At 44.8% G+C, this 144,179-nt stretch overlaps 1 protein-coding gene across 1 annotated transcript; it reads right to left on the reverse strand.

Moving 5' to 3' along the window:
- Positions 1 to 39,200: 39,200 nt before the first annotated feature.
- Positions 39,201 to 103,251, reverse strand: ST18 (ST18 C2H2C-type zinc finger transcription factor). Its single transcript, XM_065895730.1, has 19 exons — positions 102,993 to 103,251; positions 96,236 to 96,617; positions 95,820 to 96,151; positions 89,939 to 90,073; positions 89,182 to 89,272; positions 88,072 to 88,176; positions 85,907 to 86,100; positions 83,633 to 83,844; positions 71,528 to 71,773; positions 64,327 to 64,442; positions 59,186 to 59,248; positions 58,375 to 58,443; positions 54,655 to 54,717; positions 54,473 to 54,553; positions 53,342 to 53,563; positions 47,507 to 47,595; positions 44,288 to 44,391; positions 41,739 to 41,882; positions 39,201 to 39,341 (listed from the first exon to the last, which is right to left on the reverse strand). The coding sequence occupies exons 1-19, from the start codon at positions 103,249 to 103,251 to the stop codon at positions 39,201 to 39,203; spliced, it is 3,048 nt and encodes a 1,015-aa protein (XP_065751802.1).
- Between the last annotated feature and the right edge of the window lie 40,928 nt (positions 103,252 to 144,179).

Here is a 144,179-nt window from a genome sequence, read left to right on the forward strand (position 1 = left end):
CTTTGATAACTGAATTTCTGCCCATGTCTCGGTTCCACACTAGAGCTGGCGGCCCCTGGGGATCTTCCTGCAGGGCCTGCGGTGTCTTCCTGCTTGGGGACCCTGACCCTGTCACTGGGAGGCCTCCCATGACACTCCTACTCTGTCCCTTTAGAGAACCTAACATGAGATTTTTTTGCCTCATGTAGTGTAGTGGATTATTGTTTACTTGCCTGAATTTCCTGTTAGAGTCTAGACACGGAGCCCTGTGGGAATGGACCATCTCTCTTTATATTGGATTTGTTTTTTGCCTGTTTAACACATAGTAAATTCTCAAAACTTTTAGTGGATTAGTAATACATTTGTGAAAATCTGAGGTTAAAATATATTCCCAATGTCCTTTCCTCGAGTAATATAATCATCAGTCATCATTTGAGTCACTGCATCATTTACCTGTCACATCTTTCAAGAAAACGGAGTTATCTATCAAGAGATCTACATCGTAGCATCACAGTGAAGCTCAAACAGCAGGAATTACACAGCACAGGATGGGCTGGAGGCTATGATTCTACCTTGACTGTTGGGGAAAAGCACAGATGAAAAGGCAAAAAATAAAAACACACAAAAAATGACCTACCATTGAGTGCTATAGCTTAGCTTAAAAACCTTTATATATAGAAGAGTTCTTTTGTAGCTACTGTGCTTTTTCTACTGACTGTATCTCCTCTTCTCCTATCAAACAAGGATGGTATGAATACCCTGGTGAGGGGTGTCTTGGCCTCGGGAGTCCGTCAGGGCCATATTTAGAGCTTGGCTCCTGCAAAGACCTGGAGCCCGCACACCCTCCCAGGCCAGCATTCTGTCTGGGCAGAGGCCGCCAGGTGCCCGATTGCACAGAGAGATGGGATGGGATCACTCAGTGTGACAGTCAGGGAAGGTTTCACAGATCGCGAGTGTTTGCAGGGGCTAGTCACGATCGCGCCATGGAAACATGGCCTGCCGTCTTTCCGCTAAACGGGGAGGATCTGCCGAGCAGGAGGCCAAGGTCACACGACAGCACCGCTCCTTTGGATGATAAGCCCAGAGAAAGAAACGCCTGTGGTGTGACGTGGGTGGATACCGTTGTTTGAAAAAAAATTCCAAACTCTGTTCTTTACCTGATCAGCCAGCAAGCACAGGGAAGTTGGAGTTTAACGTCACTCAGTGGATAATAAGCCTTTAAGTAATGACATTTTTGCAGTCCGTCCTCAAAGGAGTCCAATGCCAACTTTGTTGTAAGGCAGATGGTGGGGAAAAGGTGGATGTGAATCCGATCATTTAGCAGGCAAATTAATTTATGTGACAATAGCCAGCCTCCAAATTGGGTTTATTGACTCATTACATTTTCTCCCTATGAAATTCAGTAAAATGCCAAACTCTATGTTTTAAAGGAGCTGAAGGTTATTTTCTCATTTTAAAAGGGGCACATTCAGCATTTGTTAGGATCTATATGAACAATATTCCCACAGCTTCAAGGTAGTTGGTGATTTTTCTGTAGCTTCCAGATAATTTGTTGGTAATAAAATTTTGGTCCCCTCAGCAATCCTTAATCTTAAAAATAATCAATTATTTAATTGCCGGGTCCCATTTTTTCAGGAACCCAAGTAATTAAGAAAATAGATTCAGTAAAACTTCAAATTATTTTGATAAGTAAAAAAAAAAAAATAAAGAAAGAAGGAATGAAAGGAAAGAAGGATGAGGTGAAAATGTTAATGTCATTTTAGCTGCTCCTTGAGTTTGCAAGGTCTGCTTGTAATAGAAAGGTTGTCTTATTTGACCTGCTAAAGCCAAAGTAATGAAAAGGAAGGGCTTTGACTCTAGAAAATCAAGAAGAGAAACAGAAACACAGACATTATTGATTAAACCGTAGACTGTGCACTAAATTCTTCTAACCCAGACCTCAGAATCCCTGGCTGGCCCTGAAGGACCGTGTCGGTGTCCATCCAAAGCGTCTTTGAAGGTGGCCTTATGCTGGCAACAGCCAGAGGCTCCTTGGGCAGGTGCTCCAGGCCCCGCCCACCCCGCTGCAGACTCCTGGACCTGCTCATCTCGACTTTTAAAAAGCCACATCTGGGCTTCCCTGGTGGCGCAGTGGTTGGGAGTCCGCCTGCCGATGCAGCGGACACGGGTTCGTGCCCCGGTCCGGGAAGATCCCACTTGCCGCGGAGCGGCTGCGCCCGTGAGCCATGGCCGCTGAGCCTGCGCGTCCGGAGCCTGTGCTCCGCAACGGGAGAGGCCACAACAGTGAGAGGCCCGCGTACCGCAAAAAAAAAAAAAAAAAAACAAAAAAAAACCCCACATCTTCCCCCAAATTTTCTCGCTTTAGCTTTTGCTTACCTCCACAAGCCAAGAAAATTTGGTAGAGGTTTCCTTTTTGTCCACAAGACAAAAATAATCAGTTTGGGAACCATGCTTTTAAATTTATCTTTTAACAAAATTATCACATATATACATTCTTTTTTTTCTTTTGGCTGCGTTGGGTTTTAGGTGTGGCACCTTGTGGCACGGGGGCTTCTATCTGATTAATTCCCCGACCAGGGGTCCAACTGCGTCCCCTGCACTGGGAGGCGGATTATTTACCACTGGACCACCAGAGAAGTCCCTACACATTCTTGTCGGCACAAATGTGAGTGGTGTGGATGGATACAGGCTAACAAGGGCGTGTTCCCGGCCCCTCCAGAGCTGCTTCCGCGTGGCGTCTTTGTACTAGGCCCACGGAGGTCTGAGTGGGCTGAGGCTGCCCTATTTGTTCTCTAACTGAGTAGGCGGGTCCTGTGATGCGTCTGCTGCCACGCATGATTCACAGAACGACGTGTGAGTTCTCGGAACCGTGCGGCATCACACAGCCTTTTCACCACTGCATAATATTCTGGGGTGTAACTGCATCGGGTTTGTGTATCCAGGCCTTTTCTTTCCTCCTCTGAGAGAACGACATAGGACACATCTTCCTCGTTGCGGGAAAAAACTCTAACTTCACCATTCTCTTACGTCTTGCCCAGAGGGAAGATCTGGCAGGACATGTGGGAAAATAAGTATAGCAAAGCATAACTAGGATTAACGGTCTTTAATGTATTTAGGAAGCCATGTACCCAACAGATTATTTCTGTAAAATGCTCTCAAGCTGGTCCACCCCGTATGTCCCCTAAAACACACACTCCATTGCCTCCCCCCAGCCCAGGGGCTTCCCTGCCCCCTGCTTTTCTGCTCCTGCCTGGCCTTGAGCCTGACCGCAGACCATTCCTCCCATGACCCGGATCACGGCACCTTGTGCGCAAAGATCGCTAACGGCTCTGCCAGCAGTCGGGTTTGGATTAGCCGAGTCCATGCACCGATACTCAGGGCCCCTCGCAGCCCAGCCTCAGGACGGATGTTCTGACCCGTCTCAACCACTGACCAGCCGTGGGCTCGTCCCTCACGTCGCTGACCCTCCCCACGTGGCCGTTTCCGCACGTCCACAAGGGGGGATCTTGACTACGTAACCTGCGTCGTTCTTCTCCATTGTGAGACCCTCAGCGCATCTCAGTGACGATCAAAGAGCTGGGAAACTGCTGGCGGCGCCAGCTCTCATATCAGTGTATTTCATCCCCACTTCAGCACGGTTTCAGTTCTTTTGAAGGATTTTGCTTCCGCTTTAAACATGAGTACGGATGTTTATAGAACTCCGAAAGCGCCTGGGGCCCGGCTCACTCCCAGCCTGGCACCACTTGCGGTGACTGACGGGTGAGGTGGGCGGCTTTGGCCAGCAAGGCCTGTTTTAATCAAACGCTTTTGTCTGAAAGGCAGTTCACAACTTCTGGGGGGCAAAGAATAGCTCCCTGCAGGGTGGACGTACAAAGCTGTGGTGCTGAGCTCTTTAAACACTTTCAGCGGGAGGGAAAGCTCCTTTCACCGGACAAACTCGCAGCAAGTGCTCTTTGGGGTCACTGTCCTGAGGACACGTGGTGACCATGGCAATGTTCCTGCCCTCGTGTGGCTTTGAGTCCAGCAGCGGCTAAGCCAGCAGCACTACCCTGTGTTAGAACATGGCAAACGTCACTCTCGAAGTTCCAAAGACTCCAGGAGCTCACGGAGGGGAGACGACACTGGGGACCAGGGCGAGGAGGGAAACCGTCCCGAAGAAAGTGGACTTTGCGTGTTCTTTGTTGGGGTTTGTGGCGGTTAAAAGGGTTAGGAGTAGGTAGTCGGGACTCGAGGTTAGCATTACACACGGGTGTAGACTTCGCTTTTCCTCGCCTCCCCAGACAGGCATGACTGTTAGCTGAGATCCAGTGATACACCCTGTGAAAAGCGCGGCTCCCCTGGAGCATATGTCCTGGCATCTTAGTGGCGAGAGGGCCAGGGTGACAGAGTTTCAAACAGGGACCAGAAAGCTGTAGCCACCACGCTCTAAGCCCCAGCCTGTCCAGGCACTCCAGCAGAGCTTTCTGTTACCTCAGTTGAGGTGTGAGTGGTGGTAATCCCGCACACTTGGACCCTTCCCCAAGTGTGCAACCAGTGAAGGGGGTGCAGAAATCACGGGGGTCCGAATTCTATCCTCTGTCCTAGCGCGCTGCTGACGTGGAGAATGAGGATGGGATCTGGCCAGCAACGCCCTGCCCCGCACCTCTTCTCCACCCACCTGAACGGACTCCCCCTGCCCCGCCGAGCTACAGGCCCCCCATCTGCAGGCTGCAGTGTTGACTGAACGAGGGAGGGCAGGCTGAGGCCAGGTCAGCCGCTCTTGTGGAAGAGGAAGGGGGGGCCACCCAGACAGCTCATGCCCTGGGGATTCACCGGTGAGGCAAGCCATGCCTCCTCTGGGGAGAGTGACGAAGGGCAGAGGCCAGGGGTGTCCTTCTAGGAAAAGTGCCCAGGGAAGTATCCAGGGACTGGAGAGTGTTCCTGGGGGCTGCATCTTCTACCACAGGCTCGTGGTGGGGCCCTGGGTGGAGGAGATCAGAAGTCTGATGTTTTCTCCCCCAGCCTTGCTCCGGCTTCATGAGCTGGGTGCCGCTGGCCCGTATCCCTCGAGATATACGTCGGCTGTACCAGCACAGGTATTCATGCACCCTGTTTTCTCCAGGACCGTGTTGTTCTGAGCCGACAAGTCCCTTCCTGCTCTACCTGCAGCCCTCGTCCTGCCCAGTTGGGAAGTCGAGTGTAGATCTCCAGACATCATAATGCAAGGGACAGGCCAGCTAATAATACTCCCAGCAAAGTAAAAATGCTCCAAATTTGACCACTGTAAATTCCTGTACGCAAACAGATCTCCAGGGAGAAAGGCGAAAGCCAAAATAGTCCTGACCAGTTTTCATTCCTCTCAGCCTCAGCCAGGACGTCTCCCCTGTGACCCCGGGTAGCAGCTGAGGCTCAGGCTGCCTCTGCATCCCACGCTTTCTTCCGGACCTTAGAAGTCCAACCACTTCAAGACGATGCACGTCTCTCTTTGCTTCTCTTTCTAAAGAATCATTAAGAAATCCCAGGAAATCCTTAGGCCACGGAGGTTCTGTGGCAGTAACTCCGCAGGCTGAGGATTAAGTGCCCAGGATATAACATGATTTTACTTCTTTCTTTCTTTCTCTCTTTCTTTCTTTCTTTCTTTCTTTCTTTCTTTCTTTCTTTCTTTCTTTCTTCTTTCTTTCCTTTCTTTCTTTCTTTCTTTCTTTCTTTCTTTCTTTCTTCCTTCCTTCCTTCCTTTCTTTCTTTCTTTTTAAAAAATATTTATTTATTTAGGCTGTGCTGGGTCTCAGTTATGGCACACGGGAACTAGTTCCCCAACCCGGGATTGAACCCGGGCCCCCTGCACTGGGAGTGTGGAGTCTTATGCACTGGATCACCAGGGAAGTCCCTAACATGATTTTCTTAAATACATTATGTATAAAATTCCACTGTCTCCATTCATGAAAAAAAAAATGACAGAATATATATTTTATATGTATAAGAAGGGTTGGAATCATTCCACTCAGATTTGAGGGCTTCTGGAGAAAACAACGTCAAGGTGAAGGCAGGCACTGCCCCTGGTCACCTCCCCGAAGGGACACAGCCTGTGCCCGGAGGTGGCCGAAGGGTACCAGCCCCGGACGCAGGGATGGCTCTTACCCACGGCTCCGAGCGCACGGCTGGGCTACTACATCCCCTGCCTTCCCTCGGGGCCACAGGAACGCTCCCAGTGCGCAGAGGCAGGTCCATTCCTGGCAGAGGCCACGGCCGCTTCAGAGACGCCAGAGACACACCTAGCCCAGGCTTGGAGCCTTAGGGAATGAAGGTGAATATTGTCTTCTCGGCTGAATGTCTGATAATTTATTCCTTTTGCTGTCAATTGTAGCAGATCCTTGGATTCAGCTGTGGTAGTTAACATTTAATCAGAATGGAAAGTGAGGCTAAAAATCATCCCCTCGAATTCAAACACAAGGGCTTCTTCCAGAAAGTGGACCCTGGAGACCCGTCCTCCACCCACCGGTGACCAAGCAGCTTTGCAGGTGTGCTGTGTAGCCGCCAGGGGCTGAATCATGTCCCCACATTACATGTGCTGAAGCCCTAACCCTATCCCTGAGAAAGGGACTGTATTTGGAGGCAGGGTCTTTCAAGAGGTGATTAAGGTGAAACGAGGTCATTAGGGTGGGTCCTAATCTAACCTGACTGATGTCCTTATAGGAAGAGGAGATCAGGACACAGAGACGTCAGACAGGTACACACAGAGGGGAGACCACGTGAGGACATGGGGAGAAGACAGCCATCCACACGCCCAGGAGAGGCTTCTAGAGAAACCAGCCCTGCTGACACCTTGACCTCAGACCTCCAGCCTCCAGAACTGTGAGAAATCAATTTGTGTTTTTAAGTCACCCAGGCTATGATGTTTTGTTTCACCACCCCCTCGCCCTGCCAGGAAACTAATGGAGTAACACACACATTTGATTTTTCACTTTTGTTCTGCGTGAACAAATAATGAATCTGATCCAAACTCACAATCTCTTTTTCTAGAAAACTAAGGAGAAAATGTGTGAGGTCTGTCTCTGAATCCTTTTCTCCTACCAAGTGTCATATTTTCTGAGAAAAGTAATGGATCAGTCATAATTCTGGATCAATTCCAAGGTTTAAAAGAAAACAAACGACTCATCCACAGTTCCTTAACAAATAGACACGATGTATACATCCACTAAATTAGACAACGAAACAGAAAGCGTTTTCAGAATCAGTAAAATATTTTCCAAGATAAAGCCAACCAGTATTCATAAATTGGCGCGTCAATTCGCTTTGCTCAAACTTCTGCAATTGTTCCTGACAGGGATGATTTTCAAGAGGTTTTAACAGGCACTCGAATGATTATTTCAGCTTCAGACTAGATTACAGTCAGAACTGGGTCGCTACAAACTCAAGCTTCCAGTCGGAATGTTGGGGAGTGCCCTGATCCTGCAATAACGCTGTTTCTCCACTAACTGACAGTGGCTGGATCCAGGGTACCTCTTGATACAGAAAGCCTAAAAATGGCCAAAATGAAGTGACTATTTTCCGTATTCGTCTTATAATGTTATGTGAATTCATAAAAAGAACCAGATGTTGTAGTCATTCATTGTCTAAATAGCTAATGAAGGACAAAAGAAGCCTAAAACAATTTTAAAGGTAATTAGTAACAATACCCTAAAAGCTTTTCTTAATGCACATCACCTCTGAATGTCAAGATCAAGGTTTTGTACAGGTCGATTTTAAAGGGATTTGGGAGGGGGCAAGTTTTTGTTGCTTGCTTTTGAACAAGTAAAAATCAAAACACGGAGTAGCTGATAGCAATTAGGACACGAAGGCTTCCGCTGGTCTGAGGCGCAGGAGAAATCGGAAGGACATTTCAGCTGAGGATGTGGCCTGAGCTTTGGATTCTAATTTTTGTCCAGGCTTTTTTTTTTTTTAACAGACTTCTTGTCATGTAATTAAAATAAAGGCCAGGGAGCAAATGAAATGAATGTTCAAACACCTAAGAACAAAATGTGTCTATACAGTCCAATTCCTTAAGCCGGATTCAAGGTACATGAGTGTTTATAAAATTACCTTCAAAACATTTTGCTATGTCTGAAATATCGCATAATAAGAAAAATAAAATGAAAAGAAATGTATTCTCAGCATTTTAAAATTTCCTTCTTTTGTGGATATGACCCCGGCCCCATCCCTCTGTGTGCAGTGGATCCCTGTGGCTGGATGAGCAGAAGGAAACCTGACGGCCTGTCCTCAGGGCCCTTAGAAGGTCTGAGAGGGCCTTCCATGCCTTAGGACCAGCCTGGCCCTGTGGCACCCATGACTTCTGTTTGTGTCGCCATATAAAAATGCAATTGGGCACCTTCAAGGTAGGGAATCAAAATGGTTTTTTGATGACTGGGAATCTCATAATGCTTCAGGAAGCTCTTGTGAGATCTTAGAGATTCAAAAAAGGGAATCCTTTGATACCGGCAAGGGAAAAGCAGAAGAGCCACTGTCAGCAGGTGCCCATCATTAGTCACTGGTTAAGGCAGATTCTTTTGTTTAGAATGTTGGAAACAAAAGAGTGTTAAGATGGGAAACAAAGTAGCTGCTTAATAAATACAGAGAGTGAGAAACATTTGGGTAGAGGAGCCCTAAATATACCGCCCTGCTCAATTTATGCAAAAATATTTAAAGTGTGTTATTCCACACTTACTAAGAATCTGTTGTATACCAGACACTTCAACCTCTACGGCAGAACTTCAACTTAAATGAAAACCTGGTGTCTCCATTTGAGTTGCCCATTCTTTCTGTCTTCAGCTCCTCTCCTCTCTCTAAAGACCAGAAAACTCCCAAGTTAGCCAGCACTTGGGGAGCTCGTGGGGATTGGAAGTGGAGGCTCTGATTCCAGCCCACCTGGGGCCTGAGAAGTGGATGAGCAGGGTGGTGAAGATTCCTAGTGAATTCTACCGAATGTTCAAAAAATTAATACGAATTCTTCATAGACTACCTACCCCCGAAAGAAGACGAGGGAACGCTTCCCATGAGTATGGACGTCTTCCTGTTTATTTAGTTATTCTTTAATTTCTTTTAACGATGAGTTGATGTTACTGTAAATAAAATTGTTTCCTGAATTTTATTTTTCATTGCGGCTGTAAAGAAACGCTACTGACTTTTGTATATCGGTCTTGTATTCTACAGTCTTGCTGAGCCTATTCTAATAGCTTTAAAGTATATTACCTTGGAGAGCTCTCTCTCTCGTATATCTCTCTCTATATCTCTATATATCTCTCTATCTATCTATATCTATCTATATCTATCTATCTATCTATCTATCTATCTATATCTCATCCAAGGAGAGAGGCCTCAGGAGAACCAAACCTGCCCGCATTTGATCTTGGACTTCCAGCCTCCAGAACTGTGAGGAAATACATTTTTGTTGTTAAGTTCCCCAGTCTATGGTATTTTGTTACGGCAGCTGACTAATACCATAACTGTGATAATTACCTTTTTCATCAATATTTTTCTCCAGAAATCTGAGCCAATGCTATCCCATCCCCTCCTCTTACCACTAAAAAAAATCCAAAACAAGACAAATCCTGGCATTTTTTTCCCAGGTGGAAGTGGTGAGAGACGTTTCCACTTTCCGATGGTTTTCTCTGTCTTTTCGGGCAAACCTCCAAAAGAACCAATCCCCGTTAGCTCACTTTTCTGAAGATTGGACGGTATTGCAGGATTTGGGAGGGTTTATAAATCACCCTTTCTCCCCAACACACACACAATCCCTGTGGGTTGAGAAGCAGGAGTGTGAGCTACTCAAAAGGCTCAGTCCTCTTTGTCTTTCTTTCTTTTTGCGGCACGCGGGCCTCTACTGCTGTGGCCTCTCCCGTTGTGGAGCACAGGCTCCGGACGCGCAGGCTCAGCGGCCACGGCTCACGGGCCCAGCCGCTCCGCGGCATGTGGGATCTTCCCGGACCGGGGCACGAACCCGTGTCCCCTGCATCGGCAGGCGGACTCTCAACCACTGCGCCACCAGGGAAGCCCTTGTCTTTCTTTTTCAATCACCCTCTTTTCAAAGACCCTAAGCAGCGTGAAGTGTGTCCCTTCCCTGGTGGGATGGCTCCTGCAGAGTTTAAACTGCTTCTAAACTTCGTTACGGTTTATTCTGTTCAGTTTTAGAAAACAAGGGGTTGCTTTCTGGCTTCATTCTGCCACGATTTCGTTATTTCATTCTTCCCTCTGGATTCAGAGGGGCTTCTCAAGTGGAAGAAAGATGGTGCGAAGGTGGGCTTCCCAAGTCCATCCTAGGAGGCTTGGATTCTGTCTGAGGCCAGAGGGTCCTCAAACTAGGTTTTGCATTTCTGGCAGTGGTCTTGTGTGAGTGTCATCAGATGCCTCTCTCCTACCGTGTGACAGAACATGGAGAAATGTGTGACCTAGGAAAGCGTGCTTCTGAGCGGCGCCAGCAACAAAATCTGCTCCTCCGTGACTTAAATCATAATTGGAATTATCAGTCCAAGGGTGGCCTCAATGCTAAATAGTACGATTGTGCCATCTGTTCCAACACCGTAGTTTGGGGAATTTCTATGTGATGTACTGAAAGGTTATTTTAAGAGGTGCAGTTTCTGGTGAAGCCTTCCGTTAGTGCCTCTTTACTAAACCAGTTCAGTATTTATATATGCCTAGGGGTGAAAGAGCCCCTGAAACTTTATCACCACCTTCAGAAACATTTTGAAAGGGCTTGTTGAATATTAATGTAGGGTACAATTACTTTTGAGCTCTTGCCAAGAGTGCCAGGATAAGATAGGATATGCATGTCCCAGTGTGCCTGAAACCCAAGCTGCCGTTGGTAGATTTGCACTTGAGAGCAGATTCTGCAAAAGGGGAGGAACATTTGCAAAAGTTGGCAAGTAGGCAACAGAATGTAGCCCGGGGCTGAGAGCACGTTAATGCACGTGAGATCACAAGTCCAGGGGGAGATATTATATAATATTCAAAAGGACGAGATGCGTCAGGGCCTGCGATTCACAGGTGTCTGTGAAGTAAAGGGAGGTGTGGAGGCCAGATTGCCCTGCTCACGAGTCCTCACACCCTTGTCTGTTCTGGTCTCTGTGGTACTCGACTTCTCTCTTCTAGTTTCTCCATCATTTTATTAAGCTGAAAAACCAGCTTTCTCTGTTCTCCATGCCCTTCCAGATTTTACCCTGGGGACCTTACCTTTTCCCTCAAAAATATTTTCCCTAAACTAAGAGCCACCTACTGTGAGATGGATTATGTACCTTCCCTCATGTTTTAAATAGCACTTTTCCTTATCTCTGTCATGTCACCTTCCTTTCATATAAAATGGGATGTATTTGTATTGATTATACAAAAAATGCAAATTATTATTAGCCTGAAAGAAGATGGCATGACGTTTAAAATATAAATAAGCCAAGCTTGAATTTAAAACTCTGAACTGGAGCTAAGGCCTCTTTGCTAATTATCTTTTGGGTTATGCAGATAGTATGTGCACAGGGACAGCAGAACGTCAGTTTTCTCTGAAGTCCTGCCATCTGATGGCTAATTCATGCAATAAGAATTTATTCTAGCATTAATTAAAAAGCAACCATCACAAAAAGTCTTTCCATTCAGGGAATGGAAAATAGGTGCATTCTTTGTAGACTTACGTAAATTTTCAAAAACTGTCCCTGCAACGAATAGATGAACATAAATTTTAGCGCCAGTAATTGAGTGCAATTATTTTCGTTAGAAATATTTTATCTTCATGGAGGTTATAGACAGAACTAAAGAAAAATCGAATAGGATCTTGATAAATATCACAATATTATATCTAATCAACAAAAAATGTAATATCAATAGTGATACAGGGATTTTTTATTACTGCTTTCCAGAAAAAGGAAGTAGATCGCAGGGAAGTTAAGCAAGGTCCAAAATCACAGCGAGTGATCAGGAAAGCCGGGAATTCACTCCATGGTTGTCTAATTGCAAAGTTCACGCTCAGGCCAAACGGGAAAGTGGTCCTTAAAAGCCCTGTACTCTCAGTGGTGTTCAAAATAGTCACTTTAACATACATCTAAGTCTAAGAGGCGTCCTTTGGGGCCGAGGCCTCTCATTCCACGGCCGGGATAGCGACACCGTACAGTCACTGACAGACGCCCCCTGGACACGCCACGCTGTCACCGTGTCTGCTGTCCTGCCGAGGGCACAGGGGGCGAGGGAGCCCCTCCATCTAAAAATTCATAGTCTCCGTCATGGGCAGAAGAACTGAAGCATCAGCTTTGTTGTTTCAAAGATACCTCACTGTTATCGTTTTCTGGCATTCCTCATCCCCAGGCAGTGAGGCGGAACTTGTCCCACTCCTACGTGGACACAGGGAGCTTGAAGCTGGCCTGGGGGCACCTGGACTCTTACTCGGGTCCTTAGACTGAAAGCCTGAGCTCCACCAATCCAATGAATGAGTAACATTGGACCTTGATTCTGGACCAGGAGGAACCAGTCTGCAGAACCAAAGTGCGTGGAGGCCTTGGAGAGCGTTTGGTAAAGAGTGTCTTATTGCTGCAAAACAAACGACCTCGAAACTTTACCTCCAAAACCACGACCCTCTGAAGTTCCCTGACTCTGGTTAGGGATTCAGACGTTCATCCTACTCCATGCGGCGTCTTCTGGGGCTGCACCACCCAGGGTGTCCTCTTCACTTGTTTCTGGTTCCTCGGCTCAGGTGGGTTCCAACAGGGGGCGATGGTGGGCACCCTGGACACTGTGGGGATGTCTAGGTCTTGGGGTGTCTTCGTGGGCTGTGGCCCTCTGCTCCCCTCTGTGGAGTCACAGGGTCTCTCCTCTCTCTCTCTCTCTCTCTCTCTCTCTCTCTCTCTCTCACTCATTCTTGTACCCTGAGGCCTGTCTACCTGGTCTCTCCAGCAGGCTTCTACATGGAAACTCAGGGTTCCCAAAAGTACACAACTGAAAGCTTCCAGAACGGAATCAGTACGATCCTATTTCCTATTTACATAAGGGAGCTGGATTTCATCAGTGAGGCCAGGGTTACCCCACATGCGGTAGCGTCATGGTACGATTCCATTTCACTGCAGAACAAATCAGTAAGAATTACAGAGCTATTCACTCTGTCCTCCCAACAGATTCTTTCCTTGTCCAGATATTAGGAAGGACGGGCATGATTACAGCTGGCCACGATGTGGTTAGTTCTGGGCCCCAGGTTAGTTGGGGGCACAGCTCACAATCCCGTCTTAGCTGAGAGGCTTCTATTGAGGCTGGTTTCCATGATGCGCCCCCCTGCCTTCTACAGAATATTTCCCATCCCTGCCAACTGTACTATAGAATATGTCTGATTCTGACTTACTCTTGGAGTGAAGGCAGTCACAGTGCACAGAGGTTAATTACAAGTGGCCTCTGAGAATTCCCATGGCTTTGGAGGTCCGCAGATTTCCCACAGGAGAGCCTCTTGGACCTCATCAGCTCGAACGAGGCCGCTGTCCCCCTGGTGCTGCAGCCTCCATTGTATTAAAATAGTCAGGAGGCCCTGGGGGTCAGGGCGCAGCCTCCACAATGCTGGGCCCGGGCTCGTCGCAGCCATGGTGCGTGCTGAGTCTGCCTGACCTACTCACTAAAGCCTCATTCTCTTTCCAGGTGGCTCTTCTGTCGTGCCTCTTTCCGGAAGAGAATTCCCTCTAATCTTTTTCTTCTCGTTAATAAATCTCCCCGTGAATTCTGCTCCTCCTTAAAGGCAGCTTCACCTTGACCTGGGACCCCTAAGCCAGCAACCATCTCCCCTCAAGCCGTTCTCTGTCTTGCGTGCCAGCGTTGTTTAATCCGCCAAGAACGTCATTGCCCTTGTGAACTGATGGCCTGGGTGCAGTTAGAGACTTGATCTGTACCCCGAAATCCCAGGTCCCCCACCTGCAGGTCAGATGTGATTTCATCTGAATATGCCACCCACAGCCTTCCTTGTCTCAGGTGCGGCCACTTCCCAGGGAATTTTGGACCACGTGATGACCACTGCTTAGTTCCCATCATCCTTTTCTATTGTTTCATAGCTTTTCATCCGCACAAAAGGGCTGGTGTATATTTGTGTGCACACACGGCTGCGTGTCGGCATGCAGCTGCTGTGTTTTTGTTTTTTTTTTGCGGTACGCGGACCTCTCCCTGCTGTGGCCTCTCCAGTTGCGGAGCACAGGCTCCGGACGCGCAGGCTCAGCGGCCATGGCTCACGGGCCCAGCCACACCACGGCATGTGGGATCTTCCCGGACCGGGGCACGAACCCGCGTCCCCTGCATCAGCAGGCGGACTCTCAACCACTGCGCCACCGGGGAAGCCCTACACATTCATTTTTAAATATTCTTCTCCGTGATGGTTCACCACAGGGTACTGACTAGAGTTCCCTGTGCTCTGCAGTAGGACCTTGTTGTGTATCCATCCTGTATGTAAGCGTTTGCATCTGCTCACCCCGGACTCCCGGCCCATTCCTCCCCCCACCCCTTGGCAACCACACGTCTGTCCTCTAAGAAATTCCTTGTTTTGATCCTCCCTGGAGGCAGGAAACATAATATTGTTTCCCTTGTTCCGTAGCTCACGCATGCGTGCCTTTACCCTCAGCTCCTATTTCTCTTTTTCTCCATTTGTCACTGATTTTACCCAGAGTTTTCTAGCTTGGAAGAAATACTCGGTCGCACCACTGTGCTGGACCCCTTTGCCGGTAGCAGTGTTTGTCTAGCAAGTGCGTCGCTGTGGGCCACTCCCATGGATACAGGGCAGGTCTACACGCGGATGTGACCCGAGGGCTGTCTCCGCCACCAGGTGACACAGCCGCCTTCACTGCCAACGCTCATTTTGCCGGACGGGGTGGAGGTGTGACCCACCTCTCGAGGCCCATGGCAATTCTAGCCTCAGGGTTTAAAGGTGAAGGTCCTGCTGAGGGGTCAGCCCCGCAGCTGGAGCTCTGGTCCTGGAACAGTTGCGGTCACGAGGGAGGACTGTGCAGGTGTGCATGGCCCTCCCTCCCGCACCCTCTGCCCCAAACGCGTTTCTCCACGCACACGCAGAGCCAAGCCCACCGTCCCCGAGTTAGTCGCGCTCACAACCCACTTTGGTAAGATCCTAATGGCAGGTAATGTCAGTAGTCTCTTGGTTTTGCCTCCTCACCACCTAGACTACCTTCTTGCTGGTCACAGGTCCTAGGGGTGCTGTCTGTTGTTCCAGCATAAATTTTCCTTTTGTCCGTGGTGCTGAGACTAGAGGCGCAAATGCAGAGACATGGGGGCAGGAGGTAAGTTGATGAGAAGGGAGGTCCCCGAGGCTGCAGTGTGGTGGAGAGTCCTCTGGGGAGCAGTAGGGCAGGAACCAGGGGGCACAGGGTCTCGTAGCCTTGCTGGGACCCTCCTCTGTCCCTGTGCAGGGCGCTGTCCCGCAGGGAAGGCTGCCGGCTCCCTTCCACCCCAAGGGGACCCGTGAGTTCCCTGAATGGTGGGACTGGGAGACACAGCCCTTCTGGGCTCTGTCTTTGTCGGGGAATCAACTTGCCCGCAGAAGGCGTGTGTCACGTCTGTGCTTGGCCGTGTGATGAGGTCTGCCTGCCCTGTCCTGGAGCCCAGGATCGTCCAGCGGAGCCACTGCACAATCCAGGGCAGCAGAGTCAGCAGCCCCGCCGGCTCCCACCCAGAGCTGCATTCCCCAGCAGTGCTATCAGAAGCAGAGATGCTGCTTTGCCTGCTGTATGTCCGTGTCCTGTGTCCATCCAGCAGGACACAAAGGTATTATGTAGGTAACCCATGAAAAACAAGCATTAATAACTTAATTTTTTTTTCCAGCTGCAATGGGAAGATTTTGAAGCGTTTCAGGTTGCGGTTGGGAGTGAAATGATCTGATTTATGTTCTGTAAAGATCATTTTGACTCCCGAGAGCAGAATGAAATGAGGAGGTCAAAAATAGGAGCTCGTTAGTAATCCAGCCACAGGAGGAAGGTAGGTTAACTTGGGATGTGTCTGGACTGGACGTGGGGAAGGGAATGAATGGTAGGGAGGAGTGCATGGTATCCCTTGGTTTTTAGGTTTAATCGTGTGGAAGGTGCTCACAGGTACTGAGGTGGGAAATTCTGTTTAAGGGCTTACCTGTGAGAACTGTGTTTGCGATTTTTAGTTTGAAGTTCCAGTGGCTAGTCAAGTATAGATATCAGGTATGCAACTGAATTTGATGCTGAAGGTTTGGGTTACATCAGGACTCTGGAAGCACAAATGTGGAAGTTGTCAGCAAAAGGTGGTATTTAATGTCTTCAGATTCTGAATAAAACATAACAGGTGTTTGACGACTGTAATTATGTAGTGGGTGAGTGTGATGCCATAACAATTCGGGCTTGGGGGGATGAGCTGGAGGGCAGGGATCACAATTACCAACGACAGAAACACTCTCCCCACAGCTGAGGTGATGGGACGGTAAAAAGGCATGAAGCCAGAAAAACACCGTCAGGAAGGTTGTGTTTCACCAAGAGCATGAACCACAGTCTCTGATTTTAAAATGACTTATTTCACTCTTTTATGATTTATTGCTAGTGTATAATTTTTTGAATGTTATTCATAAAACCAAATTTCAGAAAACAGGAAAAATGCATAAATCAGCACTCAAACCAGGAAAAAAATTCATTTTGATGCTGCTTACCTAAAAAGACAGGTTCAAAATGTATTGAGGAAAAAAAGTCCTAAAATCCAAGGGAAACAAAGGATATGTAAAATGTTATGGAAAATTATGTAATTTTTTAATCATTAAACAAAAATTTGGATTCACTTATGAGAATGAATAAAAGAGACCCTCCCAAAGTCTTTGCCATATGAAATTGAATGTTTTTCACTGTAAAAAATTAGCAGCTTGGGGCTTCCCAGGTGGCACAGTGGTTGAGAGTCCGCCTGCCGATGCAGGGGACGCGGGTTCGTGCCCCGGTCCGGGAAGATCCCACATGGCACGGAGCCGCTGGGCCCGTGAGCCATGGCCGCTGAGCCTGCGCGTCCGGAGCCTGTGCTCTGCAACGGGAGAGGCCACAACAGTGAGAGGCCCACGTACCGCAAAAAAAAAAAAAAAAGCAGCTTGATAATAACATAAAAGGATGAAACCTTTTTTTTTTTTAATGATGCAAAATGGATAAAAACCATCACAACCACTGCCAGGAAAAATCCGACAAACAGACTCTGCTCTCCTGTTATTAGGTTGGTGTCAATAATTATCCAGGTACCAAATGGCAGTTTGGAGAATTAGTGAAAGAAGACTTTCAGACCAATTCTTCCAGTTGAGACATTCAGGGACGGAGAAATGTGTGGAATTGAATTAAAACACTGGTAAAGCAATTTGTTTTCTCTTCTCGGTTACAAATAAGCTCATGGAGCCTGCTGGTGGACTCTCGTAGCTGGAAGAGGGGAGGGGAGAACGAGGTGACATCCACCGAGACCAAGGGTGCTGGGCCCCCGGCAGTCGGTGACGATGGCCACCACGTCTCCCAGCAGCTCCTGGATAGACAACAGAACAGACAGAATCGCTCTTTCTGGATGAGGACACACAGGCCGAGTGAGAGGATGGAGAGGATGAAGGGAGGATGCCCACCGGCTCCCCTAATGTGTGCTGGCGGGGCTCCCGCCCAGCCTGGTTCAGAGCAGAGAGACTGGAGGTTGGAGATGTGCTTTGCTGGGTGGGCGAGCGTCCGTAGGGCATTTGGGATCCACTGGTCCATTCATTAAACACGTAGAGTGTGCTTCCAGGGGTCTTATGGGGTGTGGAACTGTGATGTGTCCTTTCTCACAAGAGTTGACGGCCCAACAGGAGGTGATCATTATGGAGGTGACAGGCAGTGTGGAAAATACTGTGACTAGAAGCACCAGGGTGTCTACACTTCTCTCCTTAACAACCCATGCCAGTAACTGAGCCCCAGCAGAACTCCTGGACCCTCTCAATCCCTTTTGATTAATATGAATGTTGGTTATCAAGAGCTTATAGCCAACTTGACCGAACCAATAGGTCAATTAATGCATAACTGGTGGGTTATTTTGGGGGGTACATATGATTCCTCTGATTCTAGGTTGCTCACCATAACTCCCCAGTTTCGTCTGGGAACTCGAGGAATTGCTGAAACTCAACTTTGTAACCAATTTTCTCATTTGCGTGTGGGCTTAGAAAGAGAAGGTAAGAAAGTAAGTTTTAAACTATCTCGAGATTTCAGTGATTCATGTCTTGGTGGGCCTCTCTTTTTGTTTCTGAAGAGGTTTATCTGCCGTTCCCGTAATTTGACTCATTATGGAGTAGGTACGTTAACCGTCCTGATGTCTTTTAAAAAATGGAATCAACTTGAGAGTTTTAAAAATTAAACTTGCCATTTGCAGCAACGTGGATGGACTTGGAGGGTATTATGCTAAGTGACATAAGCCATCAGAGAAAGACAAATACTGCATGATCTCACTTACACGTGAAACCTAAAAAATACAACAAGCTAGTGAACATAGCATGCAAGAAGCTGACTCACAGACATAGAGAACAAACTAGTCGTTACCAGAGGGGAGAGGGAAGCGGTGAGGGGCAATACGGGGTGGGGCAGTGGGAGGTACGAAATATTGGGTGTAAGACAGGCTCAAGGATGTATTGTACAACACATAGAATAGAGCCAATATTTTGTAATACCTGTAAATGGAAAGTAACATTTAAAATTGTATAAAAAATTAATCTTGAAAGATATAAAAATATAAGTTGATGGTAGTAAAATTTTAAAGTCCATATTGAAGAAAAGAAATATAAATATATTTCAACAGAAATTTCATTAACCAAAGATAACCATTGGTAATATTTTGTTATATTTTTACATTGTTTTAAAGCTTACAATTTTCTTCTTAGGCATATATCAGGAAAAGTTTTTTCTAGATTAATGTGTGTAATTCAAATTATCTTTTAATGGTTATTGAATTCTACTATATGAATATGCCATAAGTGACTAAACCGTGCTCTTATTTGACAATGAAGATATTTCTATATTTCCATCACAAACAATGCTACAATTAACATCTTTGCACACATCTTTATTAGGCCTAATTTTTAGAAATAAAATTGCTGGGTCCACGATAGTAACACTCGTAAAGTTTGTGATACATCTTGCCAAATTTTCTTCCAGAAACGTAGCAATTTATGTTCCTGACAGCAGCGTAACAAAGGCTTATTTTCAAAAACCCTTGTCAAGACTAGTTTTATCTCTTTTTTTATCTTTACCAATTTGAAATAAGTGTAGCTCATTGTTTTTAATTTAAAATATTTTAAATACTAGGGTGTTTTATGTTAAGGTATAGTGTCTTATTTTTTTTTTTTTTTTTTTTTTTTTTTAAGCGTTACGCGGGCCTCTCACTGCTGTGGCCTCTCCCGTTGCGGGGCACAGGCTCCGGACGCATAGGCTCAGCGGCCATGGCTCACGGGCCCAGCTGCTCCGCGGCATGTGGGATCCTCCCGGACTGGGGCACGAACCCGTGTCCCCTGAATCGGCAGGCGGACTGTCAACCACTGCGCCACCAGGGAAGCCCTTATTTTTTTTTTTAAGTTTTAGGCAGACAGCACAAAGCAGGGGAAGTTAAACACACGCTGTAAGTACTGAGGCTGCATGGGTTTAATTCACGGCAGGAAGGAAAGCTTTCTTTGACTTCAGACCAGATAGGAGGTGAGGCTCGCTAAGGGTCAGAGTCCTGAAGGCGGCGTGAGGCAGGCAAAAGATCTCCAGCCCTGGTCATTGGCTCTGGGCCTGTGAGCAAGGAATTCTGGAGGGTGAACGAGTCTTTGGCAGATCCTAAGATGAGCTGTCCGGAGATGCCTGGGGAAGGAGAATGAAAGCTGGGGAGAAGGGGCGCGCGGCAGAAACACTGGGACAGAGCCCAACGGGGGATTATTACAGGAGACGAATGAGGATGTTACGATACCGCTCAGAAGTGAAGAGCAGAGTGACATGGAGCCTGTAGCTTTGGTCGTTTCATAGCTCTCACCACTGCCCTCCCTCTTTTAACCACAGAGATCTGGGAAGGAAGGACTCACTCACAACTTGCTCTTTTTTCTTATTTCAAAAACGCTATTATTTAAGCATCTTTCAGTAGTCATTAATGCAGACTTCAGTCTACATACAAGGCACCTAAGATAAAGTGCCTGTCCCTTCTGACACAGAAAAGCAAGAAAGCTGACCAGTGAAGGTGGAGAAGGGTGCGTTTTCACCCAAGGATACGCGTTGGAGTTAAATGAACACCTGCTATATCCATACCGGGCATTGAGGGAGTCCAGGGGGAGGAGTTTGGTCCATGTGGCTTCTCCCACTGGTCTCAAGTCAGCGTCCATCCTAGAGGGAAAAACAGCTTTCTTCTGGGGAGACTTCTTACCACCAACCCAACTAACAAAGCAACATCCACAGAGAGGCCATTACGGTTGTTCACAGATTCGCAGGTTGGAAAACTCTAGAAAAGCACGGCCAAGAGTAAAGACGTCCCTCCACAAGCCCCTTCATCCTTTATGAAGCTGTGTAGGATATAACATAGAAACTGTTGAGTGTTCATCTTTGTCTCCTACACTATCTTTTTTTTTTTTTTGCGGTACGCGGGCCTCTCACTGTTGTGGCCTCTCCCGTTGCGGAGCACAGGCTCCGGACGCGCAGGCTCAACGGCCATGGCTCACGGGCCCAGCCGCTCCGCGACATGGGGGATCTTCCCGGACCGGGGCACGAACCCGCGTCCCCCGCATCGGCAGGTGGACTCTCAACCACTGTGCCACCAGGGAAACCCCCCTTCATCCTTTAATCCAGCGATAAGATCAGCTGGTTGACTGTACATCACGAAGTATCACAGAGACGCTTTACAGGCACGACTCTTCTCCTTTCTCAGGGAAACAGTCCGCGGGGTGGGGGGACTGAGACTGTTACCTATTGTCCTTAATCACATCAAGGTCTGTTAACAACGTTCTCTGAAGTGTTCATGTGCCTATTGCAAAAGTGAGATTTGTTTTCTTGGTGTTTCCTTTCAAATGTTATCAGATCAGAGGGAGGGATTTGCCCTTGGACCATCACTCAGATACGGATGATTAGTGACAATGGCTCATCATCTCTGTCCCAGGGGAGGGAATTATGGGGGTGTCATATGGTTACATGTTACATCCTCTGTACTTGCCCTCCAAAAGAGGGTGAGGCTCAGAACCAGTTTGGACTTTTGAAAGAAAAAAATAAGAAGAAATCTTCCTGGCAGATGGCGTAAATGAATCCAGCAGAAGGTTGTAACTAATGTAAACAATATCTAAATGTTGAATCGTATTTTGGGTACAAGATAAATGAATAATACAAAAGCCTGGACTTCCCTCAGTCTCTTGTTGTCACAAAATGTCCATCTTCTTGTTTGTTTTCACAGAATCAATATTTAGCTTAAAGAGTTGAGACAATTAATTTGGACCAACACCAAAGGCATCTAGCCATAGCACTTTTAAAAACCAAACTTATGATAGTTGAGTTAAAATATTACTTTTCTCTCCACAAATAATGTCACAAAACCAAATTTCTTACTCATGGTATAAATCAGAAGAAATTTACCGTTTGTTAAAGTTTATCCATTCTAACATTAGAAAATACCCACCTTTTAGGAATTTCAACACATGTTGCCAATTTTTTTCTACTGTGAATTCAATATTCTAATATAATCCGTCATCACTAGAATGACTTCCCTCAGGTCATCTTAGACAAGTTTCTGAAAATCTAGAATGAACGTGTTTTGATCTGTTCTTGCATAAATAAGTTTTCTTGTGGCTCAGCCCCAGAAAGAAAATGATATTAATGTGGAATTATTAGATTAAGTGAGTTTACTGGTTCCAGAGCAATTTTCTTGACGGACATAGAATTTCTTTTGTTTGTTCCAATATGTTATTTAAGGCAAACTCTAACCTTAACTTCATTTTGATCTGACTTATTCGTTATGAACTGCCCCTGGACCAGATGACTTCTGTTAAGAGATTATCTTCTATTACTAGTACTGGTGTTAAAAAGAAATGGTCTAGAGAGAGATACAAGAAACAGTAAAGTAGCACTGGGACTATCACAGATAAAACAATTATGAACATTCACGTACAAAAATTTTCATGGACATAACACTTTCACTTCTCTTGGGTCAATACCTAGGAGTGAGGAGGCTGCTACTAACAGATTTCAATGTTTAGCTCTGTTCTAATCCTCTCCTATTAGAATGTCTGGAAATTGAACCCTTCTCTGTATGGCCAGTCGGATGATGTTAGGCAGAAAGTTTCTATAGAGATTTTCCTAGGCTCACAGGATGACCTTAGCAATACTTTTGACAAGAACAATGAATTAAAAAAAGTCTGTGTGGCTTCTGTGGATTTTGTTTAAAAAGAGAGAATTAATGTTGCCTGTAACATCTATAATTTTCAAATAATATTTTCAATAGCATAAAATTATCATAACGAGATGCTATTAACCAGAATTTATACTAGTGGTTGTAATAAACACAAATTAATAGATCAGAAGTTTAATTGATACAGGAAAGTAATATTATGAAGGTGATGGAAGGGGATGTAAAATACAGATAGTTGAAAGAAGATGAAAGAGGTTAAAAAGAATGCCTGAACTGCCATTTAAGCACATTTCTTTATAGATAATACCTGTGCCTCTAACCAGTTCCTTCCCATCAGCCTATAATCACGTTCAAGTCTTTTCCCTGAGAAAGGAAACAAAAGGACACCTCGCACCTGCCCTTCCCGTGGTGGCCTGTCCCCTTTCCTTCTGTCTTGCACCCGACACTGCAGAGCCAGTTCTCTGGGAAGGTCCCATGTGCCTGCGGGTGGCCTCTTGGGGAGGATGGGTTTCCATCATCGCCTCATAAGACCTGTTTACACATCTTGTGCTCCCTGCTTAGATGCCTGCTTCCCTGAATTCTGGGCCACTGCTCCCGGCCCAGCCCTTCTCCTGCATCCTCACTTTTTGGGTGGACCCCTCCCCTCCATCCCATCAACGACACTGTCCTCGCCGCTCTTTGCTCTCTGTACACACTTGCTTTGAGGCCACGGCGAGGACTTCAGCTTCCCTTGAGTGAATTACAGACACAGGAGCCCCTTGAAGGGGATGAATTAGGAGAAGACAGCCTTCCCATCCAGAGGCACCGTCGAGCCTAGGGTGCACGGCTCCCCAGAATCCACACCCTCAGGTGCTGCCCTGTGGGCACCCGTTTCCAGCTCAGGGTGATTCTTTGCTTCTTGAGGGTTCCCACTGTTTCGGGAAATGCAGCTTAACACGTATCTCTGCACGTCTCCTCCTTTAACTCACCACCCCTTCATTCTGCTCTGGTAGATGAGACCAGCGTCTGTAATTACAAACAAGATTCACCTCCAACTGGCATGTTTTCTGAGAGCAGCAGGAAGCACAAAATTACTTACAGTAATGTTTTCTGGATAAAATTACACGGTTTTTTTTCTTCAGAGTCGTTTATCAGAAAGGCTTTAACTGATGTGATCTTCCCACTCATCTCTCCAGCTATAAAATTTTGAAACAAATATATGTGTTCATTTATGTTAGGAAACTTCTTGGAGAAATATTTGGGAGAAGGTGAGAAGGGATTTGCTACCATGCTGATGAATGTGTCCATTTAAAGATCAACATTTCATAAAATCTCTTTGTAACATTTCTTTGTATTTCCTAATTTCCAGCGCACTTTTGTCTGTGTTTACTTGCTAATGTATTTGTGTGCCAGCGAAGAATAATTTGCAAGAAGAAATACAACCCAATATTAAATAATAACCAACATCATCGCTGCTATTTCCACCAGAGGTCAGACCAAATAAACGTGGCAGAGACTTTGCTCCTGTGTCCTTCATGAAATATAATAAAGCCGAGCTATTTCCAATGCATATTAAAAACATGCTTTGTATTCCTCCTAGCTTTTCCACGGAGCCAAAAGAGAATATGTCTATTACTGTAAATTATATAGTTGAAATCGTATCTGTTTATTACTCTGACTTTTTAAACGAAAAGTTTATGAATTAGTAATGAAATTGTAAGCATTTATAATGCTATATTCCTTACCCAATTGTTGCTAAAGGAACTCATAAAGATAGATGAAGTTTCATATATATTTTAAAAAGACATACAGTGTGAATCAGTGAAAGGGATTTGCTTGAGATTCTTTTATAATAACTAGCCTGCCTTACACCTTAGTAATGAGAATATTTTATACATTATAGTATCTTCTTTACAAGATATGTTAGAAGACTCACAGACATAGAGAACAGACTTGTGGTCACCAAGGGGGAGGAGGGTGGGGGAGGGAGGGAGTGGGAGTTTGGGGTATGCAGATGCAAATAACAGCAAGGTCCTACCGTGTAGCACAGGGGACTCTATTCAGTATCTTGTGATAAACCGTAATGGAAAAGAATGTTAAAAAGAATACGTGAGTGTGTGTGTGTGTGTGTGTGTGTGTGTGTGTGTGTGTGTGTAGCTGATTATTTTGCTGTCGAGCAGAAACTAACACAACATTGTGAATCAACCGTACTTCAATATAATTTTTTTTTTTTTTTTTTTTGCGGTACCCGGGCCTCTCACTGCTGTGGCCTCTCCCGTTGCGGAGCACAGGCTCCGGACGCGCAGGCTCAGCGGCCATGGCTCACGGGCCCAGCCGCTCCGCGGCACGTGGGATCTTCCCGGACTGGGGCACGAACCCGTGTCCCCTGAATCGGCAGGCGGACTCTCAACCACTGCGCCACCAGGGAAGCCCAATATAATTTTTTTAAAAAGAGCTTTGTTCAACATTAAAGCTCAGTAAGATCCTCACATGTACCAGGAGGATCTCCCCCCAGCCCAGTCCACTTCCCCAGCCACCTCCTACCCTTGAATCTTTGCTATGAAGCAGGAGGGGACAGGCCTGGGGGCAAGAGGACCCGGCTTTGATTCGGGAACTGTGTGATCTCAGGTGAGCTCAGTAATGTCTCTGGAGTCATGGCTGAGGTTCCCAGTGGGACGCAGCCACGTGGACCAGGGCCACAGCTGCGAGGGCTCTGTGGGGTCACCCGGATCCGTGCAAGCAGGAGTTCATAGAGAGAGAGGCCAGCAGAACACGGTCCCTCTGGGGATCCTCATACATATTGGAGAAGGTGCTGGAATGCCTGTAGCTTATGGGGTAGAGACTTGGTTTGCAATTTTGTCTAATACCCAAATGACTCAGAAGCTAGAACTTGAAGACATTATAATACTTATAAGTACTGCTGCCCAGAGCTAATATTTTGTCTCGTGAAAGACGGTTAAGTTAAACAGACCTTACAGGTTGAACACCATTAGCTCCTGGGATTCCATCTCCCGAGTGTCACGGATGTGCTGTGACCACTTCCTGCAGACCCCAGCCTCTCCCCGTTCTGAGTCTTCCTCCGTCCCGCTCTCATTGCCTCACTCTTGTTACCGTACCTTTCCTCCAGGTGCTGCCCCTGTATTACTAGTCAAATCTGAGCATTCACTGTCCGGCCCCCGGCCTCATCCTGCGCTTCGTGTGCTTCCTTCCTCTTTTCCTGCCGTTTCCTTTGCGCAGGTGTCCATCTCCCGTCTCTTTCCCATGATTCTGTCCATCCTTCAAGTCCCAGCTCAGATATTACTGCCTGGAAGGGAGGGCCTGGTGGGTGCACCCGGGCCGAAGCACCAACACCGCTTCCCCAGTTTCTGGGAGCGGGGTCCCCTTCCTGGAGGGAGCCCCCTGGGCCAGGCCACCCCCGGCAGGCTGCTAGGTCTCAGGACTCATCTGTGGGTTCGAGGCGGGTCTTGAAGGCCCAGACCCCTTGCTTCAAAGTGGACCACCTCTGCAGGGGCATCCCAGCCTCAGAGCCCCGCTTAGGCTTGGCTGAGGTCTCTGCAGTGACTGCATCACTGCTCAGCCCCTCCCTCTGCCCTGTCCTGTTTCCACAGGGCCTGATCCTAAGGGCACCTCCCACTAAATTTCTCCCATGCAATTTCCACCTCAAGGCCTCCTTCCTGGGATCTCGCCTCTTCCTCCTTGGATGCCCCTGGACTGTGTCCGCAGTGAAGGTGCTGAGATCGCGCTGGCTGATGGACAGAATAGAGGCTCTCGGCCCCGCCCTCTGTCAAAGCCCAGCAGCCAAAGGGGTCCAGTGTGGGCCTCAGGCTCATGACAGTGACTCTGAGCTCTTGAGAGGATTTATGCAGGAGACTGGCCCTGTTATTCCTAGGTGGGAAGGCAACACATACTGAATCAGATGAAAGCCCGGCCTGAGAGAGTGGACGAAACAGAGGCCAAGGAAGGTTACAAAGTTCCCCGAGATCACACAGCTCGGGGGTAACAGAGCTGGAGCTGCAGGCCGTCCCGCTCTCGTTAGGGACAACTGCCCCCGAAGCACGAGCCTGTGACTCCAAGTCTCTGAAATCTTGATTCCGGCAGAATTATTATAGAAAACAATTTCCTAAAAATGAGAGCAAATCAAGTCTAGCTCCACCTTGGACTTCACGTTTGAAGCCCTACTTTGCCCCTGAGCTGAAGTCCCACCTTCTTTGTTGAAGCGGCCGGTGGTCTTCTCGTGGTCCCCACTTTCCCTTTCACAGTTTCATCGACTTCTCTCCGGAACCCGGGCCCTTTTGGGGTGGTCTCAACCTGCAGCTCTGGGAATTTTCTTTGAAGCTGGGGTGTGACTGTCCCAGGCGTCACTGGGAGTGTCGGGCATCCCTGGGCTGCAGGGCGGAGCTGGGATGAGGGCTGTGACGCGGGAGAAATGGAGAGTCGGTGTAATAGAGTCCAGGTTTCTGTCCCCAGCGTTACGACACCAAACCCCGATTAGAGCTCTGCACGGACCTGCCGAAGCCGGCGGGGTCGTGTGGCTGGAGCACATCCCGGGTGGACTCCGCTCCGGACAGCCACTGAGTCAGCTTCCTGGAGCTCACCACCTCCTCCTCTCTCTATCCCGCAGCCTCTCAGAGACGAGGTTACGTCGACTCGACAGCTTCGTGGATCAACCGTCCTTGGTGGATTCTCCCACAGTTCCAGGGGGCACAGTGTAGAGGGCAGAGGGCCCTTCCTTCCTGCTTGAGAGGATGCCCTGCAGGGGATCACCCCCTGAGGAAGATGCACGGGAGGTGATGTCTGTCGGGTGATCTTTGGGAGAGACAGGACGTGCCCCACTAGGACTGCCCGTTATGCTTTTTTTCTGGTCACTTCTTTGGATTCCCTAAAGTTAAAAAAATGTAGACTTTATTACCAGTTTTTTTGTTTGTTTTAATTTTTTGACCACACAGCACGGCAAGTGGGATTTAGTTCCCCTGCCAGGGAATGAACCCGTGCCCCCTTGCCGTGGAAGTGCGGAGTCTTAACCGCTGGACTGCCAGGGAAGTCCCTATTACCAGTACTTTTAGAAAAAGCCTTCACATATTTTAGGGGCTATTCAAGGACATTATTAAGAGAAAATTTTCTGGGTCTATAAAAGAGGCTGGAGATGAATTGAGTATAAATAGACGGACCAGAGCTTTTGACCAAATTCAATCAGAGAATAAGTTGGACTAATCTTCAAATAGAATATTGTGTAGGTTTGACTGGAAAGGAGTCATGACTGCGGAAGAGATGGAGGAAAAACAAATTAAAATGAGTTGTTGAAAGCTGTCATGGTCTGTGAAATCCATGTAAACTGGCCCCCCTGTTAGTGAGTTCCTCCCTACAGATCCTGTAAACCAGACCTTCTCCTAAAGAGTAAGGTGTCTCTCTGTGACAGACGCATGTTGAGCGCTAACCAGATCAGGTGTTGGAGGAATCGAGTGCAGAAACAGCCTCACAATCCTGACGGAACATTCAGGAGAAAGATGCACTTGACGATAGGAAATGAATTTGGAATCAAGAGCATCATGGGAAATGTGCATAATTCAGTCATAGGAACAGGCTAAAAAAGGCTATTGAAAACTTGATTCACTCATTGTGTAGGGCCAGATCCAAGTGTAATTGCAGTGGAGAAATTAGCATTCCATTATGGCGTAGCGGTTTTGAAAAACTGTGTCTTGGCCAATTTGTTTCTCTAAATCTGTATAACATTATAGAACTTGAGTCAGGCGATAACATTTTTCTGGCTCTGCCTACGTAGTGCCCAAACCCCTAGATGCAAAGTAGAAAAACTGCATTCATACAGATGCAGATGTTATTAGCTCCATACCAAATACCTCACCTACAGTTTTCGTTATTATGAATCATAGTTTTACATGCTTTGGGTGAAAAAAAAAACCCAGTGATTTGCCTGTCAAGTAGGATTTTTCAAGGTGGAGTGTAGAGGGTGACAGTCCTGGCTCTGGGTTACCTGTGGGAATTTGAGGATTGGGATCTTTTAGGAACCACTTTTTAAGCCCCTCAAATTCAGTCATATACATAAATGCATATAAACTTTGGGCATATGCAATCCTTTTAAGGAAGAGTCCAAGAATTGCAAACTTCTATTTTTCAGGAAGAAGAAAGACTTACCAGAGTTATAAAAATAATAAATAGAAAGTATTTTTAAAATAATGATTTTTAAAACTGCATTGAGAGGAAGGCTATTATTTGAAGAACTCTCACCCAATTCTACCCTGGATAAATGAGTCACGGGTGATGCTCTACATCAAGTGGACTCAGAGGTAGAGAGTGAGAGATGAGTACCTCAACGTCCATTCTGTTCCCACTGAGCAACAGAACTCTGAACTCCAATTTTTCGCTACGTACATTGTTATCCAAAATAAAAGATTTTGTCTAGAGTTAGCTAAGTCCACGTGACTAATTCTGGCCAATGAAAGTAAGTACCCCCAAAGTTTGTTGCAGCACTATTTACGATAGCCAGGACATGGAAACAACCTAAATGTCCAACGATAGATGAATGGATAAAGAAGATGTGGTACATATATACAATGGAATATTACTCAGCTGTAAAAAGGAACGAAATTGGGTCGTTTGTAGAGATGTGGATGGACCTAGAGTCTGTCATACAGAGCGAAGTAAACCAGAAAGAGAAAAACAAATATCGTATATTAACGCGTATATGTGGAATCTAGAAAAATGGTACCAATGAACCTATTTGTAGGACAGGAATAGAGACGTAGACATAGAGAATGGACAGTGGACACAGAGGGGAAGGGGGAGGGTGGGACGAATTGGGAGATTAGGCTTGACATAAATACGCTACCATGTGTAAAATAGATAGCTAGTGGGAACCTGATGTACAGCACAGGGAGCTCTGCGCAGTGCTCTGTGATGACCTAGATCGGGGCGGGGGGGAGCGGGTTCACAAGAGGGAGGGGATATAGGTATACATATAGCTGATTCACTTCATTGTACAGCAGAAACTAACACAACATTGTAAAGCAATTTTACTCCAATAAAAAAGTAAATAAAAATATTTGTTAACAGGAAAAAAAAAGAAAGTACAAGTGTTATATGTGGTGCATGGGATGGATGGTTAAAGGGATCTGCTAAGCTTTGTGGGTCCCTTTTTTGCTCTCTTGTCATTCTTTCCAACCTTGTTTTAGTCTAGGATGCAGGTGAGATGGCTGGAGCTCTAGCAGCCATCCTGTCTCATGTGATGACCCTGAGGATGCAACCTAGTGATAGGATGAGAGCTCAGAAAGACAGATGAAACTAGAGCCACGTTGGCCTGCCGGCCATTCACCTTCCTGAATAAAGAGAGAAAGCAAGAGAGAGAGAGAGAGAGAGAAACCTTTCTGTCACTTGTATTAGGGTTTTACTGTTATGCTCAGATGAACCAAATCTATCTAATATAACTACTCTTTATTTCTATTAAATTAGAAAGCCCTAACATAATTATAGGTCATTACGATGATGGCAACTGCTTGGTGGCTCTGGCAGGAAGTTCTGTATATTTGGATTGAACATGGATGCAAAAACAATCCTGAGATTTCTCATTTCTTACTAGTTTCAATGCTTCAAAGTTATCCCTGCGACAAATACCTCACACTCGAACGCTGAGCGATTGAATGTTAACTTGGACGATAGCTGGGAATGGCTTCCTAACCCATTCCTTGCTTGTATGTGTCTCTGAAAGCATTCTGGAATGTACTTGATCTTAGCATAGTTGATTCTACTCTTTGAAACGTTTCCTTGAACTTGGTCTCCTCCCAATTTCCTTCTCGGTCACCTTTGCTCAGGCCCTCACCGTCTGCTCAGCTTTGCAAGAGCCTTGGCATCTTCCCACATCTGCCCCACCATCTACTTCCCACCCCGACCACTCCCCTGTCCCCAGATCTGAGATTTTTCTCAATCAAGGATCCGGTTCAGGGTAGCGAGGTGGGAGAACCGTGGTGTTTGGAATCAGACAGACCTGGGTGTAAATTCTAGCGGTTCCACTTGCCAGTTGGGTCATCGGGGACAGGTTATTTAACTTTTTGCAGCCTTCAATAAAATAAAAATACAGCGGCCTCTGCCTCGTGGTGGAAGATGTCCTAAGGTCACACGGCTCAGCAGCTGGCAGCTCTGGTTTTCCTTAGACGTCCCTCCCGTGTGTTCTGCCCCAGGCCACTGCTCATCACTTTCACCGCACTCAAGGCTTACCTGTGGATCTGCTAAGGGTGGGGGCGGGGGCGGGGGTGGCGGGTGCGTTCTCATTAGCCCTTTTCACGGTGTCCAGGCTGATGTCGTTGCCACTGGTAGGTAACCGGCTTGTGCCTGCCAGGTTCGCCACACCAAGGAGCGTGTGCTGACACTGGCCACCTGGTCTCCACACGTTTCCTGAGGCCGTCCCTGTCATCTCTAGGGCCCTGGGATTCCTTAAGTCCGCAGCAGACTCGCCGCAGCTTTACCTTGGTGAGCAGAAACTACCCCCATAATTTACCATATAAATCAACACGGCCTTCCTGTTGCAGGGTCTTCAGGCACATGGCTTTACCAGTCCGGGAAGTGCTGCCCAGGACGGTAAAGCTGCAGATCACCACCTTGTTCGTTTCAGGAAACCTCCCCCCCCATATCCACTCACATGGATATTGGCCAATCAACCTCAGTATCCGTTTGCCCTCCCCTCCTAACCAGGGTCCACGGTAAGCGATGACACCCCAAACCTTACCCAGTTAGGCTGGTCCACGGAAAGATCTGCCCTCAATGAGTGACAGCCACCTCCCCCTTCCCTTTCAGGAGCAGACGATCTCCTGCCGTGGGAACAATAAACTCAGATTCCTTTCCCACAGATGATCACCCTTGCTTAAAAGAAAAGAGATACACACGATACTTTCTGGTCCTCTAACTCCGGATCGGTTCCCTAAGCTTCTAATTCCGCATCATACACAGGTATGCACTAAAAAAATCATTCCAAAGATTACTGTGATCTTTTAAAACAGAATTTGCTTCTGTAGATTGGTAATTGGTTTTAAAAAAGCGAAAATGTGTAGATTTCCAGGTTATGTGACCGTATTTGACATAGTTACAGATTTAATGGTGCGATTAGCCACTTCGGTTTTTTACCTGAACACGTAAAACTTATGTTCTCAGATGGTTTCATAAGTTGGCAATTTCTCCCTCAAAAAAGCAAAAAAGGGAGAAAAAAGGCATTGTGATCTCTAAGCTGCAGAAATTCACTCTTGGTTTTTCTTCTTGAAAACTCTCAGGCCTCTTATAGAAGGAATGGTCAGATAACACCATCCAAGAGGAATGAATAGAGCCACACACGGACTTTACATTTTCTAGCAGTTACATTGAAAATAAGTACAACGAAAGGAAAATTAATTTTAAAACTGTATTTTATTCAAGCTACCATATCTAGCCTGCTTTTAGGTCCCCCTGTGGCACCAGCCAGCACTCATGCGGGCCGCTCCTGTTCAGGACACGGGAGGAGGGGCAGGTGGGCGAGGGCGGCAGGAATGACGGGTGTGGACAAGCGCGTTCTCTGGGGACTAGAAAGGGGCGCCGCGGCCGACCGGCCTCAGCGGAGCTCACGCGACTCAGCCACTGGGTGGCTCCTTTTCAAGGTGCGTGACGAGTATAATAATCCATAGCTCTCGGAACTGTGGTGAGAATTAAATCGGGTGTTCATGGCACTTGGGAAACTCCTGGTGAACACTGAGCACTGAATACACGTTAAAACAGACACATGTGCGTGCGTGCGCGCACACACACGCACACACACCTCTTTTTAAATCCTCACGGGCGCTTGGCGGGACCCGTGGGAACCAGTCAAGCTCTGGGCTCGTCCAGGCCCAGGAATTAGCTTCCGTCGTTGCCCATGAGGAATTTGCGTGCACTTTTCATTTACATTTTTTTTTTTTTCGGTGCTCGGGCCTCTCACTGTCGTGGCCTCTCCCGTTGCGGAGCACAGGCTCCGGACACACAGGCTCAGCGGCCACGGCTCACGGGCCCAGCCGCTCCGCGGCATGTGGGATCTTCCCGGACCGGGGCACGAACCCGCGTCCCCTGCATCGGCAGGCGGACTCTCAACCACTGAGCCACCAGGGAAGCCCTTTTCATTTACTTTTAAAAAACCATATGATACGAGGGATGGATCATTTTCTATCCTTTTTCTTCTCCCTTCCTCTCCCTCCATCCTTTCCTTCTCCCTCCCCTGCTTCTGCTCATTATTTACGTTTTTGCCACGGATGCAGGTGATTCTCTGGAGACAAAGGGCATGTGGGGAGAGCAGAAGCATTTGGTTTTCCTCTGTGTTCACAGAAGTGCCCAGGAGGGTTGTCGGCAAGGTTCGGAGTTAAGCTCTTACATTTCTGATGAGTCTAATTGAGCCACCGATTTATCCACTCACCGAAAGACGGGAGCTGTGGGTGTAACTCGTGGCTACGCAGGAACTCCTTGGGTCTGTCGAATGGTGCACCCACAGACAGCACGACGCTTGGTTAATGTAACCCTGACAGTCCCCTGAGGAAGGTGCTGCGTGGTTTGAGGAGGGCTCTGCCTGTGAGGGTGGGATTGGCCCCTGGGGGGGTTCCCCACGTGCAGGTTTGGAAGAGATGCTCCCGGCAGAGCGCATCTCCAAGAGTTAACGGTCATTTCGGGGTGTCTGTTGTCCTGGAAGGGTGTCTCCAGCGAGAGCACGCTGAGTCCTTCCCGATCGGATACGTGTATGGTTGAGAAGCTGCTGAAGAAGCACTGAAGATGTTTAGACTTTTCCGTCCTGGGCAAGGTTTTCCCGGAGTGGCAAAGGCATGTCAGGGAGACACCGGTGGTCCAGGTGTGTCAGAGCCCAGCACAGCCAGTGGTGGGCGTGGAAGCCGCTGGTCCTCTGGGCCTTGGGCCTTATTTTTGGAATTCAAGGACTCTAGTCTTGGGGAGGAATGTTCATAATGATTTCCAGTGGCTAGAAGTTTGATCCTTTAAAAGCATTGTTGGTGTCCTGTCCCCAAAGTGCCATTCTTACTTCAAAACATCTACGATATCTAGCCCTTTCCCCCAATCCCGGATTTCATTCCAAACTGCATTAGGTAATCAGTCTGCATTTATAGGCGATAATATGTCTTTGAGGGGAAAACTCTGAAACAGCAGCTGTTCCTTAAGAGCAGGAAATTTACATTCTCTTTATGTTTTTGCGTATTTAATAACTGGTAAAGGTCGGTACAAAGTGTCCTTTTGCTTGTCGGAGGCCAATGCAAAGCTGTCAAGCATACGCAAAGCAGCTTATGACCGAACACGATAATTATGTTGTTTTGCCTTGAAAACAACAACAAAAAATGAGTTCTTTATATTTTCCTTATTTGGGGGGCAGTAATGACCCGTATCAAGATTTTCAATCCGTTTGTCAAGTCGATGATTAGGGTGTCACATTTGCACGATGTGCCGGTACAAGAAAAACACACCATAACAGAGTGGCTGAAATGTGACAGTGATGCTTCTTCGAACAACTTTGTCCAGACTGGTGATTGAACTGGCCCCTCCCGCCCGCGGGCTGTAACCGGAGGCAGGTTGGGATGTTGGGAGTTGGGGGTTGGCTAGCCGGTGCTGGTGGCCTGCAGAAGGGACAGGAGCTTCTCGGGGGGTCAGAACTGGGTTGAATCCTGACCTTGGACTTATCTCTGGGGCGTCAGGCAAATTCTTCACTCTCCAAGTCTCACGACGCTGGTGGAAACACTCCGTCGTGTTGTGTCTGGGAAGCTAAGAGATTCAGGAGCTCAGGACACCAGGATGTACTGTTGTCACATCAAGATTTAGGGATATTCCACATGTCTGGGCCCAACAAATATCTTCTTTTTTTTTTTTTTTACATTCAACTTTGGAAAACTGCATAGCAGTATTTACTATAGCTGGCCCTAAAATTCCATTCTTCGTTTTAGACCTAATAGAAATGAGTGAAGATCAACAGATACCTTTTTTGGTTTTTAATTTTTATTGGAGTCCACTTGCTTTACAATGTTGTGTTAGTTTCTACTGAACAGCAAGTGAATTAGCTATATGTATACATATATCCCCTCTTTTTTGGATTTCCTTCCCATAACAGATATCTTAATCTTGACTAATTCTTGTTTTCTTTCTTCCAGGTGAGACAGCATCTAACAGGTGAGTAGACAGATCCCCGTGGGTTAGATCTTAAAACCAGTGGCAAGTGTTCAATCTGGCTGTGCCTTTTCCCAGTTTTCTGGTGTTGGGCCGCTTACTAACTTTTCTGAGCAGCAGTTTCTCCATCAGTATCACTGATATGATATTTACTACATAAACGTGTTTGAGGATTTCAGGAGCTGAAGCATCCAGGCATCGTTGATGGGGTCTGACAGTGCAGACAGTGATTAGCCAATTAAATCTGCTTGCTTTGTAATTAGCTGCTAAATAAAGAGAGGAAATAGCAGGGTACTATTCCCAGACCACAATACGATGGATGTAATGTGTGGAAAGAGATGTAGAAAACATGAGTTTTAAGAAGATTAGTAAAATATTTATACACCACGGCAAGTTAATTTTTAAAACTTTTTCTAGGGAGGCAAATCAAGGAATCATTTACCCTCTTCTTTTCACTCAAAACGTGGTTCCAGTAGAAGTGTCTAAGGCTCTACTTCTGTGTCTAAGGCTCTAGGGCCTTTCATGGGCTGGTGACAGGGGTTTCCATACAGCAGCCTGAAACTGATCACAGCAAAACCCATTATCAATTTTTATTTCCTACCAAGTATCAGAGGTACAGCACTGAGCACAATTTTGTTGCCTTCAGGTAGGAAATGGTAATTGTTTGAATTGATGGAATAAATTGTCTCATGGAAACCCGATCTTGGCATTCTTTGGTTGTAGATCTTTCTTTGGTATTCTGGGGTCTGCGTGTGGAAATTACAGTTCTTTACCTTGGATGTTTATAATATGACTCCCTTTCCTACCTACCTGGGCTTTTCGCCTCACTTCTCACTAACTTTTGGATGTTTGAATTACCTGCTCCGTGGATGACTGTCTCACCGTCATCTTCTGTACGTGCTGTTCGCGCTGTTCAATGCCTTTCTCCCGACTTGCCAGCTCATCTGTAACCAGCCCTTTCCCCAGGAAGTCAGAGGCAGGTGGTACCCCGCACAGTGTTTCCGCGGGAGCCTGTGTACCCACCACTCATTTCTCCTCCCCCACCAGGCTGAACGCACGTGGGGGCGGGCCTGGCACACACGCCTTCTGATAAAACATCTGTCGTATGAACATAGGACTCTTACTGTTCTCTTCTTAATTCCGTAGGACCAGTTCTCCTCTTCTGCCACGCCGAGTGACCCCTGCAGACACTGCTCAGTGATGTAAAATCCCAGGCAGGGCGAGACGCGCATTCTCTGCAAGGAGGGGCGCTAAGAACCACTGAGCAGACTTGCGACCTGTGACCCATTTACGGGATGGATCATAGGCACATCTTACACACATAAACTTGGTGATTAAAAGCAAGCTATAGGGCTTCCCTGGTGGCGCAGTGGTTGAGAGTCCGCCTGCCGATGCAGGGGACGCGGGTTCGTGCCCCGGTCTGGGAGGATCCCACATGCCGCGGAGTGGCTGGGCCCGTGAGCCATGGCCGCTGAGCCTGCGCGTCCGGAGCCTGTCCTCCGCAACGGGAGAGGCCACAACGGTGAGAGGCCCGCGTAACGCATAAAAAAAAAAAAAAAAAAAAAAAAAGCAAGCTATATAAACTGTGCATTAACCCCTGTGACTCAGAGGTCTACCCAAGTACCCTGGCTTTCCTCTGGGGACCCAGACTCCCCTTCACTCGAGTTTGCTTTATCACAATGATGACATGGATTTTTTTTTTTCCTCTTTTTTAACCACATTGAGTATAAACGGCAACCAGGCCTAGAGATGTGCAAAACTGAGCAGAAACGGGAAAATTAATCTGTTTAACATGAGAAGGGAAAAACATGCAAGCCAAACAGGTGCTGTCAAGAATTGATTATTTTCTGGGGCTTCCCTGGTGGCGCAGGGGCTAAGACTCCACACGCCTGATACAGGGGGCCCAGGTTCCATCCCTGGTCAGGGAACTAGATCCCACATGCAAGCCGCAACTAAGAGTTCACATGCTGCAACTAAGGAGCTGGTGAGCCACAACTAAGGAGCCCGCCTTCCGCAACTAAGACCCAGCACAACCAAATAAATAAATAAATATTAAAAACCCCACAACTGATTATTTTCCTTGAATCTGTGTTCAACTGGCTTACAGGAATGCACAGATATACTCAGCACTCAAAGTGATGTCAGCATCAGGAGGGTGGGGCCTCTATTTTACTGCTCACTAGATGCAGGTGAATTTCCTGCTGGCACAAGCAAAGGTTTCCTGATCTCAGAGGCATCTGCTGGTTTGCACGTGTATTTACTGAACCCCAGGCTGGGGCAGCTACCAACTGGCAAAAGTCCCGTCCACTTGGGGTGAAAAAATAAGCCAAGCAGACTGGCAGACCCCAGAGCATCAGAGCGACTCACAGGCTCAGCTGTGCACTCCCCACGCTGAGCTCCTTGAGGGGAGGGCACAGTGCTTACCATGGGATGGCCACAAGTGCCTCTAGTAGCTCAAGAAAGACCACAGCAAAACTCTTATCAATTTTTATTTCCTACCATACACCAAATGTACAGCACTGAACACAGTTGGTTGCTCTGATGTAAGAAATATTAATTGTTTGAAGAAACAGTGTACAAACTACTTCAAATTAAAAAAATGCGTACATCATTGCCTTTTTGTTGTTTACAAAAGACCCAATTTACAGTATCGATCATTAACATAGTGGAAAGGAAAAAAAAATTCAGTGCACATTACAAAACAGATCAAGTACAAAGGAGGCAAATAAATACAAACATCCTTCACAGAAACGTCCTGTTCAAACTACGCAAACACAAATCAATGAACTTGAAGTCACAGTAAATTATAATAATAAATACATAGGTCGGTAAGGGGTTTCTTTTAAATTAAATAAAATATATAACAAACTTGTTAAAATATTTAGCAAATTAAACTTCTGTCTTTGTAATAAGTGAACTCATCTGTGTGCATCTATCAGGGACTGTGTAGCAAAATGTTTGCAATACATAACTTTAATAGAAAATTTTGTTTGGTGTCCCGTTTATAATAGACAGCACACACGGTAGCTCTTTTTTTTTTTAAAGTTGATTTTTAAATACCCACCGTTCCTACCTAAGAACAGACATCTCATTTTCACTAGACTAAGAGTCAGGGTTCAAATGAACCCCAAACCAAAGATAAGCCCCACTTAATACAGAACAATGACCAGGATCATGGGGTGAAATCACCGTGGACGGTGCTGTAGTTTGTGCGGTAACGGCAATAACAGTGGAAAACATCAAGCCTGCGAGCGCCATCGCATTCAGTCTACACACCCAGGAGGCTAAGAAAAATAAACACTGTGTTACAGCACAGAAATCAAGCCCATTTACACAGAGGCACGTTGCACACCCGCGGTGTGTGCACAGCAAAAAGGCAGTTTAGCTGGTTGTCTATACCTTTTTCTTAAAAAAAATAAATATAAAAAAACTTTTGAAACAATGCTTAACTACTTTACAATCCCTGAAATAGACATTGCCTTTCCTATAGCAACTACTAAACTCTGATCCACCCAGAAATGCGAGACTGTGGGCTCAATTTCGTGTCTGTGAGTGTGTCTGTCTGTGGGTTGTGAGTGTGTGTGCTTTGTAGCACTTGTTGTTCTGCAGAAGGACTTCTGTCAGACTGAACGCTGTCTGGCTGCCTAAGGAGGCTGAGACAACGTCGCCAGTGTTTCAAGCAACGACTCAGATCTGGGTACCATTTTTGCATGTGTGATTATATTTTCCATTTCTTCCCAGTCAACCCAGTAAGATAAATGCTATTTCAGGGGATATGGTATCCACACAGTTTTCCATTTGGATGCGTTTACATTGGCTAAGTACAAATCTACATCAATATCGTCCCTTGTATATTGTGACAACGTGTGGCAGGAAAGCCTGGCTGGTCACGTCAAGCCTTACTTCTCATCTCAGGGTCAGAGCTGCCCACTGTCTGGTGTGACTTGAAAAACAAATGGACAAACCTGCATCACTGAAAAAGCTTGTTTCTTTAAACCATTTCAAATAAATAATTAAGATGAATTGAAACCGTACAGCCAAGTCGAATACTTTGCTGATTGCTATGTTTAATTATTGCTAACAGATTTGGAACGGGCTGTCTTCCAGTCTACTGTGCTTCTGTGAGGGCGCACATCCCACGAGTGGGCGCCTTTTATCTTGCTGTCCCTCCTGCACACCTCACCTAAGCCTGTTTATAAACACAAAGCCAGTGAAGGTGGGACAGGGGTTGGGGTAGAAGTGTACAGTAAAAGTCGAACCGGACCACAGTGCAATCCGGAGACAAGGATTTCCTTCATCCTTGTCTGCCTTCTCCTTTAAACCCAGCAAGGTATGTGATTTGAGAAGAGCATTTCTATTTAAATTCTATTGGAAAATAAATTAATAAACACACTTGTAAAAATATGGCAGACTTCAAAATGCAATTAAAAGATAAAAAAACTCTTTGATTAGAAATAAATAAAATATAAAAATGTCACGTTTATTTTACATATACTGTACAAAAAGAACCCAAAAGAGTGCAATGAAGAAATAAAAGGAAAGCATATGAAAATAAATAAGATCTAATATTTGACTGCATTGCTTTTCATCCAAAGAGTCTATCATAGGTTTTCTTTCCTTTTCACGTTAGCTGGGGTGGGGGGAAATTAGTGCAATGTTGCAATTGTAGATGCAGTACGGCGCCTGCCTGCCTTAGCGGCCGGGGGCCCTCCAGATCCATACACGCGGCTGCCGGTGGAGAGTCTGCAGCCCGTGGCGCTGTGCTCCTACACGTGGATGCCCTTCACCGCCTGCTTGATGCTCTCCAGCAGAGCCTTGCATTCTGGGGAATAGTCCCGCTCCAGATTGCTGTACATGTCTGTGAGCGTGTTGACATACGCTTCAAAGTTCTGCTCACTGATGGGCCCCTGAAGGAGGACAAAACACATGGCATCAGTCACGTGACCCAGGCTGCTGGGAAAAGGGGAGCAAGTCCACGGGGGTTACCGTGACTCTGGCATCAGGGAGGGATGCAGGCGGCTGTGCGCTCTTCACTCAGTTAATGGCGTATTTTGGGGTCAGTTTGGAGCCACACCAGGTGGAGGTCTCGCCGCTGGGCTGGGCCCTTCCCAGCTGCACCTTCCTCCCGAGAGGGGCTCTCGGCCTCCCTCACATGCACGTGCTCAGCATGGAGACCTCGTCTGCAGAAGGCGGGTGTGGGCCAGGCAGGAGGAGGGCTCTGCTCGTCCAGAAGCTTCCTCTGACAGCCCTGGGCCGGGGTTTCAGGGCTGTGAGGCTAGACAAGGTGTCACCAGCTGTCTGGTGGGAACTGTCCTCTTTCATCGTCAGACTCCTTTGTCCATCTCCGCCTTGAGGGTCCTAGCTAGGCTTTCCCCCTCTCTCTGTCTTTCCAGGTGGAATACGGGATTCACAGAGTCCGGTCTGTTCACGCCCTGCTCTTTGCTTGTGTGTGGGCACCTCCTGTCCCTAACGTGGTGGCTCAAATAGAGCGGCCCCTCGCAGCGTGGAAACTGCACGAGTGGAAGGAACAAGCGGCCGGGGGAACTGCCGCTCCGCCACTTCTTGGGCCTGCATTTCCCAGCTTTTTGGAAACGTGCCTTACTTACTGCACAAGAAGCGTGGAAGAAGGGACTTGTAAAAGGCCTCAGTGCAAAGGAACGAAGGGTATTACTGTGATTGCTGCTGCCGAAGAGCTCGGCTTTCTCAACGTGGAGCTGATTTCATTGTGCCCAGCCAAGCACTGACTCCACCAGCTGCCTGACGCTGCTCTCCGTTCCCTTGTCATTTCTGCCTTCGCCGTGTCACGAGTTTCTAGCTGGACGAGGACCCGGATGGCAGAGTGATAAAGGCCACCTCGCTTGTGCAGGCTTTGGAACCTCCATCAAATGACGTAAGGCTCAGAGCCTCCAATCCCTCCCCCATAAGATGGGAGACCAGTGCTCTAAATAAATTGTGAACATTTAGTGGGACCTGCCCCCAAATCACCGCGAGAGTGCCTTGTATGAAACTATACAAAGTACAACTTATCTTGCATGGTAACAGTGATTTTTATGGCGCCACTGAAGAAAAAAATATTACAGAATACGAATTTGAAGTATGAGAGAAATGTTAAGAAATAATATAACAAAACAAGAAATAATATAACAATAATATTCAATAATTACCTTAATACTGGCCATAAAGTAATCATTTATTTTCCTTTGGGTTCTTTTTTATTACATTATTGATTTTTTAAAAAAAATATTGTTTTCTTTTTCTTATTGTCAGGAGACGTATTTGGAATTGGTGAAGATGAGGGCTCCATGCTGGGAAGTTGGACAAATTGCGAGATTTCTTGCTTTCAGGAAAACCAATCCTATTTCTTTATTAAATGGCTGCTTTTTCAAACCCTTCTGTATATAAAACTTGCAGCTTTAGAAAACTTGTCCTAAACATGCCTGTACTGAGGAAATGGAAAGCATTCAACAATGCAGCCCTCTTCCAAATGTTTATTATATTTATGAAAATGTAAAGGAAACCAATTTTCTATGAATTTTAAATAGTTGCAATGCCTCAAGCATATGTTTAGGTTTTGGAAATAGGATTCCTTGCTCACTCTTGTGCTTTTTATTCTATATGAGGAGTACCTATATATATGAAGAACATACTTAGGTAAAGACGCAGACGTAGAGAACGGGCTTGAGGACACGGGAAGGGGGAAGGGTAAGCTAGGACGAAGTGAGAGAGTGGCGTGGACATACATACACTACCAAATGTAAAATAGATAGCTAGTGGGAAGCAGCCGCATAGCACAGGGAGATCAGCTTGGGGTTTTGTGACCACCTAGAGGGGTGGGATAGTGAGGGTGGGAGGGAGAGGCAAGAGGGAGGAGATATGGGGCTATAGGTATACGTATAGCTGATTCACTTTGTTATAAAGCAGAAACTAACACACCATTGTAAAGCAATTATACTCCAATAAAGATGTTAAAAAAAAAAAAAAAAGAAAGCATGGGTCTCAGATTGTGTAAGCCACGTTAGCAAGCTTTCCATTTGGAAACAAATTTTGAGAGCAGGAACTTTGGCCTCCAGTTTTCATTTTCCATTATAAACTTAGTTTCAGATAAACCCTCATCATCTGTGAATGGCTCCTGCGGTATCAGAAGCCCTTGGTCGTGACATAGGGTTAACGTAAATATCCATAACGTTCCCAGGGATGAAGTGTGGGTGGCCTGTCCCCTCGGAGCCGACTTTCCGCCCCAGCCCTGGGTGACGGCTCGCCAGCAAGGGGAGCCCTGGGTCGGAGCCGCGTGGCCTCAGACTCACCATCTGTGGGAGCTGGATGTCAGCGAGGCTGGAGATGAGGGCTTGGCTCAGGCCCGCCAGGTCCTTCAGCAGACTCTCGTTGCTCTGTTCTATCAGTTTGTTTTCCTCCTCTATCGTCTTTAAGTTGCTCTCCATAGACGTGATCTGAAAGGGAAAGAACTTGGGAATGTGGGAAGCAGGGTTTGGAAGGGCGGGGCTTCAGCGGGGTCCAGCGCTGATCAGGCCTATGGCCGCCTGTCCTCAGAAAGCGGCAGCCCTGCCCGCCCCCCGCCCCCCTCCCCTTCGCTCTGAGGGCCGGAACCACAGCCCCAAGTGCGGCTCTTCAGCCCAGATTCTCCCACTTCTGCAGATCCACACCTCCACGTGGCTGTAAGGCGGACTTCAAGGGCAAACCTTCGCTATTACCCAAACCCTCCCTACACAGCCCCCTCCTTCCCAGCTGATGGCAACTTGCTCGCTGCCCAGGCCTGGGAGGCGTCCCTAACAGCGCTTTCTCTCGCCCTTCATGTCCACTGGGCTCCCCCGTCAGAGGGCCCAGGATGGAGACGGTGCCCACCTGCACTGCTGCTCCCCCGGAGTAGCCGCCGTGGTGACTGTGACCCCTTCTCAGGGGCGGCCCTGCACCCGGCTGGGCACCACCCAATCTCTTGCTGACCTGTCTTCACCCCACCTACCCACGCGGGTCTCTTCAAATGTCAGGCAGATCGTAGGTCAAATATGATCGTGTTAACCCTTGGCTCTAAACCCCGTAATGGTTCTGCGTTCATTCAGAATAAAAACCAACGTCTTAAAAAGGGCCTGGGAAGCCCTGTGTGTCCCCGGGGACCCACCTCCTATAACCCCCAGGTCACTGACCTGCAGCCACACTCACTCTGCTATTTCTCAAAACGCTGGGCCTTCTCAAGGGTTAGGGGCTTGGCACTGGCTGTTTCTACTGTTGCAAACACTCCTCCCCCTTCCTGTTTGGCTAATGGCCTCAGCTCCTCGAGTCTGGCCACATGTTTCCTTCTCTCCTCTCTGTATCGAACCCTGGCTGCTTCTCCCCATGCCCTGCCCTCGTGCGATGTAGTTTATCGCTTCTGATTTTTTGTTATCGTTTACCTCCCCTTCTAGACTGTAAGCTCCATGAGGGCAAGGCCTTTGCTTTCTTCACGAACGTTCTCAAGACAAGTTCTCATGATTGCGAGAACCACGCATGACGCTCTCTTTGTAGCTTGGATTGCTATTAATGGAAGATTATGACAGTGGTCACGCAGAAACTTGCTTTTCAGATGGACTGAAAGCTTCTGTTTTAGGCCCCTGTGAGTGAAGACTTCTGAGAGTCAGTAACCTCAGTGGCCCAAACCCCACGTTTCAGGAAAGGAGAAAAGGGAGAAAGACACTTCAACTTAACATTGTCTCATTCTTTTCCTTCTGATTTATTGCAATAGAGTTATTGTGAGTGTTTTTAAAAATCCTGGACTGGAGAGTTCCCTGGTGGTCCAGTGGTTAGGACTCGGTGCTCTCATTGCTGGGGCCCGAGCTCGATCTCTGGTCGGGGAGCTAAGATCCCACAAGCCTTGGGGCACGGCCAAAAACCAGACAAACAAAAAAAGACAAAAAACAAATCCTGGACTGAACTTTTAATTTCCTCGTGGGTAAATTTAATCAGGGGCTGGGGCAGACCCAGGAGAATGCAGAATTGAGAAATTGCTTGAATTTTCAATAAAGAATGTCAGGAAAATCTGGGAAAAGATCCATTTCTATCAAAGACTGACTCATTCAGAGGTGTTCTAGAAAAATTAAATTTAAAAAGTTGCATTGTTTTACTTGAATTTCCAATAAAATTAAGGCCTCCCATATCTTCTCATGACGGTTCTTCTAAAGCACCACATACTCCAGAGGCTCTGCAATTATAGGAAGATCGTCTTACTTGCTGATAAAGCCTTTGGTGAACCCAGGACAAAAACGTGAGCAGTTTGGCCTACAGCTGCCAAACCAGTGATCGTCCAGCGTGATCCATGTATTCAAGCCTTCACAAGGATCGTGTACAGGAGACACACTCTGTGTGTTCATTGCAAAAGATCCGTATGTTTTTCTTAAAATTTATTTTATTTATTTATTTTTGGCTGTGCTGGGTCTTTGTTGCTGCGTGCGGGCTTTCTCTAGTTGCAGCGAGCGGGGGCTACTCTTTGTTGCGGTGCGCGGGCTTCTCTTGTTGCGGAGCTCGGGCTCTAGGCACACGGGCTCAGTAGTTGTGGCACGTGGGCTCAGTAGTTGTGGCGCACAGGCTTAGTTGCTCCACGGCATGTGGGATCTTCCCGGACCAGGGCTCGAACCCATGTCCCCTGCATTGGCAGGCGGACTCTTAACCACTGCGCCACCAGGGATGTCTGATAAGTTTGTTTTTTATCATAGGGTTTAATAGTTCAATGTGTTCCCTCCATTTAGGACTATGATTACCTAAAGATAACTCATTGCTCTCCTGCCTTCTCCTTTCCTCCATCCCTTCCCTCACTGCTTCCTCCCTTCCTTCTTCCTTTTTTTTTTTTTTTTTTTTTTTTTTTTACCTGCGTCTGGAGTTTCATCATATCTGCTTCAATTTTAAGGTTGGACTCATTGAGTTCCTTTATTTCTTCATCCAAATGCCTAATTTCTTCATCACTCTCTACACCTGTAAAAAGTCAGACTCTTTTAGTTCAAACAGAAAATAAGAGACTGAGACAAATCTGAGCCCTTTTACACTGAGTTTGTGGTTTGCTAAGTGAAAATGAGATTTTAATCTATAACGTTGAATTTTTACCCATATTCAAGATTCTTAAAAAGTGGGTTCAAAGAGTTGCAGGATTTTCTTCCTTAGTAAGAAATGCCCCAGCGTTTAATGTAGGTCTGCTGTGTTCCAGGTCTGCTGCTGGACCCTGTGGGGCAGGTGTCATCACCCTTCCTTCCCCCCACAAAGGCCAGAGCTTCACAGAGGTTAAAGGAGGCCACAGTGACCCCCGACGGGGCCGCATCACATGCCCCGGGGCCAAAGGAAGGGGCAGAGCCTGCCTGAGCTCCAAAGCCCGGGCATTCTCTCTTGTGCGATGCTGCCAGGACAGGAAGACCTGGATGGTGCTGAGTAACGACCAAACGCATGGGGTCTTATGAGCCATTATTAGAGGCAGAGGGGGGTCCTGGCAGGTGGGCTCGAGCCCAGGGACACACAGCTCGGCTTCTCCCCGGACCAGGATCAGAAGCAAATGGCGTCCGGGGAGAGTGTGGCTTTGGAGTTTGAACGCTGCCTGGCTCCTGTTCCTGAACTTGCGTCACTTACTTCACGTCCTTGTGCTTCAGTAAAACGTTGTGAGAATCAACGCAATAAAACATAACATACAACGGGTTCTCAATGCACGGGAGTTATTTTCCCATCATCCTTTTAGAGAAGGAATATGAATACATTTTAAAGATTTTAAAAAGCTGGGAAGAGGAGCTCATGATCAGGATGCCAGAAGCAGGATTTAAGGTCATTTCAACAGTCCAGAATGATGACTCTAAACCAAGAGATGACAATTCAGCGGGATAAATGCGAATGCCAGCATTTAGATTTAGTGAGACCAATGCGTGAGCAGAGCCGACAATCTGTGCGAAACAGCTCTAGGCTCTGGTACTCTCCTGGGTCGCTGGAGCACAGTTCACCTACTGAAGGTGGACCTCACACGCTCCACGGCCCAGCAACGCCGTTCCTAGGCACACACCTGAGACAAACCTACAGCAGCAGGATGTGTAAGGTGCACGTGGTATATTCTTCACGGAAGCACAACCTGGAAACAAGCCACTCTTTTTAAGAGTCACACACGGATTTAAAAGATGGAGTGATGCTTTCGGAGAAATAAAGTAACAACAGGTCACAGTCCCCGGCTTGGTTCTACCCGTGTGCTAAAGACGCCATCAGATAAAATCCCCAAAGCAAAGTAATTGTTTTGCCTTTGTTTCCCAGATGTGTCAGGATGGTCTTCGAAGGAAACAACACACGCCTGAGATAGTGCTGGTGAGAACTCAAGAAAAGTACTCAAGAATCAGAGGGACACAGGAAGATCCAATATAGACCTCAGCTCAGCCACTGTGTGTATTAACTGTGGTCGGGGGTTGACACTAGGAAGGTATGTAGAGAAACAGAGATAGAGATGCTAAATTAAACCATGTGGATCCTCCACAAAAATACCATTCCGAGGGTACAGCAGAATTTAAGGATTCAAACATAGGTGCCCAGAGCTTGAAATTTGATAGAGGGCTTATACCAGGAGCACACACACACACACACACACACACACACACACACACGTGCAGGCTCATACAAAAAACTATCATTTTCAGGACTGAAGCGCAAAAGTTCAGCCAGTGCACCCTAATTCATCAAAAGTCTCATCGCTTGGCTTTCTCTGCTGGAGATCCTTATTAAAAAGTAAGGTAAACCTAAGACATGGACACCACTAAATTAACTGAATCAGCCTGATTTTTAAAACAATTAGCACCTGCAACACCACATTTACACTTTTATTTTCTCACAGCAATCAAAACTCCAACTGAAAAATCAGTAGCGTTGGGGTGGGTTCGGCACAACTCCAAAATCTTACATATTTTTCTGAGAACTAGAAGACAGAATTTTCTCTGAACTCTGTTCTCTGCAGACCTGAGCATAAACGAGAGCAGAAAGGCATTTTGTCCAGTAGCAAAAGAACATTACATACCTGTTTGTCATGCTGTGTTTATATTCCTTTTTATGTATGAAAAAAAAATCGTCCTGCTCTAGACTGACCTTTCAACCTACAAGTTTCTGGAAAAATAACACACCAGTCAACACGCACATCTGAAGGCGGCTAATTCCGAATTTGACTCTCTTTTCTCGTGACCTAAGTCATCTTCTCAAGATACCACTTGTGTTCACAAGCCTGAGTATTCCCAGGAAACTTTATTCTTCAAGCACCCTTTGTCACATGTCGCCATGCTCTGCTAACTGCCCTAATCACATCACCTGTGAATCTGACCCCCAAGGGTGACAGAGGCAGCATGTTCCACTCTCTCATCATCCCTATGAAAAATCCAAGATGGAAATTTTACCCTCATAACATAATACTGCCAAACATTTAAAATTGATCCCTGAAAAAGAAGTTCTGTACCTTCTTTTTTCTCAAAGATGGCTAAAGTATTCCTTATTTGTATCTTTTATTTAAGTTTTGGATCTCATTTAAATCTCAACACATTTTGAAATAGCTCCCCGAGCTCCACTCTCTGTGCTGTATGTCACTAGAGGCCACTAGAGGTCACAACAAGGTCACTGGGCTATTCTCTGAAAACATCACACAGTATACAAATATACATATTTCAGCATTTTAACATTGTCATCAGGAACTCTAGCCCCCATGACCTAATACATTACAGCAAACAAGCCCCCTTCCCCACCTACAGGTGACTGACGAGTTCGCACCAGGACTCTGGCCTGTCCTTCGAAATAGCTCTTGGTCCCTATGATGAAAGTGATGGAACTCTGATATATCAGAGCCATTTCCAAACCAACTAGTCAGTCACCCCTATGTCACTTGCGATCAAGGAAAAAAAAAAAAAAAAAGTAAGGAAAAAACCCAAGAGATTGTTCTTTAGAGAAAGTTATAGTTTAGTTCAAATTTGAGGAAAGCTTCCTTCTTGCCTAGTCAAATAGCACTTCCCGCACGGAGGATGGTTTAGACATGGGACCCGCCGGAGACCAGGGTCCAGACCTCGGGGGTGGCCGCCCCGCCCCGCCCTCTTACCTCCAGATGCTTTGACCTTGATGGTCATTAGTTCTTCAGAGACCTTGCCCTTCTTGATGGCTTGTGCATTGAGAGGACATCCAGATAAGCTGTGAGAAGAGAAATTATACCGATGTGTGAAACACATATTACTTCTCACAAAAATTAAAATTCTGTACTCACTACTTACTCTTTAAGTCTTTGCCTGCCTACTCATTACATTACAACCTGCAGTCTCTGTGCAGAACGTAACAATATCTATTAAAACAAAAGCAAAATCCCTCAAATAAAGTGTTTTGTGTTTTTTTCTCAAATCAAAATACAAATAGCTACTGTTGATAATTATCACTGAATTAATTTTGTTAAAATGTTACTACTTTGCATTCATGTAAGGGCCTTTTTTTAGTAGTGGTTACTTTATTCACCGTAAATGTAAAACGGTATGTATACATTTTGCATAAGACTTGTTCCAGATGAGTCAAAAATGCCATGAATAATAAATCTAGTTCTTCCTGTCTGTATACACACTGTCATTTGATCTTTACAGAATGACTCAAATTGATACAAGCCCAAAATAATATCCCTCCCCCCCGCTTCATGGCAAATCCAGTTTGGGTAGGGGAAAGTTTCGAATTTACTCTTTAACTTGTAAACATCATTTTTCATTAAAGAATCTCTACCTGAAAGGAACAGAAAAGACAGGGCTGTAGGTGTATTTAAGCAGCCTCACTGCCCAGGCAGTGCGCTGCCCGGCAGGCTCTTTATACGCTTTTCCTGAAGAGCCACCCCCTTCACACCTGCGTCCTTCCTGTAATGTCATGTTTTGTTTAAATTACACCAAAATGATAATGACAACATTGAACGATACTCGTTTCCTGTAGCACGTGATGAGATGGTTTTGTTGCTCTATGCAGCCATTCATTCTTTTGTCATTTGGTTATATTTTTGGAGATACCATTTTTAAATAAAATTAAAAATGATAATTAGCCATTGAAAATATTTTTTCCCAGAGAAATTTGATTACAATTCATGCATGAAACAATCATTTTCCATCCAAAGATTGGAACACTTGGCAGAGTGAAAGGAGAATATTTCTGAAACAAAGCCCTTCATAAATGTTTGCAGAATGAATATTTTTCTTAAGAATTTAAAATTGGTCTATATTAAGATTATATGAAATAAAACAATAATAGATATGTAATACTACATATAAAAGGAAGGCTCTGTGGGTTGCCAAGATTTGATAAATTATGAAATATTTTACACAGGAAAAGAAAATAATGGAAAAGCACAAACTGAACTTTGAACCTGACTTTCCTATTTTGGAAGCTGCTCGCTGAAAAGAGTGGCCTTTATAGGCTACATTATCTTCTTTTTCTTTTCCTGGAAAGTTTGAACAAGTCTGTCTTGTCTTCTGTCACATATTGTGTTCTGACAAATGGTTACAAACAGGAGTAATGGTTGGCTGGTAAACTGGATTTTAAAAGTCACCTGTGGGAGGTTTGTAACAAGATGGATGTTAATACCTCCCAAGAACTTCTGTCTCTCCCGTCAAGGGTCTGCACTGTTTAGACAACACAGGGTGAGCGTCCAGGGAGGACAGCCGTGTGGAATGCTAGTGAAACTCCACAACCACGTGCGTTAGAACCGAGTACAGTTAAGTGACGGGAGGGAGGCTTTGGTCTAAAAAATGCCACTGGATGGGCTTCCCTGATGGCGCAGTGGTTGAGAGTCCGCCTGCTGATGCAGGGGGCGTGGGTTCGTGCCCCGATCCGGGAGGATCCCCCGTGCTGCGGAGCAGCTGGGCCCGTGAGCCGTGGCCGCTAAGCCTGCGCGTCTGGGGCCTGTGCTCCGCGGCGGGAGAGGCCACAGCAGTGAGAGGCCCGCGTGCCACAAAAAAAAAAAAAAAAAAAAAAGTAAAAAATGCCACTGGATGTTCTGTACCTCCCAATGTGGTTGTATCTTCCAGGATATAAAACAAATCCTAAATTTAAGAAAACTGGGGCAAGAAAATATTTTTAATGTCCTCTTTCCTTTTGAGGATGCCACATCCTCCACAAGGCTCAGCCTTGCCTCTCAGGAAAACAGGGAGGTTGGCTGGGCGTCCCCTTTGGGGTTCGGGCTCCGTTCTGTAAGGCAGGAGAAACATGCTTTATATGGCTTGGACCAAATTCACAATTCTATGAAGGCAGGGAAAGACAATTTTTTTTTTTAAAGATTAAAAAAAATTTTTTTTAATTTATTTATTTTTAAAATTTATTCATTTATATATATATTTTTGGCTGCATTGGGTCTTTGTTGCTGTGTGCAGGCTTTCTCTAGTTGCGGCGAGCAGGGGCTACTCTTCGTTGCGGTGCGCGGGCTTCTCATTGCGGTGGCTTCTCTTGTTGTGGAGCACGGGCTCTAGGCACGCGGGCTTCAGTAGTTGTGGCTCACGGGCTCAGTAGTTGTGGCTCGTGGGCTCTAGAGCGCAGGCTCAGTAGTTGTGGCGCACGGGCTTTGTTGCTCCGCGGCATGTGGGATCTTCCCGGACCAGGGCTCCAACCCGTGTCCCCTGCATTGGCAGGTGGAGTCTTAACCACTGCGCCGCCAGGGAAGCCCCAGGGGAAGGCAATTTAAAACTATATCTTCATCTGCCCTGTTACAGTAAAACAGCAGGTGACAGATCTGTGTGGTGGACATCATTGTTTATAATACGTTAGTAAACCTCAATAAAATTACAGTTATGGCGTGGCACTAAATGAGTTCTATTAGTCACAGGACTTCTGGTTTTAAAGCTGCAGACATCCATAATGATGTGTATTTAATATAATATCATTTGTCTTCTCAGTTGCTATTCTTTCAAAGTGGAAGTCTGTAACATGAAGTCTTAAAGAAAGGTTTTAAAGTAATTAGTATGTAAACAAAATGCTGATGTAATGCACAGGTAATTGTTCTCAGCCATCCTCTAAGGTAACTTTTGTAATTATTCCCATTTTGCTGAATCTTAAATGGGAAAAGTTACAGAACTTGCTTTAGAGGACGGCTGAGGAAAGTCTGCACGAGTGTCTCGTGGTCGGGAGGATCCAGGAAACACCAGGGATGGGCTGGTACCCAGCTCGGGAGAGGGGCTCTGGGGCCCCGATGCTGTGAGCTGTGCAGGAGGGGGGCAATCCCTGAACTTCCCTGTGCTCTGATTCTTCTGTCAACTGAGGGTCACCGCAGTCCCTGTAGCTTACAGGGTTTGTACGGGTTTAAAGGGATAAGCCATGTGAGGAACTCAGAACAGGCTGTCTGCTGGGACAGAGCAGCCTGGAACAGCAGTTGGCCTTTGGCAGTGACGGGAAAGAGAACAGAACAAGTCAGGACGTCAGGGTTGAGAACAGGACAGATAAAGGTGTATCGTAGGTCAGTACGTGTGATTCCAGCACGTCAGTCCTACTTTAATGAATTATTGCATAGCTACATATATATTAATATAATTGTACAAAAGGGAAAGGAAATCGTCTGTGTTGAACACCTACTAGGTACCAGGCAATAAGCCAGGTATTTTATTATCTTATTTGTTTAAATCCTACACATAGTAAAGAAAAGCATTCCACCCCAAAGAGAATACCCCAGGTTAAATTTGGGCTCTTAAATCCTTAGAGTAGCAAGAGTGAAAAACAGTGAAATCTGAATTATTCATTTGTCTGAATTCTTAACTGTTTTTCTTCTCCTAGAAAATAGTATCTCTGCATTAATACTGCAGCCCATATTTCTGAACTCATAATTTCCTTTTCTTATTATGAAATAAGTAGTAATGTACACAGATACATACAACGTGTATTTGCAGTTGAAAGAATGCCCTTGAGGGGCATACCTTGAATTTACCTTCAAACACAGAACGCGCTTTGAAGCTTCACCTGCCCCATAGCAACAGCTGTGTCCTGTCCCGCAGAGACAGCCATTAACTCCAACTGCAGGTGAAAAATTTCCTAGTTTTTTAAAACGTGATTTTGCTACACGTTTTTTTCACTTTGTGGGACAGAATCCCACCACACGTATCCCTCAGCACTCTGTCTCACTCAACACCTGCTCCAAGTCCGCCCGCGGTGCCTTTGCATCCACACGGATCCGAGGCCCTGCAGGTGGAGCCACTCCTGTGCCCTGCGCTGCAGGGGCCAAGGTGGCGGGCAGGCGGTCCCCAGCCTGGAGCCGGGAAGACGACACGTCCGTCTCCATCTCCGGGTGCAGGAGAGCCTCTGGGACTGAGCCTGGACGCCTGGCGGCTGGACAGCAGGGCACCCTCACCAGCTCCCTTACATCTGAGGCATCAGCTTCCTGACATGGTTCTACCAATTCCTCTTCCACTTACAGCTCTGAGGGTCCCTGCAGCTCTACACCCTCACCAGGCCTGGCGTCATCATGTAAAACCACTCCAGGATTTTTCAAGAGAAATCTGTGTTCTAACTGAGGGATGCACTCGCCACCATCCGGCATTAATATTTCATTATCGATGTCAACATGGATATGACAGGGTCCGGGGTGAGAAAGCACAGCTGCTGTGCAGCTATGAGGCTCACTTGATGTGTGACTGTCCTTCCTGGATGGGAAACGACGGTACAGACCCGGAAGAAAACAACGTGCGCTATTGTGAACGTGACCGGGCATCTGAGAACCATCAAAAAATAAACCACCTAAAGAGATCAGGTTTCCTCCATAAGCAGGTGTAGCTCTTGGAAGACTTCATCTCCTCACACCGTTGGTGTGCACCTCGAAAACGGAACCAGCTCTGCTCTCCTGGCATCCTGCCCATAAGCAGAGCTTCAGGACTCGCGAAGCTTTGTTAGATCCTAAATCTGCATCGTGTGCCACAGCCCCACGACCAGAGATGTGTGCAGTGAACCTTCTAGCCCCGCTCCTTATTTTGTTTTTTGGCCGTGCCGCTTGGCTTGTGGGATCTTAGTTCCCTGACCAGGGATCGAAACTGCACCCTTGGCAGTGAAAGCGTGGAGTCCTAAGCACTGGACCGCCAGGGAATTCCGCTAGCTCCTCTCCTTGATGGAGAATGTGGACAAAAGTCTGGTTTAAGATCAGTGCTCCTGACAAAGAGCCTGGTTGACATACATGCCACTCAATGATGAAGGAACTGAGTCCTTGTGAAGCTAGAAAGAGCTTTCTAAGTCTCTCTTGTCCTCCGTGTACTTAGTAATCGCTGTGTCCTTTTCTTTCTGGCCGCTGGGGATGACTCACAGCTTCCCAGCTGCAAAATAACTACCATTTGGTCTGAAATGGAGCCAGCTGACGAGCAGAAGGGCATGACATAAACACGTAAAGTGAAAGTTTACGATCACATAACAGAAGTGAGGAGCTATCACCACTTAGAACTGAAGTGAACCACTGACAGAACCAGTAAAAAAAGCAGCACAAGCAGTATTTTAGAATAAAAAACCACAAGCACAGTTTCGCAAGTGGTTGAAAATCGTGCAGTGAATTTCAGAAATAGAGAAAATAACATTTTCCATCCTTCAAACTTGTCAAATATCTATCTGGCAAGACTCGTTACTTGGACATCTAAGGTGCTATGATTAGTGACCTTGAGGGGGTCTCTCCCCTCCCCCGGACAATCCAGGTGACAAACAATCACAGCAACCACACATTAAGAAGCAAAGCGGGGCTTCCCTGGTGGCGCAGGGGCTGGGAGTCCGCCTGCCGATGCAGGGGACGCGGGTTCGTGCCCCAGTCCGGGAAGATCCCACATGCCGCGGAGCGGCTGGGCCCGTGAGCCATGGCCGCTGAGCCTGTGCGTCCGGAGCCTGTGCTCCACAACGGGAGAGGCCACAGCAGTGAGAGGCCCGCGTACCGCAAAAAAAAAAAAAAAGCAGCAAAGCTTACCTCCTGTGGGTGACAAACACGTTGTTCACGTGGCCCAGCCCATTGCAGCCGGGCAGCGGGCAGTGGGGAAGTTCCTGTTTGTTCAGCTTCCAGGAGAGGGGGGCCCCATTGAGAGGGTTCTCCTTCTGTCTCTTGGCGGCCAGGGGACAGCCAGAAGCCGTGCGGTGGGATGTGTATTTACCTGATATGTGACCTTGGCCGTCACACCCGATCACAGGGCATCTGGAGAGACACAGCACAGTCGTTAGCAGCTGGGAGAGACGAGATAAGCCAGGTGAAGCACTGAGGCGAGTGAACGAGGAAGTGGTGGGGAGAGCAGACCACACAGGGGGCAAGTGCGGAAACGACGGCGTCTACCAGATGCCTTCCAACCGGGGAGACAGCAGTGCTGGCAGCAGTGATGGCCCTCAGGCTCCCAGCTAAGCAACCGTCATGCATTATCTCATGTGAGCCTCACTGCTCGCCTGGTGGGCAGAGGCGCTGTTACCCCACTTTAGAGGGGCGGAGAATGACTTCTAGAGCTCAGGGGACTTGCCACCAGTTTAGAAGGAGTGGAGTCAAGTGTGTGGCCACACTTCTCAGCTCCAGAAACAGCCAGGGAAGCCCTTGGTTACGGGTTACGTTGCCTCCAAACAAAGACCAAGGGTCTAACGTGTCAACTGGCTCTCCCTCATTACAGAGTCCCTGGCTCAGAGAACGGGAGTTCTGATTTCCAAATGTCTAAATATTGCACGTTGTCCAGCAAGCCTCTGTACATTTCTGCACCTGTGTCTGCATCTGTCACCCAAGACCTGAAGCATGTTTCTCAGAGGAGGGAGTTCGCTTTAGATAAAATTGCGCCTTGAGTTTCAGGGGAGCCCACAGCCATGTGTGTCACACTAGGGCATGTCCACGAGGCTGCTTTCCTTTAAAACCGCTGGGCAAGGACCAAGTCCTGCTTTCCTTTGCACCATCAGAGACCCGTGTGAGCACCACTGGGGAGGGCGAGGTGTTCTGCAGCCTCCGAGCTGCCATGCTGCTCCCAGGGCCTCGTGAGGAACAAAACACGCAGTTGCCTCCCAACCGAAGTCCCCCCGTTTGTCCCACAAGTGGCCTCTGCCCTGATGCCGCCGCCTCAGCCGTCACACTTACTTGAGTTCAGGGTCTTCTTTTTCTTCCTTCGTAGGGGTCACCTTGACACCACCTTTCCTGGCACGAGGGCAGCCGGACAGGCTGAAATACGGACCCAACAAAGAACAAAACAGAAGCATGTGATCTCACGGGCGCGGCTGCCACCGCTCTGATTTCCATCTCGGGCATGGGGTCAGTCTTACCTTCGGTGGGAGGCATAGTTTCCGGTCACGTGCCCCGAACCGTCACAGCCTGGAGTGGGACACCTGGAAGACACGAGAGCGGAGCTGGGGCCGCGTAGGAGTGGTAGGGGGGTCACGACAAATCACACAGAGACAAGCAGTCAAACAGAATGAGCGGATTTGTGGGACTCTTTGCTTGTACAGAACTGGTTTTTGGCTAAGAATCCTTTTTAAAAAAAATAAATTTATTTTTATTTATTTTTGGCTGTGTTGGGTCTTTGTTGCTGTGTGTGGGCTTTCTCTAGTTGTGGCGAGTGGGGTCTACTCTTCGTTGCGGTGCGCGGGCTTCCCATTGCGGTGGCTTCTCTTGTTGCGGAGCACGGGCTCTAGGCGCGTGGGCTTCAGTAGCTGCGGCACGTGGGCTCAGCAGTTGTGGCTCACGGGCTCTAGAGCACAGGCTCAGTAGTTGTGGCGCACGGGCTTAGTTGCTCCGCGGCATGTGGGATCTTCCTGGACCAGGGCTCGAACCCGTGTCCCCTGCATTGGCAGGCGATTCTTAACCACTGCGCCACCAGAGAAGCCCTAAGAATCCATTTTTAAAGGAAATATTAAGATGTGTTAACTACTGTCCAATGCTTGGAAGACACCGTATTCATCGTTATCCTGCATTCTTTTTTGCCTTCTTTTTAAGCCTTATATTTTTAATTGAAGTGTAGTTGGTTTCCAATGTTGTGTTAGTTTCAGGTGTATAGCAGAGTGATTCAGTTTTATATATATATGTATATACATATATATATATATATATATATACGTAAAATTTTTCAGATTCTTTTCCCTTATGGGTTATTACAAGTCTCGAGTATAGTTCCCTGTGCTACACAATAGGTCCCTGTTGTTAAACCTTATTTTGGAAGGAATCTGAAATTCGACCCACAACTTACTGCTGGGCTTCTGTCTACATCATGCAAAGTTCTTATCTTTTGCTTAAGAAAAAAGAGTTCCCGAATCGTCTCTGTGTGTAATTTATTTCCTTTGATTTGCTCCAACACCATGATAACCCCTTACACTCAGATGGACAACAGTGGTGGATGGGACAACCAGAGACCTGGTGGATTAATGCACCTGCCAAAGAACCTAGGACATTTGCACCTGATCTGTTCTGCCTCAGGGTCCACCTTAAGAGGTCTTGTGGAAACTCTACCAATAACTCTGACTGACAGTCAACCGTTAAATTTGGAGTCAGGGGAGTGAAGGCGGAAGAAGATTCCAATTTTACTTTGAGTGCTAATTAGGAACAGGGTTTAAAATACACTTGAATGCAAAAATATACAGAGATTCTCACTCTTTTGTTGCCTTAAAAAATGCCAGATACTAATACAAACGCAGAGGTGGGCTTCCCTGGTGGCACAGTGGTTAAGAGTCTGCCTGCCAATGCAGGGGACACGGGTTTGATCCCTGGTCTGGGAAAATCCCACATGCCGTGGGGCGACTAAGCCCGTGAGCCACAACTACTGAGCCCACGAGCCACAACTACTGAGGCGGCGAGCCACAACTACTGAGTCTGCACTCTAGAGCCCATAAGCCACAACTACTGAGCCCGCACGCCACAACTACTGAAGGCTGCGCGCCTAGAGCCCGTGCTCTGCAACGAGAGGCCACCGCAATGAGAAGCCCACGCACCGCAACGAAGAGTAGCCCCCGCTCGCCACAACTAGAGAAAGCCTGCGTGCAGCAGTGAAGACCCAACGCAGCCAAAAGTAAAAACGTATAAATAAAATAAATAAAAAAATAAATTTATAAAAAAATAAAACGCAGAGGCTGTCATAAAATATTTGCTTTCCTGAAAGTTCTTGTAGACAAGGTCATTGTGATTACTTCACTTGTATGCCCACCCGGGTTCAGATTTCTACTCGAACAAGAGTTTGAGAAAGATAATAATCCAAAGAAGAATGTGAACATTATTCCTTTCCTTAAACTCCAACCCACTGAACTTTCACAGAAATTCTTCTATATTCAATCTTCAGGCGGAACATAGGGAGTGAATGCTTTTCTCGAAGGAAATATGAAATCTGCCTACATCTCTTCGAGCTAACCAGAGAACCCTGCAATGATTCTCTAACCAAACATTTAGAGATTTAATACATATTCTATACTGTAAGAAAGGCTCAGATGCTATTAATATTTTTATTAAAATAGTGGTTTACTAGCACATTGCAATTCTGGAAAAGTCTATGCCAAAAAAACCTTGCTTTGAAATTCTCCCTGAATATCCAAACAAGAGGTCAACGAAATGTCCCCTTTTCTTTCTGTACAGAAAAAACCCACAAAGATGTTACTTATTAGGTGGCTGTATAAAGCAGGTAAGTACTGAACATTGCTATAGAACCACTCAATCTACATGTTTTCAATGTATTATCAACATTTTCTTCTAGAAATAATGTTTAGAGAAAATACTTAGGAGAACTGATAGCTATTTTTAAGATACGGCAATAGAGAAGTTCAGAGCAACTAAGATTGAGTGAGTATGCCTAGCCCTTCTCTCCTTTCAATCTGCTAATAAGTCTCCACTTCACATCCTTACATTTCAATCTAGAAAGATGGTAGCCAATAAAACGATTTCTCGAATCTACACTGACACAATCAATTGTGCACTCACTTTGTATATTTTAGAGTTGTCTTTACTGTTCATGGTACTAAAATTCTGAATTTTTATACCTGTTTAATATCACATCTTGTTTCATAAACTTTTTTTGGATAAATTTTAAACAAGTTAAAAAATGGAAATACTAGCAGAATATTAAGAAGATATATTCTCTGAAATGTTACCTGTAATTTAGACACCAAGTGTTAATTCTACTATTTACACAAATATTATTTTATCACTAGACATAGTAACACTGATTTTTCCTAAAATGTTATATGCAAATGCGTTTTGCTAATCAATGTTATTCTTCATCTTTTCTGAATGTATGCCTTATATTTTTAAAGGGTAAATAGTGGATTGTAACTTTTTATTAGTCTGCAAGTATTATAACCACACATGAAAATAACAGGTGAGAAGTTTGGGATAAAAGAAGGTAATAGTAGGAAAAATCAAATCAATCAACGTAAGTTAATATACGTGTGACTTTGAGATCCTGTAGACAAGGTGAAAAGGAGCCAGAATTGTATGTCGCCCCCAAAAGTGAAAGGCTGTCATATGATTCAAAATGCCCACAAGGTAAAGTACTGAGCAGTTTTCCTAAAGTCAGATGATGAAAATGCTGGCCGTACCCTCCAAGTCTGATTAGTGTACACGTTCTGAAGGTAACAGAGAAAAGGTGTCGTAGGTGTTCAACATCATTGCTTTTAACATTTTTTTTTTTTTTTTTTCTGTACGCGGGCCTCTCACTGTTGTGGCCTCTCCCGTTGCGGAGCACAGGGTCCGGACGCGCAGGCTCAGCGGCCCTGGCTCACGGGCCCAGCCGCTCCGCGGCATGTGGGATCTTCCCGGACCGGGGCATGAACCCACGTCCCCTGCATCGGCAGGCGGACTCTCAACCACTGCGCCACCAGGGAAGCCCAACGTCATTGCTTTTAAAAACATTGTGAAATACAAACCCTCCAAGTCCAGCTAATTAACTAAACTAAATTACAGTGATTTGGTTTTAGCTGTTTGAGTTTTTGGTGAGAGAGCGCGTGGTCATAATTTACTTAGGTGCCATCTGCCCCTGGTTAGGGCCACCCTGGCCGGACACTTACTTGAGTTCCTGAGAGTTGGCCGCCATGAGGGATTTCAGAGTCTTATCTGCCAAAGGACATCCAGAAACACTGAAGAGGGAGGAGAAAGCAAAAACAGAGACACACGCGCTGACACACGCAGGCCTCACTTGGGGGCAGCCTGAGCTGGTGAACACATGTTCAATCCACCGACGGGCTTTGGGAAAAAGTCTGAACCCGTCTTTGCTGCTCTAGCCAGACCGGGCTTTGGGTACCTTGACTACTTGTCACAGACTCTGGTTTGCTATTTACCAAACCAGGGGCTTTAGCCCAGCGAGACCCCCGGCTCCAGTGATGACTGACCCAGAGAACCCTCCCTCTGCATCCCGAGGTATGGTGCTCAGAAGTTAAGGCCCTGCCCAGAGGGACAGCGAATCACACGGGTGACACAGGTGGGAGGAAGGGCCGAGCACAGCCTCTGCACTACTGTCCCTCCAACCCTTTACTGAAGCCTCCCACAGCGTAAAAGGTCAGTTCAGGTCACTGCCGTCCTACCTGGGTTTCACTTGAGTCCTAAAGCTAGACAGGACCCGAGCCTGACATGAACTCTAACTTCTGGGTTGTAGCCTGGATCATAGGATCAGAAAACCATTATTGACCAGAGAAGTACACCTTCTTTACAATCTCAGTAAAAAGACTGAAGACTTAGCTTTATTTCTGAAAAATGAAACGAACCAAAACCCCAACTAACTCAGTCTCCAACTCCCGATCGAGATATCTTTCTAGAGAGGGTGAGGGTGAGTCCTTACGGAGGACAGATGCAGAACGCCTAAGTGAGAGGGTGGGGAGCTACCTGCGATGAGATGCATAGTTGCCTGTGACGTGCCCGCTCCCGTCGCATCCTGGCGTTGGACAGCTGGGTCAATAAAAACATAGAATCAGGGTCAGGTGCATTCACGGATGCACTTGCTCTGACTGGGTATGAGGTAGCTTCTCTTTTCAAGACCAGTTAACACATGTGGGACGTGAAGAAGCTAATGAACTAAAGATGTAGATTATGTAAGGACCAGCAGACGAGACAAGAGGGAACTGTCATGATCCTGAGTTATCAGTTTCCAGGATCACATCAGCTCTCTGATTCAGACGATGGAGGACAGTGATGCTAAAATACGTGTCCTGGTAATGGATGTGAGTGAATCAACCGTCAGTGGGGTTCTATTTCTTTGAAAATATGAGTTATAAAACATAAATATTAAACACCCATGCTTCACCATGATAGCAGCTCTTAGGTACCAATCATATCACAGATTTCAGAAAGAAATTTTTGTGACTTTTTTTAAAGAAAAAGATAACATAGTAACTTCATAACACCTGAAAAAGAAGATCTTTGAAAATACTACATATGGCTAAAATGTAAACTGACATTTTAGATGGGACAGTTGCTGATAGTACAGAAATAGTTACGAAGTTTAGTTAATAAAGCTTGTGATCAGTTTCATTCAAAGTTTTGAACCCAGCAAAGACAACGAGGAATTAACCACCTAAGCAGTAGGCTCTCCAGGCTGTCTGCCCAAGACCGGAGTCTGTCCCGGGCACTTCATTTATCTCAGAAGCTGGTCACGTTCTGCGCATCTTATGTGTGTTTTAAAAATAATGCAAGTGGATAGGTATCCTGAGCAGTTTTGCTGCCAGAGTTAACAGATTCCTTGGTTTCTGAGCCCTTTATTTCCCTCTGACGCTGCTTGAAAGTTGCTGGTGTGAGGTAAGCAGATTGACCCCAGCCCACTCGGTGGTCTTTGCGTCAATAATCAGGGACATCAGCTACGTCACTAGTGCTTTCTGATGTTTTCGGCACCCTGCCTAACGTGAAGGCTCACCCACGTGTGGAACGCAGACTCTGCCTCTTTAAAGGGGCATTTGGGGATAGATTGATGACATCCAAGATTTCTGAAACGTCACCTTCTCAGTATTTTTTTCCCCTGTGAGCTACTTTCCAATCATTCTCAGGTACTCTAAGGAAACTGTAAGAGTTAGAACGTCTTCATCTCTCAGAGAGATGTTTGATTTCTGGAGCTTGATCCGAGCTGAACCAGCCAGCTCTTTGCCCACCACTTTCCTAGATGGAACATCAGAAAGGAAAATGCGGAAGCTACAAATATATGTAAACAAATAAAGAAAAAAAAGAACAACGACTAACGTCTGAGCTGAGTTATCTTGCAAGTGCCATTCACCCACTAAGCAGAGAAAAAATCTTTTCTGATAATTACACAGCTGGAATATTCAGAGCGTGAGAGATGGGTTACAGTGCCCTGGGAATTCCTACTTTGGAAATACATCGCCACCTGGTGTGCCAAAATAGCTTTGCATTTGTTTTATTTTACTTTAAATTTTATTTCTATTTTTAAATTATGCCTATTAATACTGCCAGGAGAGGCAAAGTGCCAGTGATTTTTTAAACCAGACAGTTATAATAAATTACTTAGGAAGTATAATGATAAAGTGTGCATTTAAATAGTGGCTGTTTTGTTTCAGCTCTGTGGTACAAAGAGGTCAAGGAATAAAGCCAAGATTGCAGGGGGCGAGGTAGTGGGAAAAGGTCCTGTTTTGGATCCGATCTTCAATGAGAAATCTTGTACGATAACATGTGCAGATCCCAGGTGGGTGCTGTATTCTGGGAAGATTTGCAAATGAGAGTATCACAGCTCAGAGAAAGGAAACTAGCTAGTTCCCTCAGTAAGTGGGGCTCAAACTCTAAGCAAATTCATGTTGATCAATGACATCAAAAAGTCCTATTTTAGCGGAACAGTTTCTGGTAAGCAGTTAAGGTGCATTTATCTCTTAGAAACATAAAACAAAGCATAATAAGGACAGGGTGAAACTGTAAAGCAGTGAGACGTTTACAGAACCAGTGTGTGACACAGGTGTGTAGAAGTACGTGGTACCCACGCAAGCGCTCCCCTGTTCCGAAATGAGCGGAAGACCACGAGGCCTCTAGAGAGTCAATTTCCTAGGAATTCATGATTCCATTCCAAAAATTGTTCACCATCTTTTTGGAGCCCTTTCTCTTTGCACCAATGAGAAGTGCCCCTTACAAAATAATCACACTTAATTTTTCTGTCTAAAATGGTGATGCAGGTTAATTATCAGTTCTTTCCATTTCATTTAGCTTGGAACGACTCTGGAAATTTCCAAAATCTACCTTCAAAGGATAAACATTGGCCCTTTTGGAAGATATCTGAGACAATATGCAGACACAAAATGCATACAAAGATTTTAGAAACTTGACTCGCAGGCCCATGGCAGCCTCGACATGGCCGCGCCGGGGCACCTCCCGGAGGGTGCTGTGCTTGGTGACGTGCTGCTCTGGTATGTGGGCCCTACATCATCAGGAAATGTTAACCTCCTAAGAGAACAACATGCTCGAGGCAGCAATGTCTGCCCACGAAATCCTTAAGGAATGCAGCATAATCGATTATTTAAAAATCACTCAACCATAAAAAGAAACGAAATTGAGTCATCTGTAGTGAGGTGGATGGACCTAGCAGCTGTCAGACAGAGTGAAGTAAGTCAGAAAGAGAAAAACAAATACCATATGCTAATACACATATATGGAATCTAAAAAGAAAATGGTCATAGGAACCTAGGGGCAGGACAGGAATAAAGACGCAGCCGTAGAGAATGGACTTGAGGACACGGGGAGGGGGAAGGGGAAGCTGGGACGAAGTGAGAGAGTGGCATGGACATATATACACTACCAAATGTAAGGTAGATAGCTAGTGGGAAACAGCCGCATAGCACAGGGAGATCTGCTCGGTGCTTTGTGACCACCTAGAGGGGTGGGAGGGAGACGCAAGAGGGAGGGGATATGGGGATATATGTATACATATAGCTGATTCACTTTGTTACACAGCAGAAACTAACGCACCATTGTAAAGCAATTACACTCCAATAAAGATATTAAAAAAAAATCACTTGAGTGTGGACAGGACAGACTGATGCTGGCTCGGGTCTTCTGATCGACAGCTTGCGTGTGCAGGGCCTGTGCAGCGTCTGAGGTGTGTCCCTGTCACTGGGGAAATGAGCGGCAGTGCAGTGGTACCAGGGGCCCACGCGGGGACGTGGAAGAAGCAACCTCAGTGGCTGGAAGAGCCTGCCCTCCTGGGAAAGGGGGCGGGAGCAGCGGGGCTGGGAAGGGGGGACCACAACAGCCGGGAAGGCCTCTCGGGTGGGTGACACGTGGGGGAAGAGCCGAGGGAGGGGAGGACGGGCCCGCAGAGATCGGTGGGCAGAGCATTCTACTCAGGACAGGGTGCTTAATCTATTGTATTAGAAAAACGTAAACGTACTTTTCTGCTGGGGGACTCAGAAGAGGGTACAGATGCCAGCGCCTAAGTGCAAGGGTCCCTCTCTGCTAGAAACTCTCATTAGCTGGCAGCTTTAACTGTACTGGGTGAGAATATACATGAACGTTTAATCACGTTCCTGTGGAAAAGGTTTTCTTGCATGTCACTCACTCACTCCCGGCAACCAACCCGCCGGGACTACACTCTCTGCTGAGGATATAAACGCCCCAAAGCCACGGTTCCCGCCTTGCCTCTGCCTGAAAGCCCCTCCCCTCCCTGTGCCCTCTCTCCCTCCCTCAACGTCCACCCTGATGTCTCCATGTCCCCCGCACAGCGGTGACCGGAAGGCGAGGAGAAGGCGGTCAGGACGGCCTGTGTCCTGGCGATGGCCCGGGCGAACTCACACCCGTAAGCGAGCTGTGTGCACCACACTGTGACCTCCAACAGCCCCCGGTCAGCGGTCTTCGGGGCGAAAGAGGAGTAAGGGTGTGCGAGCTGGGCTCAGGCCACAGTCCTAGTTAACGTCCCTGCGTCATTTCGTGGTACGTCCCTCGCACCCCAGCTCTGCCCCCGCCCCCCGTCCCCCCGCTGGCTGGCCTCGCTTATTCCCAAGGCCCGCTCTCCTGGGGTTTGCCCTGCCTTCTCTGCTTTAACCTCTTTGAACTTGCTGTGGCATCTGAGACCATCCAAGGCCCAGGTGGGAGTTTTCTGAGCTCTCAGCTCCCATGACCGTCACTTGCCTCCCCCTTGGCCCCAGGTCTTTGTTCTTTGTGGGCTTCATTTTCCCTGTCAGGTCCCAGCAGGATGAGCGCCCTCGAATTCTGGGCCGGGCACTCTGTTCGCTTCCTCTTATACATCTTCCCTGGAGGCCCCATCTCCCAGGCCGCAGCTCACGATCTCACGTCTGCATCTCTAGCCAACAATTCAGGTGATCTTCCTGCCACCAGACGGTCCCCACGTGCACCCGGCCCCTGAAGAACTCTGCACACTGCTCTTCCTAAGATACCCCAGCCCTAGTGCACTTTTCTGCCCAAACACCCTGTGGCTTGTTCACGGGAAACCTGGCCATCTTCTCAGGGCCCTCGCCCTGCTCTCTCGCTCTCTCCAGGTCACCTGGTCCTGGGGCTCAGCTCGGGCCCTTCTGCTCCGGACGGCCGGGCCTGTCTCAGAACCCGCTGCAGCTCGACTAGTACTTCCTGCCCTGTCCTTTCAACTTCTGAGGCACGGAAGCCCTTGAGAATGTGACGAAAACCATGAACCCCCTTCCCAAGTAACGCTCTGCCATTAAGTTTTGTGAGTCTGTAGACTCCCTGAAGCCCTGACTTGGATCCTCTGAGGCCAGTGGGTGTTAGATTAAGATCTGCTGATCAGAACATAAACATTTCTAATTGTTTTACATGTTCTGTTTTTCGGTCGATTAGACTTTTAATTCTCGTAGCATGAGATCATGTCAGGTACATTTTTTTCATAATCCTCTTAGTTCTGAGCATAGGTCTAGGTATGTACAGAACATTTAACTACCAACTGGTTGAAATTGCCCTAAAACATCTGCAAAGTCAGCTCCATAAGCCAAGGCGTTATTTATCACTCAAGGTTTTGAATTGGAGTCTCCGTTCTAGAACCACAGAGCAAGCCACTCCAGATGACTTACGTGATTAGTTCCTTCTTGAGATCTCTCGCGTGGAGCTTGGGTTTAGGGCTTGGTATGGAGGCCTCTCCAGGGAACTTCTTTTCCTCTAAATTTTCTAGAGAGCTCACTGGGTCTTTCTGAAAACAAAAATAATACAGAAGCACACAAGGCATTAGGAAACCCTGGAAAGACAACTGTATTTGAAGTCATTGGGGTCAAATTTGAGTTTTGGCTTAAAGACTTAGATGACATCCCTCATCGGATTTGTACACAAAATAAATAAGATAATGAGTATAAGGGTAGATCTGGACTGCTATGGACATTTATGCTCGGTGAAGAATGAGAAATTATAACTCACGGGCACACCTTTAGAAAGTTTGCATTTTGGCAAATATAACTACAGAGGTATTTCTTGAGCTATGTAAATAAGTTAATATTTTAATATATTTTAAGTTTTACAGCATAGCAAACATTTCGTAGAGAACATAGGAAGAGTTCTTTATGCACACAGCAGTCATTGGTAAAAGAAACACTGCAAAAAATGAATCACACATATTTTCAAGCAGAGAAGGAAGAAGTAAATTTAGGCTAGGAGAATGTCCTTTCTTTCTTTTTTTTTTTTTTGTGGCGATACGCGGGCCTCTCACTGTCGTGGCCTCTCCCGTTGCGGAGCACAGGCTCCGGACGCGCAGGCTCAGCGGCCATGGCTCACGGGCCCAGCCGCTCCGCGGCATGTGGGATCTTCCCGGACCGGGACACGAACCCGCGTCCCCTGCATCGGCAGGTGGACTCTCAACCACTGCGCCACCAGGGAAGCCCAGAATGTCCTTTCTGATAAGCAGATAATTAAGATTTAAATTGTTTGTTTAAATATGTAATCACCGAGTCCACAATATCTAGGCAACATTTAGTTTGATTTTTCTGGATAATTGCTTTTAGTCTCACATCACTTCCTGTTTTCCTTAAACTACCTCTTTTGCTAAGTTGGCATTTTGTAATGGTTTTACTCATTGGATGGAATCTCTTGTTGGGTTATCACTAATTTTCATGGCCTTAGTTTAAGCTTGGTACTGATCCTGATTTCATAAGGAAATCTCATTGATCCTTTCAAATCATTTATTTACCATCTGATATATTATCTTACAGAAAACTAATGACGGTTTTATTCAGTCACATAAATAGCTTACTTTTATCATTAAGTTTATATCCAGTAAATATAATACGTTCTGGATTTAATATTAAGATCAGATTAACTAATATAAAAAAACTGTCTCCTAAATCTCAAAAGTACTGACCCATTTAAGGTGAGAAAGCAATTTTGAGTTATTCAAGGTAAACCTCATTTAAATCAAGTGAATATGAAATTGCAAAAGGGCAAATACAATGTTTGTAATCCTGAGTCTACACCCCAAATCAGTGGAAAAACAAAATCCCTGGATTTTCCCAAACAAAGAAAAACGCTTAAGCCTTCATCTCGGTCATAAAGGCAAATGCAATCTCTTTCATTAATTACTTGGATAACACTTCAATCAATGATTTTCCATAGGACCACACAGTGGTAAATACGTTTGCACGACCTCAAGTAACATTATCTTCAGACCAAATTAACAAAACACGGTTTGGTCCAATTTCTTCTTTCATAGTATTTTTAATACTGAGTATTCCATTTTATATTATTGATTAGTGTTTGAAAATAGTAGCAGATAATAATACACCCCTGAAAACTAAAGAGAAATAGGTGTTCGATGAGAGTTATCTACTAAGGTAGAAGAGAAGGGCTTCCGTGGAATCTACAGAAAAGAACTGAATTATGCTTATCCTTTTCACGTTTCACAGCGTAAATGCCTAAAGTGAAGCGTTAGCACCACCTTCCGTTTCATTTGGAGCTACCTGGATTCAGCCCGGGTGGTGCTTTCCACTATAATTTACAAACGACTTGGCCTTCTGAAAGTCGATACAAATGATAAATCCAATTTTGTCTCAGTGTGGAACAGCTTTTGTTTTTCTGTTCAGACGCTGAATTTTTCACAAAAATGGCATAAAGTGAAAAGGAGCTATTTTATTATTTTCTTTGCGATGAACGAGAGCAAAGTGTCTCTAAGGAGGCACGTACAGATGAACACATAAAGGTCATTAGCTGTTGTTTGTTGAATCTGCATATTATGGAAGACAAGGGATTTTGAAAGAAACGATCGACTATGAAAGTTTAACTTATTTGACTCAAATGCATTCAAAATTAATGCCTGCAGAATATATGGTATTTAACTTATCACAGTGGTATGTGCTGAGGTTTCGGTAGGATAATTTTATTGGATATGACCTTTTAAATATTTTGTAACTTCTTTTAAAAACTATGGACTCTTGGGTATGTGATTGCATTATGAAGTAGTTGTCTTTTTCCCTTTCTTTTTTTGCTCAGAATTCTACCTCTAGAAGCTTGCAGAGAGCATAGGTATTAAAATACAGGTGACCGTCACTATAAGAATGCTTAATTTTGTTACAGAAGCATTGTATATTGGATAAACTCCTAAATAGCACACCATAAAAATATGCCAACATCATTTGTCGGAATTTTTTCAACATTTAAAGTATCATTTTGAAAATAATAAATTTATATTGGGGAGACATAAAGAGAAAATGTGGCACACATATATATGTGTGTGTTTAGAGAGTATATGGGTGCAATGAAATTCCTTTAATGTACAGACAGAAGTTTATATAGATTTCAGTAAAGACCAGAACATAATGGGAACATGAATAACAGATAATAGCATCTGGCACTTTTAACATTTGAAGCCCTGAAATCTTTGGAGAACTGACAGTTGAATGAAACCGACAGGCCTAGTTATTTCTCAGCGCTTTCCTTTTGAGATAATTTGAGGTTTTTCCAGATTCAGGATTTTGTTTTTAGAGGGCATCTGGACAGGCTATTTCACTGAGAGAGACAGACAATATTTTCTGAAAATTACCACCAAAATGAGGCAACTGTTGTGCATATGAACTAGATACAATGAATTGGAAATAATCGCCCAGTTTCTGGTCGGGGCAACGGGTGTGAGTCTCACGTGGGATGCGCGGGGCTGGGGAGGTGGGAACAGTCCACGTTCGCAGAGCACCGCTGGGGCCCCGAGCTGCGTCTCTGCAGAGCTCACGGGAAGGACAGCCAGGACCATCCGTCCCTGGTTTGTGTGGTCACGTGGAGTCACGTCCTGTAACCGGGCTCAGGGGCTCTGGTCCGGTCCTGCCATCCTAAGAAGCACCAAAACCACTGTGGTCTCCAGCACACACCTGGCCAAGTACCACTGCTGCATTATTCTCTTTCTCCTTTCCTTCCCGCTTTTTCTCAATATTTCCTAGCTGTCTCCATTTCCCTGTGTACTTTTTTCTTTTCCTTTTCTCCATTTTCTCCCTCTCCCTTTTCTTCATTTTAGGGAAGCCCAGGCCCATTACTTATTTTCTATATGACCAAAGAACAACAACTTTACCCCGGCAAGCCTCAATTTTCTCCTCTAGAAACTTTGATAATAATCCTGCCTTTCAGAACTGTTAGGATAATGAGATGCTGTTTAAAAAGATCTTTAATCTTTATTCTTACCCAACATGGCCTCCCTCTGCTACCTTCCCAACGACGACATTGAATACAATCTACTTTTTCAAAATAATAACTATCGAGTATCACATTTTTCATTTAGGGATTCAGAACAAAATGTGAAAAATACTCTCTATTGGTAAATTACCTTGGCACGGATGAAAGCACAAAGAACAAGGGTGAGAAGCTGCCCCAGGAGTTACAGGGGTTCAGAAGCAAATTTGTGTGTGTCCGCGCGGGGACAGCGCCCCAGCAATGAACCACCCACGTTCAGACCGTGACAATAGGCGTTAGGCTGAAACCATATTTGTCAACTCGAACCTAGTGCAGGGCTTCCCTGGTGGCGCAGTGGTTGAGGGTCTGCCTGCCGATGTAGGGGACGCGGGTTCGTGCCCCGGTCCGGGAGGATCCCACGTGCCGTGGAGCGGCTGCGCTCGTGAGCCATGGCCGCTGAGCCTGCGCGTCCGGAGCCTGTGCTCCGCAACGGGAGAGGCCACAACAGTGAGAGGCCCGCGTACCGCAAAAAAAACAAAAACCCTAGTGCAAGCACTTGGACTCCAAGAACTCAGTTGATGTCTCCAAAGTCCTCTTTGCTGCTCTCAGTAACACCGAATTTCCACTTAGCTTGTCAATTCCAGACGTCAGAATACTTAGGTTGCCATTTGCAGCAGTGAGTCTACACTATCAGACCCGAAGGAGGCAAGCCATTCTGGAAGGAGCAGAAATCTAATCTAAACAAGTCATTTCCCCCACGATTTTGCTGGCACGTTGAACACTGTCACAGGTCCGTCAGCCTTAGATAGGAACGTACTCCAGCTGAATCCATAAAGCCGCCTGGGTGAATCCACATGTTTTGATAAAGAGAGAATATTTGTCATGAGACTGAATTTTCTGGTGATCTGAGGGATAAGAAGTACATACAAGGAGGTCCCTGAGGTGCTCACTAGACCCCCAAGCAGCAGGAGTGTCCCAGAATACGAGGGTTACCCTGTAGACATCGCTGCACAAACTTAAAACCGATGTCAAATGACACAAACACCCTGAAGGGAACAAGAACCCACTATGCTTCATTACTGGTTGGGACTGGACTGGACCCCTGACTGGTGAACAGAAAGGAGACTGCTTGTCAACGGTGACCTTGGCCTGTGTACAGCGGGCTCGCAGGGGTGAGGACAGAAAGTCTAAGCCCCTGCACGCAGCACCGAGACTCCCCAACACGGGAGGGTTCCCTTCCAGCTGGATCGCCCAGGAACAGGGACGCCGTGATGCTTACCCGGAAGGGACCGTCCTCCGTGCCACGTGCCTTTGACTGGACCTCTACCTCCAGGCCTCGTAACTGCCATTAGGTCCCCCTGTGGGGAGTGGAATAGGCCCGGTTGGCAATCGGGAGTCTCGTGGACTGGGGGCGTCCCCCGTCTCGGGAGCTGATGTGCACGGACTGGACCGAATCGACAAACTTGCTCTCAGCCCACTCCCCGTCTCCTGACTTCCATCTCAGACCCGCGTGCCGAGAGATCGCTAATGCGAATACCGGCAGATTTCTGGATTGTATGATGACGTAAGTTAGGTGTAACTTCTGTGACTTTGCACAGCTGAAGCAGCCGGGGACATGGAAGAGGGCAGAGATGCACACTCACCGGTTCACAGTCACCACCTGAGGCGAAGCAGTTTCTTACACGTTGCAGGGTCAGTTTTATATTTATTAGAGTCAAATGTATATGATTTAAGAAACAGTTCTTCTAAAACAGTGTTATGATAGATTAACTAAGACCATCCCTAAATACTTGGGTAAATATTTTTTAATAAATTTATTTATTTATTTTATTTTTGGCTGCATTGGGTCTTCGTTGCTGTGTGTGGGCTCTCTCTAGTTGCGGTGAGCGGGGGCTACTCTTTGTTGAAGTGCGCGGGCTTCTCATTGCAGTGGCTTATCTTGTTGCGGAGCACGGGCTCTAGGCGCACAGGCTTCAGTAGTTGTGGCACACGGGCTCAGTAGTTGTGGATTGCGGGCTCTAGAGCACAGGCTCAGTAGTTGTGGCGCACAGGCTTAGTTGCTCTGCGGCATGTGGGATCTTCCTGGACCAGGGCTCCAACCCACGTCCCCTGCACTGGCAGGCGGATTCTTAACCACTGCATCACCAGGGAAGTCCTTGGGTGAATTTTTAAAAGCCAAGCAGAGTGACAATGACTAGACCCTGTATGGCAGACTCCAACCTGAAGCTGCTGCTGTGTCAGTCCCCCCAGCCTCCCCGTGATGGTGTGGCCAGTGGTGACGCAGAGCCTGCCTTGGGTCCTGGGGGCTCCTCCGGCCCTCCCGTCTACTCTGCGTGCCTTCTTAGCTACTCGCTGGTCCGTGAGCTTGGTTACAGGTTGGTCCTCCTACCAGACTGAGCACGTGTGTGGAGGAAGCGTGGGCAGGAAGCGTGTGCCAGGTGGTACTGCATCCTCAGGACCAACCTTACTGCCTGGACGTGGGGATCACAGTGAAAGTGTGCGGAGGGAGGATGGGAGGGAGGGAAGGAAAGAAGGGGAACAGGAAACAGCCCAGTCTTGTCATCACTGCCATTGACATTGACTCATGCCCTGAGATGTTAAAGCAGATGCTAAAAATCACACAAGGAACTATACTCGATATTACGTAATAACCTATAAGGGAAAAGAATCTGAAAAAGAATACACACACACACACGTATAACTGAATCGCTGTGCTCTACCTGAAACTTACATGATACTGTAAATCAACTATCTTCAATAAAAAAGCATATATGCTAAATCCACTTAGTCTTCCACCAAGGTCTCTGAGCTACACACAACTGTAAAAGGCGAGGACACACACTTTCAAATGTCTATTTCAGTTCTTTAAACACGTCAACTGGCAAGAAGGAACCACTTCCCTGACAAACAGAATCACCTACAGTAAAGCTGGGGTCGCATGTGCAATGTCACTGCATCTAACCAGTGGAGGTGTGGCCATGAACTCTCTCGAATGACACTGAGTCAAGGCTAATCAGACCCAGCCAGGGCGCTCCAACTGTGAGATGTGGGCTGATGACTTCCTGCACGGCCACAATGTCTGGCTTCCAGGGGTGAAGCCACCTCCAAGGATAGCCCAGCCCACAACTCTGGAGTTGCCATGGCTGAGACATCCCGCGTCCACGATCAGTCCCCAGACCGGGGCTCGGCACACAGGGATGCCAACACCATCCCTCCACGAAACCACGGAAGGGAACTTGACGAGATGCGTCCTTGCCCCCGATTCGTTCTCGTGTTCCGGCATCCGGTGCGGAGCACACGGAGGCTGGCGGCTTGGTGTTGGGTGACACCCTGCCCCTCACAGGCTGCCGTGTCCGAGGGAGAGATGACGCCACCTCTCACGCAGCGCGTGCTATTCAGCCGTAATGGGGGTACAGCGCACTCTAATGACATATTGTTTTAGGCAAGGGATGGGAAACGTTGGATTCATTTATAAATTCCTCCTGAAATTGAAAACCAACGTTTTACCAAAATCAAAAACAAGGTACAGAATTACGTATTATCTACACAGGACCGTGAGAATTAATCCAGGAGGAAAAAGCTGACCACACCCTTCGATCACGCTCCGTCTCAAGCTTATCGGCCCCATTGAAACAATACCTCTTTCTCCTCCTCTGTCTTCCCGTGAGCTTTGCTATAGTTGATAGGCGTGTTCCAGCCCTCGTGATCACAGAGGGCCTGGTAGAAGGCGGCATTGACCAACAGGCTGCTGGTTTTGAATGGGGAAGAGGAAGCAGTTGGAACAGAAGGGTTAGTGGAAGTTAGGGGTGCAGCTTTGTCCAGGATTCGGTTTTTTTTCATGCTTAAGTCCAATGTGCCATTTTCATCCACTTCTATCTCGGCTCCCTGGTATACAATAGGAAACAGAAAAACATTTAAGCAGTTTGCAGTGGTAGCCTAGCCATGTGGGCTTTTAAGGGATCATTTTAAATGCAAGCTTTTATGTAAGTATATCTGATTTTAAATCTAGCTTTCCGATTTGCTTTGGTTAATGTTCAATTCTTAGGCAGACTTTTCAGAGCAGCCCCATTAGTGAGCTTCGTGTTTCTGGGTTTAAACAAAGTAAGCCTAATATAAATAAGATGGTCCAAATACTAAATGTACTGGCTAAACCTGTTTTATCCTTTTTTTTCCCCCAAGTTTAGCTTTAAACCTTCCTTTCTAGTTTGCAGAATTATCACTCCCAATTCATCCTCCGAAGCATTAACACTTGAGCTTATAAAGAGGCACAATATTCTTCCCCCATCACAATATTAATCTAACGTGAAAAACACGCACAAATAACCAGCTGGAAGAGACGTTCTACTGGGAAATATGAGAACTATATTAGATTAGTATGAAAGTGACATTTCACCCTGGGTGCCTCGCGCCAGAAAAGCTTGGTTAACTCATGGCGGGCGTGTTGGGGGAGGCGGGCAGTGTAAACCAAAGTTCCCCTGGGGGCCTGGAGTGGAGGTACCAGGTGTCACATGACAGGACGGGGCGGGCAGCAGCGGGTAAGTTCTACAGTGAAAACTCCAGAATAAAGGTGATTCTCTTCCAGATACTCAGTATGAGACTTTAATTCTACCTCACGGCGTTTCTCTTCGGGAGACCTTTGGCTAAGCTTCATTTTCTTTTTAAGGTTCAAGTGCCAACAAAGTCCCCACGTGCCCTGGACCTTCCACAACTCGTGCGCCCGAGGATGGCGTGCGTGGCCCCGAACCGTGAACACCACCGGGCAGTAACTCCCAGGAGGCGGGGTGAACGAGCTCGCCACCCTCGCAAGTGGGTCAAATGAATACCTGAGCGGCACTGTCACTGTCATCCATCAATTCACAATTAGCTTCTGGACAATGTCTCTTCTCTTTTCCCTTTGGCCGGCAAAGCAGAAGTCTTCTCTGAATATGCTCGTAAGATCCCTAACGGTTACTTCCCAGGGGTTTATTTTAACTCCCCGTTTACTCTGCACCCATACCCCCTCCCCAGCAGGTCCCCCTGAGACGTGACCCACCGTAGCGGCCGCCTGAGTTAAAAAATAAAAGCATCTCTTCTGTTTGCTTGTTTGACCTGCAAAGTTCCTATTCTCAGTCTCTCAGCCTATGAGGTAGAAATGCCCTATTATATCTGTGGGAGGTAAATACGCTTCTAATATATTTGTACTAAGATGTCTGGTCATATCTTTCTGTCCTTTTCAGTAAATAGTTTAATCTCCTGTGATAGTTTTAAGCCCTGAAATTCACAGTACAGCTTATCCGGGATAATAACTTAGTAACCACCACATCTTATGCCATCTGTATAATATCAAATACGTTTTTATACCAGCATTAATAAACCTTAGTTACAAAAATCCAAGATATTAACCATATCAGTGCTACGTGCTCCCTCCATGATACAATGCATTCTGCCAGGAGTACATCAGAGCAATTTTTGGCTTCAAAACTGATACGTGACTACAGAAAAGAAACAGAGCTACAGCTATCAAGTTTAATGGCCAATGTAAAGTAAAATGCTAAATATTGTAGCTGCTGACATTTTTCGTAAAAAAATAAAAAAAAAACTTGGGTTAAGACTGTACAACCAACATTCACATAAAATTCCAGACCTCTGTGACAGATGGCTCAGGAAAAAGGAGTCACGTGACTGGGCTGCAGTGTTTCATAGTGCAAAACCCATAAATAGTGCAGACTCGAGCTTGCTGAAAAAATACCAACTATTCCAAGACAACACGAATATATATTTTAGCTTTTACAGGAAAAAGAAACTTCCCATGAGTAAATTAAAAAATCGGAGATTCTCAGAGTTGTGATGGTCCTACATCTTGAGTAATCATGGGCTGATTGAAAAAAAAAATCATTCCTAATGTTTAAAAGAGGTGCTTTTCTGCACCCCGTGCCCCAGCCGGCTGCTCTGAGCACCTGACTGGGCTGGAGGCGGCCGTGTGGGTACAGATGGGCTTTAAGTGAGCTCACAGATGCATTCAAAATTACACACAGCACCAGGGAAGGGCCCCTTTCTGCCCATGGATGGGCGGCTCACACGTTTACTGCATGGATTTTATTCAGATTATCAACAGACATCACATCTCTCTGTGCTTGAAACTCCAAATGGCAGGACAACGAGGACAGGGTGCGGGGGGGGGGGCGGCAGGAGGGGGAGGGAACGGCTGCACTCTGACATGGACCCCCAGCCCAACGCCAAATATGCTCATTTCTTAAAGGGCTGTTTTAGACCCTTGTTTTCAGTATTTGAATTTTAAGCTTTTTGAGGCTGGTCTAACACTACTCATACACTTTCCAACTTAGGAGCGACATCAGTGACCATCTACTTCAGCTACTTTTGAGTTACAGACGCTACCTGTAATAAGACAGATGTATTTATTCATGAAATGACTGAGAAAGCACATAATATTTTCAAGCCACTATATTTACGGGTAAAAGAAAACTGAAACGTACAGTGTCCCTGACTTCAAGGAGCTTATTTTGTGCATATAGGACATCTTTAGTGAAACAGACTATAAATTATTGTCATATAATTTATATATAAATTATACAATTATAAATTATTATTCAACTGAAAGTTGAGATAATTTTTCATTATAAGTCTTATCTGTGCTATAAAATAAGAAGTGACTCAGATGTCTGCCAACAGAGAAACGATACTGCGCCGCATCTATTAAATGGCACGTTACAAAAATAAAACAAAATAAAAATAAAAAAATTTTAAAAAAGGGCTTCCCTGGCAGCGCAGGGGTTAGGAATCCGCCTGCCAATGCAGGGGACACAGGTTCGAGCCCTGGTCCGGGAAGATCCCACACGCCGCGGAGCAACTAAGCCCGTGCGCCACAACTACTGAGCCTGCGCTCTAGAGCCTGTGAGCCACAACGACTGAGCCCACGTGCCACAACTACTGAGCCTGTGAGCCACAACTACTGAGCCCATGTGCCACAACTACTGAAGCCCACGCGCCTAGAGCCCACGCTCCGCAACAAGGGAAGCCACCGCAATGAGAAGCCCACGCACTGCAATGAAGAGTAGCCCCCGCTCGACGCAACTAGAGAAAGTCCACGCGCAGCAACAAAGGCCCAACGCAGCCAAAAATAAATAAAAGTAAAAATAAATAAATTTAAAACAATGGCACGTTATGTGCTCAGTCAAATGATAATTATGAGAAGTTTGTTGCAACAGGGAAAAGACTTATGTCACTGAAAGCAGGAGACAGCCTGGCATGTTGGCTATGTGTACAGCTAGGGAAAACGGGGAGAAATTCATTTTCTGAAGAAGAGCAAACGGGAAAACACAGAAATTCTTGCATTTGTAGTTAGAGGATAGGCCGATGGCTGTTTTCCTCCGATATTTTCTGGGCAAATGATGATATTATGTTGTTTCGACAATTAAAAACGATCTTACATTCAAAGATGGTGATGAAGTAAAAAAAAGCAAAATTGTAATTTTACCTTAAATGTTCTGATTATGAAAAGCATTAACTTTCAAGACATTGATAGGATAAGATAGCCTTGTTTTCCTTATTTGGCAGGTTTTCTGTTAATACGAGAGAGGTCACCACCACCTTGCATTTGTGACTGGGCTAAGAGGACATGCAAAGACAGGTGGCCCGCAGCCTGGTTTCTGCGTCCAACTTGCCACTTCTGCTCTCCTGCTCGTGCCTCAAGGAGTTTGTTTGGGGGAGTATCTTTCTGGTACCGAAAGTCCTCTGAAATGTTTTCAAAGCAGGCAGGGTACTGAGTAGAGTTCTCTGTGCTATACAGAAGGTCCTTGTTGATTATCTTTTATATATAGTAGTGTGTAGACGTTAATCCCAAACTCCTAATTTATCCCGTGCTATTTATAGCACAGGGCACTCTACTCAATAATCTGTAATAACCTATATGGGAAAAGAATCTGAAAAAGAATGGATATATGTGTATGTACAACTGAATCACTTTGCTGTACACTGTAAACTAACACAACATTGTAAATCAACTATACTCTAATATAAAATAAAAATTAAATTAAAAATTAAATTAATATGAAAAAAATCCTCTTGACTGTCCTCAAAAAAAAAAAAAAAATAAGTAGGCAGGGTATTAACAGTAAACAAGTGAGAGACTTCCCTGGCGGTCCAGTGGTTAAGACTCTGCGCTTCCACTTCAGGGGTGCGGGTTCGATCCCTGGTCCAGGAACTAAGATCCCGCATGCCACAAAAATATAAAATAAATAAATAAAATAAAGTAAAATAAATCAGTTCACTGAAAACATCTTATTCTTACCAAACAGCAATCGAATATTAAAACTATTAAGAGTATAGACTTGTGAAATGTACTCAATATAAATCCACTGATGGGATTCAGAGAAGAATCAAGTGGCTGATATAAGGTATAAAATTAAAGTTAAATTTGTAACCGTTCCCCCCAAGTCTTTGTCTGGCCCTTGGAATCACAGTGAAAACCCTTGGTGGGCCAGCAGTCTGTACACCAGGGAATGAGAAACTCTTCAGGCGAGTCAGAAGTTAGATGCGTGTGGATTCAAATTTTTGCTCCAATGGCTGTAGCTGTGCCACTCGAAGCAGTCATTTAGTATCTCCACACTACTTTTCTTCACCTGCAAAATGGGATAATCGTGTCTGCTTTACAGAGTTTCTAGAAGGATTAAAAAGGATTATTATGGGCAGAGTGCTTATTTACAGTGGCTGGCACATAGTAGGTGTTCAATAAACAACAACTGATAATAAGAATAATTTCATTAGGATTTTGGACCCGAAGAGACCTCCCTATGCTGTTCTACACTGAGGAAAAGAGGCAGTTTCCCCATACATGTCAGCTAGTTCCTTGAGATCCCAACTCAGGTCCCTCAGGACATTTCACTCACATTCTATAGCATCCTCCGACTTCATGTTCAAGTTACTGCAAAAGGCTGCTTTTGGATTCTAACCGCACCCAGAGCCGCCAGGCTATTTCTGAGAGCAGGCAGCAGGAATGGCGATGTGATATCCTGCTGTGTCTAGGCCTTGTTCAAGCACCAAACAGACTCTGAACTTTAAACATTTCAAGCAAGTGTCAATTTTTTGTTTTCTTTCAAGGCACACCGTGCATATGCCACTTTGTCTAAACAGGTGGGGAAAACACCAAAACAAACAACAGAGCGCTTGGCAAGCGGCAGCGATCAGGATAAAGACAGACTGTGTGCCTATTCCTACCTCTGCTGAGGGGAGGAAGAGGAGGAGAAAGATGGGGAAGGAGGAGGACGGAGCTCGGGTCTTAGGGAACGTGGCAAACCCCCGCCGCTCGCTTCTCCTGCCGTCTGCTTCTACTCAGCCCTGCCCTCATCTCGGGAGCACCCGTCTCCAGACTAAAGCGGCACTGATTGAAGCTGTGGTCCATGTGAGTTCTGCAAACTCACATTCATTCCAAATGGAAGTAAAGGACACGATACAAATCTCAGCACCAAGGACCGTGCTAGCATTGAGATGGGGTTCATCCTTCAGACAAAAGTACCCGTAACCATGACAATCTCCATTAGGGATTTGCTATTACTAACTTTTCCTCCTGACTCGATTCCTCAAAGAGATACTTAAAACACGCACAAGTGATTTAGGTGGCGTAGACCTGCTGGGTACGTGCTGGCCTGGATTTTAACAAATAAACAATTCCTTCTAAGATCTACTTTCAGGATGTGGTGGACTCAAGCTTGGGCAGCGATGGGCAGTGTTAGCCCTGGCATCTCGGCTCAGTGCCAGGGAGGAGGTGTTTCAGTGTTGGGTGGGCAGGTGCTCAGGCTGAGAAATTCTGGAAGGAGGAGAACACTTTGGAACGTGCCTTTCGTCCTTCACTGTCTTTAGAAGATGTTCTCTTGCATCTCTGAAGTCTTCCTTCACCCCCTTATCTTCCAGAAGAGTAGGGATTTTGAAAATCACGGATGCAGGTCTCCCAGTAAACCTGGAGTCAGCTGTGAGTCTGCACACAGCATGAAAACCAATCTGTATTAGCTCCGACCAGTGGATGAACGCAATCTCACGGTTAGTGACCTTTGGCTTGATTTTGACAAGGCCACGCTCCTACTCGGGACCTGTAATTTGTTCTCCTCTTGGGCTCTTTAAGCAACTTCAGAGAAGCTCATCGGGTAAAGGGAAGGACATGGAGGCAGAAGGAAAATAAATCCGTTGTCCAGATTCTGATCAAATTCCCTACAAGCCACCCATGCCTCCCCCGAGCCTCAGGAACATCACCTCTGAAGACCCAGTTCTCCACCTGGAACGACCACTTCTTTTGTCCTTCTCTTCCTGTAAGCTCCTTGAAGGTGGGGTCTCTGAGGGACTCTAACCTGTGACTTGGGCAGTCCAGCACCTACAGACCTTTCAGGTGGGACAGCTGAGTCCATCTGCCAGAATATCTCTGGTACATCAAAAATGCTTCTATGCTCTGCTATAGAAGTCAAGAGTAGGGAAAAGCTGTGTATCCTTCTTTCTAAGCTAGGAGCTCAAGACATCTATGGATTTTGGCTAGAAAAAACAAACGTACTAACAGCCTGCCATGGAGGCAACACCAAATCCTGGTGGAGAGAGAATCAGGCTAGTATTCAATGTGGAGGGGAAGACTGTTTACACTTAATCCTACATTAAGCAAAGGGCACAGAGCAGAGGGCCACACAGACAACAGAAATGGCTGTCACATGGCTTCACAGGCGAATTCTATCAAACATTTAGAGAAGAGCTAACACCGATCCTTCCCAAACTCTTGCAAAAGATTGCAGAGGGAGAAACACTCCCAAGCTCATTCTCCGGAGCCACCATCACCCTGATACCAAAACCAGAAAAAGATACCACAAAAAAGAAAATTATAGACCAATAGCACTGAGGAACAGAGATGCAAAAATCCTGAACAAAATACTTGCAAACAGAAACCTACAGAACATTAAAAGGATCGTACACCATGATCAAGTGGGATTTATCCCAGGGATGCAAAGATTCTTCAATATATGCAAATCATTCAATGTGATACACCACATTAACAAATTAAGGAATAAAAACCATATGATCATCTCAACAGATGCAGAAAAGACAAAATTCATATGATTTTGATTTTGATTCATATGATAAAAACTCTCCAGAAAATGGGCATAGAGGGAACCTACCTCAACATAATAAAGGCCATACATATATGACACACCCACAGCAAGCATCATACTCAATGGTGGAAAACTGAAAGCATTTCCACTAAGACCAGGAACAAGACGAGGATGTCCACTCTCACCACTCTTATTCAACATAGTTTTGGAAGTCTTAGCCACGGCAATCAGAGAAGAAAAGGAAATAAAAGGAATACAAATTGGAAAAGAAGTAAAACTGTCACTGTTTGCTGATGACATGATACTATACACAGAAAATCCTAAAGATGTCACCTGAAAACTACTAGAACTAATCAATGAATTTGGTAAGATTGCAGGATACAAAATTAATGCACAGAAATCTCTGGCATTCCTATATACCAACAATGAAAAATCAGAAAGAGAAATTAAGGAAACACTCCCATTTACCACTGCAACAAAGAGAATAATATACCTAGGAATAAACCTGCCTAAGGAGGCGAAGGACTTGTACTCAGAAAACCATAAAACACTGATGAAAGAGATCAAAGATGACATAAACAAATGGAGAAATATACCATGTTCTTGGATTGGAAGAATCAATATTGTGAAAATGACTATTCTACCCAAAGCAATCTACAGATTCAATGCAATCCCTATCAAACTACCAATGGCATTCTTCACAGAATTAGAACAAAAGATCTTACAATTCGTACGGAAACACAAAAGACCCGGAATAGCCAAAGCAATCTTGAGAAAGAAAAATGGAATTGGAGGAATCAGGCTCCCCAACTCCAAACTATACCACAAAGCTACCGTAATCAAGACAGTATGGTACTGGCACAAAAACAGAAATATAGATCAACAGAACAAGATAGAAAGCCCAGAGATAAACCCACGCACATATGGTCAACTTATTTTTGATAAAGGAGGCAAGAATATACAATGGAGAAAAGACAGCCTCTTTAATAAGTGGTTCTGGGGAAACTGGACAGCTACATGTAAAAGAATGAAATTAGAACACTCCCTAACACCATACACAAAAATAAACTCAAAATGGATTAAAGACTCAAATGTAAGACCAGACACTGATAAAACTTTTAGAGGAAAACATAGGAAAAACACTCTTTGACATAAACCACAGCAAGATCTTTTCGGACCCACCTCCTAGAGTAACAGAAATAAAAACAAAAATAAACAAATGGGACTTAATTAAACTTAAAAGCTTTTGCACAGCAAAGGAAACCATAAACAAGACAAAAAGACAATCCTCAGAATGGGAGAAAATATTTGCAAATGAAACAACAGACAAAGGATTAATCTCCAAAATATACAAACTGCTCATGTAGCTCAATATCAAAAAAACAAACAATCCAGTTAAAAAATGGGGGGAAGATCTAAATAGACATTTCACCAAGGAAGACATATAGATGGCCAAGAGGCACATGAAAAGATGCTCAACATCACTAATTATTAGAGAAATGCAAATCAAAACTACAATGAGGTATCACCTCACGCCGGTCTGAATGGCCATTATGAAAAAAGCTAGAAACAATATATGCTGGAAAGGGTGTGGTGAAAAGGGAACCTTCCTGCACCACTGGTGGGAATGTAAATTGATACAGCCACTCTGGAAAACAGTAGGGAGGTTCCTTAAAAAACTAAAAATAGAACTACCATAGGATCCAGCAATCCCACTACTGGGCATATACCCTGAGAAAACCATAATTCAAAAAGAGACATGCACCACAATGTTTATTGCAGCACTATTTACAATAGCCAGGACATGGAACCAACCTAAATGTCCATCGACAGATGAATGGATAAAGAAGATGTGGCACATATATAAAATGGAATATTACTCAGCCATAAAAAGAAATGAAATTGAGTTATTTGTAGTGAGGTGGATGGACCTAGAGTCTGTCATACAGAGTGAAGTAAGTCAGAAAGAGAAAAGCAAATACCATATGCTAACACCTATATAGGGAATCTAAAAAAAAAAAAAAGGTTCTGATGAACTTAGTTGCAGGGCAGGAATAAAGAGGTAGACATAGAGAATGGACTTGAGGACATGTGATGGGAGGGCGAAGCTGGGGCGAAGTGAGAGTAGCACTGACATATACACACTACCGAATGTAAAACAGTTGGCTGGTGGGAAGCAGCAGCAAAGCACAGGGAGATCGGCTCGGAGCTCTGCAATGACCTAGAGGGGTGGGATAGGGAGGGTGGGAGGGACGCTCGAGAGGGAAGGGATACGGGGATATATGTATGCATATGGCTGATTCCCTTTGTTGTGCAACAGAAACTAACACGGTATTGTGAAGCAATTATACTCCAGTAAAGATCTATTAAAAAAAAAAAAGAAATGGCTGTCACTGGGCACTGTTTGATCAGAGCCTATTTTTCAGGGTTAATTACTTTGGCTTTTTCTCTCTCTCTCTTTTTTTTTTTTTTGTTACAATAATTACCTTTTGTGGTTTCAGGAATTTATGAGGTTCTCTTTTATATTCAGAAAATAGGATCCAACCAGGATAGAATTCTGCAAACTGTTACAGTGTGCAAACGCAGGCCTGGAAGAAGGATTCTGTACCAGGTGACAGTGTAGGGTGCCACAGTGATCCTATTTTAACAAGCACGATGTCAAACAAGACAATTTTCGTGGGAAAAAGGTCCCTAAAACCGCCAGCATCACAAACTCTTCCTAAAAGCCGACTGGTGCACTGTCTGTCTCTTCCACCCTTATCATCAGTGGTTTGGCTTTGCAGTTAGGGCTTGGTTGGCAGTTTGGAAGCTGAGACGTGCAGGGGGTTCCTGTCGCCCGGGACAGGCGTATCAGCTCCACAGAGCAACCCCGGCTCACAGAATGCTCCCAGCAGGAGCATCAAATACACACGGCGAGTCCGCTGTTTGAATTTCCGAAATGTGACGATTTAACAGTCACTTTTCTGACCAGAAATGTGTTTTAAGAAGAGAAGAACATATATCGATAAGGGAAAATACCTTCAAATTTTAGTCATCCTTGTTTGATTCATTGTTTGGCTCCAGCAATTAATAGAACGCGGAGAATATAAAGGTTAAAGGCAGAATTCTGAGGAACAAAAAGTATCTACCTTGCAGATGGAAAGCCTTCACTCTACAACCATTTACTCAAGTAATTTAAGCAGCTTTAACCATTATAATATCGGCACTTTTATTCTTGTAGGACAGCCTAGACAAAGAATAAAGCACCAAGAAGGAAGATAGTTTAGTATTTCTCCAACAAGCTGTATATTAGAATATCCCTTTAGAAAGAAGAAATGTATTCAGGTTTTTAAAAATGAATTTAAAAATAACCAAAGTTACCTTTTAAAGGACCCTACATCATTCATTTATGTACATAATTTCTGCCTGTGATTTTGGAGAGCTTGGCATTTTCTTCATATTTTTGAGGCAACGTGTTTTTCTTTGTTTAAGAACCTCATTTGTTTAAAAATTGTTTTTGAGTGGTTTTTGGCCACCAACTCTTCCTGGGGTTTACTTGGCTGAGATTTGTCCAGAAGCTAATTCTGATTCTTCTGTCAAAGGCTCGATGCACTGTGCGCCCTGCTCTCCTGAAGGCCTGGCACACAGCACAGGTGGCAGCTGACCACGCCGGGGACGGGCTGAGCTTAAAGGGAAAAGAGAGCTAGAGCCTGTGCTCGCCGAGTTTCGGGTTAGAGTTTAACCTGGGCGATCTTCCACTGAAAGCAAGGGTAACGTCGCTTCTCCAAATAAGCCTGGGCACTCTCCTCCAGCTGGCTTCAGCTGTCTAGGTAGGAAAATAACTTCTTTTAACAGCCCTTAGCGTGGACAGGAGTTACAGGTCCCTGCTGACTGCAGGAAGCTCACGCTCCCTCGGAGGGTCCCTGTTACTTTGGAGCATCACACCCCCCTCCTCAAAAGGCAAGACATGAAGGATCTTTTTGCTTTTTGTTTTCCTCAAGGCATCATAAACACAGATGTCTACTTCTCTGCGTTAGTCGGCGAGGAGAGGTTATTAGAGAAATGTGATTAATTTCGTGAGCGCCAGAAAGCTGGGGTCTCCATAAACTTCACAGAATTTGATTTTGGATTTGAATTTGGGCCCTGAGTTCTCAAGACGCCCCCGGGGCCCTGTCTTGTCGATTTAACGGATCCAGGTTTTAGGATGTGTCCTTCGTGAAAACTACAGCAACTCAGACCACCTTACGCTATACGACAGTCACGTGTACAACAGTGAAATTTCATGAATTCTGCCAGTGTTTTACAGGGGGCTGTGTAATGGAACACGTCCTACCATCTTTGATTCGAAGGCAGTGAAAAGCTTCCGTCGTTCAGCGTGATGCTAGGGGCAATCTCTTTCCTCGTGTGCCAGAGTCCCCAACACAAAAAGAGGTTTGGAATCTATCGAGCTGCCCCCAACCGGCTTCATACCGCACCCCTGCCCCAGCTCTGGTGCACAATCTGCAAAAGCGCCACTGTCTCCCTCCAAGGTCCTTCCTCCCACCACACTCGTCCCTGCCCAGGTTCTCTCCCCGAGACAAGGCGGGCCGTGCTGCAGGGGCGGGGGCGAGTGTGGCCGGGTTCACGCAGGCAGTGGATTCTCGCTGCGAGTCGCTGCCCCCCTCCGGGCTCTTGGCCGGCCTACCTTGGCAGGCAGACTCTGCGGTTTGCTGGAGAGGATGTCTGCAGCTTCCCTGCAGCGGGTGGAGAGGTTCAGGATGGCAGCAGCTGCCGCTACGTGGGTGTCTTCGCCGCGCTGACCGTGGCTGTGAGAGCTGGCACGGCCGGGGCTCGGTGTGTGAGCGCCCGCACTCAGCAGCCGGTTAGGAAATTTCCCTGGATTGGAAAAATGCTTCGCTGTTGAAGAGAGATTTGATTAGCAATTGCTCGGACGTGGATTTAGTCATTAGATAGATTTGTTTTAAAGACAGAACTTCCTTGCATGAAAATACGTGAAGAATAAATTAAAACATGCTCCATTCTCCCTGCGTACGTTAAATGAAGGTTATTCAGAACGGTTTTCACAGAAGTTCACAGATCAAATGATGTGATTGCGGGGGAAGAATGCCTATTCCCTTAATATTTTTTTGCATTTCCACGTCTTATGACAAAAACTCCAGAACTCATGTTAGCGGGCAGGTGCCATGGCAGCGTGGGTAGCTGCAAAACCCATCAGGGACTAGACAGGCATAAGGCCGGTACAACCACAAACGGCGTACGTGTGCGGCCCAGTAATCCCAGGGGAGAAAAACGGACTTTTCGCATTTGTTTTCATAATAACAGTTTTTACTTAGCCATGGAATTGCATTGTTTTGCTATTGGATGTGGAGGTTTGGTTCGTGCTTAAAACAGCATGAGTTTTTCTTCCTCCAACTCAGGGGGACGGAGTTGGTGGCGGAGGCTTTCCTGAGCTGGCATCTTCATGCTCGGTTCGGGGCAGTGAGTGAGAGATGCACAGAGCTTCCAGGGGAACGGAAAGGCACTGCGGCGGAAAGGTAGCATTCTCAGTGCTACCGAGAATGAGCGCTGCTTTATGTTCTGTTGTGGATACCAAGGTGTTACTGAGAGAATTAACGGGTTTCTCTCCACTCTGGGTATTTGTAAACATTACTCAGGGACCAGGAAACACAGCCAGCATTTAATGTGGGCTAATATAAAGGCAGTTATGGCTGTTTCACCGTAAGTCGTGTTTACTTTAAATATTTGATCATTATTTTTCACGAAATAATTTAAAACATTACCAAATGTTATTCCTGTAGTTATAAAAATATGAAAATGTCACTGAATGTGCTACATTTTTAAACCAAAATCCATATGACATGAGCATATAGAACACTCATTAATTAGTTTCACCTGAATTCAACATATATGTATGTGTGTATATTTTGTGTATATATCCTAGAACTATATCTATATCTAAGTTTATACGGATAGATACAAAACATTGTGTGTGTATATTTGTGTGTATAACTTTCTTTCCTGAATCTAACAGGCTGTCGGTGGTTACTTATGTTGGCTGTACCCTATTTTTAGTAAGAACGGGTAAACTATCTTCTGGCGTTTAATGTACTTCTTGTTGGTGGACAAACTCCTTTCAAGTCTGTTTACACACTGTTAGGTTTTATACGACATTCACGTTCTTTACGGGAGGTGACCACGGCACAGAAGGGAGAAGCATCCCGTGCTCCTAAGAGTACTACGTCTGGGTTAACTACGCGTGAGATCAAAGGGATTCCAGGGATTTGCACAACGTTGTAAAAAATTCACGGTCTATGGAGGACTCCAACCGGGGGATTATTTTGCTTGGCAGAAATCATTCCTGGGTTTATTCCCAATATTTACTTTCTAAACTTTTCATTAAACTATTCAGGGACTCTAAACAACTTGAAGAAACTGTTAGTAAAAACACCAAGTTTTACGTGTTACAGTGTCTTTGTGTTAGCATTAGAGAACTGACACATTTTAAATGTTTCTGCACTAATTCTTAAATCTGTGGATGAACATCTCCAAAGCCACACGTGTTTTTTTTTTTTCCTAGTAAAACCTTGATTTCTGAATTGAGTCCCTTCTTAGACTTTTCACTTTTTCTCTCACCTTCAGTTTGAACACTTTTGCTGATGTAAGTAGTATTTCCATATTTTTACCTATATTTCTTCAGAATTACTGTATTTAGATTTAAAAATGGCACCATATTTGTAGAATAATTAATCCACTATTTACCATACTCAGTGTCACTTCATGCAAGACCAGTAGTACTGATTAAATTATTGTTATCCTTATTTTATTTCACCGTACAATATATCTTCTCTCCTCCCAGCAGTAAATAGTATATTACATATTTAAATACATGCCCCTCACCCAACATGCACATACACAAGATGTATTTTTTTTGGAATAAGTATTAGAATTTGAAGCTTACATTCAGGAAATGGTGGTGTTTTTCGGCCTTGACCTGTTTGTACGAGGGGATGTTTACCAAAAACCTGGGCATCGAAACTGGCATAATCGAAAGGTACTTTTCCAAATTTCTCTTGCTCTTTTGACACCGTAGCTCTGGGAGAGATGATGGCTTGTGATCGGAAATTGAATTCGATTTGCTTCACCAAGCTTGTCCTGAAGAGAGAGGGGCAGAGCTCAAAAGAAATAGGACGACACCATTGGTGAGCATCCCAGCATCAGAAGTTAAAGCAGCTCAGGTGTGTCACACCTGGAGTTTCCCACTGAGCCCCGCACTAGGGAATAGAGCTGTGGTCACACAGGATGGGGTGGAGTGAGGGAGAAGGGGGCACTTCGGGTGCTGGGTGGCCTCAGGGGGGCTGCACGTTGTGTGTCCGAGTCTCCCATCAGTAAGAGAGAAAGTGCCATGGAACTGTCATCAGGGCACTGATAGGGTGTGTACTTCCTGCTGCTCAGGACTGTTCATCAGAGTAGCAGTGAAAAGTCACAACCGGAACTAGTGAGGAAATGTCATTATATTCTGATGACAATATAACGTCATTATATTCCGTTCAGCACAGCTGGCAGGGCCCTGACGCCTAACAGGGGCAGTGTCGGCGCCGGAAACTGGATTCCTGAACTGTGAATTTCTTCTTAGGCGTCTCATCTTTTTCCCCACCTTCGGACTGAATGCTTTTGCTGCTTTAAGTAATATTTTAAATAGTATTTCAAAATTTTATCTATTAAATTGCCACTGTTTCAATATGAAGAAAAATTACTGTATTATAACAGCTATCACATTTTTCAATAGAATTATCTTAATCCAAGCTAAATGTGACTTAAACATTCCTTTAGAATTACTGTGTGGATTAAACAAGGGTATCATATTTGTATAGCACCAATGCCGGCCAAGGAAAACACAAATGCTGTCGCGCTGTGGTCTGTTGCTAAAAGGACACCAATAAATATACTTTCAGAATTTAGCCATATCAAAAATACATATTTTTCTTTTGTGTTTCACCAGAACATACCTTACTCATCAGAATGTCAACGTTTTGATGATGTTTCTTGGATTAGGTAAAAAACTTTTTAGCTGCTACATCAAAATAGTTGAGTGATTAGGTGAATTTGTTATTGTATATATGACTTGGTTTCTACCCCTAATATTGCAACAGTGTTCTAGTCTAAAATAATCCTTCTAAGAAATGAGCAAAGTGGAACTTCATGCTATTTCTATGTTTGATAACTAACCTGCTTAGGGAGGAACTAGAGAATACAGTACCGTAACCCTAACCAAGAATCTTGTTGTCAGATTTTTAACCCGTTATTCAGTAATTCATGATATTTGCTTGATTTATATTCCTCCCTCATGTGATTTTGACTCGCGGCAAAGTCATGACAATTTGAGTCTTTTAATTAAACCCACGGAAGCAAATGTTAAGGGGCACCACATCTTGAAAATGTTCCTAATAACTGTTTTCCATTCCAGTGTCTCGGTAACAACAATGAGGACCTGGTCATCTGTTGTAATCCCCAAATCACTTTTCTTACGTATATGACTTTTGTATTAATAAGTGTATCAACTCATACTGTGTCCTCATCCATAGTTTATTATTTAGGTGTAAGTAAGGTCCTCCAAACTACTAGAGACTGTGAAGGACCTAGGACCGACAGGAGGTATTTTATCCATAGTTATCAATTTGTAATGAATTTTTGTTTCGGAGAGACTGTGCGCATATCTGGAAGAGTGGGACGACCATATAGCATCACATATTTTGAGTGATGAGGGATTATGAGGTGGAAAAGTGACGTCAACCATAAGGGGGCCCCTACCTGAGTAGTGGGCGGGCTTGCGCTTAGCGACACAGAATTTGATTAATCTGTGTTATCGCAGACTTCACATTTTTTAGATTCATCCATACTATGTGACCTCTGCATGCAGATTAATTTCAAGTTAAACTTCTGGAGGGTCCAGCAGTTCATTTCAGTGACAGCACGATTAGCTGGCCCAGCCTCTCAAGTGGACCCTGGTGGCTGTGTGTTGGAACGAAGGTGGCCCACGGTGAGCTGGCACCTGGGAGGAGAGGGACCCTCTGTGTAGGCGCTCGGCATGCAGGGAGTAACGGGAACCCCAGGGGAGCATCATACCTGTGACCCTGCTCAGGACACTGCCCGGTTTTGGCAGAATCAAGCTGACTTTTGTCCTGGGACATTGCCAATTTTTCAGCTGCAGCAATTGGACAACCAGAAAGACTGTTTAGAAAAAAAAGTAGGCGGATCTGAGTTAAAAAGATAATGTAATTTGCTCTGGCACCTACCTCACAGCATCCTTGGCAAGCACCAAATGTTAAGTTGTATTAATAGTTCACTTAGCACCATTCTCAGCCTAAAAGATCCCAAAGGGTTTTGCAAACTACTGTGTCAACGTTTGTCCCCAAACCTCATCTCAGAGGTGATAAAAAAAGAGTCATTTTTAAGATCAAAATATTATGTAAGGGAGGAATAACTAAACGATCGAAACCTCATGGTATTTTAAGTAGAATGCGCTCATCCAACTGCAATTGTCCAACTATGGATGTTAGCACGATGATTCTATGATAGCTTAGGGTCTTTTGCAAAATGTTAGGGACTTAATTTTATATCTCAGTTTAAATGGAGAGCACAGAATGTAAGTTTCCTGGCAGTATGCTTATAAGTCAACTAGTAGCTCATGACCACATAATCTATACATGAAACACATAAACGATAAGCATTTTCACCAAAAGTATTTATATATATGCAATATATTTGTATATAAATGCACATATGTGGTTTTAAGTTAGTTGCGATCTCAGTGAAATAAATCTCAATGAAATGAAATGACGTTTGCCTTCAGTAATCTGAAGCTCTTGGGTACCGTTTTAATGTGCATTGGATGGGATTCAAGATAACCCCTAAGCCACTCTTTCCAAGGTCAAACAGCTCTGGGGTGGGGGAGGTTCAGAGCAGAGACCAGGCTCTCTGCGTATCGCTATATAAGTATCTACCCCTGGTCTTCAAATATGACATTTTTTTGTTGGCATACTTGGCTGCTCAGTGAAAATTTATAGGGGAGTAAATAATGAGGTATTTTTTATTTTTTACTCTGTGCGCATTGAGAATATTTGTCACCTATGTCAAGTGCTAACATATTTGATGCTGATCCAGCAATTCTGATAACACACGGCAAGTTCCTTGTTTCTTTGGTGGAAAGTTTCTCTCGAGTCTCATCCCAATTACCTCCTGTGCGTGTTGCGGTTGCTGTTCACGTGGCCTCGTCCTGTGCATCCCGGGGTGGGGCACTTGAGCACATTTTCATGCATGGCAAGAACTAAGCACGAAATAGCACATAAAAGAATAGAGCAATTTATCATTAATACATCACACACCGACAAACTGTCTCAACTTTGCATTCAAAGGAATTCAGTTACATCATCCACCACGCTCCCTAATTCTTTGAGAGAATAAACACTTTTCAAATGCAAACCAACCAATTGGAGCCCACACCCGACCTTCTCCTCCCTCTGACTCTCACACTTCAGGACACTCTCCACCCGCCCTAACCCCCCAGGGCCAGGTCCCAGACAACCACAGACAGCGCCAGAGGCCCAGAGCCCACCAGAAATTCCAGCTGGCCAATCTGAGGCCAGTTCACTCCGCTCCCTCCCATGAAAGCTCAAAAAGGCTCTTGCTTACAACAACTCATCCCTCCCCGCCGCGGGTCCTGGTGCTTCCCCCGGGGGCCCTGCCTGGCCTGAGGTGCCCCCTCCTCTTGGGAGCTCTGAGTAGCAAATTAGGTTTTCAATGTCAGTACCTCCTGATCTACTGGCCTCACTGTACCCCAAGTTTTCCATTAATATGCTCTGTTTTAAACACCCAGCTAGATGGCAATTGTCTTGACACAGAGAGAGAAAACTTGGTATTTCCGTTTCTGACTCCAAACTGGAGGAGGAAGTGGGTCACTTGGTGGACTTCTTTCAGGGCCGGCGGTACTCACTCTCCAGGGGAACCCGCACTTTGTGAGGGCACCCTGAAAGGCTGCGGTGGTGAGGGTACAGCCCTGTCACGTGCCCTGTGCCGTCGCACCCGGGGATGGGGCACTTGGTCTCCCTCCTTTCAGGCCTCGGTGAATCTACGGCGGAATTAAATCGAGAGAGACATCTGGTTATTCCTCTTCCCTCCCCTTCGGCAAAGCGGCCTCGCACACGACCTTCTCACTCTGTTCACCCTTCTGATGATAAACATTCTTCTCACATCGCCTCGAATAAGACCCTCAACTAAGACCTGCGGAAGCAGAAAGAATGTCTTCAATTTTCTTGGTTCCTTAAGCAGAGGCTGACACAGGGCAAGCGAGTGTTGAAACACAGTGACGGTTTTAAGTTGTCATGTCACAGATCATAGTTAGAGCCTCATTATGAAGTGTCAACCCTACACCAGAGGATGGATAGGCTCTGGAAAAGGAAAAGGAAAGAAAAAAGAGAAGGAAAAAGGAAAGCATTTATTTAAACCCAAACTATCTCCTATTGAAGGGATCTGTAAAAGGCCGGATTCAAAAATCACACGATGAAGGAGCCGCCGTATCTGAGGAGGGCCCGTCTGGGCGGTCCAGTGGGTCCTGGCAGCAGGTCCAGTGGCCCCGGAGTTCTGGGCTTGAGCAGCTGTTCCTAGACACGTGTGGAGGCTGCTCCAATAAGAGTGACATCTCGCGCCACGCCCGGCCAGGGGGCAGTGCTGTGAGGGCCCAAGACGCCCCGAGCCCCGCGGTTTGAAGCTCTGGATCAACGCGCAGTAGCTGCAGAGGAGAAGCTATCGGTTTCACTCCTAGTGCGGAAGTGGAAGACAGAGGCAGCAGGAAGAGGCTTGGCAGCACACAGGGTGGGGACCGCCTTGAGGGGTCTGCCGGGCGCTGCCAGGAACACGGGCTGCGGGCGGAGGACCAGGTGCCGCGGCAGGGGAAAGGGACACCTTGCAACCCAAGCTGCGGGGCTGCCCAGGGGGGCGGCTGAGCACAGCTCGGGGTCTTAGTTTTCTGGCACACACACTGCTGGCTTAGATAGAGGGTTATATAAATACATAAAATAAATGAGGACTAACGTGAATATTCTCATATTCGTGACTGAGAGGGTAGATAAGCTTAAAACAGAAATGCATCCTCAGAGCCGAAACTGCCCCCCTAACTCGTGCGTGGAGTGACAACGTCAGGCATCGGGGCCAGCCTGCCCCTCACATTCAGGGCATCTAGAGGAACCGGGACCAGAGCGGGCAAGGCGGCCTCAGAGAGAGGACCAGCGTGGGATGGAGGCCGGCAGGCTGCAGGCTTCTCCCAACGCGAAGTATCAGGAATCGCGAACACACGACGCTGAGAGGGAAAATAAATAGTCTGTACCATCCTGCCGCAAGAAAGCTGCCGGCGATGGGTACGGGGCAGGGTCCTGGCTGCCGAGGACGCCGAGGGCCCGTGTGCTCCGGCTCCAAACGTGGCACGGAGAGCTGGGCAGCGCTGCCGGAGGCGACAGACGTCCCCAGGGCGGAATTCTGCGGGGGGGCAGACGTGCCCCCGTGTTGCCACGCCACCCCGGCCGTCGGACTGGGCAGGTGGGTACCGCAGGTGGTACGCGGGGCAATTATCTGGGGACGTGGTTCCAGCCAAGGGGAAAGGGCCAAGGACCCTCCCCGTTAGCGCGCAGCCAGGGAGGGCGGGGTCAGCAGGGAGAGGATGCGTGTCTTGGGCGGGAAGGGAAGGACCCGAGTAGCGGGCGTGTGTGTTTCCCGAGACCGGATTTAACGCCACGAGGTGGAGACTACGCTCTTTGCTGTACGAGACAAAGGTGCATACGATGGGTTTTGACATGCTGTATGATTTCGCGGGGGTATGTTTTACTTAGTCCGAAAAGGCTGCCAAATTTCCATTCCGTTTGGGCACTAATGTGTGTAGAATGCTAGTAAAAGTCCCCAGTGTTTCCCTTTGCGGCACGGCAGAAACTAACAACGTTGTAAAGCAGCCATACTCCAACACAAATTAATTAAAAAAAAGAATAGAGCAAGAAATACAGATCATTTGAATAGAATTTTGACCAGAACTACTTCTTATGATATATGGGAACTTGATGTGTGAAAAAATAAATTTCTATTCAATTGGGAAAAAAAAATCCCCGATGTTTGATTAACATGGAATTGGTAGGGGCTGGGTGCTGACACGCTGCGAGAGCGACTTGGAAAGAATCGGGAAGAAGGAGAGGTGATGTGAATTTTGATGGGCTTCCTCCCTTGGATCTGGTCCAGGTGAGGCCGCATTTCTAAACCACACTGAGAGCTTTGGCCACACTGTCTGCGGGAAGCCAGGGAGGGTGTGGGAGATAAGGCCAGGCTGGCACCTGACCAGGTGTGGGCTGCTGACTGTCCGTCCTGCACTGTGTCTGCCAGCCCCTCCTCTGCGGGGAGCAAAGATGCCCCGCGGTGCTCTCCGGGGGGCCGGCGCCTTTGCCTGACACGAGCTGGAGCTGCAGCCCTGGGGGAGCTCCCGGGCCTGGCTCTTCCTCTTTAATTCTCTTTACTGGATGCCGCTTCATGAAAATGACCTTATACTCTGGTGACCTGACGTCCCGGTTTGCCTGGGACTGTCCTGTTCATACCTGATGGACTCGTGGGATTGTTCCCATGGCTCCCCTTCACCACGAAAGTGTCGTAGGCTGTAGGATAAATTATATCCGACTCTAGTGAGACTAGGGGGACCCAAAGTCTCCCTATTGCTGGGTGGCAAGAGGATAGCAAAACTTGGTATTGTTAGAACTGCCGACTCATCGGAAGGCTTGGGTGAAACGTTATTTTGAAATCCTAGTGTTCTGTCCCTGAGAGCAAAGTCACATGCCCAAGGTGCACGGGGATTAGTGCTTACTTAGGAGCATGGAATACTCACAGGAGAAAAAAGCTCCTCTTACGCTCCCACACCAGGGACGGGAGCAGGACCGTGAACCTGGGCAGCCTCTGGATGAAGCCTGGAGGCCCCTGCAGTCGGTCACTGTTTTGCCTGTTTCTTCCTGGTCTAGTCTGGAGCTCCCTGCGTGGACTTTACATCCCAGTGCAGGACCCCGCCCTACACACAGGCTACACTGTGGACTCATCCAGTCCCATTAGCGATTCTCTAAGTCTCCACCGTGCACATTCTATTGCCTTGTTAATTTTTGTAAACAAAAAAACCTTTAAAAAGTTCTATAAAAATGACCAAAGTATCGTCAAGTGTTTTAAGCCATGGCACAAATAATTAGTGTCTCCAAAGACTGGATTTCATTGGCTGAAGGTACTATCAGTTGCAAGATGAAACATCATTTTCTGTGCCAGTGAGGAAGGAAAAACCATTGAAAACTGAATAATGGCACGTGTTTCTAATTTCACAGAGATGCTAAGATGGGAAAACTATGCATCTTAGAATGGATGAAATATAGTATATTGGAAATGATGGGGTTTGGAATTTGAAGGAAATGTCATCTTTTATTTTTCTGATTTTGTAGTTCATTAAAAAAAAAACAAAAAACCCACACAGGTAAGTTCCACAAGTTGGGTGTGAGTGGAGCGCTCAGAGCTGCCACCACACCCTCCTGCCCCAGACCACATACTATCCTCAATATTCTGTCTCCATCCCAGCCCTTACAGTATGTTGGCACAGAACTATTATCTTACTCCTCACTAAATGACATTATTTTATTCTTTTTTTCTCAACTCTGAGCTGCAAGACAGTATTTGACAAGACTACCTGTAGGTGAGTACTAAAATGGACTTAAAATATACAATGGATTTCTGGATAAGTTTCAGCAGTCAGGACATCTAACCACACTAGCGCATTATTCTCGTCAGCGCTTTAGGTTCATGACCTTGATTATCTCTAAGATACTCCTCTCCGAATTCTGTGGTTCTCAGATTTTAGGGCGCCCAAGAATCACCTCAGGAACTTGCTTTTTAAAAAAAGCAAGTTATGCACATGAAAAGATGCTCAACATTGCTAATTATTTGAGAAATGCAAATCCAAACTACAATGAGGTATCACCTCACACCAGTCAGAGTGGCCATCATCAAAAAATCTACAAACAATAAACACTGGAGAAGGTGTGGAGAAAAGGGAACCCTCCTACACGGTGGGTGGTAATGTAAACAGGTGCAGTCACTATGGAGAACAGTATGCAAGTTCCTTAAAAAACTAAAAATAGGGCTACCATATGATCCAGCAATCCCACTCCGGACATATATCTGGAGAAAACCATAATTCGAAAAGATACACGCACCCCAATGTTCATTTCAGCACTATTCACAATACAGCCAAGACATGGAAGTAACTTAAATGTCCACTGACAGAGGAATGGATAAAGAAGATGTGGTACATATGTACAATGGAATATTACTCAGCCATAAAAAGGATGAAATAATGCCATTTGTAGCAAGATGGATGGACCTGGAGATTATCATACTAGGTAAAGTAAGTCAGAAAGAGAAAGACAAATATCATATGATATCACTTCTATGTGGGATCTAAAAAAATGATACAAATGAACTTATTTACAAAACTGAAACAGACTTGCAGACTTCAAAAACAAACTTACAGTTACCAAAGGGGAAAGGGGGGGGAGGGATAAATTAGGAGTTTGGGATTAACATGTACACACTACCATATACGAAATAGATAAACAACAAGGTCCTGCTGTATAGCACAGGGAACTCTACTCAATATTCTGTAATAACCTATATGGGAAGAGAATTTGGAAAAGAATGGATATGGGTATATGTATAACTGAAGCACTTTGCTGTATGCCTGAAACTAACACTACATTGTAAATCAATCTACTCTAATATAAAATAAAAATTAAATTAAAAAAATTAAAAAAAAAAGCAAGTTCTGAAGCAGTAAGTCTGATGGGATCCTGGAAATACTCATCTTAACAAGCCAAAGACCACCCCTTGAGAAACTCCACGTAACTGGAGGCCTCATCACCAGGCCCACCTGGTGCAAGACCCAGGGGCGGGGGGCATCTTTATGGGCACACGGAACAGAACACAGTTTTCCCAAAGTCTGAGGATCAGTTTTAAGGTCTCCTCCGAGCACATTGACTGTCTCATTCAAGTTTGGTCCAGACATTTGTGGACCCTCAGTTAGAGTTTGTAAAAGCACAGGCTTATAAAGGCATTAGCATCCAGTGTTGTCCTAAGAAGGATCGGAGCATCCTGCCTGGCTTCCAGGTAGCTTGACACTATTTTGAAGCTCAAAAGCAGTCAGATGGGGCTTCCCCGGTGGCGCAGTGGTTGGGAGTCCGCCTGCCGATGCAGGGGACACGGGTTCGTGCCCTGGTCCGGGAAGATCCCACATGCTGCGGAGCGGCTGGGCCCGTGAGCCATGGCCGCTGAGCCTGCGCGTCCGGAGCCTGTGCTCCGCAACGGGAGAGGCCACGGCAGTGAGAGGCCCGCGTACCACAAAAAAAAAAAAAAAAAAAAAAAAGCAGTCAGATGATCCCAGAAAGAGGGCGGGAAAGAAAAATTAAATTTCTGGAAATGATTTGATCCATAAAATGATTTAAAATCCAGTAAATACAAATGTACTTCTAACATACCCAATATAGTATTTTTTAACAAGTACGATATATTTTTTAAAAGCAGTCCTATTAGAAGAAATACAGGTCTTTATTTCGCGTGAGTTAAAACGCTACAAACCGACCAAGCTTTAATCTGAGAACAATCTATTGAGTAGGAAAAAAAATTGTTAATTTTAAAATATAAATCAAGTTTTTAAATTGTGCTGTCAAAAAGCTATTTGGGAGAAGCGATCAAATCTTACTCATTCCCCCCCTCACCTCTAAAGCAATTTTAAATAAAATAGAAGCAAATCGGTGGCTTACGTTTACTGGTAAAGACTTGTCTTCCGCCCACGTCAATGACTTTGTTTTGCTTCCTCTCCCCCGAGAGATGCTCCAGAAGAAACCTGTCCAGCTCCTTGTAGGTGCTGTGGAAAACACAGCCTCGCTCAGCCTGCAGGACGATTGCCTGCTCCAGCAAACTCAAGTTCCCCTTGGCTTTCTCCAGGGCAGCGGCTTCCTCCACCCCCGCGGCCGGACACCCGTGCCTGTGATCATCCTCCTTACTCCCAGGGAACGAGGGCTGGGCTTGGCCATCCGACGGGTCCACGGGAGCGTGCTGTGGGTCTCTCCTTTCTGTTTCCGAATCACATGTGCTTTCGCAAGAGATAAACTTGTCACCTTCAGTTTTTATTTCAGGAATTTCCAACAGGTCTTTCCTATCATCCACGAGAACATACTTTGGGACGCTCTGAGGTTTGGTTTCTTCTGAGAAGTTGGAGTCGCTGTCCCAACCATTCTCCGCACTTTCAGAGTTACTTTCGTTGTCATCGGAGGAACAGAACCGCAGCTGGGAATCGTCGATTTTGTCTTTTCCATCGTCGGAATGAACCATAAAGCACTCATCCACTTCATCCCCCTCTGCTTTTAGAGACTGGATGCCACTGTCATTTAAGTTCTCACTTATGGTCTGAACAGATGCATTTTTTTCAAATTTCCCCAAATGCATTAGCGATTTGACCACGAGCTCTTGATAACGGCCGTATCTGTCTTCCTTCCCATCGGAATTTTCTTGTGCAGTTGAATGAAGCTTCTCCTCCATGGGTTTTATCATGATTTCTTCTAGGGAAAAAAGGCCAATATTTGAAAAATAAGAACAAAAAGCATTTTAAGGAAATTACAGTGATAGATAAATAGATAGACATATACATATATAATACATGCAATGTGTGAATATGTGGACTCCATCAATTATATAAACATTGGGTAGAAAAATACATACCCTCTTGACAAAAGAAAACAAAACTCAGACCTTAATATTCTGAGAATTGCCTTTAAAGAGACGAGCTATTCTAATTTTCAGCATGTCAGAGCTAAGCTCGTCTAGTTACTGAAATAAATACTCAACCATCACAGAGTCCTGAATGTGAAATTCGTGTTACTGTACCTCTTATATTTGCAAAGCTCAGTCAACTGGAAGAAAATTAAGCATACGTCCTACTATACATTATAAAAAGGAAGTATTCATCGAATTTCTCTGCTAGCGTGGCGATATATTTTCAAAGCTTATTAGGTTGATTTTCTCTGCCTCCGTAGAGTCCCAAACATACTTCCAGATTTTATGGAATGTTAGCTGAAATACACATCTACACGAGACGATAACTAAGAGAAGCCTGAGGTTCTCGAGACTCCCTCATCACTGTCGTAACTGTCACACGAAAATGCCGTGACGAGGGAAACGCAAGTAAACGGGAGAATGAACATGATGGAATGATATCTTGAATAGTAGCTCAGTTTCTGTCCTGGTACGTGCGCGCACTTGTGTAAAAAGGAGATGAGTCAGGAGTGGGGACAGTTGGAGGATGCTGAATGTTAACCAGTTGTTCTCGGTCCTGATGGTAAAGAAGGCCTGGGTCTGAGAAGAGCGCCCACCCCCCAAGCGCCAGTCCGTCCATGGGGTGTCCACTGTCCTAGAGCAGCTGTCCGTGTCACCCCCTTCCCTCTTGGCAGTGGCCCAGCCGGGGTGACAGATTGTGTGTGTGTATATATCTATATGTACAGTCACCCTCCCCAAGCCTGTCCCGGTGCAAACACACCACCTGAGGTGCAGATTCGCCAGTGCCCCAGCCCTGGCCGCGCACGTGGCGGGGTCCAGGGAGCTCGGCGCCCAGAGATCGCCAGGCTGTGAAATGCACCAGATAACCAGGCAGTGGTCCCTGGCAGTCACTGAGACAAAACAAAAAGAAGACGAAGCAGGACTATTTCTGTGTCTCTAAAGGCAGGGTGGCGGATGGGAACACAAAATAATAAGCCCCCTTAAAGACTGTTAGAGACACCAGGTGAAGTGCATTCTGCCTTAATAAACATCTTGGGAGGAAAGAAAAGCACAGCCGTCCTGTGTAAGGGCTGCGGGAGAGGGTGTCTGCGCAGAAGACAATGTGCCTTTTTTGGGTCTCGTTTAATTTTTTATAAACATTGCGTCTGACAAGGACACTCAAAAATGCATCTCCATCATCTTCCTTTCTGGTAATTATCTCCCTAAATCAACACTGGACTGCCCGGATCAAGTAAATATTGCCATAGTAACTAAAAGCATTTTTGGATGAAGGGAAGAATTCAGTCACAACACTAGCCCCTTTAAATAATGCTGATTATAGAGTGCAGTCTTTTGTTGGGATCTATTCAACATAAACTGAAAAATTTAACATTTTACTTCCTAGAAAAGAGGCTGGCGAAACCAGCACATAATATTTGAACGGGTGGTGTATCCTCTCCTGAATTCATATCAGAGGAACTCCAGGTTTAAATAATATATTAAACATAGTCTAAAATGCAAATGAAGTTTTTCTCAATATCACAGTTGGCTGTTAAGAGAAAGTGTAAAGGGTTATGATAATTTTAGAATATTATGAACTACAGAAAACAAATAAAAAGCCTTTTCAGTGAATATGCTCAATTCATTGAACTATCCTCTCAACTCCACTTAACTACCCACATGTGTACAATAATGACTTATAGACATTATACCTAATTATGCATATTTGGGCTGTGCGAGGGTGCTAACAAAAGCTCTAGAAAGCAACAATTACCTCTGTTGCTTAGCTACATAGTTTAAAATATTCCTATTAAGTGCAGATCACCAGAGAGGCGGGGTGACAGCAATGCACGTGTACCCGACAATGCGTGTCACCGAGCCGCTGCCAAGGCGAGCGTTTTGGGTCATTTCCAGTTTACATAATTGTTTGGTTCAACTGTTGGTTATATGCTAAAAGAAAATATTTAGTAATTATTCTTCAGAAAGAGAGGAGCCCTGCTGGTAGGAGTGCCTTCGTGCGTCGCCCGCGGGGTTTCCAGGGGTGCCCTGCAAACCTGCAGACCAACTTCCCACGCGCCCACCCCCCTCTGCCATCACTGTCATTGTCACAAAGAGAGAAGTTGAGTTCGCTTTTGAGCAGACGTATCTGCGACGGGGCGCCCCTTCCCCCCAGCTTTGGAACAGGCTGCCTACTTTTTCTGTGCTCGTGTGTTTTTGTTTTCCGGGGTGGTCCGGTGCTCCGTTTTGTGCTTTAGCCACTGACATAACCCAAAGAGCCCTGCGTTAGGGACCTCGTTTGATTCTGGGCCTGGCGTGTGTCTCTGTGCCAACGCCGATGGGTTCCTCACCCTTTCTGAGCCTCACCCTCACAGGAAAGCAGGTGCCACCCAACAGGTATGCGGTGAAGGATGGCTGCTTCTCCCTTCCCTGTTACTAAGGTAGAGTTAGCAATGGCAGAGGAGACATGGGAGCTTCCACCTAGATAAGGTGCGGCCCGTTTTTCATTCAGAGTAAGTGGTGACCGTGCCCGCTGTGGAAGGTCACAGTCCAAGTGTAAAGAGGACTCAGCCCAGTTCACCATCACCCACGTCACACTTCCTATGCTCGCCAACTGCCTTGGGGATGGGAGGGTCCGCGCACGGCGTGGAGGGAGACCTCCCGGGTCCGAGGTCCAGAGACTGGGGTCGTGTGGTTGGCCCAGCACCACCTGCCTGTATGGCCTCGGGCAGGCCGATGTCTCCCGGGTCCTGGGTCCTCATCTTTAAAACGAGGACGATCTGATGTCCCAATGACTGGATGACCCTGTGACATGCTAAGACAATGAACTGGTATGTTCCTGGCATGGTGTTCAGTTACTCATTTCATTTAATCCTCACAACAACTACAAGAAAAGTACTTTCAACTCCCTGTTACAGGCGGGAAACCAGGGTTCTAAAGAGCCAAGGGCTTGCTCAAGTTCACACAACCAGCCAGTGCGGGGGCTGAGATCCGGACCCACGGCCAGGTGCCTACTATTTTCCCATATCTGGATACTTTCAAGAGTGAATTTATAGGAAAATACCAGAATACACTTGTCAGGTAACTTGTAATGAAAAGCAACAATCCTTAAAGTATAAAGAAAAACACATAAAGACAAACACAACAACAAACAAAAACTAACAAAGTGCATCTCACAACAACGTGGGGTAGAAAATTCCTCAGGTGCACTTCTGGGGCTGGAGTAGGACAATACTTTCCTCACAAAGCAAAAAAGTAAATAAATAAACTTCCTTTTGGCCTGATGTGTAAAAGCTCACATCTGTTGATTTGCTTTAAACCAAAGTCTCTCCTCTGAGGGGTCTGGTAATCCTGAAGTGACCTGCTAGCGGATTCTCCATAGGGACCGACTGTTCTGCATCAAAACAAACAAAAGAAGTCCTCTGAAAATCATGTTTTGAGCTTGATTCCTTTAGTACAACTGGATTTCAGATTTTAGTTCTGTTTCTGTAACTATCTAAGTGACTTTTACGGGGAAATTAGTTTTCCACGCCTCCTGAGCATGTCAACTTTGCTGGGAATAAAAGCCCTAAAAGATGAATTTGTCTTTCAGAGTTTTAGAATGGGAGCGGCTTTTCCTTTATTTGCTGTCTGTTATTTGAGAGATAACATAGTCAAAGTATCATCCCAGCTCCCAGAGCCTCCACAGGTGTGACGGGTTTCCTGGAATCACGATCACGTGCTCACAACCCGGGAGGATACCACACACTGGCTCACCCTGCTTCTTTCCCTCGTCTGCACTGGGAACACACGAGTTCGTCCTGCCTCCTGAGGGCTCTGCAAGGTCACCTTCTGTTTGCCCCAGTGAAAACTGTGCATCTGTATGGTTTTGTCCAAATTTTCTTCTATCGTCCTTAACGCCCACCTGCAGCTCTTTGAAAGACAGCCAGGGGAGGGCATGGGGCACAATTTTGCCATTAAAGGGATTCAAGCTCATGACCTCAGCCTTCGTGAGCCTAACCCTCTCTCATCAACTGAACCGCCTGCTTGAGACAAAATTGGGCACACACCTGGTCAGATGAAGACCTTGGGGTGCCTGGAGTGACCGAGATGGTAGATGAAACCCCTCATGCTGGGCTTGGGTGCAAGCTCAGCTCTCTTGCCTTCCGGGGGCGGGGGGTCACTTGCTCAGAGGGCTGAAAGCAACTTAGACTTTTCCTCTCTCGACCAGGGAGAGAAGCATCTGTGACCTGTCATTTCTGGAAATGGGACTTCGTAATCTGACCTCGTAGGGACTTTGCCCAACTTGCCTTCCAAAGGTGGTCAGAGCATGGGAAGGGCTGGATTATGGAGCACGGTTAGCTGGGAAATAGTTATTTTGCTTGCCCTTCAATTGTTTCCTAATTATCTTCTTTCCAACGCCTACAAGCTGTGTTACCTTTAGCATTAAATCCCTTTGTCCTCGTAGGTCTCATTTGTAGAGTTGTGGCCATAATAATACACACTCACGTCACTGTTGGGTGGATTAAGTGATTTATGTGCTCGGAATATATTAAGAATTCAAAAATAATAGCCACTACGGCTGGAATTTAACACAGTCATTGTGATTCGTAGTGGCTCTAATACTAAAGAGTGAACATTTGTGAAGCTGCAGATAGAAGTCTATCCGTGCTTCTAAGTGAATATTTAACTGAGAATATTTGACAGTATACTTCCCCGGTTACTATCAAGCATCTACAGTGATCATTCAGCTACAAAAGAAGGCGGGAAGCTGGTGGGCAGGTACAGTCCTGGTCCTTAGGGTGCCTGCAAAATGTGTTGGTGTAAAAGATGCCCATTGTCTTAAATACTTGGTAAATTAATGTCAGCGAGATGAATTATATAACCATACTGACTCAAGGACTTTCCCTAGTACTAGATTCAACCTACAATTTTCGTGAATCAACTACAACAAAAAACTGACCAGCTCAAGGAAACAAACAAAAAGGTCAAGGATGATTATAATTTACAGATGAGCCACGAGGTTTTACGCCATATGTTAACTACACAAAAGCCAGAAAGTTCAGTCAAGCACTAGCAAATCAGAATACAACTGTTTTAACTACAGAATCTCCAATTACTTGTAAGCCGAGATGACTGGAGACCTGATGATTGTGATCTGAGATCTGTGCTCACTCAGTCAATATGCTTTCATGTCTTTTCTATTAACACCTACTGCAATTACTACCATTCTATATGCGATAGATATTTATGATCTAAGAAGCTCGCTGCCTTCGGTTTGTATAATTTATACTTCTTTTCAAGTAACAACTTATTTTGTATATTTTGATTCCTTAAAAACTCACATTCGGAAAAAAATGTGTATGTAATAGAACATACACACATCTAGTTTCATTTTCTAAAAGGTCAAGCTTTAGATTTCCATGTATTTTCTAAAATAAACTTTTGAGACATTTTGCATGTCCTTCGATTTCAGCCTCATGCACAAAGGGGTCTGTGATGGTCCAGGTCCTGGAGGCACTGGGACAACCAGGGTCTAGTGGGGGTGACCGCGAACTGCGGAGAAGCACATCCTAAAATTTCAAAAAAAAAATTAGGGGCAGGGGATTAAGAGACACAAACTATTACGTGCAAAACAGATAAGCAACAAGGATATACTGTACAGCACGGGGAATTATACCCATTATCGTGTCATAACTTTTAATGGTGTATCTGTAAGAATACTGAATCACCATGCTGTACACCTGAAACAAATATAATATTGTAAATCAACCGTACTTCAATAAAAAATTAACAAAATAAAATTTCAAAATAGAGACTGCGTCTCATACGTCCTATCGGAAATGTCTCAAAGCTTACTTTGCAGGGGTTTTATGTTTCAGGGACTAGACATCCACCCCATTAGGGAGTTAAGGTCCTCTTCAACTTTGGGGCTTAGTTGCTTTTATTTTCTTCGGAAAGAGGCACAGTCCAAACCCGTGCCTGGGGCCAAGGATGCTCTGTGCTCTGTGCCTTGTGCTCAGACCCCCCCACTGTTATGGAAGGAAACCCGGTCCTCACTAGTGGATGCTGAGGGAAACCAATGTCTGGTTTTGCTCTCACGTTGGGGTTTGCTTTTCCCACCATACAAACGGCACGTCCCCCTGAGGTGGGCCTGGGTCTGTGCGCAGGCAGGAACTCAAGCTGGGGCCACTCCACCTCGCTACCTGCGCCGGGGTGATGGTGGGTGTCCGGGGCGCCGTCCTGCCCCAACGCCTCCGCCGTCCGCTCAGCCCGTCCCTCCTCGCGGTCCGCGCTGGGGCTGTAGTGTCGGGGCTTCATGAGCAGGGACTTTCTCTTGTTGACCGGCACCCCCAGAGCCTGCTCCCCGGCTCTCCTCTTCTTGGCCGTGGAGCAGTCATGCGCAGCACTGCAGTAACGGAGACGGGTTAAGAACATGATGAAAGCTGTCTGCCCTTCGACCATCACCAAGCACGACCAGAGAAACCTGGGACCCAAGGTTTGGGGTTAGTTGTCGCCATTAACGAAAACAGCCCATCCGTTGAATTCACTGAACTGTGTAGACTCTACTTTACTGCCGATCAGAAGAGCTAAAAAAAAAAAAATCATCCTTAATCCTGAGTAAGCATACGTTAATCTGTACTTTGCCTGGCACTACACTAAATACCCAGGGAGGGATGAAACAAGATTTGCACTGGTTTGTTAATCCCAAGAAAGAGCTAATGTGAAAAATATACCACCAGCTACAAGAAAACGTGTCCAGTATGGATAAATCACAAGGCTTTTCGGAGAGTTGTTTGCTACTGGAACTGCTTATCTCCGCCACAGTTGCATGTCAACCTTGAGATGCCATATCCCGGGCTCTGACTTGAAAGACAGGGCATTAAGGGGGGGACAAGCTGTGAACATCTGATCTGCCCATCTCCAGTCCCAGAAAAAAGTGGAAAGATGCTCGTGGCACTCTGCCGTTTGGTTCTTACCCATCTGGCACACAGAACAAACAAATAAAAGGAGGAGAAATAAGATTGGATTTCACAAAAATGGACCGCAGTTTATCCTTACTCCTGTTCTCGTACAGTTTTATTTGGAAGTCCTCCTGAGGATGGCCCTTTCAAAACAGATTTCCTACATATAGCTCACTTGGCATTAACGCAGCTCGCTCTATATGCTGAAGTTAAGACAAACATTCTCTTGGCAAGACCCAGAAGACCAGAGGGTTTAGCCAACAGTGAGTCTCTGACATGTATTTATTAAACACTCTTTGAAGAAAAATGCAAACTTAAAAAGATCCGGAGCAGAGTATCTGGACTCAGAGTAACGAGATATTACTCCATCGCTAAAAGAAGACTGAATATTCAGCATTATTACTAAGACAAGGCCTTAAATTGTTTTGAAGCATCAATGCAGAGAAACACCAGTGGTGGCCCATTCGTGAAAATTATTTAATTAGCATCACACATGAATTCTTGAATTTGGAGGAGTAGGTTTTAAAACTTCAGAAGAAAAAAAAAGCACTCTTCCTTCTGGGAAAGAAAGAGATTCTGGAAGGAGAGATAATCCAAGAGGGTTAGAAATCTCTCACAAAAGATTAAACATTGAGAACTGAAGATTATCCCAATAAAGAAGAGAACAGTGAGTTTCCTAAATAAACTAATGTGCTTTGGCAACATTTTTCTGATGATCCCAAATTTAAAGTGACCACGGAGACTTCCCTGGCGAGTGGTTAAGACTTCGCCTTCCAATGCAGGGGGTGCGGGTTCGATCCCTGGTCGGGGAGCTAAGATCCCACATGCCTCGCGGCCAAAAAACCAAAACATAAAACAGAAGCAATACTGTAACAAATTCGATAAAGACTTTGAAAAATGGTCCACGTCAAAAAAGTCTTTAAAAAAAAAATAATAAAGTGACCACGCACAGACGATGGAGCGGAAGAGCACCTCAGCAGGTGGACAGGAGAGCACATGCCTTTGTGAGGACACTGGAAAGTGCAGGCCTGCACGGCCCGAGCCTGGCCTGTCAAAGAGAACAGTCTACAACACACGTGTCCCGCGTCAGGGGAGCGAAGTGCAGAGAAGCAGACCCCCCGTGCAGGAGCCTACTCCGTCTGGGGGAAGACCTCTGAAGGGGGAGGGGTAGGAGGGCAAAGTTCCCAGGAATGTGCAGAGAGTTCAAGGCCCCTAAACCAAAGTCTTCTAAATCAAGTGCGTTTCCATCCGGGATGCTCAGAAGATACACAAGTGAGGCCACTAACCATTATCCCGAACCAAGAAGATTTATAGAAAAGGAGAGGCTCCTGGCAAATGACATTCAGCTATTAAAGCAGGGAAAGAAAGTGGATTCTAAACACTCATGTTAGCATAGCATGGGCACTGGGAAAAGGGCTGAGAAAGTTTATTCGAACAAAGCTTCGTCAGCACCAGGAAACACTGATCAAAGAGACCTGGGCTGGTGGGCTTGGTCGGTCAGACAAACGCCATTCCCTCCTTTGGTGGCTGGGGTGATGGATGAGGCTGAATGTGTACTTCCGGTACGATCCTTAGAGATTTCGTCTTGTTAATATTATTATCGAAGTTTACATAGAAAGACAAGGGACATTCCCCAAATCACGTGACCCATAATTGGTGGGGCTGATATTTGAGTCTGGTCTGCTGGTCCCCAAAGCTCACGCTCTCCTACGTGTTGCCGAATCAGAACAAGGAACCTGGGTAATTTCCATCTGCCTTTGACAGCCGGGTGGAGTCGGACCCGAATGAACCAGCCACCGCTCCAGCTGGAGGAACCTGCCTACCACAGGGCGGCTCCCGGTGATTCGGGACACTCATTAGATCGGGAGATGGTGCGGAGCTGCAGCAAAGAAAAATGCTGCAAAACGTGGCGAGGACACCGCCCTGCCCCCCAACATGTCCACAGTTGGGAGCAGTAGAACGAACGTGACGAGAAGACATTAATGATAATAAAGATCAAATTCAGTATTTGGGTCCAAATAATAATTTATGGAAGGAAGGACGAAAAGGACGTTGAGGTTTTCTCGAAAGTACATGTATACACTAATATGTATAAAATAGATGACTAATGAGATTCTGCTGTATAAAAAAATGAAAAAAAAAAGAAACAAAAAAACAAATTTAGCTTCAAATAAAGTATTGTATTTGACACTGTGTATGAAGTTCCCTAAATAATACCGGCTGTGTCATCTGTAATGAATAACTGAATCTTTTGGAACACTAAATTCCCTAGCCAACAAAGGGGGATAATAATTCCCATGTTAGCACATGTCGTAGGTAAAGAAGGTGACATCTGTGCTGCGAGTGAGAAAAACAGGTCAAGACAGGGCTGTTCGGACTCCTGGTTCTGACTCTCTGCGCCTTGGACTCCACCAAAACCAGGCTGAGCGTCACCTGCACAGACTCTCCAAGCTTGCGCGTCCATAAAAGCATTCTACTTTTAAACACGGTATTTGTATCCACATAAATCACATTCGATTTATACGTAACATTTGCTTGAAATCTCCCTTTCTGTGCGTTTCTCCACTGCGAAGTAGCTATGGCCCAGGCAGCATTTGGAACTAAAATGGAAGGCTTTATAATAAATATTACCCTTTGTGTGTGCATGGAAAATGGTCCCTTTCCCGCGTTTTCCCTGAGGGCACGCTGTTTTGGCTTTATTGTGACACTTCACTGTGACATTGCAATGAGGGAAAGCCAGGCTTTACATGTCACTGAAAGAAATGCCACAAAATGCTAACGTATCTTCTCAAGGTTGCCAGAAATAATTTCCACTGGGTTGTGTTTTCCCATCTGTGGAGCTCTGAAATGTTAAGGAAATAAATGAGCTCTATTATCTATATTTTTCTAGGAGATGAGAAAGAAAGGGGAAAAGCACACTCAGCCCTGCATTTATTGTTCTATTCAATCAAACTGTTGCTTTAAACATTCAGAGTCCTCCAGGGGACATTACCAATGAGCCAAGTACCTTTCAGCGCCATATTTCACATCCGCAGTTTTGATTTTATTAAAACATCTTTAAAGGATCTATAGTGTTACCTGAAATTTTTGGTCACCTATTTGAAAAATGCTTCCATTTAGAAACTTGAATTCTAATTGGAAACGGTACTCCCTTTGATGACAACATACGGATGAAATTTTATCCAAAAAGTGATGGAGGAAAACAACAGTCAATAACGCTAATGGGAGTCTCATTGCTGGAGGTCTGTTTAGAAGTCAAATTCACTGACCTTTCAGGTTTTGGGAGAGAGTACAATCAAGTGGGGAACTCTGAATCCCCCCAAATCTGTACAATGAACACTGGACCCTAGAAAAATTTTCCAGCTTATTTTCCACTTTCCACAGTAATAAATCCTCAGTGCAAGTTACCAGAAGATATGTAACACAATTAAAAATGTAGGTTCATATATGGGAATAGAATCTAAAAAAGAGTGGATATATGCATACGTATAACTGAATCACTTTGCTGTACAGCAGAAACTAACACAGCATTGTAAATCAACTACACTCCAATAAAAATTAATTTAAAAATGTAGGTTCAGCAATAGGTACATTTTGGGTACATCCCCCCAAAAGAAGAAAACAGAAAAACAAATGGAAGTTATAAATCCCTGAGTCCAAGGAAACTATTTACATGCTCCAACATTTCCATGGAAAATTCATAGTGGGTATTCCTACTGATGTCTTCTAATTAGGCAGAATACCACAGACTCATGGGAAGGGACCAGGAAGTATGAATTTGAATGAAAAATACTGGCAGGAAAAAACAAAGGTATGATGACTGAAAAAGAAAAAAAATTATACTATTATTATTTTCAGAGACGTGACTGTATTTGAGGAAAACCCCAAAGAATCTACAGATAAAATATTAAAATAAGGAAGCAACTTCAGTGAAGTCACTATTAAAAATGATTTGAACTTCTATAAGCCAGTGATAAAAACATTAGAAAAAATTTTAAAATAAAACCATTTATGATGCATAGAAATATGAAATACTGAGGAATAAATCTAACACAAGACATGTAAAACTTATACAAAACAAATAACATTTTGAGAAGATTAAAGACGATCTTAATAAATGAAGAAATAAAAAATGTTCATGGAATAAAAGACTCAGTTCTGCAAGATTTCAATTCTTCCCAAACGTATCTACTAGATTTAATGCAATCCCAAACAAAATCCCACGAAGAATTTTTTTTTTTTTTTTTAGAAATTAACAAGTTAACTCTAAAGTTTGAATGGGAATGAAAAGAACCAAGAATAGCGAAAAGCATCTTGGATGTCAAAGTTTAAGCAAAAAGCATCTTGGATGTCAAAGTTTATCATAAGCCATGCTTAGTACTTGAGATAGGTGTTTCTGGTGCAAACGTACACAAATAGAGCAAAGGAACAGAGTAGATGTTCCATCTACTGGGTCCAGAAATAGACTCACACATATATGGTCAATTTATGGCAAAGGTGTCATTGGGGAAAGGGTTCTTTCTTCAGTGACTGGCATTGGGTCAATTGGATATTTACCTGGAAAAAAAAGGCTTGATTCTACTTGATGGTATATACAACAAACAATTCCCAAAGGATTATGGATTTAAACCATGCACTAGAAAACAATAAAACTTCTAGAAAAAAATGTGAGGATATATACCTTCATGACCTTGGCAAAGACTTAAGCAGTTTACAAGAAGCACTAATTTAAATGAAAAGACTGATAAATTAGAACACCTTAATCTTAAGAACCTTTATTCATCAAAAGATACCAGCCAGTAAGGAGAGCTTTCTATCAATATTCTGTTTCTTGATCTGTTTACATGAGCTTGTTCAGGTCGTGAAGATTCATTGAGCTCTACTCTTATGATAAGTACGTGCTTCTATAGGTGTGTTACACTCTTCAAAACAGTTATTAAAAGGCCAATAAGGGAAAGAATTCTTCCAAATAAATAAGAAAATGACAATCAATTTAAAAAGTGGGCAAAGACACGGCAGGCACATCGCAAAAGAACTGATACCCAAGTGAAGAGGCGCTCAGGCTCTTTCCTCTCCAGGTAAATGCAAAAACATAACTCACTTGTTGACAAATAAAGTAGAATTATAAGTGGAATCTTTTAAAACTTCTCCTTCCCATCATCAAAATAGCAAACCCAAACATCGTATTCTAGAAGAAATGACAATGATTAGTGCCTCCCTTAACACTTAGAGGATGCATGGCTGGCGGTCCCTACAATTTCTCCCTGAAATTCACCAGTGCAGACTCCAGTAAGACTGATCCTGGGGGTTAACAGCGGGCAACCACAAACCCAGGCAAATAATACTTCTAACTGCAGTTGCTAGACCGAAATACGGGATCTTTGCTTTGCAGATCAACAGAGACTCAACTACGAGCTTTGCAGTCACCGACATGGCAATTACATCCTTTTCCATCTCCATCAGAGAGCGGAACCAGGAGTGTTAGCATTCCAGTAACATAGAAAAGAGGGCAGATCCACAGTCCTGCTGAGGTGTGTGCAAACCTGGCTGCCCTCCGCCGTAATACAGTCTGAAGGGGCCTGGGTGATCCGTGCGTCCCGCAGATCATCACGTGGGTAGATGAGGTTGATGACATCGTGTTGATGAGAACAGATAAGCAGGAAGTGGCAAGTATTTTAGAAGCTCTGGGAAGACGTCTGTGCTCCGGAGGGTAGAAGATAAACCGACAAAGATTCAGGGGCACATCGTATCAGTGACACTTTGAGGGCTCAGTGGCCCAGGGCATTTCAGGTGTCCCCAGTGATAATAAAGGACACTGAGAAGGAAGCATAATGCCAGATTGCCTGATTAGGTTCTGGGGACCGCATACCCCACACCCGGGACTACTGGGCTGATCCATGCTTGGGTGAAAAGGAAGGTGGCCAGCCTGGACAGGGCTACAGAGCAGGTCCCGGCTGCACTGAGGACAGCCTCGCTGGTTGGACATAAAACCTGGTAGAGCCTATGGTATGTCTGTAGGCATCTGTGGTCAAAGGAAAAGATGCTCACAGAGTTTGTGGCAAGATCTCATGGAAGGGTCACGACACAGAGACACAGGTTTCTGGAGCAAGGCCACGTTATTTGCGGCAAAGAACTACACTACTACATTCTAGAGATAGAATCCCTGACCGAGAGGCCAGAGCTGACCATTAGGAACTGGTTTCTATTGGACCTACTAAGTCATGACGTCAAGCAGGGACAAGGACGTGAATGGTTTACCTAGAAGATCAGGGTCGAGGGGATCTAAGGAAGATGCCTGAGGGTGGACCTGTGAGAGTTAGTATGAGATGAGAAGGTCTTTCCTTGCATGATGACACCCACCAGAGAGCACATACCCGGGAAGAAGCATTCAACCACCAACCAGACAGAGCGTCCTGGTCAGGAGAAGTCAGCTAGCCTCTGCCTTCGACTTTCCTACGCTGGAGTTGATAGTGGAGGAGACATCGTGGCAGGGACGGAGGGACAGTACAGGCCCCATAGCAGGGCTCCCACTAAGACCGCTTTAGCTACTCTCGCAGCCCATCGTCCAATCTGTCAGCAGAAGAGATAAATGCCAACCTCCCAACAGGACACCATCTCTTGAGAAGGCCAACCAGCCGCTGGACTTTTCACTGTGGAAGGGGCAGCAACTCAACTTGACTGGAATTAACACATATTCTGGGTATGGATTTGCCTGGCCCGTCTTCAGAGCCTCAGACGGTACTGATACCTGAATGTTCTATCAACGAGAATTCTCACACGTCTCATGGACCAAGAGACCCAGTTGGGAAGACGACCATGGGAAGAGAATACGTGGATACACCGTTGGTATCACTTATCGCACATCCTGGGAACTGCAGTCCTGATGGAGCGATAGAACCATCTCTCGAAGGCATAGCTGAGATGCTGGCTTGAAGGAGATACCCTGCCAAGAGGGCGTGCCTTCTTTGGGGCCAATATGCACGCTTGATGATCATTACGTAATGCCACGCCCTCCATAGTCTGAATATATGGGCCCAAGAACTAACAGGAATTAGCAATGGTTTGGTTTACCATGACTCCCAATGACTAGCTTGAAGGATCTGTACATCCCTCACCCCAAATCTACCCTCCGTGGGTCTAAAGATCCCGGTCCCCTAAGGGAGTGCTTCCACCAGGGGACACATAAGAGTCCAATCAAACTTGCAGCTCTGCCTGCCTCTTGGTCACTTGGGTTTCTTGGGCTGGGAGACCAGCAGGCCAGGGAGAGAGTCACCATCCTGGCGGGAGTAACAGACCCTGGCTGTTGGGAGGGGGAACAGAGAACGTGGGGAACAGAGAACACATCTGGCCCTTGAGTGACCACTGAGGCGTCTCCTGGTTCTTCCTGGCCTAGCCTTGACAGCCAGTCAGCATGCACAGCAGCCAGAGAATCTGAAGGTCATGGTGAGCAAGGCTCAGCTCCCTTAGGGACGAGGGTCTCACTTCCACTGCCAGGTAAGCCGCCTAGAGGAGCAGAGATGCTTGGCAAGGAGGGCGGGCCTCCTTCCAAGGATGGAAGAGAGCGCCCAGGAGGAACGGCCTAGGCTTCCGCAGCAACTGTACCGCAGTCTGCTTCCCACTCTGCCCTGTCCTCTCGCGGCTACTGGACCAGCTTTCACGAAATCATGAGACCCGCTGCAGGAAAGTTAAGCCCTTGTTCATTGGATACGGGCCTCCTGATTCCCAAGAGTTACAGGCCACCGCAAGTGACAAATTTACTCTTACACAGACAAGACTCTGAGACACTGTTCTTTCTTGGGGGATGGGCCCTGAATCCACGCCCAGCTCTCCCAGCCGCATCGGAGAAACTTGTGCCTGCGCTCGTGTTTACAGAGCTGAGCGGTGCACCCCGCAGTAAACCTGTAATTAAGCTTCTCCTATGACTCATGTCATCAATTCAGCGACTAAGTCGTTGCTATCTATTGATGGTTGGTTTGCTGTCACGGAACACTGATTCCATTGGCAAGGTTATTTGATAATATCAGGTTTATAAGAGGGGAGAATTTTTTTCCCCATAAGGCCAGAGCTAATAGATGCTTCTTCCTCATTTAATTGGGATTAAGTTTTATGAGTGATAAATTAATTGTATAACATCCACAACAGTTTTTTCATAAAATAGTCGAGCCATTAAAAGCCACATTGCAATAATAATAATAATAATAAAACTTGCTCTGAATCCTGAGTAACAGTGGGAGGGGCTAAGAAGACTCCCTGAAACCTCCTCCACCACCTTTTCACACCCCCACTGGCCACCTCCCTCTGGGATGTCATTCTGGAAACGCTGTCAGAACACATCCTTTTTACGCCACTGTGGGTTTGGCATTTTCCATGATTATAAAACAGCCCTCTGAATGGTCGTTGTCTCTCCCAGGAAACTGGAACCATCTACAAGGGAACGGAGACTGCTTCTTGTTCATTTCTTATCTCCTGGGCATCTGTAAAGCCTGGGTCTTGGTGTCACGCTTGGTAACTGTGCCCGGAAGTCGAACTCCACCCAGATGCAAGCGTATAAAGATGACTTGGATGCAATTGCCTCTCCGCAGGAGAGTCATGAGAAAGCTACCCATTGACTGCTCAGACCACGTGGCTGCCCACCCCCTTGGAACAGAAGGTCACAGATCCACACCAGCTTTTGTATGGGGGGTAGGGGGAATTAAGTTAACAGGAGCAGATAACTCAGGAAATCCTACTTGGCCCACACAAGGATTGACCAAATGACCAACTGGTCATTCCCAAACTCTGCTCTCCAAGAAGGCAGAACCATCAGTCAGTTTTAAAGACAGTTCAATCCTCACATGAACCAAAATTTTAAAAGAAACAATATTTAATCATCAACTAAAACACAAATGAATACACCAAAATTTGGAATACAGTCTAACAAGATATAAATGTCCTCCAATTTATACCCAAAGGAAAAGGATGCATCTCAGCGAAATAATGTGGAATTGCCAAGTTCCTTGTAATTGCCTATAATTGATTCACTAATGTAAAGCCACAGCTTAGCCATGGAATACATAAATAGCTCATTGGTCTCTTCAGAAACATAACATGATAGGTCATAGGGATTTCCCTGAAAGAAGAGAAGTTGGATCTATTAAGATAAAATTAGAAAGTAAAGACAGTAAGAGGTGGTTATTATGTGGATTTTAGAATCAGGATACCAAAAGAATTCACAAAGAATTTAAACACAAAAGGAGATTTGTTGTTGTTTGCTAGCAAATTTGGCTTCATTAAAGCCACACTGTTTGTTTTTTTTAATTTATTGAGTAATTCTTCAAATATATGTGCTAAAGTATATAAAACAATAAGATATATATGGTGTTATATTAACTTTGTCAAATAGCACTATAAAACTAAAAGTATTATGAAAAATTAAACAATGATCTTATTTTGATCATGAAGAAATATAAAAATGAAATTCACAGAGTTCACGAATGTTTGCCTTAACAAAAAATCATATTTGAGGAGAAGATAACTAAAATGGACTTACTTAAAAAAAAAAACTCTAAATGATTATTGCATCATCTTAGTTGCTCTGATAGGTATTTTACTATAGATTGCATCTGCTAAAAAAATTAAATGCGGTTGAGTAATAATAGCATCTTGACAATTTAAGTTAAATGCATTTGTAGAACTGAGTTCCAAGTTACTCTTTTCACTTTAATGAATTAGGCAATAATCTGAAATTTTTTTTTTTACTTAAAGTTTGTATTCCTATCCAAAAATTAAGATAAAATAAAATAATGAGAGTGGTGAAATTCCATGATAATGAGGATAAAAATACTGTGATTTATCTTTGTGTAACATGTTAGTATATGATAAGACCATATACATTCATTTTTGTGCGTATTCACAAATACCTAGTTTTAGAAGAAATTAAAGTAATCCCGTCTAATTTCCCTGGCAGTATTTTACATAATTTTAGGTAGCAATTGAGCTACCAGGAGAAATTCTATTACCACAATATGCTTGCAAAAATGGTTAAATTAAAAAAAGAACCAACAAGGACCTACTGTATAGCACAGGGAAATATACTCAATATTTTGTAATAACCTATAAGGGAAAAGAATCTGAAAAAAACCATATATGTATAACGGAATCACTTTGCTGTACACCTAAAACTCAAGTGACATTGTAAACTAACTCTACTTCGATTAAAAAAAAAAGCAAGAGGCTTGGGTGCTGTCAGCAGGGGCTGGGGGTACCCTTGCTCCCTAGGCTCGATGGACAGGCTGCCGGCTGCCAGGTTCCCTGCCCCGCCCCCGCTTGCTGTGGAGGAACCAGCTCAGCTCGTCCCTGGGGAAAGGGTTGTAAGTCCCACACGTGAAAGAAAGAGAAATCTTAAATGCCAGTATCTTCACGTTATTTTCACGTCCCCCCCCATGAATGAGATGCTTCACTCACCCTGCCATTTCATCAGCATCCCACCTCATCTTGTTTGGAGATGTGCAGAGACTGATGTTCCACATGTATCCTCCCTGGCTTTATACCTTATGACACTGATTTGTACTTTATGCATGTGCGTGTGTGTAACTCAGGGCCTTCCTGGAGGTCACGGAGCATTGGTTACAATCATGTAGGCACCGTGTGAGCACTTTCTACAGTTGGACGAGGACCAGAAACCTTCCACGCACACTTCCAAGGAAAGAAGACACACTTAACTTCATCATAAAACTTGGAATTCAAAGTGAATTTGAATAATCTGATTATTTGGTAATCGGAACGAGAAGGTTAAGCTTTTACAGAGGTTGTTGACTAGAACGCTGGACCAGGATCCAGGCACAGGCAACAACTTCAGTTCAGAAAGGCCATTTCAACCCTCGTCTTTTTTTTGTTTGTTTGTTTTGCGGTACGCGGGCTTCTCACTGCTGTGGCCTCTCCCGTTGCGGAGCACAGGCTCCGGACGCGCAGGCTCAGCGGCCATGGCTCACGGGCCCAGCCGCTCCGCGGCAGGTGGGATCCTCCCGGACCAGGGCACGAACCCGTGTCCCCTGCATCGGCAGGCGGGTTCTCAACCACTGCGCCACCAGGGAAGCCCTCAACCCTCATCTTTGATTGGCAACATCAGACAGAGTACGTGACAGTGACTGTAAAAGTCACACGGAAAAAGTCTGCTCCAAAAGTTACTCTTGAACCAAAGTAATAAAGGTAATTGATACTTCATTCACGATCATGTGAATAAACTCAGGATCATGTGAATCAGCCAGACAACTCAGGCGGAAAAAAGTTTATCGTGGGTAACTTATAAAAGATACTATTATGCACCAGGTCCAAACCTATCAAATACCAAGGTCCTGTTTATGTTTGTGGCACAGACATATCCTTAGGAAATGAAAACGATCTCATTTATTCACAAAGTAAAAATCACGGACTAGTGATGGGGTTTGCAGCTTCTTTTTTACCGTGGGTCATTCACTCCCGGAAACACTCGCATCAGGGCCACAGAAATAAAACCGAGTACATTGGGTAGCTTTAAATGAAGACCAGGAAGCATAAAGTACCAGCTATTTAGCACCGTAATGAATAAAGTACAGGTGTCCTCTGTTCTCTACTGTGAACATGTATTTATTTTTTCTTTTTCACAAGATGTGCAGATGTGAACTCTTTCTAAGGAGCAGGCTCTGAAGGGTTGTTGAGAATGACACAGAGTAAGGCTTCATATGTTTAAAAATTTGATGTAAGAATAACATGGTTTTACATGCAATAGATAATTATAACCATATTTTGCATATTAGAAACTAACATAGTGGCTTCATTCTCTTTAAAATATAACGAATCCACTTCTTTAGATGAAATTTATGTACAAATACTTTTGTCAGGTGGTCTTTACATTTGATTATTTTTGTAGTAAGAAGGAGAGCCACATTATTTCTGTCACCTAGAACAGAGTTCATCAATGTTGACCTTTTTCATTATTCATTAATTTCTTTCTCTGGCCATTCCTGTTGTGGTTTCTACTATAGATATTTCTCAGTGTTCAAAAGAATGGTTTTCTCAGTTTTGAGTGTGTGTGCATGGGGTCTAGGAGAAATATTTAGAGTATAAATTTGCAGAAGAAGGAAAGATAATATGAAAAGAAGGAAAGTGAGAGAGAGGGAGAGAGTGTTAGGCGGAAGAGTCAGTGAACAGAGGCAGGGAGGCTGGGAGGAGGGGTGGAAACTAAGTGTGTGTGTGTGTGTGTGTGTGTGTGTGTGTGTGTGTGCGTGTCCTCGTGTGCCGTGGGCACAGTGTCAAAGAAAGACCAGCAGAAATAGACACTGAGAGCAACCAACATGAGGGAGAGGTACACCCACCGAGGGAAAACAAAACAGACCAGGCACACACACAGACACAGAGACACAACTTCATCAACTAATACGGCGATGTTTTGGCTTTTAACATGACGATGACAAAACACTCTTTAAGACCATGTGGCTCTTTTATGACTACTATCGTAAATGCCGATTTTATTTCTTGACATTTACATGAACGCAGATACTTGGTCCATAAATCTCAGTTCCCTGAACTAAAAAAAACTAGAAACCTACAGATATGCACAAGGTCTTTGGTCGTCTGATATTTGGACGGCTTCCATTTATCCTTCTCGACTTCACCAAGACACATTATGAATCATTTCACAGAACTTGCTGTCGTGCCGGAGAAATATTTAAAAGGGGGATCAACTGTTAAAATAGTCAAGTGAGTGCTGAATTAGTAGGGATCACCTCCTTTGCTATATTATTAAAATTACGTGTATATAAATGTCATCTGGTTATACATGTGTATGTGTAAGTATATATATATGTATGTACACACACAAATCTGTGCAGTGTGTGGCAGCCAAGTATCCAACTGAATCAGAAAGAACTCGCTTTTAAGGGCTATTCCTGATCTAGACGCTCTCAGCCTTCTACATTAAGCCTGCAAATCCACACGTCACTTCCCGTAAGTCAACCCTTAAGCGTATCCGTGCCATCCTTCCCATCAGAGCTCCTGAGGACGCCCCCTCCTGGCCCACCTCTATCCCCAGGCCTCACCAAGTCAGGCAGGCTCGGCCCCAACATGGTTCCGCCACCTCCGGACCCGGCAGGCGGCCGTCCTCCTGGACCACTCACGGGATGCCCTTACTCCCATTCACTGGTGGGCGCAGGGCGGAGTGACTACCTTGCCCGTGCCCGCCTCGTAGTTTACTATTCCATCATGTAACTTTTTTTAAAAATTCATATTCTCATTCAGAATACCGTACGACTGCTTCCCTGAGAACACCTAAGCGATAGGAACCCGCTTCCGAGCCAGAGTTCACTCCTCAAGACGACGTGGACAGTGGCCCAGCAGTGCTTCTGGGCCCAGAAGTGCTCGGGACCCCGTTTTACCGCTCCACACCCATGCTGGCTGGGAGCTATCCTGTAAGTCATTGTTTTTGAAATGTTTCCATGGTTAGTAGGAATCATGAAGTTAGAAACCGGTGTGCAGGCTTGGTCTACAGTGCTGTCAAGAAATTGTCCTGCATCTGTTTTAGGTGTAGAAATAAACTGGACATCAAAGCTTAAATCGCTGAGGCACAAAATGGAAGACACTGGGATCTCAGAGTCCAGGCTTTCTATTGGTACATGATTTTTCATTGCTTTTAAAAAAACATGGGGCCATCTTGTTGAGGAAGTGGGTTTGAAGTCCTGGCGGGAACTGGCCTTCATCTACACTCAAGGGACCCCCTCTGTTCTCATCTGTCCCTCCGCCTTGACTCCCTGCCACCCAAACCCCCGGCTGGCCCAGAACCAGGCCGCTGGAAGAGTCTGCCTTGGTTAAATCTGGTTTAACCGAGTGCCTGTTTCCTGCCCGTAGGAGTTCCCTGGGTGGACATGTTCTCACCCTCCCAACGCAGGTCAAAACCTGGCCGGAGTTCACTGCTCACGTCATTGTGCTCCTGTACAATAAGCCTCCCGTACAATAAACACGGAGCCCCGTGATCCCAGGACAGACGGCAGGCTCTGTGTCGGCCTCCACCTCCAAGGACGTGGGCCCTCAGAGGCTCTGGAGCAATTTCCACAGACCCTTCGAGGGCAGAGGGGTCTGAACTCCCTCAGCTCTCACGGGGCACCGGGAAGAGCGGAGTCTACTCCGCGGCACCCCCGGACGTGTGCCGTCATTCCCCTACAAGTTTTAGTGCCCCAGCCCTGGACAACATCCTCACCTCACGAGAAGATCCCACAGGTGGGGATGCGCCCCCGACCTCAGGTAGGGACCACGGTGAGGACTTTTAAGGATCAGATGTCCTGGCCCCCAGTTTCTCCCAAGTGTTCACACGTCCAGCAGCAGCGGCTTCACCTGCTGACCTGTGGCCTCAGGGTCTCCTGTCCACAGACTCACTGGCTGATTCCTTCCTACAAGCAACTCAGAAATGGGCAGTAGGCACTTCTGTTCTAGTTGTGATTTCTCTTCTGGACTGAAAATGACCAAGTGAAACTAAGGGAGAAGTTAACAGAATTAAGAGTACCTCATTTTTATGTTGTAGAGGAAGACACGTATTGATGGTAGAAAAATAAATTAGAAATGATTATTATAGCAAGAGTAGCATGGTTTGTAGTCAAGGGGCCAGTAGAAGCTTTGTTGACTAAACAGTCTAGACTTTAAAGGGACAGACGTAGGGGAAGAATCTAAGAACTGGAAGGAAAGAGGTTACAGGCATTATAAAAAGATAAAGAAAATCAATACGTTAAATAGAAATTCCCTGGCAGTGAGTTACTAACTATATTATCCTCAAAACAAATATTGGTAGACAATGTAAAATAAGTACTAGGGATAGGGATACAACGGGGAATAAAATAGATTTCTTGTCTTTAAAAAGTTTACGGTGTATCAGAAAGAATTCTATATGATTAATTAAAGTTTTTTAAATAGTTTATTCTTTTTTTTTGATGTCTCCCCAACCAAATTCTAAACTTGAAGGCAGGGAATCTGCTTTCTTCTGGATGGGTGGACAGATGAATGGATGAGTAATAAAATAGCTACAATTCAAAGTAATAAGTGCTTTAAAACAGACAAGAAAAGAAATGCTCTGGGGACACAATGGAAAAAAGTATTAGTCAGCCTGGGAGGTCATGGGGACAGCTCATTGCAGAGATGACATTAGTCATTAGCCTTAAAAAATGAGTACAAATCCCACAGGGGATTAGATGAAGGGAAGAATTTTGCCAGGAATAGACTGTAACAGAGTTGAGATGGAAAAAGCATTATATAAAATAAAATAAAATAAAATAGTAAAATAATAAAATAAAATAAGAAGTAGCTTTAGGCTTGGGAATTCCTGCAGAAAACAGTCTGGTGGTGAGATTGGAAGAACATTTGGAAGTGGAGGTGATTCTAAAAAAGGACTTTCTCCTTCAAGGAGGATAAAATAAATAAGGAGAAGGATCACACAAGGGGAAAAGAAACAAGTGAAAATGTAGCAAAGGAGGGCTTCGGTGGCAAAGACGAATCAGAAGATACGTCTGAATAAAGCCAGAGGTCAATTTAGCTCTGCTTGGAGATGGGGGGAGCAGTTAGGTGAACCCAGAGGCCAAGACTGAAAGCGCCCTACGGATCAGTTTCCTTAGTCAAGAAGGCGGCAAAGACGTGACATCTGAACATGTCTCCAAGGTCCCACAGCTGGTCTGACCGGACCCCCAGAACCCAGGGCTGCTGTTCACCCATGTTCTCGCCACCACACACACCCGTCAAAGTCCAAGTTTGTGTTAGGGTTACGAGAAGTCACCCATGGAGAGGAAACACTGAAAACTAAAGCGCACACACACGCTTTGGTTGTAGGAAGTTGATGTATCAACATTGTGGGACACATTTATCTCAGTTCACACTTCAAGCAGGAAAAACACGACAGTTGTCAGAAATCTTATGTTTGCAAACATACACGGCAACTGAAACGGGACTTCAAGTGGGTATAGCTTACCTAAGAGATAAGAGCAGAAATGAAGAGCTCTGCCTGGCGCTTCAACTTAATCGTTCCTTCATGGAAGATGAAGGAGAAACAAGAGATGGAATTCAATACTTTCACGTTGCACTAGAGATGCTCCAGAGCACGTTAGGGCGAGAAGATCATGACCACATCCTAACCTGTGACGTGCCTGGGTGGGTTGAAAGGAAGCTCAGCACGTTGGTTATCAACACATCAAGGTGACAAGGCAGTCACGTGACCTATGGAAGCCGATGGAGAGTCTGGACTTTGTTTGAAACATAATAATGACATCGCCTGAGAACACACTCTAGATGACCGTAGAGGCATATAAAGTGGTGTCTCAACGCATCCTTACACGAATTCTCTTTCTAATGATCTGTGGAAAATATTTAAGGAAGATTTGGCTGATTTCAAACACGTCCAAGAGGTTAAAACAAAGACTCTCAAAAGACCAAGGCTTGTGCTTTTTGCTACACTACTGTCAACATTTTGTTTGTTCAGTGTTCTGCTTCTCTCCATCGAGTAGAAATGCAAACAGTCATTAACATTAACCCAAGAATTCACAGACCAAGAAAATTCCAAAGAAACCCAGACACTTGTCTTTCCCTGCCAACCCACGCCATGAAAATTAACAATGGAGAGAAGAGCTTTTCCAAGTACTGAGTGAAGTCTAAGCTTGTGGGTGCCTCTGGAACTTTAATATGCAGGATAACAGCTCAGAGATCTCGCTAGAACGCAGGTTCACGCCGTCTGGGGTGGGCCTGGGAGCCTGCATTTCTAATAAGCACCCAGGGGATGCTCGGAGCAGCCGGGGTGGCTCCCGGTGACACGTGATCTCCGAGTGGGAGGGGACCTCTCCCGCTGCAGTGTCACCCACAGTGTTGTTATCACATACTTCCCTGGTTTATTACATCCATGCGCTAATTTTGTCTCCACTGCAGTACGTGGTCCTACACTGGGGCAGAAGAAGTGCTGAAGCAACAAAGATAGATGGAGATATTCTTCCTCCTCGTTTGTGTTACAAGAAAAGAAGAGCTAAATGGATAAAAATATTATCTCTGTGGGCGAGTTCTGCAAATCTGAAAACCATGGTGAAGTGAATCTTCATGTGTGGCCCGCAGGGGTGCCACGTGTCACGGTTTTAGAAAAGGTCTAATTTCTGGAGATGTTTGCGCCTTAGATTCCTAGAACCGTTGGCTGACACGGGCCACCGATATCCTTGTGATAACGTTGGAACATGGAAAGAAAAGGTAAAGAAAAGAAAGCGCATTTCCTTATTCTTATTTTTTTCTGAGAAACTTCACTGAATATTTACATATAAGCCCCATGGTGTTTCACATCATAATGCGGGCATTATGATGTAAAATAAAACATATACAGTTAAGATGGGGCGCACCCTGCCCATGCAATCATCATTTTATATATGCAAACTGGAAAGCACACAGCTATTCAGTCTCTAAGCTCAACTGTGAAGCGACAGGAGCCCACTGCTGGCCCAGTTCTAAATGCCTGTCCTTGACCTCACGTGGACGGCAGAAAGGACACACACCTCACACTCTGTAAAATCAGTCTCCGAAGGGTAAGGCCCATGATAGCTCGTCACCTGGGAGGTAGCACTTTGAAAGGAAAAACAACTAGAACGAACAGAGATTTGTATCAAATCCAGGTATTTTAACAGACTTAAAATCACATAATTAATTCATGGAATGAAAAGTCCAGAAGGAATGGACAGCGGCCTCTTTATAATCGGCAGTGCCGTGAATCAAGAAAATGTGCTGGCAGGGAGATCAGCTCGGTGCCTTGTGACCACCTAGAGGGGTGGGATAGGGAGGGTGGGAGGGAGACGCAAGAGGGAGGGGATATGGGGACATATGTATGCGTAGAGCTGATTCACTTTGTTATACAGCAGAAACTAACACACCATTGTAGAGCAATTATACTCCAATGAAGACGTTAAAAAAAAAAAGAAAGAAAATGTGCTGGGGTTAGTTTGTAGGTCTGATATATTCCACCTTGATTTATTAATTTATTGATGAAGTTTAAGTAAATATTTCCCCCCAAATTCGGATGATAAGATAGGATCCCAGTGCGTCAGTGCAGGTTCATCAGTTGTAAGGAACACACCACCTAGTGGGGAAACTGATGGCGGGGGGGAGCCCGCGCGTCTGTGGGAAGTTCTGTCTGTTCTGCTCAGTTTTGCTGTGAACCGAAAACCACTCTAAAAAGTAAAGTCTATCGGGGAAAGAAAGGAATGCTACGGTCTGCAGTAACAGAGGACAATACAGTGGCTGCAGTGGGTCTGGGGAGGCGTGGGGTGCACCCTGGACCACAGATGGGCCCTAAGTTCTGCCTCTGGTCCAGTCTCTTATTAGTCAAAGACCTTGCGTGTATAAAGCACATAACTTCCCTGAACCCGGCTTGTGAGTTAACTGTGGACAATGTCACTTGTCCCAGTGACCCTAAGGGCTGGTTGTAGGGATCTAATCAGAACCTGCACACTATTTGCACACCTCACTCAACAGACACCTACTGAAGGCTACTCATGGCAGGCTCAGTGCTAAATGCAGGCCCACAAGTACTGCCGGCACACAGTTAAGGGAATTTTCTTGTTAAACAACGAACTCTTTTCAGATTTTTATTCTTGTTGAAAGCCTCCCTAAGATATCTTAAGACACTTTCTTACCCCGGTAAGTACAGTAATTTCTGGAAGGATTACTCATGCCCCCGAGTTGCAGGTTGGACCCCAACCCCCTGCCCTTTACACGGAGGCGGATGATGGCGGGGGGCGGGGGGACGGACTGTGATGCCTCAGGCACCCCCTTGCTGGAGACTTCTCTTCCAAGTTAAGTCCTTGTCTTTACCTTCTTTGGTTATCAGTCTCACTTCCCCTCAAAGGGGTTTTAGGAAAATGGGTTTTCTTTAAGGTGTCAGTTCCTTGGATTCTAAGTTATAGGTTTGGCCACGTTTAGAGAGACACATGGCTAACGGGAACATAATAGATATGATATGTTATTAAATATCCCAAAGATGCACTGAGCCGTGCATTTGGAAATCACAGCAATAAAGGAAAGAAGAGGGTTTCTTCCTTCTTTTCTCCAACCTTGTGATTAAAACGACGTATTTCCTTTAACCTGGATAACAGATTTATGACATTTAACTTTAGAAATCAGTTTCTGTTCATTGTATTTCCTTCCGTTGAACGTCCTCTCCAGAAATTCTGTGCCACAAGTAGTTCCAAGAAAATCATGACCATTAAAAGAAACTTTAGTCTCAAGAAAAAAAGAAAAATTGGAAAGAAAACTACTAAGTATTAAATATTTAACTGACATAAAGACTTTAGTACATGAGATAAGATAGAAGAAAGAAGAGGAAGCCATCTAAATCTGTAAGTCGCAAAATATTCTCACGTCAATTAAATATTGTTATGAAATCTATAGCTTACCGATTATAGAACTCATAAAATGTTTAGTGTTTTAAAACTTACAAGAAAATACCAAATGCTAAGGTTTTGAATGAAGGAACAAATTATGTAAAACAAAATAAAAAGAGAAAACTAAATTAAAATTTTATTACAAAACTTAAGCCAACTGGGAGGCAGCAAGAAGACCACGAAAGGACAGTGGGATGTGCCTCTAATATAATTGAGAGCCTTGAATTCACTTGTGCCTCTAAGGCGTCACATAGGGAAGCCATTTCAGAGGCTGGAATATATTTTCCTAGTTAGAGGAGAGGGGCCGGGACTGGCGTAAAACACTTTGCCAACGCAGGACACAATTACCAATATTAGTAGATGCCACTGCAGGCAGATCCGATTAAAGATAATAGTAATAAAAGAAAGGAGCAGAGAAAATCCAATGGTCATGACTTATACGGGCTCACGAGAGCCTTCTCCGCACCACCTGTAACCTGAATTGTGCTGGAGAAAAGGCTGGAAATGCTAATAAGGCACGTGATTAACGGTGGGTCTGGGGTTATAAGTTGCTTTTTTAATGGTGAAGACAGAGTATCGTAAGAAGATGAGAATGTCAGTGTCAATTTCTATTAGTGTCAGGAACAATATGCGGTGTATTTAAATCAGCTTCATTTGTATTAGTATTTTTATAGGTAGTAGCTCTGGAAGCAATAACATGGCCAATGCCTTCTAAAAAGAAGAACTAAATAAAGTTGCCAATGTTCTCCACAAAAGACCCATAACTTTTACACTGAGGAAAATATGCCACATTTCCTGAGATACTCAGAATTCAGGTGCACAAAAACGCTGGGTTCTGGACCACAACAAAGCTGCAGAATCAACTGGAGGAACAGTTGTAGCAAATGGATGAAGTTGGACAGAATTGAAAACTCGCTAAAAATAAACCTTCCATATGAATCAGAATTTTCCCCCAAGATTTATGTAGAATGGCATTTAGGGTCCATATCTGGGTCAACTTAAACCATTTAAGAAACAACTCGAGACCTATTTAGCCTAAGCATGATCCGGCTGTTGAAAATAAGTAATTATCAAATTAGCAATAATCAGTGATTTTTATAAACTCGTTGTTAGTAAAGAAAAATAGGTGAATTCATTTTGTTTATGAATTTTCCAGCAATTATCACCAGCTTTCTGAATTGGTCTAATGACAAATTAGGTAAAGTTAAATATCTGACGAGAAGTTTTTTTAGAGAATTAGGAGACTAGGAAATGCTATTTTTAATTAAAATGTTTTTTTTTTTTTGAATTTCAGAAAACTAGGCTTTGAAAAATAAACCGTAAGGGCTAAACTGCAGAATTTTAAGAATCCAGGTTCTGAGGACATCAACAATGGACCGTGTTTTTGATTTATATTCTAGACAATTAGTATTAACGGTGCATGACAGAAAGCTCAGCCTGGTGAGTGAGAAGCTGGCTCGAGTCAGAAGTCTGGATTCCTTACTAGTTGTTTAATCTTAGGCTATTTATGTAAACTGTTTATTTTCACTTTCTTCATCTGAGAATTGGAAGTATCATAGTTTCTACCTTCTAAGGTTCTTGGAGGATTGATGAGACAGATTGCTCCAGGACCCTCAGGACTTCTGGCTCTCAATAAATATTAGTTTTATTGTAATTACTGATGCTAATAAAGTGCTTAAACAGTAACTTCTATTTCTCCAGGAGGGTCATATTAAACATTTTTCCTCTCAAAGTTGCTTCTCTCTGCTAATGTCTTCTCTTTCTCTATGAATTATATATTTCTCCTTAATCCAAAGCACACAAAGTATTCATTCCTTCAAATTTCTCTTTTTCTTTTCAAGTTATTCTTCAAGACACATTACTCTAAAGGACTCTTCCCTCCTCTGAATAGTTTGATTCCCTAAAAAGACTCCAACTGGAAACACAGTTCTTCAGCTGTGGGCTGCCCAAGGAACGCACTCTGGGAGGCACACATGGCAGGCTCCTGGAGCCTTGAGCATTTTCAACTTCTCTCCGTCATTCTACAAGGACATCAAGTCTCCAAACAAATAGGAATTGTTAACGAGGGCAGATGTAAAAAGCAAGAATGTAAGGCAGCCAGACACTCCGGCCATTTAATCCTGCCCCGATGTGTGGGTATATCTGTGTTCTGCTCTCATAAAAGTAGTTTAAAATGTAATATTTTCAACGATACAATCGACAACATATGCAGGGCCGTGGATTTCCTACAAACACATCTCCACAGAGAAGAGCACCAGCCTGAAAGCTTGCACCCAATTCTGACAGATCCAGTTCCACTAAGCTGATGAATCAAAACTTGCAGAATGAAGGTACTAAGCCAGCCCTCCAAAGGAAATCACAGAGCACAGTGGCCTGGAAAACAACCATGGAAATCATAAATGCATACACTGTAAATGTCAAGGTGTGCCAGACACTGTTACACACGCTCCAGTTTTCACACATTTCCCAGAGGAACACACAGACCATCGCTGTTTCCAGAAAGGTGGATTAGACCCTGAGTCTGGGACTTTCCGGGCTTGCAAACCTAGAGAGGAGACAAGGGTTTCCTCTTTCTCCTGCAGCATTTCACTACAAAACAGCATCAGGACAGAAAATGTATTGGCAGCATGCGTTTCTTTAAATATGCACTTAAAAAAACCCAACAGCTATACCTTGCAAAGACTCTGTGAAAGAAAACCCACTTGGAGTTTATTCTGCAAAACCTAGTCAGGTGGAATTGCCAGAGCATTGCCTGAGGCGCACAGCACAGTATCTAAGGTGGAAGTGCTCAGATCCACCCCAAACACCACCATCACATTATCCTCAAATGTCTACTGTCAAAAATTCACGTGATTATCTGATAGGATTATCTAAATTTTTTCAAAAATGGAAGTATAGTTGATTCACAATGCTGCGTTAGTTTCAGGTATACAGCACAATAATTCAGATATATATATATATAGACATACACACACCATATACATACTTTTCTTATTCTTTTCCATTATAGAGTTATTACAAAATATTGAGTACAGTCCCCTGTGCTAAACAGTAGGTCCTTGTTGATGATCTATTTTATACATAGTAGTGTGTATCTGTTCATCCCAAACTCCTAATTTATCCCTCCTCCCCCTTCCCTTTTGGTAACCATGAGTTTTCTATGTCTGTGGTTCTATTCCTGTTTTGTAAATAAGTTTGTTTGTATCAGTCAAGACATGGAAGCAACCTAAGTGTCCATCCAGAGAGGAATGGATAAAGAAGATGTGGTACGTGTATACAATGGAATATTACTCAGCCATAAAAAAGAATGAAATGATGCCATTTGCAGCCACATGGATGGACCTAGAGATGATCACACTGAGTGAAGTAAGCCCGGCAGAGAAAGACATATCATATGATATCACTTATATGGGGAATCTAAAAAAGAATTATCTAATTATTAAAAAGAAACATGGAGCATTCTGGATTTGGGTTATCCCTCACTCATGTTCTCGGATGAGCTCAGTTCCTCACTTCCATCAACACGAAAACAAACCACACCCGGGTGTGTGCACAAAGGCAGTGCACCCTCCAAGGAGGAAGTGGAGATTTTCCCACATTACAGAACAGCGTTTTTGTGTTTTGTTATCAAAACATTAGCTTGAATTGTTTCAGATCGACAATCAGTAGTTTTTCCCTTTCTCGGTTTCTTTGGTGTAGAGACAGAGGCCAAGTGAAATAGGCCTGTTGGCTTATTCCTCACAGTAAAATGAGGATCCAGGCTTGAAGAGTACAAAACATTCTAATAATTAAAGCTGATCAATCTTAGAAAAGAGTAAAGTAGGGCAACCCTTACCTGAGCTCCTGGATTAGAGAATCCATTGGTGCTATTGACAAAAAGAAAGAAAGAAAAGGAAAATCAGTTTATAATTTTGAAAACGGTATGACAGAAACCTTTTACCGTCTAGAGGTGACGACCAATGTATGATTAGTGCGGACCCCGCTCAGTTTCCCTCTGGGCCGATTCATCTTTTCTGGTTCTGGTTCTTTGGAAACAAGAGGACAGGTGACCATGGCCCAGAACAGATGGTTCTGGATTAGTGCCTCAGGTGACCCTGGGACTTCACAGCCATGGATTGGACTTCCAAATACCTGTCTTTAGAGACTCATTGAAGAAGTACAGGACTTGAACTATTTTTTAAATCAATTTTACTGTCTCTAGGAAAAATTTCTAAAGAATCCTGTTTACATTTTTATTGACATTAAACAAGCATTTAAATAAAACTGGCAAAGTTTTTTATTAATAAATATCCTAAGATTCTGTTCCATAAATTTCATTCCTGTAGAAAGAGAAGTTTTAGTCACATTAATTTCAACATCCTATTAAAAGTAAGATATTTAGAGAAGAAAAGAGCTTTGATTTTTCTGAGATGATGGGAACTAAAGAAGTTCATGTTTATGAATACCTGCCTACACCAGGATACGCAGCATACCGAGAGAGACAACAGGTGGTTTTAAAGATGACTCATGCTGCATGAGAAAAAGTTGTTTCAGTTCTCAAAGAACATTTTGGCTCTATTTAAGGGTGTATATGTATGTGCCAAAAGGATTCAAAGTCCAAAAAGAATGGCAACTTAAAATACTCACATTTTAGAAGTATGATAGAGTTCTGTGCTCTCAGAAGTCAGAATAAGAGATTCCAATAATCCAAATACAGTTCCTAGAATGCTGACGTTTATGGCAGACGTGAGCCTATGCTAAATAATGATAAAACTGTCCTTGTTTTAAAAACATGTATCCCATGGAGAAGTCTGCTGCATAAAAACGTGGTATTTCCAAAACTGCATTCCAAATACTAGGATATATGATGTAATTACTTTTAAAGTAACTTAAACTAAACCCGGAAAACAGAACACTGTAAAACTTCAGTTGGGGTAGAGAAAAGTCCCATATCTCGTACAGCGTGATTCTGCATTTTGGTTATCATGGCTGATGATAACGAGGGTTGTATTTTAACTGAAAAAAAAAAAAATCATCCTGGAATTTTAAAAAAATGGGGCATTCTGGACTTTACTGAAACAGGAATTATAAACAAAGCTAATGAAAGCGTTGAATTTGGTTAGACATCTTCAACTGTACATCTCTGAACGCTTACAAACGACTGCCTGATCACTGTCGAACCCAACCTTTCCTCAGCAAGACCAACGCGAGAGGGTCAGGTGGGGAACAGCTGCCCAGCTTCCTTCCAGAGGCCAGGCTGAACCTTCCATTTAGAATGAAGGGTCACGCAAATATAGCTAATTATAATAAAAGTTATTTTCCTTAAGGGGTATTATTGCCAGTCAATCCTGTTTTCCAGATGTTTGGATCATCAAGGGCCTGTCTATATTTCAATATTACATTACCATCTGTTGGTTACAGAAAGAGAGGGATAACTGACAAGTTAAACCTTTCAGACGTTACTTCGCAGAGCTGCTGGAAATTCCCAGCAGGGACAGTCCAAAGACAAACATCGTCATTTTACTTGAACTAAGTTTAGACTGGAAGCCACTAAACCGGATAACATAAAAATCAAAACCTGCTTTGGCAATAAACGAACAATTTGGTCTTTTCCCTTGGACGTTAAAGTTACGTCAATGATTTGAGGTCTCCGTGAAGTGTTCTTCCCTTGCTGACCATTAGGCTACTTCGCACGAGGTTTAAATCTACTCATGATTGCATTTTGTAAAAATTAGCATCCTACATCGTTTGGACTATTCTGAGTCTTTTACTCCTGGTTCATAGTATTTAGTCTCTCAATGCCATGATCCAATGTCCTGGCTTGGTTTAAAAATGGAAGCCCTGAGGAAGTTGTAATTCTTCTGACTACACGTCAGGGACTGAGCATGGAACGCCCACATTTCATGGTGTGGTGAGCACGGTGTCGTGGAATCTGCTTGCTAACTCACCCTTGGTTCCTTTCGCACGGGTACGCAGCGTTTTATCTTCAGCCTCTGCGTCCATCTGTAACGTGAGCACAGAGTCCTGAAGTCACCGCTTTGACATTGATCAAAATACGAACACATGTCACTAGAAGTTCTGAAGGTCGTTATGAAAAGCAGAGTAGCCTTTCATGCTCTTGAACAGCATCTGACTCTGAAGAGATAGAGCTGTGACTGCCTCACACCCCATGAGTTCTGGAAACACTTCTACAGATGCTGGAACCAGACGGAAGGGACAAGGGGGCAGATGTCCTTGCCCACAAGTGTTTGCTAGTGATTCAAGCACTTCCGGCATGACAAAGATAGAAAGAGGGATGGTCTGATTAACAGCGATTGTGAAAGAGCCAAAAGCTCAAATGCCAAACCAAAAGGTTTCAGATTAATTTACTAAACCAGATTCCTTTGCATTTCTAGAAACTTTCTGCTACATGCCTCTTTCTAAGTTAGGAAAAATAATTCCCGCTGTAAAAATCCAACGTGAACACAAAACGCTGAAATGCCCTCATTGTAAAATACCACTGGAAATGTTTACGATCAACAGTGGCATACATTTACTCCCATAATTCCAGAATAAATGTGGGTTATAATCGTCCAAATCCATAAGTAAAATTTGAGTGTTGTGTCTGTCACTATCAAATTTCCTAAAACATCATTACTGATGATTTTAAATATGATGAAGCTAATTATCAAAGGGATGCCAAGACATAAAAAACTTGTTTTTGCCCACACGGCGATAGAGTCTGACCTGACTACACCCAACCATTCCACTAGGATCCTCTAAGCATCTCGTAGTTTAATTCACTTTTGCACTTTATCAGAAGGAATTCTTAAGGAGAAAGAAGTCGTTCTGCTTGCTGAAAATCAGAAGCAGGCCGAAGGCGCTCTCCGCGGCTCATCCTTAAATCCCAGTGCCGGCGGGGGTGCGGTGTGACTGCAATGAGAATGGGAGACGCATCTCTTCTCTCCGAGGCTGAGTTGTGATGGAAAGCACTGACCTGCCATAGACTTATAATAGGGGAGCAGGTGTGGCAATGATGGACTTTAATTTCCTTTAATAAACCTTTTATGTGCCACACTTTTACTGCCATTCGACGCTCTCCAAGGTCCTGCACATAATAGGTTCATTACTTTTGATTACTATAGTCTATTGAGACAAACAACTCCAGAACACACTATATATTACGTTCAGTTAAACCAATATAGACTATTTATCCATTGTGCATTTTTTCACCTGCAACACTACAGACAAAATTAATGACAGCTCTCGTAAGCTAAAACTATTAAAACCACCAGCACCCTTTTGTCATCATTTCATAATAAACACCACACCAATCGCTGAACTGTTTTTCAAATTAGCCAACAAAAGTGTCCACTGCTTTTTAGAGCAGCCATTGCTTTAGTCTAAGTAAAACGGTCCATTGTTAACGAATATTTTCAAACTACGTGATAAGAGAAAACAACAGGAAAACAGAGGAGATTTTTTTTTTCCTCCTGTAGATATCTCTTCTTTTAAAACCACACAGACTTATGATAGATGTGACAGTGCCTGGGATTAACGTGGCTTGGTTTACACAGGACGGTGGGCGCTGCGCTGTGAACGCCTCCTCCGTGAGGGTCTCTGCTGCATATCAAGTGGCTCAGTTCATGCAAACTCCCTTCTGTGTGCTAAACGAGTCGCTTGATTCGGAGAAACCAGTAGCTTGAGGATTAAAATGGTGCAAACCATCACCTATTTCTGAGGGAGCTCCTCCCGTGGGAGAGCGTCGCCTCAACCCGGGTCTGCAGTTACACTGCGTGCAGGTGCTCTAATAGCTCCCCCCGCCACTCTGGACGTCCCCATACTCCCCCGCCCCAAAACACAGGTGAAGGTTGAACTCCACGCGTTTCTTTACAGAAACACGGTGTGCAGAGTGCCAGCAGGCATACAGAAATGTCAGGAAACTGCTTAAACGTAACCTTCTTCATAAGGGCTCCAAGACTCGTGCTGTTTCACAATTCAGCTATCCGAGGACCTGAGCGGACTGCCGCCGCCCTGTGCAGCCACCTCCCCGTTAAAGTCATCGGAAGGGAGACATAAATATTCATGGGCCTCTGCTTGAAGGGGCCTGGAGTGCCAGCCTCACGCTCGCATTTTGTGCAGCTATTGGCCTCTTGCTGGTGGAGCACATACATCCCACACAAGCCTTGTAAGAACTGGCAACTCATCCATGAAGCTCAGCGTTCATTTTACCTTGCGGGCCAGGCTGCAGGTGTGGGATGGATCAGGCCCCAACGTACAATCCATCCCTTTCACCTCCTCTCTCCTGTCCACACCTGAAGGACCGTAGCTGTTGCTAAGTTCAGGGTCTAGTCCTGTCTTGCAGCTCTTTGGAAATGAGAACATCAGACACCCGGAGCATACGTGCTTTTCTTTGGGGGGCGACAATCATGAGAAAGCTCGCTCTCTGGTAGATCTCAGCTTAAAAATAAGCCTTTGTTCTCAAACACCTGACACATGGGAGCAGGAATCTCTCAATATTCTTTGTATGGATTATTCTCGTGGACTTTAATAAATTGCCAATGGGAAGACTTAATTTTTGTAAAATCGAACCTCAGATTCAGTGGGTACCACGTTCCGGTGATGGTTCAGTCAAGGGGAAAGAAGTTCTACCTCACTGTTTGTGCTGAGACCCAGGGGGCGTGCGGCGGGGCAGGGGGACGGCCACCCCCTCAAGCCCTCCACGTTACAGAAGAGGCCACGAGCACGTACGATTCAGGACATTGATCTAACGAACATGGCCTGTATCTCGAAAACTCCACTTCCTGTTGGGAACATGGGTTTTTTTTCTATTGGAAAAGGACACTTGACCATCTTTACTACCAAAGTCCCAACTTCTATCGACAAGCCTGCAACTGATTTTGTGAAACTTAATGAATCATTTCTTTTCCCAAAACAGAGCTTTGATTTTCTAAAAAGCTGTCCTTCTCCTCACTTCTTAGGACCTTCATCTCCATCCCATTGTTTATGGATGGGAACAAGACATTTTCTCACATTCCTATCACAGGTTCCTCCTGGCTTTGACAATCTACTCAATCGAGATAAAATAGTAAAGGCAAGTTTTGCCACTCTTATTTTTCCTGAAACTAAGAAAAGTTCTTTTAACCTATCATCATGGATACGTTATGTATAATATTTATGTAGAAAGGAAAAAAAGTGTTCCTGCTTGCTATCTATTTCATAATAAAGCCGTGGAAAAAAAATTTTAAGACTTTCTTCCCCAGTTCTCTGGGGAGAGGAGTTAATACAAGAAGAGGCAAGAGGGAAAGAAACTTATAAAATAAAGAAGGCAAAGAAACAAAACTCGGGGGAAGGATATGCCAGCACCAACAACAGAGATAAGCAGATAGGCGACAAAGAAGAAAAATGACCATAAAATAAATGTTCATTACTTAGTTGCATTTGGAAAGCCTTCATTTACTATCGTCACGTATTTACAGACCTACATACAGGTGTGCACAGTAATTCCCTAGTGACATGGACTTGACCGCCTTTTCCTCCTGGTGCTTAGTTAGTTACATCAGGGGCGATCAGGAGATCTTCCTTCTGCATTGCTCCAAGGCACAGATCTGGTGCCTTCTTTTGGGCTGAAGAGGGACCCCTGGAACTGCTGATTTGTGGAAGGGAGAGATTCAAGAAGCAGGACACCAAATTGATAAACTCAATTTTGCTTTCATTCATACAAGCAAATTATGGGTATGTGAGGAGATTTAGTTCCCTCTGATTTTATTTTTCACTCAAAAATCCTATTTTAGCCTAATGGTTAAACAAACAAAATTATTTGTCAACAAAAACAACCTCCAAGTAGATATTTAATCACTTCTTAAGATTTGGGGAAAACAAATCTCTCGGTAATGCTTACGTTTTATTTCTCCTTTCAACAGAACCCTGGACAGTGACGTCCTCAATATATATTTATAAGCAGTCTTGAGTTTCTTAATATTAGTAGAAAGGCCATGGTGATCATAATGTTTCGAGGACAGTTTCTCAAAATCCTTATACAGTTAATTGTCATACTGTTTAGTGACATATATAATCTCATGCGGGTAGCTACTTTCAATTTGAGAGTCCTTCACATACATTCAACTTGCAATAAGTCCCGCTTTTAACAAGATTTCATTGTGTTCCTCTCCCGAGAGCTGGGAACGGACAAAGCAGTTTTGTCTGTTGTGCCTCAGGACTCCTGTGAGCTGTCCCTTCAATCTTAGGAAACTCACGGCAACGGTGAGAGGAAGTTAGTTCTGTGCCTGCCCAGAGGAGGTCCAGGGGTCCTCCCCACGAGGAGCACCTTATCCTCAGCGGATGCTTTCTTTACAAAATCATCTTTTAAAAAACGACAAAGAGAAACTCAGGAAGTTGGAAAAGGCTAAAGCCAGAAAACGGAGCAGCTAAATGATGCCAGTACCTTGGGATGAAACTTGGCCAGATTGAAGAACAAAGAACCCTACACCGAGTGCCCTTTCTTTTGATGATTCTGGCATTATTTTGTTTTAAACATAGCTTTGGATCAGCCCAAAACGGCAGCAAAAGTTGTTTCCCTGTTATACAAGAAAAAGATGGGGAGAATGAGTTGTGATCCTAAAAGAATACTTGACTCATTGATAAGAATACCAAGATTGAATGCTCAAGTATTTTTTTCTCTGTTCCTTACCCTTTTATTGTTTTCCGGGCTCTCCTCTCACACATTTATTAATTCCTCGGGAAGAGTAATTCAGAAAGTAAAGCTTAAAAACATTTAAATGAATAAATGCAGGGGCTTTGACATCACCCTTGATGCCACGTTAATAATTTTCTGAACCTTTTCTGAATGCTTTATCCTAAACGCAATGAAAATTTTCTGAATCCCCTATTTAGGGCACAGGATCCCTGATGTCAACTCTCTGTTCCTGTCCATCTCTATTTGTACTGCCGTTGATTCTGCATAAAAAGCTGAAGAATTGAATGATGGTACCGTTTACGCCGGTAACCCGTCTCATGTCCCCTGATCCCTCCCAGCCTGGCAAACCCCACACCTAATGGAAAAGCAGGTTCAGCGCTCTCTCAGATGAAGCACAGCTGTCTGGAACGAGCTCTCCCCGAAGGCCAAGGGCATGCACATCCCCAACAGAGGAGATGCTTTTCAAACGGAATTTCTAGAGTCGAGTGGAAATGCCCAGCAATGAAGGAAACCTTGGGCCTGGGAGAGCTTGGGTGGCTTTAGGAGGAGGCTGAGGTGTGTTGATTCCTGCTTCTGGTTTCTGAGTTTCTGCAGCTCCTGTGTGTAGACTAACCCTCTAACTTTGCACAGCTGGCCACGTGACCATGAACCAACGCCATACGTCTGTGTCCTTTTGCCTAACGACTCCAGCAAATAGTTCTGTTACTCCCTTAGATGCACAGCGTGTGCCAACAATTCCTATTAGTCGCTGAACCACGGCCTCTGAGTCACAGCTTTGTGATCTAAGGGGGCAGCCGCCAGCTTTGTGTTTTCGGAGACTTAAAAATTTTTTAATGTGCCCTGTTTAAAGATAGCTCGGTGTAAGGAACACCCTAAATGGGCCTTAAATTGCTTTTTTTCTTGCTGATATTTTGAGAGGCATGTGTTGAAAAATGTTAGAAAAGAAGCTCCTTCCTACAGGGATAGGTTATTCTAAATAGAATTTTTCCCAAGGACAACCCAATTCCTTGCTTTTTAGTGTCCGTAGGAGTGAACTCTAGATGTCAGCTACAGTGCTTTTAAAAACATGCTTTAAAAATATCTCACTTATTTTACTCTTAATCCTCAAGTAAACTGATTTCAAATACAAATGAATTAAAATGGGAATTTTACAACTATTTTAATGCTGAATCCTTCTCTAAGGGCAGACACGTTTAAACAAGTAACACATACCAATCAACATGCAAAAGGGTCTGTAGGTACGGAGAACTTCACCTGTTTAATATTTTAAAGGATTAAAGTGACCGTACTTCTGACAAAAATCATAACTCTAAACTGGGCGTTAAGAGTAAATTTCTGTCAAAGCAAATGGGCAGAGATAAAGTGCTGTTGTAGAGGAGAGCCTTTATATAAATGCTTTGGTCGGACTCATTTTATTTCAATATATTCTACTCTTTAATAAAAACGTTGCCTTACCTCTCTCTTTCTCCAGGTAACTTGTACGCTAACTTGGTTTTCCTTCCTCTCTCAGAGTGACTGAATACCTTTGTCTGCTTTAGTGAGAAATCCTGCAATTCATTCTATTAAGATAAAAAGTAAGAGAAGGCATATAAGGTGGAACAAATAAATAGAAGAGCAATAATAAACAGTGACGTGCAGAATAAACAATCACCTATCATTCCGGTGGACTACACTACAAACAGAATGAAAATTCACACTAACGTATCAATGGGAAAACAATGCTTAGCTTCTTTACGGTAAGCCAAATTAATTTTTGTTTTTCTTACCGAACAAAAATTGGTAAGAAAATTTTCTTACCAAACAAAAACTGGTAATTTCTCTCTCTCTCTCTCTCTCTCTCTCTCTCTCTCTCTCTATATATATATATATATATATATATATATATAATTTATGTTATGCCTTCAATTTACTAGGAAAATTGGATAATAGGGACTCTCAGTATCATTATTGTCATTTTTACTTTTAACCACCAGAAGAAAAAGTTCAGACACGGTCTGGCACGTGCTATACTCAAGAAGTCACAAAAGACAAGATTCCAAAGGCATCTGTATTTAGGGCGCTGTTGAATGAGGCTGTCTTAAAAGGCTACTAACGCTTTTCGCCCATGTTTTAACCTGCTTCCTGTGGAAACAATTTGCACGTGGCTCCCTTGCTTTCCCAGGCCTGTGTCACCTCTACTTGGTCCCAGGGATGGAACAGAATCTGTCTTCAGTCCCTTTGGCCCTGGAGAGAATACTCTGAAACTCAGTGTAATACACTCAGCCTGATAAGAGAGTGGCTATTGACACAAACACTATACGTATACTATCCATATTAACGCACATTCACAATGGTTCCCCCGTCAGTTCTGACATACTAGAACCCAAGCCACCAACCTTCCTGGCAGAAGATTTCTCTCGTCCGTGTTGTACCCTTTGCAGTAGGTTGGCGTGCCCCGCTTTTTAACCATGGATTCCCGTGTGACTTGAAAGCTTTGACCGGACATGAAGCAGATGCTTCGTCAACTCACCTCAGCAACTCGAGTTCCTGGGGAGTAATGGGGATAAAACCCTCAAGAGATAGAGCGGATTATCGCACAGGATGTAAGGATTGAAAAGTAGCACGGGACTCGGGAGTTCTTAGTTTGTTTGATTGCAACTAAAAAAAAAAAAAAAAAAAAAAAAAGAGCTTTCTCTACAAATGTGTTTGGCTTCTTCTCCTTCACCCTCGGTCCACCTGCCTGTCCCCTTTGTTTGCCACACTCTAACCTAAGACAAAAGATCCCGGAAAACACTGGTGGGCAGAGCTCTTTCTAAATCCTGAAAGTAATGGCTTTTTGTCTACACCCTATCGTGTTGTGTGTTTATTAGCAATACATTTTCCATTTATTTTCTCAAAGATTGCCAATAAAGAACTGAATCACATAAGGGAGTAGCTGTAAACCCTCTGAGTTCCCTAATGTCAAACTCATTAGCATCCGAATAAGCACACAGCCGCACATCATCTGCACAATTGCAATTTTTTACTACTTTTAATAGCGCTTCTCAAAGGGCTCATTTTCAACTTTCTTCAGTGGTTAGTTGGTTCTCAGGGGAAAAGTAGCTTCCTGACGCTCGCGGCTTCCACCCAACAACCCGGCCGTTTGCTGTCAGATGCATCAGCCCTCTGCCCTAACCCCATCTGCTGTCTCTCCCCTCCCCGGGGATGAGAGTTAAGGCAGCACAGCTGAGATCCACGTGGAGCCGTGCACAGAGGGCGCCGACAACATATACGTTTAGAAATATGATTTGACACAAACGGGCTGGGAAGTCCAAGTGCACCAAAATACGGATGGGAAAGAGGGGCCCGCGGACGCTCGCCGTTCCAGGCGTCCATCATTCGTAACTCCACCCACCGCCTTTTGGAAACACACCCTTGGCGGATACCAGAAGGAATCTTCCACTGCAATCGGTTCCCTCCATTCCCTGCTTGTGTCCTGTTATTATATCAAAGAGATACCTTAAAAAACCCATTTTTATTCACTGCCATCTTTAATCTCTCTGATGACCTTAAACCATGTTGTAAAACTTAAGGACTTCCTAAAATTTTCATAGGATATACACATTTTGGAAGACAGTTAACCTAAGACTTGGAATCTTGACCAAGCTTCCCCAACTTGTAACTGAGTTAGTTCTATCCCCCGCCTACCAGGATGGACACTTTTCCATCGAAGCCCACCCTGAAGCAATCTTAAAAGGTAAAACTATAGGACACCCAAGGTGTTGGGAATGGGCTACACAGTCCTTCAGTGTGTGCTCTAAGTAAGACATGGCTTCCCTCGTTAAATGGAGTCATTACAGAGTTCTCCATTTGTCTGCTCTGCCATATGCCAATAGTGGATGGAGTCCTAAATTTACAGCCGCTTCAGGGGTAAGTACTTGCTTCGGAAAAAGACGGTTCTTTAAACCTATAATATAATGTAATGAGTCTGCAGTGTTATTTTTTAAAAAGGGTATATCACATTATATTTTATTGGTGGTGGTGGTGGTGGTGGTGGTGGGGTGACCTAAAGTGATAGGATGCAACCGTCAATTGTGTCCTTAAAGCAGAGAACCATAGCTCTACTTATGATTCAAAAACTCTATATTAAAAAAAAATCCTCCAAACTAAACTCAAAGTGAAAAGTCTGGTGAAAGGGCAAGTCAGTTGAATATGAAATGTCGTAGCACTGGTAGCCCTGTGATATAACTACTATTTTGGGAATTTGCTTACCAATAGAACCAGTTGGGATGCAAAATGCATGGCAGGCTCCTCTCAGAAGTTTGGGATGCTAATTCAAGCTCCAAACACCACTCTCAGATTTAGTTTCCTGCCAAGTAAAACGAAAACAGGGGGATGCCAGCATGTTAACCTCAGCACTGCTGACCCTTGAGGTCCTGTCTCCTAACCTCTAACACTTTTAACCTCTCAGTCACTAACTTCGGGACCTTCACCAATTGTTCATTAGTTGACATGCTGGAAAAGGGGGATTATTCTTGCTTGTTGTTTTCTTTTAATGGGAAGGCAAGTCCTTTATAGTTCTAAGTTTCCAGCATTATTTTTATATCAATCACCATGATAATTTTAGTGAGAGTCAAATTTCGTATAAATCTGCCTGGACAGACAATCAAATTCTTTGTCTTTCCATTTGCCATGTTGTGCCATTACATTTCTAATGAAAATTTAAGCCCCTTATTTTGATGTTTCTAGTCAATGAGCTATAGAATTGCCTCTCCTGTCATAGCAAGAGATTATATATTTAGAAATGGATGCACACGATTTACGTTAGCCTACTGCCACTTTATATTTATGCCGTCAAAGATGACTTTCTTCTTCTTAGCTTTCCAGGTTGATATTAGGGGGTTAGGCTTCATTGGCTGGGGGCAAATGAAGAGAAGTGGTGAGTTTCTTTTACGTCGTTTTAGGCAAAGAAATATACTGTTGATTGGCCACAAGCTTTACTTTGACCATCAGCCCAGAATTAGGCTCCTGGTCAATGTAGGAGTAGAAAGAAGAACTTCACCAAAACTGGAACAGCTCCGCAGGAAAAACAGCTCCCACTGCAGCAAAGTGTGGGGGGGGGGCTGGTACCACTTACTTTTAGGGGGTATGTTTTGGATTTTAAGTCGTTGCATTTTCAACAAGACTAATTCTTTGATATCAGCAAGCAGATTGCTTTTCATGATCCATTCTGAACGTTTTTTGCTTCCCCAGGTGATCACTGAAGTTCAAATACAAACAAAACTTCTTGCTATGCAGTAGAGTTTGTTATTTTACAAGAAGGGGAGAAATAAGATTTGTCAACGTACAAAATTTCCATGGACGGATTTAATTGATTTTTACTGGTTTGCCTGGCGGTTTAGAAATCTCTGCCCTATGGAGTCTTTCAAGGAATTGAAGTACAAGGAACGCTACGGCAAGCCTGACCTTCTCTAGAAAATGTAAGTTTTTGCTTTGCAAATTGCCGTAGTCATATAGAGCATCAAAATAACTTCTGGTTTCCACTGAGATGGATAAGAAGTCATCTGATCCTTGTACTAGCAGGCGTTAGATTATTTGTGTTTGTCCTTCCATCACCTGTAAAAATAAAACACAGGCCTCTTCTCCTTAAACTCGGAAGCAAAGCCGATAACTCGTGCAAGACCCCTAGTTTTTTCCCTGCGAGAGGATTTAACTTGCACCTGATTTAAGTCACAAAATAGCCCTCAAAGCTACTTAAAGCCTTGCCGCAATTAACATAGCTGAATTCAGATGCCATTCATGACGGATAATTCCAACACCTTGTGGGGAGAAAAAGTTGCATGCTGTAAACATTATAAACATATTCAAATAAGCTTAATACAATCTGCCATGCTTATTTCTGCCTAGATCATGGACCAGCGAAATGGTTAATGCAAATGGATTTATAATTTGCTTTGGGGGGCCAGTTTCTTCTCCTTATTTATTAGCCCAGCTGATGGGGCAGATTTGATGAGGCACTTCTGGAATAATTGAGTCATCACACAAAGAAGGCTGCTAGCATTCAGAGTGGTTTTATCAGCAGCAAACAGCCCTGATTACTGACAATTACACTCTGATCCAGTGATGGAGGAGAAAGCGCCAACGAGCGGGAAATGTCCGTGTTTCTATCCAGGAATAATTTCTACATTCATTTTACATGCTAAGTGTTTCCTATCTCTGCATAATAAACTGTAAACAGGAATCGATGGCACAATGTCCCTTAATATTTCCTGGTAATGAAGACACAAATGTACAGTGAGTGCTGATAGATATAGATGAAACATAAGCTAGTCTCCTAGTCTGTATTGTTACCTTTAAAACAAATGCATCTTTCTGGTAAAAACATAATCAGAGCTAATGCAAAAAAATGACAGAAGATTGAAACTGTCCTTGTAACTACACAGAAACTTTGGAAAAGTCCTCTTAATCACGGCTGCTTTAAAGGCTCCCGGGCTGAAGGTGAGACACTAGGAACCACGCCATTCTGCTTCTCCACAGTCAACAGTGAAGAACTCCTTGGGTTACACACATCAGAGGACACGGCGACAGTGACTGTCGTTAGCACGCAGAGCCCATCTCAGTGAAGCTGGCACGAGGGGGGCTTCACCAGTGCGGCTTCCCGTTTCCCCTTCATCAGGCCTCTCGACAGAATGGTGATCGTGAATAACCACGTTAGACCCGAGATGGCAGGATCTGCCTTGGAGGGCAAGGCAGTGCCCTCTCCTGCACGGCTTTTAAACCACTTGTTTACGGCATGGTTCTTAACAAAACACTATATGAGCAAAAATGCATCTCACGGAGATAATCTCATGAAACCAGCTTCCCCTCTGACCCAGAACCTAGCTGGAAATGCCCAGGGAAAGGGAATGTGCAGACTTCTTACCGTGCTGCTAGAGATTTTAGTGGGAAAACTTTATTTCCTGTAATAGCAAGTTTCCGCTTTTGAAAAGCCAATCAGGTGTAAAGCCCTGCGTAATGAACCTGCTTGGGTCTGTTTGCTTAATCTCTTCTCTAAAGCCCCTTCCTGCCTTCCAAAGAAATAAAAGTTATCCTCTGTTCTCCTGTGTAACTATGGAAACTCTGTTTTATCAAACTCACCACTTAACTTCAAGGCTTGTATTGCAAGTAAATGTGCTATTTTGAGTAAATCTACACTAAACAACCCTATAATGTCAAAACATTTTTAATAAAGTTCAAAGAGCACTTGTTGATTCAAAAATGAGGTTTTTTATTATGTGAAGGGAGTTTTCTCTATTTAAGCTGTTTTATTATATAGATTGTTATACGGTATGCTTGATATCCTAAGACATTTTCTATTTTCCTTGCCCGTTTTTAAGAGGTTTTTTAGAACTTTTTTCAACAAGTGTGCTGTTTTCCCAACAGGAACTGTTCGTTTTGCATTAAAATCTTCACCATATTCTGTAAAATTGAATTAAGATAAAAGAATAGAGTCATTTATCTTTATTGTCTGACTAGGAAATATGGGATGGGATAATCTAACGAAATTTACGAAGAAATGACCTGATTCTCAAACACTGAAGTCAACGGGCACTGGATTTTTGCAGAATGATTTTTGGATTTTGTTCTCATTACAGTGTTTAATTTAATATGGATTCTGTTAATACCAATCTCTTTGTCCTAAACACTTTACTTATTATTGGGTCAATACACATTTATTGAGAACTGATCTAGGGAACTCCATGTTAGTCTCGGGCATCAAAAGATATAGAAAGCACAGCTCCTGTCCTCATGGTACAAACCAGAAAACTGAGGATTCCAGTAGGATGTGGAAAGTATGAAAACAGTTGCTTCCATGTCCTGGCTATTGTAAACAGTGCTGCAGTGAACACTGGGGTGCATGTATCCTTTCGGGACATGTTTTTCTCCAGATACATGCCCAGGAGTGGGATTTCAGGGTCATACGGTAGGCTCTATTTTTAGTTTTTTAAGGAACTTCCATGCTCTTCTCCATAGTGGCTGCACCAGTTGACATTCCCACCAACAGCGTAGGAGGGCTTCCTTTTCTCCACACCCTCTCCAGGATTTATTGTTTGTAGACTTTCGGATGACGGCCATTCTGACTGGTGCAAGCTGATACCTCATTGTAGTTTTGATTTGCATTTCTCTAATAATAAGGATCTACTGTATAGCACCGGAACTCCGCTCAATGTTATGTGGCAGCCTTGGGAGAGAATGGGTACATGTATATGTAGCTGAGTCCTTTGCTGTGCACTTGAAACTACCACAACATTGTTAATTGGCTATACTCCAATACAAAATAAGAAGTTTTTTTTTTAAAAAAAACCCTAAATTCTCAAGTAAAAAAAAAAAAAAAAAGAAAGTATGATAACGGAGGAGGCAGAAGCAGCGATGGGAGTGCAGCCTGGAAACGCTTCCCGAAATGATGAACCCTGAAGAATTCATCCTGAGAGATTCAGAGACTTTGGCTAAAATAAATAAACGTCCCCAAAGACCAGTTGAAAAAACTACAAACAGTCGAAATCATACTTGGCTTGGTGAAACAATGTATTAAAGCCATACTTTTGTACAGTTACTCGAGGGTCCAAGGAGACCAGCTGGTCAAATGACAGAGCTAAAATTCAATATTTAGAATATGTTGATGTCATTTGTAACTTCCAAAGGAACTTTTCCCTTCGGGGTCAGAGCTGAAAAATCTGTCTGTTGAAATGCAATTTGTCATCCATGCTGTGCTACAAGCGGCCGCGTCTCACAGAATTCTGTGTCCCAGTCCTGTTCTGACGGCGCCTCCACCTGGATTCATAGGTGCTGCCTGACGCCACGCTGACTCACGGTCACTTTATCGTCCCAGCGCCAGTAAAGCTCATGGACGTGAGGGGCTGTGTAGTGTTGACCTTTCATTGCAACATGACGTTGTGGCCAAAGTAGGTGCTCAATATGTTATTACTGAATTCAATTAAAATAAGCCGAAGATGATACTCTTCAGATGCTTGAGATATTATCCTATTAATTGTATTCGAAACATACCTTCCCAGCACACACCTGGAACTTACAGATTTTGTCTGCTTGACTGCAATGCCAGGTAAGCAGAATTTACGATTTTGTCTTCCCTTGTGTTAAAAAGTCAGCTCCCAAAACACAAAGGGGAGCAAGCATAGATTGTAACAGATTTTATGGTCAGATTTCTTCCCCAATGTCTACTTTCATCTAATTTGCATGGAAAGTGACAGTATGTGATTTAAATCAGTCCCTTTGTGGGGATAACAGCCAAAGGTAAAATAGAAATATTATTCTTATTTTTCCAAGTTTGGCAAGAAAACCATTTAGGAAGATCTCCAACTCACTTAAACTCCATCCAGTTTCCAGTTTCTGTATCTCACTTTTCTTACTCAAAATTTGTCAGTATGGCCAGTGTCCTAACTACTATGCACTTACATTTTATTTTAAACAATGTACGTCCATATACTCTAAATTGATGACTTTTCTATTGGAGATAAAAATGGAACCACAAGGAGAGACAAAAGTCATCCTTTTTTTTTTTTTTTTTTTGCGGTACGCGGGCCTCTCACTGTTGTGGCCTCTCCCGTTGCGGAGCACAGGCTCCGGACGCGCAGGCTCAGCGGCCATGACTCACGGGCCCAGCCGCTCCGCGGCATGGGGGATCTTCCCGGACCGGGGCACGAACCCGCGTCCCCTGCATCGGCAGGCGGACTCTCAACCACTGCGCCACCAGGGAAGCCCCATCCATTATTTTTTATCAAGATAGTAAAATGATATGGTATTTTCTAAATAAGTTGAGCTCACCTTGACTGAACTCTTGCCCCGTGAAAGACACTCTTATGCGCACCACTCTTTTCCTGTCATCATCCCGTGCCTATAGGGAGACTCTATCCATTTCACAATGAAGAAAGGGAACAAAGTCAGCGTCCCCACGCTAGCACCGCGCTCTGCGCGACAGCGCTGTGGTTCTAGGCGCCAGGCTCCGCATACACTACAACGGTCAGATCAATTTTCTCTCTGCATCAGAGAGGTCGCCTTTCCCACGGACGTTCCATTCCTCTCACCCAAGCACAGTGAAACACAGATGTACTCACCACCCCAATAAAGCAGGTACTCCTTTGTACCTTGGAGGATACAGGCATCATGTCTACAAAAACATCACATGGAGAACATTTTTGGTGTGGGCAGGGTGTTGCGATGCAGAAGACAGAAGTCTCAGAGTTACTGAAATAACCATCATTACAATCTACAGATTCCAATTCCTAAAAACGACTTATCAGTCTTGGCCTCTCAAGAAATTTTTCTTCTCTTCATTCAAACACAAGAAATTCTTCATAGGATTTATACTGTCAGCTGTAAAATACGTCCCATCTATAGGTTGGCTTATCTTCTGTGTTAGTT

This window comes from Phocoena phocoena, chromosome 17 (assembly GCF_963924675.1).
Source record: "Phocoena phocoena chromosome 17, mPhoPho1.1, whole genome shotgun sequence".
NCBI classification, from domain to species: Eukaryota; Metazoa; Chordata; class Mammalia; order Artiodactyla; family Phocoenidae; genus Phocoena; species Phocoena phocoena.

Coding starts and splice junctions, on each gene's coding strand:
- ST18 (XM_065895730.1), bottom strand. CDS start 103,251: ATGGTCGAAGGGCAGACAGCTTTCATCATGTTCTTAACCCGTCTCCGT. Junction 89,273..89,938: donor AGTGCGGGTTCCCCTGGAGA/GTGAGTACCGCC, acceptor TTTCGTGCTTAG/TTCTTGCCATGCATGAAAAT. Junction 54,718..58,374: donor GCCAACTCTCAGGAACTCAA/GTAAGTGTCCGG, acceptor CGTGTCTTCCAG/GTGTCCCACTCCAGGCTGTG.